This window comes from Clavelina lepadiformis, chromosome 5, assembly GCF_947623445.1.
Source record: "Clavelina lepadiformis chromosome 5, kaClaLepa1.1, whole genome shotgun sequence".
NCBI lineage: Eukaryota > Metazoa > Chordata > Ascidiacea > Aplousobranchia > Clavelinidae > Clavelina > Clavelina lepadiformis.
Genome location: NC_135244.1, coordinates 15689621 through 15829155, shown reverse-complemented (window position 1 = coordinate 15829155; position 139535 = coordinate 15689621). Strand labels below are relative to the sequence as shown.

General features: G+C 35.6%; 18 protein-coding genes and 1 pseudogene across 28 annotated transcripts; 11 read left to right on the top strand and 8 right to left on the bottom strand.

Moving 5' to 3' along the window:
- Nucleotides 1–1458: 1458 nt before the first annotated feature.
- On the top strand, nt 1459–5440 carry LOC143459253 (cartilage-associated protein-like). Its single transcript, XM_076956317.1, has one exon. It carries the CDS (start codon nt 3095–3097, stop codon nt 4343–4345), a length of 1251 nt encoding a protein of 416 aa, XP_076812432.1. The 5' UTR covers nt 1459–3094; the 3' UTR covers nt 4346–5440.
- Nucleotides 5441–5447: 7 nt separating this feature from the next.
- Nucleotides 5448–6610, top strand: LOC143459258 (autophagy-related protein 101-like). The gene has a single exon (XM_076956325.1). The coding sequence runs from the start codon at nt 5448–5450 to the stop codon at nt 6213–6215; it is 768 nt and encodes a 255-aa protein (XP_076812440.1). The 3' UTR covers nt 6216–6610.
- A 185-nt stretch (nt 6611–6795) lies between these two features.
- LOC143459252 (transmembrane protein 180-like) lies at nt 6796–12175 on the top strand. Its single transcript, XM_076956316.1, has 9 exons — nt 6796–6958; nt 7122–7441; nt 7536–7638; nt 7879–8011; nt 8160–8278; nt 8491–8587; nt 8834–9005; nt 9293–9486; nt 10088–12175. Exons 1-9 carry the CDS (start codon nt 6800–6802, stop codon nt 10339–10341), a joined length of 1551 nt encoding a protein of 516 aa, XP_076812431.1. The 5' UTR covers nt 6796–6799; the 3' UTR covers nt 10342–12175.
- Nucleotides 12176–12542: 367 nt separating this feature from the next.
- LOC143459257 (uncharacterized) lies at nt 12543–14314 on the top strand. 2 transcript variants are annotated; one of them, XM_076956324.1, is made up of 6 exons: nt 12543–12757; nt 12857–12888; nt 12996–13070; nt 13150–13203; nt 13339–13447; nt 13506–13703. In XM_076956324.1, the coding sequence occupies exons 1-6, from the start codon at nt 12735–12737 to the stop codon at nt 13558–13560; spliced, it is 348 nt and encodes a 115-aa protein (XP_076812439.1). In that variant the 5' UTR covers nt 12543–12734; the 3' UTR covers nt 13561–13703. The 2 variants fall into 2 exon arrangements, with proteins under 2 accessions (XP_076812439.1, XP_076812438.1); XM_076956323.1 differs by having other exon boundaries at nt 13339–14314.
- Nucleotides 14315–14467: 153 nt separating this feature from the next.
- On the top strand, nt 14468–16426 carry LOC143459255 (uncharacterized). Of its 2 annotated transcripts, XM_076956319.1 has the most exons (5): nt 14665–14804; nt 14879–14910; nt 15099–15167; nt 15247–15300; nt 15438–16426. In XM_076956319.1, the coding sequence occupies exons 1-5, from the start codon at nt 14779–14781 to the stop codon at nt 16277–16279; spliced, it is 1023 nt and encodes a 340-aa protein (XP_076812434.1). In that variant the 5' UTR covers nt 14665–14778; the 3' UTR covers nt 16280–16426. The 2 variants fall into 2 exon arrangements, with proteins under 2 accessions (XP_076812433.1, XP_076812434.1); XM_076956318.1 differs by lacking the exon at nt 14879–14910 and having other exon boundaries at nt 14468–14804.
- On the bottom strand, nt 16416–20655 carry LOC143459259 (uncharacterized). Of its 3 annotated transcripts, none has more exons than XM_076956328.1 (5): nt 20088–20655; nt 19945–19979; nt 19755–19826; nt 19529–19570; nt 16416–16705 (listed from the first exon to the last, which is right to left on the bottom strand). In XM_076956328.1, exons 1-5 carry the CDS (start codon nt 20099–20101, stop codon nt 16602–16604), a joined length of 267 nt encoding a protein of 88 aa, XP_076812443.1. In that variant the 5' UTR covers nt 20102–20655; the 3' UTR covers nt 16416–16601. The 3 variants fall into 3 exon arrangements, with proteins under 3 accessions (XP_076812443.1, XP_076812442.1, XP_076812441.1); XM_076956327.1 differs by lacking the exon at nt 16416–16705 and adding an exon at nt 17539–19047 and having other exon boundaries at nt 20092–20654; XM_076956326.1 differs by lacking the exon at nt 16416–16705 and adding an exon at nt 17548–19047 and having other exon boundaries at nt 20088–20650.
- Nucleotides 20656–23658: 3003 nt separating this feature from the next.
- Nucleotides 23659–28927, top strand: LOC143459570 (uncharacterized). The gene is made up of 7 exons (XM_076956784.1): nt 23659–23914; nt 24236–25056; nt 26321–26433; nt 26565–26590; nt 26739–26792; nt 26882–26935; nt 27739–28927. The coding sequence occupies exons 1-7, from the start codon at nt 23659–23661 to the stop codon at nt 28557–28559; spliced, it is 2145 nt and encodes a 714-aa protein (XP_076812899.1). The 3' UTR covers nt 28560–28927.
- A 2070-nt stretch (nt 28928–30997) lies between these two features.
- Nucleotides 30998–33690, top strand: LOC143459256 (uncharacterized). 2 transcript variants are annotated; one of them, XM_076956320.1, is made up of 6 exons: nt 30998–31146; nt 31249–31320; nt 31407–31438; nt 31636–31704; nt 31954–32016; nt 32513–33690. In XM_076956320.1, exons 2-6 carry the CDS (start codon nt 31298–31300, stop codon nt 33331–33333), a joined length of 1008 nt encoding a protein of 335 aa, XP_076812435.1. In that variant the 5' UTR covers nt 30998–31146; nt 31249–31297; the 3' UTR covers nt 33334–33690. The 2 variants fall into 2 exon arrangements, with proteins under 2 accessions (XP_076812435.1, XP_076812436.1); XM_076956321.1 differs by lacking the exons at nt 30998–31146; nt 31249–31320; nt 31407–31438 and having other exon boundaries at nt 31634–31704; nt 31937–32016.
- A 1157-nt stretch (nt 33691–34847) lies between these two features.
- LOC143460850 (uncharacterized) lies at nt 34848–37705 on the top strand. Its single transcript, XM_076958506.1, has 5 exons — nt 34848–35019; nt 35208–35242; nt 35379–35435; nt 36322–36381; nt 36517–37705. Exons 1-5 carry the CDS (start codon nt 34994–34996, stop codon nt 37335–37337), a joined length of 999 nt encoding a protein of 332 aa, XP_076814621.1. The 5' UTR covers nt 34848–34993; the 3' UTR covers nt 37338–37705.
- Nucleotides 37706–43262: 5557 nt separating this feature from the next.
- LOC143460216 (nucleolar protein 14-like) lies at nt 43263–49002 on the top strand. Its single transcript, XM_076957646.1, has 17 exons — nt 43263–43514; nt 43749–43912; nt 44357–44466; nt 44696–44826; nt 44903–45011; nt 45109–45202; nt 45289–45432; nt 45599–45674; nt 45786–46068; nt 46194–46404; nt 46502–46628; nt 46704–46825; nt 46895–47034; nt 47135–47288; nt 47607–47873; nt 48137–48298; nt 48434–49002. The coding sequence occupies exons 1-17, from the start codon at nt 43314–43316 to the stop codon at nt 48537–48539; spliced, it is 2601 nt and encodes an 866-aa protein (XP_076813761.1). The 5' UTR covers nt 43263–43313; the 3' UTR covers nt 48540–49002.
- A 1900-nt stretch (nt 49003–50902) lies between these two features.
- Nucleotides 50903–56308, bottom strand: LOC143461183 (uncharacterized). 2 transcript variants are annotated; one of them, XM_076959004.1, is made up of 3 exons: nt 54818–56308; nt 54301–54469; nt 50903–52802 (listed from the first exon to the last, which is right to left on the bottom strand). In XM_076959004.1, exons 1-3 carry the CDS (start codon nt 55369–55371, stop codon nt 51816–51818), a joined length of 1710 nt encoding a protein of 569 aa, XP_076815119.1. In that variant the 5' UTR covers nt 55372–56308; the 3' UTR covers nt 50903–51815. The 2 variants fall into 2 exon arrangements, with proteins under 2 accessions (XP_076815119.1, XP_076815120.1); XM_076959005.1 differs by lacking the exon at nt 54818–56308 and adding an exon at nt 54620–54786.
- Nucleotides 56309–64137: 7829 nt separating this feature from the next.
- Nucleotides 64138–72781, bottom strand: LOC143459946 (uncharacterized; annotated as a pseudogene). Its single transcript, XR_013117812.1, has 4 exons — nt 70751–72781; nt 67698–68223; nt 65345–65510; nt 64138–65197 (listed from the first exon to the last, which is right to left on the bottom strand). The product of XR_013117812.1 is annotated as an uncharacterized LOC143459946 (transcript).
- Nucleotides 72782–73603: 822 nt separating this feature from the next.
- On the bottom strand, nt 73604–78234 carry LOC143459948 (uncharacterized). Its single transcript, XM_076957269.1, has 3 exons — nt 77086–78234; nt 76740–76905; nt 73604–75350 (listed from the first exon to the last, which is right to left on the bottom strand). The coding sequence occupies exons 1-3, from the start codon at nt 77430–77432 to the stop codon at nt 74352–74354; spliced, it is 1512 nt and encodes a 503-aa protein (XP_076813384.1). The 5' UTR covers nt 77433–78234; the 3' UTR covers nt 73604–74351.
- A 6394-nt stretch (nt 78235–84628) lies between these two features.
- Nucleotides 84629–88501, bottom strand: LOC143459949 (uncharacterized). Its single transcript, XM_076957270.1, has 3 exons — nt 88198–88501; nt 85840–86005; nt 84629–85692 (listed from the first exon to the last, which is right to left on the bottom strand). The coding sequence occupies exons 1-3, from the start codon at nt 88455–88457 to the stop codon at nt 84703–84705; spliced, it is 1416 nt and encodes a 471-aa protein (XP_076813385.1). The 5' UTR covers nt 88458–88501; the 3' UTR covers nt 84629–84702.
- A 1835-nt stretch (nt 88502–90336) lies between these two features.
- Nucleotides 90337–100681, bottom strand: LOC143459947 (uncharacterized). 3 transcript variants are annotated; one of them, XM_076957268.1, is made up of 5 exons: nt 99398–100681; nt 98428–98529; nt 94750–95012; nt 94413–94578; nt 90337–92007 (listed from the first exon to the last, which is right to left on the bottom strand). In XM_076957268.1, exons 3-5 carry the CDS (start codon nt 94935–94937, stop codon nt 91072–91074), a joined length of 1290 nt encoding a protein of 429 aa, XP_076813383.1. In that variant the 5' UTR covers nt 94938–95012; nt 98428–98529; nt 99398–100681; the 3' UTR covers nt 90337–91071. The 3 variants fall into 3 exon arrangements, with proteins under 3 accessions (XP_076813383.1, XP_076813382.1, XP_076813381.1); XM_076957267.1 differs by lacking the exons at nt 98428–98529; nt 99398–100681 and having other exon boundaries at nt 90337–91187; nt 91279–92007; nt 94750–95582; XM_076957266.1 differs by lacking the exons at nt 98428–98529; nt 99398–100681 and having other exon boundaries at nt 94750–95582.
- A 6943-nt stretch (nt 100682–107624) lies between these two features.
- On the bottom strand, nt 107625–111882 carry LOC143461158 (uncharacterized). The gene is made up of 2 exons (XM_076958968.1): nt 111721–111882; nt 107625–110007 (listed from the first exon to the last, which is right to left on the bottom strand). Exons 1-2 carry the CDS (start codon nt 111736–111738, stop codon nt 109540–109542), a joined length of 486 nt encoding a protein of 161 aa, XP_076815083.1. The 5' UTR covers nt 111739–111882; the 3' UTR covers nt 107625–109539.
- Nucleotides 111883–114404: 2522 nt separating this feature from the next.
- On the bottom strand, nt 114405–118474 carry LOC143461157 (uncharacterized). Of its 2 annotated transcripts, XM_076958966.1 has the most exons (4): nt 117912–118474; nt 117641–117806; nt 115170–115907; nt 114929–115078 (listed from the first exon to the last, which is right to left on the bottom strand). In XM_076958966.1, the coding sequence occupies exons 1-4, from the start codon at nt 118421–118423 to the stop codon at nt 115061–115063; spliced, it is 1434 nt and encodes a 477-aa protein (XP_076815081.1). In that variant the 5' UTR covers nt 118424–118474; the 3' UTR covers nt 114929–115060. The 2 variants fall into 2 exon arrangements, with proteins under 2 accessions (XP_076815080.1, XP_076815081.1); XM_076958965.1 differs by having other exon boundaries at nt 114405–115907.
- A 3388-nt stretch (nt 118475–121862) lies between these two features.
- On the top strand, nt 121863–126196 carry LOC143459896 (uncharacterized). Its single transcript, XM_076957211.1, has 7 exons — nt 121863–122025; nt 122152–122240; nt 122446–122616; nt 122916–123108; nt 123224–123362; nt 123455–123607; nt 123771–126196. Exons 1-7 carry the CDS (start codon nt 122009–122011, stop codon nt 124062–124064), a joined length of 1056 nt encoding a protein of 351 aa, XP_076813326.1. The 5' UTR covers nt 121863–122008; the 3' UTR covers nt 124065–126196.
- A 9668-nt stretch (nt 126197–135864) lies between these two features.
- Nucleotides 135865–138104, top strand: LOC143460571 (uncharacterized). The gene is made up of 7 exons (XM_076958145.1): nt 135865–135967; nt 136094–136182; nt 136383–136553; nt 136848–137040; nt 137156–137294; nt 137387–137539; nt 137703–138104. The coding sequence occupies exons 1-7, from the start codon at nt 135951–135953 to the stop codon at nt 137994–137996; spliced, it is 1056 nt and encodes a 351-aa protein (XP_076814260.1). The 5' UTR covers nt 135865–135950; the 3' UTR covers nt 137997–138104.
- Nucleotides 138105–139535: the final 1431 nt, after the last annotated feature.

The following is a 139535-nucleotide window of genomic DNA, read 5'->3' as shown; positions in this document are numbered from 1 at the left end:
GGTAGGCTAATTGTCGCAAAAATAGAAGTAGGCTACTGGCGCCTACTGGTAAATTTTTGGTTTATTTATTAAAAATTTAATTTCATTTGAATTTCATACTGTTGAACAACTTCAGCTGGCTGAACACCTTGATGCTAAGATATATTTCCTTCTACATAACATGTGAGAGTGAGAGGTTTCAAGGCACGAAATAATGATTTTGTGTGTTTTGGTTTTAATTTTAAGCTAAAATGTTACTTTTCGCAAACAAAAAATGTGTTATTTGATTCAAAAATCTTCTCTTCGAATTAGAGAATGCTATGAAAGTTGGCACAACAATAAAAGAACAACATAATTTCTCTCATAATCACCACTGTTGCTCTAAGATGGTTGTAAACCCATTTTTAACACGTTTCTTGATGACGACAAACATTTAAACTGCAAGAAAACATTTGTATTGTGTAGTAAAGTTTCCCAAGTATTATTGCAAAAAGTACAGTTTTTGAAATTAACTAAGGCAATATAGCCGCTTTAGTTTTGACAATGTCTTGCAAATTTAGTTGAAATTTCAAAATTTCAAAGTTTGGAAAGCTGAAAGACAAATATATGTTTCGATGGTACAATTGTAGCCTAATCGTATTCATATAGATTTTCGAATCAATCGCATGAACAGCACAAGCATTTTTTTATTCGCATTTTATCAGGTAGTATTTGTGGAAGACGTTTAATTTTTTGCAAGACAGTAAATAATAAATATACACCGATTTGCTAGTCTCAGCGTTATCCAGCAATTATTCGGCTTCAGCTCGTTGTTATAACGCAGCTTCCAACACGCCACCATGACATCTAGGACTAGGTAATATGGGCAAATGTTACGCATATTGCAATTTGTGAAGTTAAACATGGCAAGAAGAGCACCGAGAACGAAGTAGAAACTTTTAACATAAACTCGAACAATTAATAAGCTATTGCAAAACAATTACAGGTTAAGGTAATAGTTGCCAATGCTTCACATCAATTTTTTACATAATTTTTGTCAAAAACTAAAAATTATGTATAAATCATTTACGAACTGAAAAAGCCACTGTGACTTTGTTCTCCACAACTTTTGACATAAGCTAGAATTATCACGAGGTTTGCTTTTTTTACTTTGAGAGACTGTTTTAAATCCCAGCCAGACCATTGTAGAGAGGAAATGGTCAGATTGACTGATTGATTGATGCTATTGACTCGACTTGACTTGGGAATGTAATAAAATGACTCGATTTGACTTAGCTTGTGTCACAACCATTAAGACTTGTTTCCGTCAATGAATAATAATAAAACCACAAGGGGTCAAAATTTGCATGATGTCTTTTGCTATAAAGATATAAGTTGGCTGTTAACAAAGCCACCAGTCCCAGGACGCAACTTTTCAATACTCGGCCACTGCTATTTTTCGAGTAAGAAATGTTCTCTGTTTAGCTCATCGGCGGTTCCAATTTTGCGTTGTTAGTACTGTATTCAGCCTTTCCGCGTACAAGGTGAACGCATAAAGAATAATCAAGATGCATGGAAGTACAATCTGATGTCGATAGCGTAGTAGGTTTGTAATCTGGGATTTTTTCTTTTCTAATGACGTAGCTGTTCAGTATTGTTGTTAATTTCTATTAGCCTTCTAACCGAGGTAGCCACGGGTGTACGATTTTTTGGGTATATTTAAAGTGCTCAACCACAGGATGCCTTTGTATACTACTCAAATTGTGACATCCTCTGGTTGTACGCTTGTATACTAGACCCATTTTTTTGCTGAGGGCCAAACACTAATTACGCTAACAAGTCTGCAAGCGCCAAGCGGCAGGGCCACTTAGGCCCATACTAGGAGAAAGGATCCCTGCTTTGCTTACAACGTAATGAATGATTGCAATATCTACTCAATAACGTAACATAATTTCGGAAACCTTAGTACTACATTAGTAAATGCAAGTTAATAATAATTAACACTAAAAGCTTGAAAAAGCAATTTGTACCTGATTAAAGCGGTATTTTTTTGTCAGCCATATTGACGTAAAATTTGTTACTCTTAAACTCTCAACGTTAGTTTCACATTGTTTTGCCTTTGGTTCGAAGTTACGCGCGAGCCCGATGATGGCCATGGGCCAATAAAGAACAGTTGGCAGGCTGCAGTTAGCCCACAGGCTGTATTTTGACACCCTGGCCTAGCTAACTCAAAAGTAAAGATTATTTTTCCAGTAGGCTAACATCCTGTGTGCTGGAAAATTTTTCATCAAAAGGTGGCCAACCATAGGGCTAAATGGATGAAGCCACCCGTGGTCATTTGTCACATTTTGATGATTCTAAGCATATTTTAAAGTTTTACTTATGACTTTTTACCTGCTATGATTACATTTTTACTTTGTGACATTGTAGCGTCTTGCTTTAAAAGATAGGCTATCACAAATGCAAAGTTGTGGCATAAAATTATTTAGCACGCAAACGAAACCCTTATTATATCATAACTTTGAACTATTAAGCGGCTATTTATTTGACTTCCAAATTAAAGTTTATAGAAAGTCGAACTTTTCACCAATTTCTATCTTGCCTCCAAACAAAATCAAAATTAAAAACTTTTTTTAAAGGCCTTGTTAAAAAAAGTTCAAAACCGATGGGTTAAAATATATTTTGGGCCAATGATGAACCATAATTTGCACAGCTTACAATGCATTTATCTGTTTTATGTAAAATGCACTCAGTGACTACCTTCAAGAACAATATGCATTAGGAACTACGAATGTATTATGGAAATGGCAACACTTAATTGGCAGTTAGAAATATTGAAAACTTTTGATAATTTTGGAATGTTTTCTACTGGTAATATTTTTAAACTTTAAAAGACTTGAAACTTTACCAAATACTTCATCTCATTTGTCATTAGGATTTCCTATTTGTCTGTGTTGATAATCCAGGATCTAGTTGTGTTTAGATTCATGTCATTATCTCCCTTAATGGACTTACAGCAGTGTTGGTACATGTAACGTGTTTATCATAGACAAAGACTATCTGTTTTTATTTACTTATTGTTTACATTTATCAATTTGAATTTTTTATGAAGTTGGAATGCTAGAAACACGGGTTAATGTTCAAGATGTTAACTAGCCAAGTGTTTATCATTGTAATTGGTATTTTTGCAAGGCCAGTATTTTCTGCATTTCAAGTTCCAAATGACATTGCTCTCCCTTTGGAAACTCTCGCTGATGAGGGTGTCAATAGCTATAACTCTGGTAACTGGCGTGGAGCCATAAACTATCTTGAAAAGGCATTAATTAATTATAGAATGAGCCAGCATATTCAGTCAGCTTGTGGAGCACAGTGTAAAGTAGCTGATATATCTAAGGATGTTGGAATGAATTTTGATGGAAATCCAGATTTAAAGTATGTGGGAGACCTTCTTGCGGAAGCTTATTGTATAAAACTATGCAAGGAAGAGCATCCTTTTGGCATGACTAATCTTGACCCTCCCAAACAAGAGGTCATAGATGAATTTGAAACAAGAAAGATCTACGACTATTTACAATTTGCATACTTTCAGGAAAACCAAATTAAGAAGGCATCACAAGCTGCCCAGACTTTTTATAATTTCAATTTGAACGATGAACATGCGATGGACAACCTTAATTATTACAAATCTTTACCAGAACTCAATAGTACTTCTGCCTTTAAAGATTTGGAAGCTCCTCAGTTTCATGAACTATTTCTGGAAGGTGTGAAAAGTTACGAGAAAGGTAACCACGAAGTAGCTGTGAATACAATAGAACGTACATTGGAGAACTATTTTCGTGAATTTAATGACTGTGAATCATTGTGCTTTCAACCAGTTGAACAAACTAATTTTTACAGATTTTATAAAGCAATGGCCCAACAGCTAATTGCAAAACTTGAGTGCTCCTTAAAGTGTGAGCAAAAAATAAGTCCCGTTATTGAGGGGGAAAAGCTCCAGAATTTTATAGCCAGGTGTTTTTCATATCTTCAGTTTTCATACCACAAACTGGGCGATTGGGGCATGGCTATACCTGCTGCCGCCTCTGCTTTATTGCTTGATCCTGAAAGTGAGATTGCGGATTCAAACATGAAATATTTTCGAGAACAAGGTGAGAAATTGGGTTACGATAGTCCACTGACATACAACCCAAGATCAGATGCATTAAAGTATCATGAGCACGTAAGTATGCTGAGTGAATTGGTTGCAAAGGGACAATGGATAATAAATCATGAAGATGAAGATTACGTACAGGAGGACTTGAATGTTGATGGTGACATATTTTCAACCATTACAGATAAAATTGTAAAAAAAATTGAAGAAAGACTTACCAAAGAAATTACTATTTGAAATTTGTCTCAAAAACATATTTCAGTAGAAGCCACTTAATATGACCACTTTTAAGATCACATTTTGATCATAATTACGCAACAGACACAATATGCAAAGCTGGTATAGCCAGACCTGGATTAACTTGGTGAACCAGTAACGATAAAACAACCCAAAAGCCCGTTTTGGGTATTTGCTGATAACCTAAATTTTTTATGCCAACAACCCCAATTTATACTAACATCACAACTCACAAGATAGAAAGCAATATTTGCTGTGTTGCGGATTGATGTCAATTGTACCCAGGCACACAGCATGCATCAAAAGTCCTGCAGGTATAGAAAACATGGATGCAGAAAAAGTGAAGTAAGGGTTTAATGATGACACCCTAAAAAGTAAAATGTACCGAACAAATACAATGATTCAGTGCATGGTTGAAAAAGTACATGAGTGATGAAAGAAATGATTATAATATCTGGAATTTGATCATATTCAACAGACATTTTTGTATGGAAAAATTTAGGACTATTCCAAACTGGCCATAAAAGCGACTGGTCATATCATTTGTGGTTATATGTTAAGTGGCTTTTACTGCATATTAATGTTTTAAGCAATGTTGCAGTCAAGTATTATTGTTATCAAGCATCAATTTTCTATTAGCATTGTATATCTGTAGGCTTTACTAACACATAAATGTCCCATAAGAGAGTGTTTTTCCAAAGATAGTTGTATGTTAGGTGCTGCTGAGTTTTATTTCACTCCTGCTTTAATATTCTGCCATCTATGCCGTTTAGCCTGTACAGAAATATGATATCAGATTTAGATCACTGTTGTCATTTTGATATTTGCCTTCTAAAGTTTTTCATGCATATAGTGATCATGACATCAATGTTTTACCTTTTAAACTTTTGCCACTAAATTTGTTGCGTGTGTGCAAAATCTCTTTAATATGCAGTAATCATTGATTTACTTTAAAACTAAGTGTATGTTAACGTCTACCATTATTGTTTTTATATATCTTTTTTATAAAAGTTTGCAGCTATTTTGTCGTGTAATTGTATTAACTATATCTATATAAATTATATATGCCTCCCGGGATCTTTTTTTGTGCAGGAATCATTGAATGTTTAAGAAAAAATATTTACTTTTAAAGTTTTTTCAAAAAGCAGATCAGCACAAGACACTACAACAAACGAGAATGAATGCCAATTCATATAATGTAGAAATCCTTGTTGAACGAAGCCAGGTTGAAGAAGCAGTGTTGGGCATTTTTCACACTATTTTGCTTCATCGAACAACTGGTAAATTTCATTATCATACAGAAAAAGAAAGATTCTATTCTGTGGGTACAGTTGGCACCGACGATGTTGACTGTGAATTCCTCAACTTCACATATGTTCGGGTGGCTTCAAAAGTTTTGGACTCCATGATTCGAAAACAAATTGTTGACTTTTGTGAACAACTGCAACAAAAAACTAACAACAATCTATCTATGGGAACAATTACCCTGGAATTTTACCAAAAACGTAGAAGCCGGTGGCCATTTAATGACGAGTGTGTTCCATGGGAAATTTGGAACATTCAAGTCACTGAAAGAGTGTTGGCAACGGAAAGTGAGCGTAACATTGTGAAAGAAACTACCGGATCAAAACTAGGTGACAAAGTAATTTCAGTTGTTGAAGCTGTAGGGCGACATGATTTTGTGCCTAAAATGCCAGCCCAAGCAGACCTGCCTCTTGTTTTTGAAACGTCTTTATTGGATGTGCAGCCATACTTGTTCAAAATTTATTTTAACTTTGGAAACATCGGATTTTCTCACACTGGTTCAAATAAAGCTTCTTCAGTTGGTTCTACTGTGAGAAAAATATTTCGTAACACTTTGACGTTGTAGGTTGTATTCAAGAGCTTTGCGCGGTCATATTGGCCAACATTTGTTGGTTTCACATTGTAGCAATTTCAGAAACATCAATTTATATAATGTATAATTTATATTGTAACTTGTGAAGGATGTTTTTTGTGCTTGTTATGTTCTTTCTTTTGTTTTGAATCTTTTCTGTAGGTTGTCTTGAATGGTCAAAATATTTAGTTATATATAAATATATATATATACTAGTTTTTCTCAAATCTTGTTGTCAGTTTGTGAAATATCTGCAAGTCTACACCATTAATCTGCATACTTGAGATTACCATATACAGTACCTAATAGTGTAGTATATTGCCTATATACTGCATGTGTAATTTTATGTCACAGCTCTAGCATATTTTCTTGATGTTTTACATGTTTATTTTTCTCTGATTGTATGATGTATCTTTTATATGTGTATTGTAGGAAGTAGGTAACTTGAAGCAGTTATCCCAAAATGTAAAAGAAACTTGCCAGGTATTGCATAGTAATTGCTAATGGGCAATATTAATAACTGAAAGCAATATCATTTCAATAAGTTTTACATTGTAATTGCTGCAAAGAAAGTCACCATGAATGAGCACTTGCGCAGTGCATTTCCCCTTATCTCCACTCTGTATGGGAGCATGTCATTATTCCTTACCATTACCCACAATGTCTTTCTTCTATATTACGTTGACATGTTTGTGTCAGTGTATAAAATCGACAAGGCATCATTTTGGATTGGAGAGGTTTGTAATGGAACTGGTGTTAATAGTTATTATTTACATATTTGTATTATTTGTCTGTCTTTTAGTCAATAATATTGATCTCATAAACTGTTTTACTTGTCAAAGTGTATAGAAACAGGTAACTAGTGGTTGGATAAAATTTTTACTCTTTTTATTAATTTAGATTTTGTTTTTAATCTGGAACTCGGTGAACGATCCTTTGTTTGGTTGGCTCAGTGATCACAAATTACTCACCAAAGGACCTGCCCCAAGTAGACAACAAAATTTTCCGTATCATTCTATGACCATTGTCATAGGTCGACTGAGAATACTGTCCAAGTATGGACCACTTTTTGCTATTTCGTTTGCTTTATTTTGGGTTCATTGGCTCCCAACTGCTATTCAATTTGCAATATGCCTATGTCTGTATGATGGTTTTCTCACAGCTGTGGACTTGCAACATACAGCATTGCTTGCTGATTTGGCTGTTGTTGCAAAAGACAGGTTAGCATGTTGTAATTTTTGGATCTTAAAAACTTTGTTTGAATAGTATCATAATTTATTTTACTTTAAAACTGGTGTTTATTAATTTTTTTAGAGCTAAACTGAACAAGCACTGCTCCGTTTTTAGTGCTTTTGGATCCATCAGTGTGTTTGTTTCATACATGTTTTGGAACAAGCAAAATGTCTTTTCATTTCAAGTATGTAACGTAACCTCCAGAAAAATTTCACACAAAATGTCATTAAGCTGTTAATCATTATTCATCAGAAATTGAATCAAAATTATTAATAACTTAATCATATGTTCTGCTAATATTCTGTGTTTTGTAAACATTGCCAATGATTATATAGAGGAAGAGCTGTATATGCATTTCCACTGATATTTTCCAATCTGCCATTTGGTGACACTTATAGCTTCACATGTTTGCTTTCTTTTGCAGGTTTTTTGTGTTGTCATTGCACTGCTTTCTATGGTAGGTTTCTTTTGTGTGACTCAAGCACTTATTAGGGTATGTAATGACATTGAAAAGCATGAGAAACAACATGAACCTGCAACAACTGCACAGTATCCAGGTCAGCAAAACTGAAGTTGTTAACTTAATTGCACAACCAAACATTATGCTATATTTGAATGCACTCTTTTTGCCCTTAACTGTTTGTTATTTATTGCATTTATTTTTGGCCAACGTTTATGTCGTATGGTTTTGCAAATTCTTTACAGAATATCATTCTGATATTGTTACTGCATCATCATTCGCTAAGATGGATTTAACAACATATGCAAAGCAACTGACATCGAATCATAACTTTAGATGGTTTATATCTATGAATCTCCTGCAGGTCAGTTATAATAACCGGGATAATTTGATAAATAGTCACACCTATGGTTTAGAATTAGATCTTCCAGAAGTTTGAACTCGTGTGGGCCATGTCTATGCTGCCCGAGCATGACCTGACAGGCTAGGAGATCAAACACCAGTGTTATTTACTATTTTAAACAATACTATTAGATACTACAGTATGCATGAATCATTAATCTTTGCTATTTTCAGGTATTTCACTGTCATTTCAATAGCAATTTTTTTCCGCTGTTTCTGGATGCTTTAGTGGGTCATGCAGTTTCTCCTGGTGTCGGACCATTGCTGATCGGTATGTAGTCAGGAAACTACCTATTTTGCAACAAACTATTGCAGAAGAAATTTCTCCTAAATTTTTGCTCCAGTCTTTGCTCTAAATATTTATTTGTATAAAAACAGCATAGCGTGCAGTACGTATTTTTCAAAGTATGTGTACCATGTACTGTTGCAGATAATCTTTATCGACATTTTTATCACATATCGTAATATCACAGCATGCTTTGAAAAGCAGCAATTAACTTTTTGTAATTATGTACAGGATTGTCATTCATTCTTCCACACGTCAATAACATTTACTTTCTTGGTCTGTGTGAAAAGCATGGTGTTTACAAAGTCATTAACTGGCTCTTTTACACAAAGTTGTTGTTGGCTTTGATAATGTTAACTATAGGAAATGGAAACGTTTGGCTCTTGTGCATCTTCATTGCCAGGTAGGCAGTTAATCACAACATTTTCCAATGCAAAATTTGCATGCTTGTGGCTGGGTTGCTTTCGATAAGTTGTTGATGTTTTAAATATTGCACAAACTATACCAAACATTTATTAGTTATTTGCTACTATTGCAATATTTTAAAATTTCTACCTATCTTAACATTCTTTAGCAGAGAGCGCAATGTCTATTAAACCAGACATAATTTAAGCTCACTCAGGCTTTTATGGTTTGAGAACTATTATAATGTACAAGTTGCATCAAAATAACAAAAACTTGTTCTTTCAGCAATCGGATATTTACGGAGGGAACGTGCAAGTTGCTGAACCTGGTTGTATCTGATTTGGTTGATGAGGATTTTGTTCGGCATAATCGTGAACATGCGGCATCTGCCGTTTTGTTTGGCATGTCATCATTGCTTTCCAAGCCAGGACAAACACTTGCACCGTTAATAGGAACATGGCTACTCACTGTTTACACAGGTATCTTTTTCACATTGTTGAGTGAGTGAGTGAGTGAGTGACCCAGTCTCTCTCTCTCCTGTGCAGACATACATTGCTTTTAAAGCAGGATATGCGAATCAGATAAATGATATAACAATATTAATTTTGAAAGTATTTATTAATTTACAGCATTTGGCCATACAAAAGATAGTTTTCTTGAAACTGAAAAGAACCACTAAGATACTTTAAGATAGTTTGAAACATACTAAGATATTCAAAGGCTAAGTCAGAGTAACTCAAAGTTTGTTGAATTGAAAACCTGAAATTTGACATGAAAATAAGACTCAGTGTCACCTAAGCGTTTGCTAACACCAATTATTCTATGAAACAAAAAACCCTATATGTATGAGTAGCACAATGTCTGTTAACAACATGTCTGGGTGCAACATGATGGATGATTTTTAGATAAGAAACACTATTTGCACCCTGGGGCAGACAGAAACATTTTAGGTTAAAACCGAAATTTTAAATCGACTTGAGAGACTTGAGTTAACCAGCTTTCATTGCATGTTATCTACTTTATGTTATCTACTCATTTTATTTATTATGGTTTTCATAAATCTAATCAATTTCTTTTCAGGTGAGGACATTTTTCAAAGTGGGCTCAATCAAGATGCGTCTGATCGTGCATTTCATGACTTAGTGCAGTGGCCGAACCATAACTTACCTCCCGGCTGGATGTCTCGTCGTGATGCTTGTTTCATTCTCTTGGTTACCATTCCAATAGTTTGTTCTATTTTGCAGTTAATAGCATGGAGCAGGTTCACATTACATGGCACTCGTCTCAATCAAGTCAAATCGTTAAGGCTTCACAGAACTAATGATTTGGTGTAGTTGACATTTATGATTTGTGGCTTGGTTGGGTACCTCTAATTACTACTAATACTAATTGTTAGCAGCCGATCTTTCTGATTTTAAATTTTCTCTGAAGCATTTTATTTAACAACAATGCACTTGTACAATTGTATCAGCACTAGCAATAATTTTAATGTTTGTTGGTGGATGTTTGTAAGAACTGCTTCAGAAATTTGAAGTTCTTTGTCTTTATTTATATTTAGGGACATATTTTAGCATTTTAAGGGTATTTTGATAACACAATGTTTTATTGTTGTTGGCACTGTGCAATATCATAGAATCATAGATTTTCTTTGAATAGTAAGCTCATGTAACTTTTGAAGGTGCAATATAAACCAAAAGAATGTATTAAATTACATAATTGTTTTGGCCTTACATTTCATTGCATTAATTAATGAGTATTGATTTTTAACTTGCTTTGTTGCAGCGATTTGCTAATGTTGTCGTATAATTTTAACTTTTATAATGAAATGCATTTGTCAACTCATACTTCTACTTCTAAAAACTATTTTATGGAAGAAGTTTTTTACCAATATTTTTATACTGCAACATGCCATGTATATTCCTGCTTGTATGTTAAATTAATTATCAGCATCTTTTCAAAAGTTCTAATCGTTTTTTTGTGGTTATATGTATTATTATGATGTCTTTAATTTAGAGAAGGCATAGTGAAAAAACACTGAAAGTAAATGGGTTAAATGTAGTCCAACATAGCTTGATTTTAAACCTCTGTAAAGTGTTTCTACTTGTTTAATCTCATTGGGTTGTCGTAATAATCCAAATATGTTCTTTTTTCACCGTAATGTTGCTGTTTTTTAAAAGCAATTGTTTTTAAATCTGATAGTTTTGTTAAGTATAATTGAATGTTTGTTTACCGTTTTTCTTCCAATATGAGCCACAAAGAAATAACAAAAAAATTAAATTTAAATCACACTCGAATGTAACCCGAACCATAAAAAACTGTATTTCGCCAAAATTAGGCCATGCACATTGCACACCGTTGCAATAAGGCTATACACAGGAGAGTTGGTGAAAAGAATTGCGGTTGAAGTTGATTAAAAGATATGTTTGCATGGGCGATCAAAGCATTTTGTTACGTTTTCGCTATACATATTGTAAGACGTTTGAAATAATATAAGCCACACACAGCAGATTGAATAAATACATTTAAGGTCTTGGCCTGTATAGGCTGTATTCAAATAAATATGGTGATGTGTTAACATTTGGGTGTATTTTAAAACCATTTGTAAAAATGCGATGAAGATTTAACGTGAGTTTGATCATTTTAGCTGCTCATATTGAACGGAAGCAACTATGTTTTTGATCTTATAAAATTCAGTTTTTGATGTGTTGACCCTCGTTTACGTTCAATTTCGCCTATTCAAGCATTTTCTGAAAATCATGGTATGATAAATTTGAAAACTCTGTAACTACAGTAGGCCTATATCGGTTTTGCATCTTCTGGATAAACATTGGTGTTCGGTTTTTGATATTGTGAACATAAACTACGTTCAGGTTTAAAAGATTTTATCCACTTAAAGTAAGTCTGATTGCCTTATCATAAATTATAGTTTTTGCTCACACTCTTTGCATACTTGCCATTGTTATGACATCTTGAAGGTGTATTTGCTCTTATACACTGGAAATGAATTTCTTATTTATTTTCTTGTATCAATGAGTTTTCAATTTTAAAATTCAAAGATATTTGTTGCACATACAAGGGCGCCTGCAGAGTTCTTCAAATTAGGGCAACCAACACATTTCGATCATATCAAATCAATGTTGTCAAAATGTATAAATCTGGCATAGTAATTCCGTATCATAGCAGTAGTTACCCGAAATTGTGCGTTTGAATTAGTATTTCTAGGTCAGTGGTAAAATAGTACACATGTGCATACTGTGCGCACCCTTGACATATTTATCTACGCAGGTTATATGCCTTTTTGTAAAGCCCTTTCGAAATATTGAGTGACTGTTGCTTGTTGCATAACATGATTGGGAGATACATTAAATAAATCTGAGTAACTTTCTGGTATATCTAAGAGAGAGATGTTGAGACAGAGTTACTTGTAGAATATGGTAGTTATCCCACCCACAATCTGACAGACAAAATAAACAAAGTAAACATGCGTGGGCAAAGGACTTTTAAAGTTGAGGATGGTTGACTTATTGGCGTGTGCTTACTCTGTATCAACTTGGTTTTATGTGTTCAAGTTATACTACTTGTAACAGTAAAACTCGGTTGTCTAAGTTTGCATTTTCTGTAGCAGGACAGAACCAGTTTGTTTAAATTGTTTCCATTTTTGTTCAAGTGATCCACAACCCGTTGGTAGCTAAAGTAAAGGAATATATACTTTATTCCAAATTATAAAATGACTTTAAGAGAAGAAAGCAGGTAAGGATTCTTTATTTTCTAACTTTAGAAAGATATGTAATTCTTTCTTTAAATTAATAACATTAAGCTCAAAGTTAATTCGTTGTCTTTGTTTAACAGTTTGCAAGCTCTGCTAGCTCTACAAACAATCGGTAAGTTGAGTGCACATATGTATTGTGCTGTTACAAGTAAAATAACAATACCCAGGTTAAGTTCGGTAATTAAAACATTTGGGTAACATTGCTTTGTATGAAATTAGCAAAAATGACCATTCCTCAAGATTCTAACAGTCAAAAGAAACAGGATAAACAAAAAGGAGGTACAACCATTGATAGTAAGTTTTATTGTGGAAGTTACGTTAAAATTGTTTATATATTTTGAAAGCATTACTTGTAAAATACTTCCGATTGCAGATGGTTTAAATGCGAATACATCATCAGGCATTGAACTGCTCTTGCTATTAGAAGGTATTTGATAAAGCAACGTGTAATTCTTTGAAAACCATTTTAGCTTCATTTAGTAATTTATTACCATCTGCCTAATCCTTATCGTCGGCAAACTGATCCCGGCAAACGACTGATACTTTCCTTTTCACAATGCAGGAAAAAGCGGTGAGTACATGGAATCAGGGAGGTATGAAGATTGTTATGAGGTAACAAGGAGACTATATGATGCTGGACCCGATGCAAATTTTCTGACAGTTCTGCTTAGGTATGGTGCAAATCTTTTAAACACAAATGCATTGGCTAAGTGCGAGTTGGTTCGAAAGGAGCTGCAACAAATGCTTCAGAAGAAGCTCAAGTTACCTCTATATGATGTCGTGAAATGTGCAGACAAGTTGAAAGGAAAGCATCAATTTCAAGCACTGCTACTTTACCAAGTCATGTCAAATGTTTGTAAAATAAATTCCCCTGATGCTGTGCAAATCATACACCGAATGGCATTTGCCTTAAAGGTACTCGCTTCACAGCTTTTGAAATCTAAACAAGTGTCTGAGGAATTTATAGAGAAAAACATTATTTCATATTTACACAAACTTAATGATTGCTTGAGCAAGATCGATCTTGTACCGATGGAAAAGTTGGCATGTGTGCAAGCCGTATGTTTGCATTACACTGAACAATGTCAAGGGTTGATTGACGATTTTGAAAGTCAGGAAAAAACACTCAAGAATGGAATTAAGATTCTGAATGATGGATTCGCTGGTACAGCAGTGGACCAAGAAATTTATGGGACATTGCTAAACAATTTGGGCAACAACTACTTGAAAACTAATAGATTTGATGATGCTATCTCTGTGCTCACACAAGCGATTAATGTAATGAAGAAAACTGCTTATGATAGCGAGAGGGAAAGATATGATGACATCGAAAGAGCAAAAGAAATGTTGCGACATGCAAAGATATTCATTTTACAGCAGTAGCCTACCTCATATCAAGTTATCTAAAGTTGATTCTTTATTTCAAAAAAATGAAGCAGCGCTTGACACCAGTCAATAATGTTGATGAAGTTTGTGGTGTATTTGAAACTTGGCGTAGGCTACATTTAAAACTTTTGTTATAAAAATACGTAATGCAATATTGTGGTTGTTTTAATATTGTCTATCCATTGCGCCACAATGAAATTGACAGGGTAAAGAATATTCGTCAAATCATTCAAACAAAAAGTACACTCTTCATCATATGGTGAAAATGGATCCAAACTAATTACTAATTAATTAACGAAAATAAAACATATGCTATGGTGTGTTTATCAAAAAGGCTCTTTGTTTGGTCTAGCTGGTTTAATCAATAACTAGTTGAGTGTTTCTCTGTCAAGGCCCGCTATAAGTGTGTAGTTCAAACACAGCAGGTCAACAAGCAAGTGTACATTCGACCGGAAAGACAAGGTCACACCAAAACTCAGACATAGACCCTTTAGCAGTGCGTCAGACGATCATTTCAATTTTAAGCTCAAATTTCTGCATTTTTTCCAATGATTGACGGTTTTCAGGCAAGGTGTGGTTACAATCGCAACAGTAGCCTATACTGTACAATAAAGCAATGGATACTAAAGAGGATTACTCAGGGTAAAAAATAATTTGTGGCTGGCGTTGTTATTTTACTGATATGAAAGAAATAATTAGCGATGTTTGTGTTGTAGGATACTTACTCTGATGGCCATTCATCAATTAGGTATGAACGTAACATTAGTTCATCAGTCAAAAAAATTATGCTTTTAGCAACAGGCGCTAAAGTAACATACAAGCAACTGGAATTTGCCTATTTGCAAGTGTGTGTACAAACTTAACTAAATGTGCTATCGAACTTAGAAAATAAAGGTCTTCTAACTTATCAGTTTTTTACTTACACCTTTGTTTCAGCGCCACTGGTAAGCGATGTGCAGGATATTTCTTTAAATGGAGAAGAAAGTAATGAAGATATGAATATTGGTGAGATTTCACTTTGCCATTTTTGTTTTAATGTACTTGATAGTTTTAGTAACGTTTTGATACCTGTTATATGTTATAGATAACAATGTGGAGATAGAGGCCACATCCACAGAACGATCACTTGGTTTGCAATGTATGTAGCTGGGTAACTGTTTCAAATTTTTCAGAAATGTCGTTTAAAATTATCCTACGGCAAAATTAATAAGTTAGGTTTGTGATTTGCATACAGATGTAAACCTAACAATAATAGGCTTATTTGATCTGTTTCAGCTGATCTACGCACTGCGTCAAACTTAACTTTCAACCCTTCAGAATGCTCATTAGAGACGCAATATTGTTTAGGCGTAACCGCAAATTTTGCCAATATTCTTGTCAGTCATTTTGTTTCCGTAATCGCCACCAGTCGCTCCGAAGAAGCGAAAAAGATATGCAATGAGTTGCTTTCCATCGTTCAAAAGACCACAGACATAACGGCCGACGACCTTCTTATACTAGCCAGAAAGATGCAAGACGAAAAGAAGTTAATCGAATCACTGCTATTCTATCAACTCAGCTGGAAGTGTTTAGATCATAACGATTCAACAAAAGTCATCAACAGGGCCTTGAAAATTCTTTCCGCCTTTAAGGGAATCATCGAGGAGACAGTTGACACCGGATTAGTCAGCAAATCACTCACGAAATTGTATCTGATTCCGCAGATGGCTTCTATAAGATGTGCAATAACTGACCTGGACGGACTAGATAAGACAAAAAAGTGCGTGGCCGAAGCGTTATGCTTAGACCGTTTGGGATCATGCCAGCGTCTCGCAGGTGACACAAACGCATCAAAAGCTTCTTTTCTAGAGGCGATTGGTCTTATGGATCGTGAGTTGAGTGAAAAAGCAGAAAAGCACGAAGTATATAGCAAGCATTTGCATAGCCTGGGCGAAACTTACTTGACGCAAGGTGAAACTAACGAAGCCATAAAGGTTTTCTTACGAGCAATTGCTGCCATGAAAAAAGCCGACTACGACACCGAGCGGGAAAGAAAAAAGAATATTAACGTCACTGAACGCTGTATCATCCGTGCACAGAATCAACCCATTGCCTTGCTGAGCAGACTTTTTTATTGATCGTTGCTTGTAGAACTCACTAGCTTATAAACCTCCGATAATATCAGCTACTGTGCTTAAGTGTTTCATTTGTGCACTTTAGTTGCAATACAATACCTAAGACATTCTAAGCCGCAAAAGAATACAATAAAGGGTAAGTAACATGCACGCAAGCTTGCTTTAAAAGTGTGAACCTTATATGCTAAAGAGGGAGGCGGAGTGGAGGGAGCAAAACTTAAATTTCAAAGTCGCAGTAAACATATATAAGCTATTCAAAAAGCTATAATAATAACCTGGTTAAATATAGACTTTTTATTGTTCTCTGAAGATGGAGCAAGAACTGTCATGTTAAATCCACAATCGAACACATGATCAAACACATACCTGCCCAATTATGCTGGAGCACGGAGCACAACCATAGGTGCGATGTGACCTCCTCAAAGAAAGCTGAACAAAAAGATTTAATTTGAAGGTCATTTTAGAGAAAGCAAATGGAGGGATTGTTGCAATAAAAGAAAGAGGCTTGAACCACATTCCAATAGTCGTAAACATCAGCTTTAGGCTATTGTTGTATAGGGCAAAAAGTTGAATGTAAATGAGGCTAAAAGCCCGCTCTTTAAACTCCCCAACCAATCAGATCTCTGTAGCTGTTTTATATGCCATTCAAAAGTCTTATTATTGACATAACTTGAAACGACTTTTTACTCAAAACCATAGCGAGGCCAACGGTGTTTAGTTAGAAAAGTAATTCATATTGCATTGTATTAGTCCATAATTTAAGCTTATGGCCGGATATTATGTTATTTATAGGCCATAAGCACGAGCTCGCATTCGTCATGACAAACAAAAAAAGAAGGTGTATCGTAGGCGGCTACATAAGAGGAGGAAGCTGTTTTCAAAATATTATATTACCTTTTATATGGTATTTATTGCTTCATTCCTTGTCTTAAAGTTTAAAACCTTCTTCGCTTTTCTTTAACTGGCATACTGAATTACGAATTCATGAAGTATACTCTTTTGTTTTTGTTTATTTCGCTCACTTTAAAAGCAGAACTTGCTCCAAACCAAAAAACTTTGCAAACATATACGTAAATGCTAACCTCATAAAGCCTAGGTAATGATTGCAACATGGGTACTTGTCATGTTGTCAGCAGCCACTTAGCCAAGTCCGACAACTTCTGGCTCAAACAAAAGACTGTTGGTTCGAATAAAACTGGCATTTAGCCTTTATTCATCCAATACTCACAGTTCTTGTTTTCTAAATTCGATTCTTAATTTGAAAAAACTTTCCTTGCACTGCCATGAAGCTATAGCACCTCTTTGATGTGAAATGCTATGGCGTATTAAATGCAGTAAATCCAATTAGGGTGGGATGCACCAAACCCGATCAAGTACAGATTACTTTTGATCCGCGATTAACTACTGTTGATCTTTACTAACGGTATGCACCAGCGACGATCAGAGATAATCCAGGATTAAAATAAGGCATTTAATCCTTGAATTTAATCCTACTGACGAGGAGGTTTAAGTCTAGATCAATGTGAATAATTGATGAAAAGCAAGTTTATGGAAGTATTGGAGAGTGCTATAGGTTGTGTATTGGAAGTGCTACTAGCCTTTGAGCCAATATTATATGCAATGGCAGTAATACAGTACTACAGAAGGGTAGGCCTATCAACCGTTGAACTTATATGGCAGGTAGCAGAGGCTTGCGTTGCTTTATTTCATTATATTATTAATTGCAACCTACATAGCAGAGAGATTAAGCGTTAGCTAGATTTTTTATGGAATACAAATAAAACTATGAGACCAAGCATCGGTTAACCTTTGTTAACATAGATTAGTTACCTTACCTTATGTTACCTTGTTTATTGTGTCATTTTCTGTCAGATTTAGCAATAAAACGTTGCAAATATTATAATGGATTGTATTGAATTTATTGAGCATTTTATTGAGACACCACCGAGAAGAAACATCAAAGACAGACTAAACCCATTTGAAAATTTTACAGAAGAGCAATTTCGCGAACGTTTTCGCTTTAGAAAGGATTCAGTTCTTCAACTTTTGGGGATGATTTCCTTTGATTTAGAGCATGGCACAAATCGTAATCACTGCATACCACCAATTCTTCAACTTGTCACTACTTTACGGTTTTATGCCGCAGGACATTTTCAGCGGACAGATGGTGACTTAATCGGCATTGACCAATCCAGTGCTTGCCGGGTTATTCATAGAGTAACACGGGCAATTGCCACCAGACACGAGCAGTTCATAAGATTTCCAAGCAATCAGGATTTGAACAACGTGAAGTTTCATTTTAAAAATATTGCTCAGTTTCCAGGTGTGCTAGGAGCAATTGACTGCAGTCATATTCCCATTAAAAGGCCAAGTGGAGACAATGGAGAACTTTATCGCAACCGCAAAGGTTATTTCTCGATCAATGTTCAAGCAGTCACAGATGCAAATATGTGCTTTACTAATATAGTCTGTAGATGGCCTGGATCTACACACGATTGCAGAATTTTTGACAACAGCTCACTTTCCTACAAATTTGAAAACAATCTTCTTGATGGCTTTTTGTTCGGAGATGGAGGCTGATGAGATTTTGCTGGAGATGAATTCTGCACAGAGTTCCTTCCAAGCAGTGGACTTGGATTCCAAAGATTTACTATCAGTTTTTTTGCATTCAATTACACTAATGTAATTAGGCTTATTCATTAAGTCAATAAAAATGTTTTTTTCCGTAACTGTAAAATTTGCTCTCCTTCCCATGATGAAAATTACACCACCTGAACCGCACAAAACTTTTCAAAATTAAGTCTAGGTTTATACACAAACATAACAGTATTATAAATTCAGCAACACAATGTATAGAACTGTAGAACCATTCAGAACTTTCTTCCGTTCAAATTTACCTGTACGTGTACAATTTAAACAGTCTATCGGCAGCCTAGCCTAGTTACAATTTTAAAATATTACGAACTTTATGGTAGCCTATCTATAATACCAAAGCCTGAGCTTGCCTGATATATCCCTGATAGCCTAGGCCCTAGGGCAACATCTGGGTTAGGATCTCATAAACAAATAGACACCCAGGCTAATGATGCCTAATGCCAATCAACAAACTAATGATGTCCATTGCTTATAAATCTGTCAGTAAGTTCTTGGTCTATCTATCTCTGTATTAACTTATGCTGTGATTGCTATAAAGGCTTTTAGCAATAAGACAAACTATTTCAGTTGGCAACTCATATGTACATAATTAATTACCTTCCAATTCCAGCGCCTGCTCCAGCGTGGTTTGAGCTCGGCCTACAAAGTTTAATGATCTGACTTTAACAACTTTATATTTCAATCACGTGCAAAAAAAAAATTATTCCTAAAGAAATTTAACTGCACATATATGCAAAGACACAGACAAGATACTTTCGTGCCCACCACGCGAAGATACTTACTCTTACTAATTCTTTGCACTGTTTTTACAAAAGAAACTCACTTTCATCTTCTAGTTCGCTTATCCGAGCTCCATTGCTGTCATCGTCATTATCACCTTCCGCTACCATTTGCGCTGTCAAATTCAAATTGCAAAACGACAATTGAAAACATAAAACCAAACTTAAAGAAATGTGATGTTAGCATTTGCAAAGGTTTATTACTTTTGTACTCATGGTTTGCGTTATTCTTACCTATGCGGTGGAGAGCCAACAGAGCAAGCAAGTTCCTGCACAAGTAAAAGATCGTTATAGAAAACTAGATACAAAGCTATGATATAGTTTAAAATTGAATTTAAAAGATAAAGTTGGTTTAATTTTTTTAAATCTCTGCTCACCCGCCTTCACTCATAACGCCAAAATTCTATCTTCTGCAAATTCAGTATTGCTTAACGTGAGAATATTATATAGTATGGATATTGCTGTATGGTTATATTATATCCAAAAATTAACCCACGTTCTTTTCTTTTTACATATAGATTTTAGTTTATAGAAAAGATTGTATCCGTTATATCTGAAGGTACCATGACTAGATTTAAGATCAAAAGTTTTATTTAAGGTTTAGGCCTAGTTAAAATGCGCATTGACATCTGTTAACTGAAGCAATGTAACAATTGCAATCTCCTGCATGCTGTCTCTTCTGCATGAATGCGTTTTAAACATACTTAAGCCTATTTAAAATCGATACTTTACGGAAATTATTAAAACCATTTATACTCGACTGCTCTACATAAAGTCTCATTTCATTTTTTCTTCAGCTTGCACAAAACTCTTTTTCCCATCCTTTTCTATTGTTTATTTAGTTTTACCATTCTGTACTAATAACATTTCAAAGTGTCTCTTGAGGTTATTTGAAGGATTTATTGGCATATAGGCTGTAGAATTTCTGCTGGTACCTTACTCGGATTGCTTTCCATTGTCGACCTATACAGTTCTAAAAGCTGATCAATCTAAAACAACATAATCACGTGATAATACGAAACCGTGTACGCGTAATAAAACAAAATGTGCTAATCGACTAAGCTTAGTTCCGCTTTTTTCGGCCAGCGGTGCAGAGAATTTTTCAGAAGCTGTCAGGTGCTAAGTCTGTAGCTGTGTTACAGCTTTACAGTTCCTCTAAAGTGGACAAAAAGTTTTTTTTCAGAATAAACATTAATTATTATCAACTATCAGCAAGATAGAAGACTATACATTAAGCAAAGGCATGAATTTCGATGCAGGCACCAACGGGTCAGATAAGTTGCAGTTAATAAAAACTTAAATCAGAAAACTTTATAAACCAATTGATGTTGAAATCGAATTTGTTTTCTTTTTCAGCGCTTTGGCACTTCGCCGATTAATGGGTAAGTAATTATAGCTTTATTGAAGTAAATTGCCTGGATCGGGTGTTTAACAAACATATCGAGCAAGCTATAGGCTACAGGAGTATCAAAATCATAGGCTTATACGTTTTGCGTTTTGATAGTGTCTATGACAAATTAAAAGAGAAAATTTAAGGCTTTCAGTAACATACATGTAGGCCTATTCAATGTGACCTATTTTTTAGAACAATTGGGGATGTTTGAATCAAATCAAACAAACTCAGCGCAGCAAAATCAAGCTCGAACAAATGGTCTGTAAGCTATGTGATTCAATTTAGATAACTACCTAGCAGCTCTAGAATTTGCCATTTAATTAATTTTAATGTTGCACAGATAACACTGGTCAACACACATTTTGGTGCCAAGAAAGTTTCAACGGTTTTAGGGTATTTTTATGTCGCTGAATCCAAAAATGGCATTAGTTTTTCCGAATTGGCTCTAGTTTTTGAGATATTCCATGTTTTTGTTTCAAAAAGTGCTAAAAATACGCAAATTTTGACATAGGTAAAATTCTCTTTATACTACAACTTCGATGAGTCTACATCTGTCTTTTCTATCATGTGCATACAGTATTCATCTATTTCTGATGCGATATTGTTAAAGACGCAATCGTTAACACAGAGAGCCTTCTTTACGCGAATCATGTTTCATGTGAAAATCAAGCAAAAATTATAAAACTTAGGCGATGTTAGCAGCAAACAACAGATTTTTGTAACGCAAAAACAGGCGACGTCAAAGCACAAACACTACTTTTAGTAACGCTCAAAGTACATTTAGTAAGCTGTCAAAGCACGCTAATCAATCATATATCGGTACTGTAATACAAAAAAATTAGTTGATGCTTGTAGATTTTCTTTTGTACGACTTTCTGGAATGTGATGCAGCCAAGCAGTCACGTTGGAGACTCCAACAGTAGTCGGCCATCATATGGGCATCCCACCTGCCCTGATACCTCTCTTCTATGACCTTAATGTCCTGGTGGAACCTTTCTCCCTGCTCTTCACTTAGATCACCAAGGTTTGCAGGAAAACGATCTAAGTGGCTGAAGAGATAGTGAACCTTGATACTGATCTTCACACCTAAATCTTTCAACTTGGAAAGCATATCTTCCACCAATTCTTGGGAATTTTCAGCTTTTCGGTTACCAAGAAAGTTCTGTGTGACTAAAACAAACGATTGCCAAGCAGCAGACTCTGTGTCTGTCATGGACTGCACAAAACACACATCCTTTATGAGTTTGCGGATCTGAGGGCCATCAAAAATGCCTGCTTTAAGCTTTTCGATGGTCAAAGCAGGAAATGTTCTGCAAATATAGTTGAAGCAATCCCCAGTTGCAGGCAAGGCTTTCACAAATTGCTTCATCAAACCAAGTTTTATGTGCAGCGGTGGAATGATGATCTTCTCTCTAGCAACTAAAGGTTCATTTATGATGTTACCTTCACCTACTCTCATGGAATCTCTAAGTGGCCACCCTTTCTTCACCCAGTGATCAGTGCGCGCTCGGCTATCCCACAAGCAGATAAAACATGGGTATTTTGTATATCCGCTTTGCTGGCCAAGCAAAAAATTTACCATCTTCAAGTCTACACAGATTAACCATTGGTGAGAGTCATAATCCAGTTTCTGTAATACCGTTTTAATGTTGTTGTACTCTTCTTTTAGTTTTGTTGAGTGGCCAATTGGGAGAGATGCATATCTGTTACCATTATGTAGCAATACACATTTCAAACTCCTTTTCGAACTGTCTATGAATAAGCGCCACTCTTGAGGTCTATATTGTGGCACTCCCATTTTCAGCAGAAGCCCTTCGATGTCTTTGCACTTTGCAGTAAACAAGGTCATCTTGTTGGCTAAAATACGGAAGTAATTCTTTCTCTCTTGTACGGTAGAATGTTATTGAAGCTCCGGTTCCAAGGCAGTTTTTGTCTTTGAGTCAGGATGCCAAAATTTCTGCTGCTTCTTTGGATAAGTTGAGATCCCTGATAAGATCGCTCAGCTCCTCCTGCTTGAATGGCTCTGGAATGAATGGACTGCTTTCGAACACACTTCCACTGCTCTCACTTGCAGAGCATATATATACTGAACGAAAATGTGACAGGTTGTCAATTCAGTCACAGGAAAATGCATCCTCCCAGTGACAAGGCCTAAGCATATTGTCAAACTTCCACTAATGAACTCAATTCTCACTTGAATTACAAAAAACCTCCACGTTTTCCAAACTTACTTATGTGAGCAATAGCTTGAACTTGACTCGTGGTATTCCTTTCTCTGGCTACAGAACTATTAAATTCTGATTACAGCATCTTTAGTCTACAACAATATAGCTATAAAATGAGATATTGATATGATGTGATAACTGAAGGGAGTACTCTACACTGTACATGTGGTGAACAATACAAAGAAACTGTAGCTTATCAGAATGATGCCGAAAATGGAGTGTTTTCAATGCCTTGTTTCTGAAGTAATGGGATGCTACAATAACAAATAGACATAGTGGAGTATCTGGTCCAAAATAAGTAATGCATACTGCCTAAGAGACATTTCCAATATGCATTTTACTGATGCTTGTGTTCACAATTGGCAGATACTAAAGTTAACGATTTTTCTCTCGTCAAAAATAAAAAACATTGATATCTCAAAAACTAGAGCCAATTCAAAGAAACGAATGTTATTTTCGGACTCAGCAGCCCAAAATTACCCAGAAACCATCAAAATATCTTTGGCACTCAAAAAAAAATGTTTTTTTGTTGGCCAGTGTAATAATCAGTCCTCAATATCAATCGAGCAGTTGTTTCACTTGGATGGTAAGTAAAACGCGAATTAATGTACTATAAACAATAAGAGTGTTTGCTAAGTACGTTCATTTAACAAAGTTCAGTGCATACTAGTTCGCAAGTAATCTTGCAAAGCAAGCGATATAATTTAACAAAATTTGCGCTCCTTGAAAGGAAACAAAAGTACTTTAAAACTTTAAACCGTACTATATGATTGAACTTCACATCAATCAGCTTTTCACAATAGATCGTTGGGTTGATAAGCTGTCTATAATTCAGGCCACTGTGGTAACCATAATATTCTAATTAGTGAATGTCCAATGTAGTTTGCTTTCAAGCTTTACGTTTTAGCAACGAGTGCAACATATATAAAGGAAGGCAAATATGAGGAAGCCTATGGGCTGGTTAAGAAGCAATACAAGATAGGGGACCAACTCAACTTCTTACCTGTTCTTGTAAAGTATTACGTTTCATTGATGCAAACCGGACGCCCTGACAAAGCCGCCAAAATCCGTGATGAAATCATCTCATTGATGAAAAAACTTCTTGATACTTCTGCCGCGGACACAGAACATTTTGCGGCAGAGTTGATGAAGAAGAAGAAAAATTTTGACGCTATCCTCTTCTTTCAAATCGCTGCTGTTTACTGCAAAAATGAAAGCAACCCTGGCGACAGTGTGAACATTCTTCACAGGTGCAGTCAGAGCATTAAAACTGCAGTGACCGACCTGATAGAAAATCAGCAGACTTCAAAGCAATTGATCAGAGACCATATGATACCCGTGTTGCGGAAGATAAATGATCAAATCGCTGGCTTGAAGGGCATCGACAAAAAAAGTCTAAGTTTTATTCGAACTGTTTGCTTTCACCACATTGAGCAATGCCAGTTCCTTGCCGGTGACCTTAGCGGGCGTGAAGCCTCGTTGAAGGAATCCATTTCGATCATGCAAGACGGGCATGGAAAAGATGCGGAGAAGAAGCAGATTTACGGCGGTGCTCTAAACAATCTCGGCCATACTTATTTGCTGAAGGATAGACCAAATGAGGCAGCAAAATATTTCTCCCAAGCCATTGTGGCGAAGAAGCGAGCAGAAGACTACGACAGTGAGGCGGAAAAAAGAGAGGATGTGCAAAGAAGTGAGATGGCTTTGCAAATTGCTCGCAGACAATTATAACTAAAAATCCACATGGACCCCACGGCATTAATTGTTGTACATACCAAATGACTCACATAGAGTAGTATAGTTCTTTCTACTTTTGTAATTGATTGTGTTGATTTAAGTGATATTAGGTATTCGCATATAACTCCAACTTTGTTACTGTTTTTAAGGTAAAATAAAATTAAAGTAGTCCGATTAACAGATATGCAAAGACGTAGTGAATTATTGTAGGCATAGTATGCATCTGAAGTGTTACCCCCAGCACAAGCAAGACAATTTGACCAGCAGCAATTCACCAAAATTGTGTTGTGAAGAAAATAGTTTTACCTTGGGTGTATTCCCCTGAAGAAGAACACAACTCTCTCTGTCTGCTAAACAGCCACGACTACAGTTAATAGTTGGGTTGAACTGAACATGGTGTGCAAAATTCACAACCTTAGAAAATCTGCTTTGGCAATACTCAAGCAATAGTTTTCTTCAAAAGAATGCCGTTACGTTTAAGCAAAGGTTTAGCTTTAACGATGCAGGCTCGCGTAACCCTTTAATTTAGTTGTGTCATACAGGTTGTTTGCGAGCTTGAAATACTTTTTGTGTCATTTGTATGCGAAGAAGAACCTTTCGCTTACTTTATGACTTAGTCGGGTGGTTTATGACATAACTAGTGCGAAGAATCAAAATCGTGTTACGGTACTGCAAAACCTATTTGCGTTGGGTATAAGTAGGGTTGCCATCGATCTGGACTAAAAAATAAGGACAACCAGGAAACAAGATAAGATTAAAAAGGAACAGAAGTTATTGGACGGAATGTATTCATGCGACACGTCAATTCAATGTAAAAGGCCGCAGGAAAAAGCGATGTGCCTAAAAAAGCAGACAGTTTTCACGGCAGGTCTTGTACAAGTGTACTTTTACTTGCAAAATGGACTTGACTGGACTTTCACTAAGGCTGTTTCTATCTTCGGTTCTAAATGGCGCACTAAGGTATATCGAAATGCCCAACATGGAAAGCTCTGCCCTAAAAATGAGACAAAAATAAGGAAGCAAGTAAAAATAAGAAAATTTCTTAGAAATAATAACCAAAATATTTTCTAAGACACAAACCTTCAAAATAAGGACAAATCGTAGAAATAAGAACAGCATGGCAACCCTGGGTATAAGGCAACCGCTGCTTGTCAAGCAACTGTCAGAATTGCGCCACTCGAAGCAAAAACAGGAATGAAACTTTATCACGTATTTCGAATGGCTGTAGATCATTTTACCTAGCCACAAAAAGTAGCTACTTCAAATTTATGTGAGGAGGTGCATACAGAAAAATTCCGAAAGCTTATTCAATACCTTCAAACTTTACCATTTTCAAGCTCCTGAAATGGACTTTGAAGCTCAAAACAGGTAAATTCAGCAAAGAAGTTATTATATACGCGAGAAAAGCACTATATATGATATAGTAGCCTATGTGAGTAGTTTTGTTGAAACTTTATGTGTCCGAAGAGCAATAACACTTATGATAAATACTTTTTCAGCTTTATGACTGCACTTCGACATACGGGTAAGTGCTGCCGGATCCTTAACCGTGTTTTGGCCTACGGAAGTTTGTAGCCTGACGTATAGGTTAATTGCTAATAATACATTGAAAAAGGACACTGCTCCATAAAAAACATTGCCAGTTTTGTAAATGTGCACTGTTTGTTTATTAGGGCAAGTAAGGGCCGCAAATGAAGAAATGGCGAAATTGGGTTTACAGAAAACCAGTAAGTGGAACTGATTTTTCGCTGCGACACATACAGATTACATGGATTTAGGAACGAATTTAGCCTTTGTCATTCATAATTTTGTACAGATGATGAAGTTAGCAACGAAACAACTGCCATAGAACGCATGTTGCAGTTATCAGGTAACAAATTTAAAGCAACATGTGTCCTATCTAACTTTTAGTTAACGGTAATTAATCAAGGCACAAAACAGTATAGGCAGTGGTGGGATTCAAATATTTTATCATCCGGTTCTCTCACTAGCAGCATGCCATATTGGCCCGGGGCCGATATACACATAGGCCAATACATATGTAACGATTATTTTCTCGCTCAGTTAGCCAGGTTTTAATTTCACGCTTACGGTGAACCGCGACACCAATAACTGTGAGTCACTTTCCACTGTGAAACTGAGTAGCGTTATCACGCTAATAAACCAAACCGACGATCCTCGAAAAGCCACATTTTATTGGTCTCAGCCAGACGCCGACTCAGACTCACCCCTCCTAAAATCGCACAATCTTTATATACAACCAGGGTGCCAAAACACGTGATTAAAATAGCTCAACAAACGCGTACACGGTGCTGATTGGTAAAAACGCTCGCTTCAAACGAAAATACGATGATAAGTAACAACATGTGGGAACAAAGTCCGTAACACATACGCTTTTAACAACCGGTTAACAACGCTTGTTAAGAACTGGAGGTCATTAAAGTTACAAAAACCGGTTCGCACGAACCGGTGCGAACCGGCTGAATTCCACCACTGAGTATAGGAATATATACGCTGCCAATTATATTTCCCATTGCAGTAATCATAACATCAACATTATAAAATCGATAGTTGCATGGAAATTGGTTGTTTGATACTTGATAGAGCCGATGTATATGTTTCTTCAAGTTTTGAAACATAAAAAAATCTACAGAAAGTTTAAAACCTTTGCAGAAAAAAGTGCGCAATACATTGATGAAGGTAAATATGATGAAGCCTATGGGACAGCACAAAGGTTATACGAACTTGGTTCTGCTGTAAATTGTTTTTCCTTGTTGGTGAAGTATTTTGTTGTGCTGGTTCGGACCGATCGCATCGACAAGGCGTATGAGATTCGTAATGAGTTTTTCTCTTTGAGTCAAAATGCCGAGCTTTCGGCCGAAGATGTGATGACTTATGCCGACCAACTGCGAGTCCGGTCAAAATGTTTTGAATCGCTTTTATTTTACGATCTGGCTGCGACGTTGATTGTCAATGAAACACAGCCTGAAGAGGCCATCAACAGCTTTCTAAAATGCGTTGTTGGCTGGTCAGGACTAGTGAGAGATTTGCTGGAGAAACACTTGGTGCGAAAATCATTTGTGAAAACTCGTGTTGTTTCACAAATGAGTGATTCGTATAAACGCGTCAAAGGTCTAGCAGGCTTGGATAAAAAGCAATCTTGCTTGGTGCTTGCTATTATTTTGCATTGCATTGATCAAGCCTATTGGCTGCTAGGAGAGATAAAGGCGCGTGAGGAAACTGGTGAAACCGCTGTTCAAATGATGCGAGATGTGTTTGGTGAAGAAGCCAGCAAGTTCCAAATATATTCCACAATTTTGAATAATCTCGGCCATGCCTACATGATACAGGGTCGCACTGATGAAGCGATAAGGCTTTTTACGGAGGCTATCGCAGCACTTAAAAAAGCCATCGATTATTCCTCTGAAGCTGAACGTAAACGTGACATGGAAAAAGCTGAAATCGCTCTCCGTATCTTAAAATCCGAAATCTAACGCCAGCTTTTATTATAAACCCCTGTTTCTTTGTCGACAAAAGCGACATGTTGTATAGCTTTTTACGTTTAACAAGTAACGGGATTTGAAAATGTGCATGTATGTAAGCCTACAGTAACCAAATTAGTGATTGTCTTGCATAGCATTCCAATTTTGTCTGTAAAGATTTATTTGCTCATCATTATTGTTTGCTATCATTACTGTGTACTGTTATAGTTTTTTTTCGAATCACTTCGTGTTTCATTTACATTTCGATAATCCGTGGTGGAAATTTTACATGTCATGTATGTAGCCTGCTTATGGGTTGATTGTTAACTTGTATAAAAGAACACGCTACTTGAATTAAATAAAAAAAGGCTGTGCTCAGAGCTAGAGGTATTGTATAATTTAACAATTATGTACAGTTTGAAGTGCCTGACAAGTCCAAACTAGGTGTTGACCTTAAATGAAAGATTATAGTTGTCTGTAAACAAACCGGTGAATGATTTTTTCAATAATGTTTAGTAATTTAGGTTAAGCAGTAATATTGCCGATGTTGTCAATGTATGGCAACTTTGCTACTATAATTATATATAAACTGGCAATGATGATGTCACAATTTGAAATGAACAAGGTTAATAGGCGACCTTTGAATGCAGTACACTGTACACTACTTATGAAAATATTAAGAATGTATAGTGCCGAGGAGGACAAACTGCGGCTAGCAAAGTAGCTAACAAAGTTTGTGCAAAAACAAGGTATTGAGATCAAAGTTCTTACTTGCGTCAATTTCTGCTGCATGACTGCAATTACTTCTGCACTGTCTCTTGTGTATCAGGCAAGGTAACAAGGTGTGTTTTTTACTTTAAATTTTATTTTTCTTATACCTTTCAAATAAAACAGACGTTCTAACAAAATTTGTGGAAACATTGATGCAAGGCGGCGTTGTTTTCGGATGTCTTTGCATTTTTGCTTTTCAACTGTTTACCACATTTCCTATATTATTTTTGTATCAAAATTATAATTATTATTTCAAAGTTATTTTTGTGCAAGTTCCAAGAAATACTATTCCATGCGGTTTGTTAAAGTTAGATAGTTTTACTGGTATGCTGATAAAAATTGCAAATTGCTATCCTTTGTTTACAGAATATTTTTTCACTTTTTCTAAGGTTAGCCAATTTAAAAAAAAACAACTATACGTGACGGAACGAAATTATTATGCGTCATAGAAAATATACTGACAAAACTTTTTTTTTTTTTACAAGCTGGTTAAGCTATAAGAATGCAACTAGTTTAATCTACGCCGGAGCAAAAACGGTAAATATGGTGCAGTCGTCATTGTCTATAAAACCTTGTTTGCTATGTCGGTGCTGTAAAATGTAATCGAGATAGGTCATGATACATGAGATGTTTTTCAGGCTTAACATAAAATTCGGCAAATAAGACTTTGCCTTTGCTGAAGTAGCAATCGAGCGTCATTTGCATATTTGCTTGACTGTGGCCCCTAATTATTTGCTGACGTTGCTTATTTTGCAGAAATGCGGTGCTTCCTCTCTCTATATATGGCTTTAAGGAAGGACGCTTATAAGGGAGCAATGACACCTTAGTTTCGTTTTGCGCGTTTTCTTTGTTTGACGTGAGAGGTGTGCGTGGGGCGTGTGATGTCAACATGAGTTTTGTGTAATCACGTGACAACAGAAACCTGAACTCAGCACCAAAGTTACAGAAATTGCTTCCATTATTTCATCGGAAAAAATCGTGCTTTCTAAGCTATTTTTCTCAGTTTTTTGTAAACCTAACTTAATTGTTTTAGCATAGCAACCTAAACCTAACCGAAATTTACCTTCTAATCTAAATCTAAATCCAAAAAACTTAAATAGCTAAAATCAACTTTTCGCGTGGTCTTTCTTCTAACCTAACCGCTTATCCTTAACTACAGGTTGCGTGACCTCTACTGAGGGTAAAATAATCACCGTCTGTACAAACATTTGTAATGCAGTAAGTAGGCTATTACAAAAGTTGATTGTTAATACACAACCAAAAATGAATGGTACAACTTTTGTTAATTTTGTGTACATACATACAAGAATGTAACTTTAGAGCGGTAAGAAGTTGTATGAACAAAACTACCAACAAGACATTACAAAACATGTTTTATGCTTTTATATGTATAAACCTCCTAGAAATTTGGAAGTGAACGAAAATATGCAGCAGCACCATTACTCTATAGTCTATATCAACCAATTATTATTGAATAATTATTTATTTATTAATTCTGAGGAACAAAACACGGTGCAGATAGCGGTCTGCTGATACACAAAGATGCTAAAATAAGGAAACTGTATGTGAGACATACCAATTCTGTTTGGACCGAATTAGAAACGGTGCCAAAGTCTTATTATGCTGTAGTTTTCCCCACACTGATACCCTAAAGGGCATTTCCCTTTTTCCAAATAACCGCTGTTTGTTGACTGCTGTGTGCGTTTTATACGCCCATACGCTTTGTTAGAAACCTGTTTTAAAATTTGCGCAACAAATTGGCCTCCAGAACATAAACAAGAGTCGAAACTTCAGTTTCGTTCAGTGCTTGCGATTGCGTCATATAGAGGTAACAAGTAGTTTTACAAAGTGTGTGAAATAAACGAGGTTCAGACTGATATACGCTACAACTCAAAGCAAAAGTTGATTAAAGCAGTTACTTCATCTGTAGGCTATAACTTGCACTCTTGCACAGAAGGCCAGTGGAACAAAATATCACCATGAACTTCGAACTGGACGATAAGTAAGACTCTTTGTGTTTAAACGCTTTAGCCGTTTTATGTCTCTTTATAAAACCTAGCATTAAATGCTTTTGTTTTGAAATTGCAGCTTGCTTGCTATGTTGGCCCTGCATCATATTGGTCAGTATAATAAATAAGCCTGTATCGCACTGAGTAACTACTGATGTAAAATTTGTGCACGTAACTGATACATAATTAATTAGACAAATTAATAATTTCGTTCACTGTGACAAGCGGTATAGGTATATCATGGCTGTGTGAAGTAGCGTCAGCGTCCCTGCATTGAGTCCTGTAAATATTGTTAATTTTAAAAACAGCACAAGCTGGACGACAGGCTGCTGATGGCAGAGAAGGGTCATCCAGGATAACGGAATTAACTGATGACGGTAGTTGCCTACAACTTATAGTATGAGTGATGTAAACGACAGCAGGCAATAATCTACACTTCTACTGCTCAACAAGATTATTATTTATATTTTGTATTATAACCAGACAATGCAAATAACAACTTGCACGCCCATATCAAGATCGAGTATTGAGAGATTATTACATTAAATTTTCTTCCCATTCATCAGCCTTCATATGCAATTACGTGTTAACTTGTTTCCATATTTATAGGAAGTTTTATTGTGCAGAAAATAAAGCAAATTCTACATCAGAAGCGACCAGTGAATTGGAAAAAATGTTTGACCTTGACGGTAAGCCACTGAAAAAAAATGCAAAGCCACTACTGATCATTAGACGCAGTTTCATAAATTTTCTGTCTTCAATTTAGAAGGTTATAAAAGTTTTCTCGTTTGTTATTTGCACAATCATAACCGCAGTTATTTGTTGTCCTGGTTTTAAATAAGACATGAATAAAACTGTATGATAATATCATAAACTCCCGTTTCGTTGTTTTCTTGACTAGAAACAGTTAGTTCGCCTTTTCCTCAACGAACTTGGTTTAAAACGAGCTTATATTTTGAGCAAAGTTTACAATAAAGTTTTTTCCAAATTTAAGAAACATAAGGCTAAGTTAATTACTGGACGCTCGAACACAGATTGTCTTATAGAGAAGATGCATGTGCACGTTTGTAATTTAGTTAAGCCTTTCCTAGCGGAGTGCTTGCGTATGTGTGGAAATTGCAAATATGATTAATAAAAATTTCACATGGTTTTGTTTTTACCAGTTTTCGTTGCTTGTTTTCTTAGAAAAGAGTTCGTGTTACATGGCAAAAGGAAGATACGAGGAAGCATACGGAATAGTGAAGAAACAGTATAAACTGGGCCCCAGCATTAATTTTGCCCCAGTTTTGACCAGATACTTTGTGTCGCTTGTACATACAGACCGTTTTGAGAAGGCAGATAAAATACGTAGCGAATTAATTTCTGCTTTGACAAGCAACAACGATCTTTCATCCCAAGACTTTGTGAAGCACGCCGATAATCTCCGGATGAAAGGAAGCTCCATGGAGTCGATCCTATTTTATCAAATTGCGTCAGATTTGTTAGAGACTGAGACACTTTCAGGTGATATTACAGAAACCGCTCAACGTTGCTCGTTGGGCACAAAACTTGCTGTGACAAATCTCTTGGGAACTCAAGGCATATCAAAAAACGCCATAAAACGTTTTGTGATTTCGCATATGCAAAAAGTGAATGACCATCTCAGTCGGATAAAAAGCATTCCTAAGGCTTTGCTGTGCTTGGTGAGGGCGATATGTTATCACCACACAGAGCAGTGCCTGTTACAGGCTGGTGATTTCAAAGCACAGGAATCTGTTTTACTTAAGGGTGTGGAAGTTCTGCGTGACGGCTTGGGAAGCAAGGCAGAGAAGCACGAGCTTTACGGTGCGTTTCTCAACAACTTAGGCAACACCTACATGAAAATAAACCGACCTAGAGACGCTGCAAGGGTTCTCAACGAAGCTGTCGCTTCCATAAAGAAAGCCAATTATGACACTGAGCTGGAAAGAGCCGACTGCTTAGCAAAAGCTGAACGGGCTCTGCTGTCAGCTCAAGCTATGATATGAGGCTTGTTCGGTCTTTTCTTACCATTTATAACCATTAATGTGTTTTCAATACGTCTTCTTAAAGCTGTAAAAATTTATACTTCCACTTCAATATAATTTCAATTTTGTTAAATGATTTGACGAAGACTTATAAATATAGAGATTAGTAAAAACTTATTTGAATATATATGCATTTATTCACATACAACGTATTACAACAACTTACTTTTGTACTTTAATTTCTTTATATTGTAGTAAGGATTTCCTTTTACCAACAAACTGTAAATGCATGAATTCATGGCTGTAAATAAAGAAGCAAGATGTATGCAGTTACTGTAGTGTTTTGTCTGAATAAATGCTTTTGCTTGAGTGCGTGTACTTTTCAAGTGTGCAAATTCCCTTATGAACCAGTTTAGGCAGAATAAAGTGCATAAGATATTCAAGCTTAGAAACTCTTGCAAACTTTACTAAAATGTTTTTATAACAGGGCACCGTATCTGCTTGTAAAAAGGCCTAATTTCTTAGTTTATTTTATTATAAAGTGAAATTACTAAAAATGCAATTAATCGAAAAATTCCAAATGGGGCTCCCTGAAATTTTGCATGTCACTTTGGTATGTCTTAGTCTATTATTTATTTAATGAAATCTTAATAAAATCACATATCTCTAGCTTTTGCAATAGAATGCCTTTACACCCTGCAATAGGACCTTTTTATTCTTTTAAATCAGGACGACTTAGTTATATCTGAAGGATTTAATTTAAATCAGGGCGATTTGTTTAAATCAGAAAGAAATGATTCCGATATAACTAAATCATTTCGATTTAATGTAAATCATCCTGATTTGACAAATGTTGACTAAGGAAAGCGTGTATTCTCAAAAATTTATTTTTACAAACGGCACCCCATATGATTCTCTGTTTAGTAATCGAGTCGATTACTAAAAAGCAAACATGCTTCACACGTAACAGGTATAGGATCACATACTTCACATACTTCCCAATCGCTGTTCCATGTTTTGTTATGTACCAACATTACCTGGTATTTTACTTCAACTGTCTTGAAGACTGCATGCATGGGTTAGCATTCGAAAGATGTCGCATCGTTTAATTCAATACGAGAAACTAAATGTGTATAACTATAGTGATATAGTTTGTAGCATCGGTTTTATACATTGCTCGACTATAAACAGCAGATTAAACAAGAAATAATTAATTCAAACACCTTAGGTTTGCTGATTGTAATGTTTAAGGTAATACACTGGCTATATTAGTAAATTGTGATTGCAAATATTCTTGCAATTACGCGTGATTGTAGGCTGTTGCGCATTCTTCAGGAATTCTATGTATAATCGTGTATAAAGCACAAGATGAAAGAACGTGTAAGGTGAGACGTGTTTTCTTAAAAGGTCAATTGCTCTCTGGTCTCGTATTGCACCATCACACTATGTTGATTTGGCCAAACAGCAGAGTCGACGGAGGAACCGAAACTCGTTTATAAAGAGAAGAGAATACAGTAAAGCAAACAAACACGTCCCCAGCATAAGAACAATGAACACTCATAGAAACCAGTCGCTTGAAGCAGTTGCACCTCTTTCAAATTGTAAAGACATTTCTGTCTTTTTGATTTTATGCTTGTAGTGTTTGCTGAACTTACTTTATAGCTTACCACAGCTTTCGACAATGAGCTTCGGTGCAGACAACGACGGGTAAGTGAATTAGGCTAAATGATTTTTTAAGCAATCGCTATGGTTGTTGGAAAATTATAGTTAGCAGTGAAACAGTGTGATTACACACTACTTAAGTAATTATTGAAATATAGGCTAATAAACAACATATTTAATGGGAATTTCAAACAATATTTTTATATTTTGCTCTAACACCGTGTTGTTTGCAGCTTACTGCAGCTTCTTGCTGGCCTTCAACGCTTGGGTAAGATTTAGATAAATGATTGACATATCTCACATCAAGATACGAGAAGTTTACTGCTGCATCAATACAGATTTGCTTGTTATACTACTGTAGGCAGCTGCTTAAGGCAACATTAACATTTATTCATAAATTACAGCTCAGACTGATGATGATGACGACAATAAAAGCGACCAAGAATCAGGAGCAACATCAGGTTTGTTTAAGCTCTTTGATGCACTATAACAATAATAACATCATCATCGTTATATAACATCACGAAGCATTAATAATAAAAAAGCCCATCACTGCTTAACAAATAGGCTTTTGAGAACGGAGCAGTGTTGCTTTTTTAAGTAGATTTATTAGAGCTATTGATTTAAAGTATATTTATTTATCATGGAGTTTTGTATGCGACAGACTGAATTTTGCCCGTACTGACCTCGACATTTCAATGAACCAACTTCCAGTCGTGCTTTATTTGTTGCTTTTTATCTTTTGTTTTTAGTTCTTTATACTTTACAATTTTATTTTCATTTACATTGACGTGTGCTTTAGTGACGGATAATTTTGTAATTATTTGAAACTATATAGTTAATAGCCTATCACAAGTTTGCAGCCAGGCATAAAGTTAACAGAAAAGGCTGTTTTTTAAGTGTAAATTTTTTAATTTAACAAAATTATAGCTAAATTAAATTAGAACTAATTTATGATAAAAATAACCACAAGATAATAATATTCAAATATAATACAGTATAAAAATTATAATACCAAACAAATCAACGCTATATGTTTAATACTAAGCATAATCTCAAATCTACAAGCTGCACTTCTGATGAACGACTTCTCTGATAATATAGTTATAACGTTTCGTTTCGAAAGAGCAAGTTGCTGTTACAAATGAAAATTTAAATAAAAAACGTCGTACACCGGAAAAGCAGCTTTTATTATAGGCTATATACAAGCTTTGCCAGCAAATTAGCAATGTTAACACAATATGTTTTCAACTGCAACTGATGTAAACATGGCTACTGCGTGGTGTTTTAAAGCATGCTCACCTTTCCCCGCTTTATAATGTATAAAAACTGTAACTCTTGGCATAGATCAACGCGAGACATCCTCGGAGCAATCCACATCAGTCGAGCGCTTACTTGGCCTTGAAGGTGAATAAGTTTGCGTTGGTTATTGTTCATTCGAAGTATATTGGCGTGACAGCCTGCATTTATTAATTACTTTCTTTAGTTACTCTTATTCTTTTGATATAGCCGCTTTAACCACTGTTGAACGTTTTATTTTAGCAAAAGCTACCGAATATATGGAGGAGGGAAAACATGAGGAAGCTTATGGCTTGCTGAAAAAGCAATACAAGCTAGGTGCCAGCGTTTATTTCGTTCGGGTATTGATAAAATATTTCACTACGCTCATTACCACCGATCGTGACAACAAATGCCAACAGATAATCAGCGAGTTGAAAAGCAAAATTCGCGACGAATTAGAAATTCCACCTGACGATTTAATTAGATATGCGAAACAACTCCAGGTAAAAAAAGAGTACTTTTCCGCTTTCTTGTTTTTTCAACTTGGTGCTTCTCTTCTCAAAAACGAAATTGATATTGCTAATGTAGTCAACGGCATGCAAACATGCGCTTTAGGTTGCAAGTTAATAGTCATGGCCCTGGTAAATCAAAATTTGGCTTCTAGAGCTTTGATAAAGCGCCAGTTCATTCCACAAATGTTGGAAATGAGAAGGCACCTCAAGGTTGTCCATGGTGTGGATAAAAAACAGTTGTGTTTGGTTGAGGCTAACTGCTTGCATCACATTGAGATTTTCCAGGGGTTGGTTGGCGATCATAATGCTTCTGAAGCTTCAATAAATGAAGCCGTAAATCTGATGCGAGAAACACTTGGTAGTGACGCAGAAAAATTCGAGATTTTCAGTACACACCTGAACAACTTAGGGGGCGCTTACCTGAGGAAAAATAGACCCCAAGACGCAGCTAGAATTCTGTCGCAAGCCATCGCTGCAATGCGAAAAGCTGATTTTAGCACAGAAGCAGAGAGAATCAGTGACATTGCAAAAGCTGAGAACATGCTGCAAAGAGCTCGAAGCGAATTTTAAATTTACTGCTGGCACTACACTTGTATATATCTGCATTTGTACATAATGATTGTACTTTTGTTATTTATGCGACAGAAAAAATTATTTATTTTATAAATTTCTATTAATGAAATGAAGTTGCTTCATTTATCATTTTCTTTTCTTCGTTTTAACCGTGACTTCCATTTTCAGACAAGCATGTAAAATATCTTACCCAAATTGCAATGCGTTTAAAAAAATTTTACAACAAAGTTTGCAAAAAACTGTATCATTATAATCCTATTGCAAAACAGGTAAACGATTTTTGTCAGGTTTGTTTATGTTTTTGTGCACGTTTTTGTTGTAATCTTCACGTTTTCAGTAAATCTAATAAAAATAACTGCTTTGGATACTCTTGGGCGTTTGGGGAGACCTGGGACAAATGTAACACGGGTCAAGTGTAACAGTTTAAATGTTCCTTGTTTAACTACGTGGCTGTCGAAAATTTAGACAATACGTCGGCTTTACAACCAGTATAAGCTAAGATAATTATGTCAACTGTAATGTATGCTAAAAAGAAAAGATCAACAAAAATTTGTTTTTAAACCAAGTGAGTAATTTCTAAAAAAACGGAATAATTTTGCCTGCATCAAACAAATAATAAAATCAGATTCTTGGCGGTATAACAAGGAGGAAATAGGAAATAAGAGTTATTATAAATTAGTCTTTATTTGTGCAATTGGTTTGTAGAAGATTAGAAATTTTGGTCACAAGTTGGATGCGTATGCTTGGGTTTATGGCGGTCGGCATCATGTCAAAGTCACAACATTGGACAATATTTTTAATTTCTTTGCTTTACCGATTCTTGACATTCCTGAGTTAATTTAACGTTGATTGCGTTGCTTTATATTTTCATGTTCAGCGTTTATCAAGTTAATCAGTTGTTCCGTAAGTTACCGGCTCAATATACAGTCTTATTTTCTTAAGTATGTTGGTCGATCGATCCCTGTGAAAGTGCTGCTGAGAAAGACATGCAATCTCGTTGGTAGTGAAGGTGAGTTCCGCTCTCACTCTAGGTTCTGATGATGGTCAATAAAGTTTTATCAGCCGTCGTCCAAGTGGGCTTTAATGATAGAAGACTGTTCGTTGGAATAGCTTCCGAAGGGACTCATAGCCAATTGGCAGGGACGGCCACAGATTGATTGTAACAGCTTGCCGAACACTTTATTAAAATATCACTTAATGATCTTTATCTTCACCCACGGTTCAACCATCAACTTTATTTGTTCCAGTCAACTTGATCACACATGCTTTTAGAATTTGATGAATTTGTCGACGAATCATGCTGCAAGCATTTCAATAGCAATCGGCAAGGTGAATGATGGATTCAGTGCATGGTATGCAAGCACTGGATCTATAAACGTCGTGTTAGTGAAGTTTAAACGTTTTTTTTTCAAACCTGTTACGCTGACACTGATTTATAGATTCACATATGATCGATTTTAATGATTTGTAATAAAATAGCAGCTTTAAATATGGTGTTACAAGTTACAACTGACCCAGCGTCACCAGTATGCTACAATTGACCGAATAAACGGGAAAAATGTAGGCCTAACAAGAAAAAGTGTATATTAAGATGAAATTTACAGCAATATTGAAGATGGAATGAGTTTTGTAAACACTTGCGTTAAAATAATCAATGTCCGCTGTTCGATAATAAGAAAGCAATGCACTTGAATATTTACGAAATCGCGAGAAAGTCCGTAAAATTATATCAAAGTCGTTTTTTTTTGTTTTACAAAGTCCGTTAAAGTTGGTTACATGTATAGCCTACTTTTCCCATTTTATACCTCTTAAAAGTTTCGAAAAAAATTTTTTTGAGATAGGCTACTTTCGATTTTCGGAAGTATCTGAGTCAGATTTGAGGTTAGTGAGAAAACCATTTATAATAAGTCGGTAGAGTATCTTATAACTCAGAACTAAAAAATAACTCTACTTGCTAAGATATGTTTGGTAGTGTACTGGTCCGTGAGTTCTGGGTAAAAGTTTCTCACCAAATTGTTGCTAAAGAATGTATCAAAAGCTATTGCTATTTAGTTGTATGCTACCTACCCTACTTAGAAGGATAAAACCGTTAGCTCGATAACTGGAAATCGAGCGATGAGAAATTATCGCGGAGTTAATAAGCCGTGCAAAGACTTTTTCTCAGTCCGAAGAAAGAGGTTAATTATTATGATACAACACCGTATCATGCCAGTTAAGAAAATAGTTGATTACTTTCTGCAACAAATTTCTCATTGTGTGTTTGCTTCATAACTAGCACAAGGGAATGTAAAGGTTAGACAATACTGAAAAGAAAGCGAACCATGATTTACTTTTTGAAACGCTACATTTTCTACCCTTAGATATTATATAAAAACGTGTTTAGTTGGTGCCACCTGCAGCCACCATAGTCCCACGTCAGGATAAAGAAATAGAATGGGAAACACTGGGTTTGCATTGGCGCATTGCTGTTAGATTTCTATGATCAGAGTTGAAAGCGTGGCTTTTCCTACTCTGATATAATTTAGGACTGTGCTTGCTGCACAGCAATTTGAAGTGAACACGTTGTGTACAACTTATGAGATGTATAACTTATCGTTTTAGGTTTGAATCAGCAGCATGGCATGTCTTTTCGTACACTGGCTACCCGACCCTATTTTATGAGCTTGTTGAGCGGGCTATTTCGCCCAAAAAAAACGGCAAACTTTTAAATCTGGTACCGATAGACCTTATAGGCCGAGTGCAAAGTGTGGCAGGAGATTTTCCAGCGTGCATGCCAAATTTTTTATCTTAACAAAGATTTATAAGAATCAAACAAAAAAAATCTGGTTGTTTGAAGAACACCAATGCTTAATAAATAAATAAAGAAAGAATTAAGGCTTTGGTGCATGTCATCATGCCAAAATTTGTGTTGTCACGCACAATTTCTCGTCGAAAACTGCCCTACTTTCCAGTCAGGTCTTTCACGTGTCGAAACTCAAAACCAATCCCCGATTTTCTAACGGAAAAGCAATTGTGTTTATAAGTGTTTTATTTGATAACCTTGACCAGAATTATAGATTGCACTGTGCATTTTTAGCAATAAATAGCCTAATACTGCTCATTTCGCAAAATTTTTCGTCTGGTATATGGCTACATTATGAGGCATAGGTCAGATAAAAGCTACCACAAACGCAAAGTCTATGCAGCATAGCGCTATGTATACCAAATAACTATAAGAACTACTGCAATGTAATATTGTATTCTACAATATTGTAGTATAATATTCTATTCATTCCAAAATGGACGGGTAAAGGATGGCAGTGCTTCAGCGTTCTTCTAAATAAAACAGTTTTATGTAAGTTGTGTTGATATAAATTTTGTTACTTTTATACTTCCAATGTTTCTTTCAAATTTCTTTACCTTTGGTATGAAGTTACCATGATGGCCTCGGGCCAGTAAAAAACAGGTGCTGAGAAATAATTTGGACACCCCTGGCATAGCAATGCACACACAAGACTCACATTGTACACAAATTTCTTTTACATGTAATAGAGATAGAAGGCAAATTTTGTTGTTTTAATGCCAAATGAATGAAATAAACAACTTATGACAACAAATAAACAATAATAACACTGGTCAACACGATTTTTGCGGCAGACTGTGTTGGGGTCTTTTTTACCTAATTTTGGGGCGCTGAATCCGAATCTGGCATTATTTTTTTTCTATCACATCACGTTTTTGAAATAATATATATGATCAATATAAATAATACCGCAAATCAGAAACCGCTTTGAAATGTAGAGGTTGTTTTAATCAAAACTGCTGGAACGCTTAATCATGCAAAACACGAACACAAAGCCTCGAAATCATTTAAAAAACATCACTAGAAACTAGCCGTTGAACAATCAATGTAATGATACAAAACTGCCACAATCTTTAAGACCTCGAAAATTTTCGTTTTAATGGCTTTCGTTTATGGGTAGTGGTGTAATTTTCTCTCTTCAATTTCCAGCAGTAATCTGCCATCATCTGGCAGTCCCATCGGCCTTGGTAGCGCTCTTCCATATAACTCTAATGTCTTGGTTAAAGCGCTCACCTTGTTCTTCACTGACGTCCCAAAGGTTTTCGGGAAAGTAATCTAAATGATTTTTCAGAAAATGTAGCTTTATGCTCATATTGCATTTCATCTCTTGCATGCTGAATAACATTTCTTTTAAGAGGTCTCGATAGTTATCTGCCTTTCTGTTGCCAAAGGAGTTATTAACAACTAAAGAAAAAGAATTCCAAGCCCTTGCTTCAACTCTGTTTATTGATGCTGCAAAGTTTGGATCTCTGAGCAGCTTCCTTATTTGTGGGCCACTAAAAACTACAGCCTTTTTCTTTCTTTTCTTCACTGAGACTTGGGAAGGCTTAGCAGATGTACTTAAAGCAATCTCCATTGTGATCAAGAACCTAAACTCTAAAGCATTGTGATCAAGAACCTTAGCATACCATTTCATTGCCCCAAGATTGGTGGGAAGTTGCAGCAGGATGATCTTCTTGGTATCTACTAACGGGTTATGAATGATATTTTTCTCTCCAGGTGTTAAACTGCTCCTTTCTGGCTACTTATCTTTTATCCAATGCTCATCTATGGCTCTGCTATCCCAGTAGCAGAGAAAACAAGGGTTTTTGGTGTAACCACCTTGCTGTCCTAACAGAAGGTTCATTATTGTTATGTCTACACATAATGCCCAGCCATGATCACTGTACTTCAGTGTTTCCAGCACATCCTTAATGTTTTCATACGTCTCTTTGAGTGTCACAGAATGTCCTACTGGAATCGATGCATATTTATTTCCATTGTGAAGTAACACGCACTTCAGGCTTCGTTTTGAACTCTTTTCTTTTACATTATACAAACAATGTTATGTTTATTGTTGACAATGTTTACGTTTTACTAAAGAGCAGGGTGCTGTCACAAAAAGCATTGGCCTTTTAAGTCTCCAGGGCAGATGTATACAGATAAAGACGGTAACTCAGTAATGAGCTACCAAACGTGATGTATAAACCAAGCGCGATGTATAAAGATGGTAACTAAGTAATGAGATACGAAAAAAAAATGAATGCGTCCACATATATTTTCGAAATTCGAAAAGAGGTCCGTGATTGAAAAAAGATTGAGAACCACTAGATTAAAGTTTACTGAAAACTCTGTCATTCTGTGCTACAACAAAACTTCCAGCCGAGGTTTCATCATAGGTGATTTCAATAACAATATTTGATTTGTTGCTGTTATACGCTCACCGTACCGTCACTAACGAAAGTCAAAATTTGATCAATTTATGAAATTGGGGAAAATGCGCAGCGAAAAAACCTGACGTGATAGAGCAATTCTGAGCTCAGAATTGGATTCAGCAACCAAAACTTAGCCTAAATCAATCATCAAAGTTCATGCAACAAAATTTTTTTTTGTTTTTGTAGACCAGTGTAATGAATAAACAACTTATTGAGACTTCAATGCTTGTCTCCACACCAAAGTTTTTCATCTATTTTTTTTTCGTTAAAAATACGATTGCAAATCATTTTGTGAAAGCTTTGTTCAATTATTTATTTATCGTAGTTGTGAAGGAAGTTCACTTTGAAATATGGTGACCTCATCGAAGCAAAAGTTACCACCAGGCAACTATTTTCTGGATATATATTTACACAACTTATATCTTTGGTGTATAAAGTGCACCAGACTAAATCTAATTGTAAATAACTTCTAAAGTACAATATCAGATGTTTCCAATCCGAAATCACAGCGTTATCATGCATATAACAGCATATGGCAAAAATTTAGACAATTTTATACAATAGTAGCAATGAAATTAAAACTTCACAATCTTGAGTAAGAGTTTGTGAATACGACACTGCATGTTAGTCTTGCATTATATTGTTATGTATTAAAATTCTTGGCTGTTTTTATTATCTTCTGGTGTCTACAGTAGATAAGCTTTGTTTGTTAGCAATATGGCAAAAAATAAAAAGAAAGGATTATCTGATAAAGTACGCAAGTCTAAATCAAATGCAAATTCTGCCTTTGGATTGGACAAAGTAAAAAATAATCCTTTTGAAATCAAAGTAAACAAACAAAAGCATAACATAATTGGAAGGAAGGTAAAGCATGATCTTGGATTACCTGGTGTGTCACGTTCAAAAGCAAATAAAAAGGTACTTAAATTCATAAAATACAAACATGATATTGTTATCTGTTTTTTTCTTTAAATGTTTTATTTTTTCTACCTAGTAAACTTGAATTTTTGATGTTAATTTGTCATTTTGTGTTTAGTTTCCAGCCATTCTTCCTTTTTAATAGTTCCAATAACCAATTCAATGAGTTTGGAACTTTCAAACTATTTGGTGGCACGTGGTTACTTGTTTAACAGTCAGCTTTTGTAATTTTAGAGGAAAGAGACTCTATTGCAAGAGTACAAGTACCGCAACAAAGCAAACAACATCAAAGATGAAAGGTTTGGTGCAAGTGATGCCCAAATTTCTTTGGAAGAAAAAATGCTGCAAAGGTTTTCACTTGAGAGGAAAAAGAAACACGAAAAAATGTCACAATTTAAGTAAGTTGACTTACCAAATGCTGATGGAGTTCTATCTTGTCGTTGCATTAATTTCTTGAGAATGTAATTAGCATTGAATACCATACTTTGAGTCATAAAAGAGTGTTATCATAAACTTTAAATGATACTGAAATGTTGAGCAATTTCAAAATTATATACATAACAAATTTACTTGATTAGATAGTGACAAGTGTACGAAATGATTTAAGCAAAAAATAAAAGGTGCGTCTTTCGTTTGAGTGGATACGGTATTTAGTTTGAAAGATTTCATATGATGAGATCAGATTCAAATTTACACACTAATATACTCCGCACCAGCAATATGTAATTGAGAATTGATAGATGCAAAGTCATGAATTGGCTACGGCATTTTATTATAGCTTCTTAGTTAATAGGGTGCAAGATATGGCATTAGTACAATATGATGCCTTTTGTGTACGGTAGCCTTAATGATGATGAAGAGTTAACGCATCTTGGACAATCTTTATCAAAGATCAACCGGTTTGATGATTTCATGGACAGTGATGGAGATGAGGCTGGTGGAACAATGTCAGGTTTGGCATTTTTATAAAGCGTTTTATTTTTACTTGGTGGCTTGGGTAACATCGCTCAACTGAGAGACATAGATAAGTATTTTCTATTGAGAGGAAGGAATGCTTCAAACTATGTGAATTTTTACTAGTACTGGGTTTTGTTTTGTGATAAAATGCTTTTTTCTTGATTGTCTAAAAATTCATTATTATATACTCTAAACATTTACAAACTTTATACTTTTACTCAAAGGGGAGTATGTTGAACATGCCCACTTTGGTGGCGGTATATTTAAAAAGAAAGTAGATGACCCTGTAGAAGATGGAATTAAATCAAGAAAAGACGTTATTGAAGAAATTATCGCAAAATCAAAGAAAGCAAAGGTAAATGAATCAACCTTACTCTAAAATATGACTTTTCAAGATCAGTGATGTTTAGATATGTGGTCAATTTTTGCAGTTTGAGAAACAAGCCACAAAAGAAAAATCAGAAGAATTAAGGGACAAGCTGGATGATGCGTGGGAGGATTTCCAAAAACTCATCAAGCCAGCTGTGCGAACTTCATATGGTACCACTGGTTTTATTAGAGCAAGAAGTGTAAAGCATCTTTTTGATTTTGTTTTATAAACAGTAATTCATCTTAAACACTTAGTTTAACATTACAGACAAGGAAGAAGCTAGAGAAAAGTCAAAGCCGGATGATTATGACATCTTTGTGAAGCAAATGTTGTTTGAAAGAAAAGCTGCTCCTACAGAAAGGTTGTGATTGAATGCTGACATAATCGGAAAATGTTACAAATAATTTTTAGTTGATTAATTAATGATATATCTTTCGGCTTACACAGAAGTAAAACAGACGAAGAGTTAACTGCTGAAAGGGAAGCCAAAATGAGAAAACTGGAAGAGGAACGACGATTAAGAATGCTCATGGATCAAGAAGAGGGCGAAAGAAAGCCAAAACATCAATCTGCTGATGCTCTTGATGATGAGTATGGATGTGGTTTCTGTTTGTTAAAACTTAAAAAATGAATTCGTCTTGTTTTTGTGTTCTACTTAATTTCCAAACCAATGTGTTGGTGAAGTAAGATAACTGCAAGAAGGTAATAGTATTCAGGCGTTAACCAGATTATAAAGCAATCTCTAAATGTGTTGAAGTTTTTCATTTGATAAAGAAGAAGTTGAAGTTGAACCGCTTTCATTTCTGCCTCAGGATGAAGAAGATACGGACGATGTGAGTTGAAATGTTTACACTTTTGTCCTGAAATTTGTAGAACCCGGTCATTATACTGTTAATAAGTCGCTTATGTACGAACAGTAACGTTGAACATAATTGTGTTCCCAGGAAGATAAAGCTGATGAAGATGAAAGTAAAACTCACAGTGACGAAGATGTTGATGATCTTGTCCTTCCTGAAGAGGGGTCAGATCTCGGTGATCAAGGCATTGGTGAAGATGGAATTTCAGTGGATGCAGATGAACCTGAAGATGGAAGTGACAGTTACTCTGACATTGATTCTGGCAACGAAGATGATGTTGATGTCGAAAGTTTAGAAGAGGAATTTGTTGAGAAAATAGAAGTAACCGTTGAAAATCCAGTAAAGACCACCACTCCTTCCAAATCAAAATGTAAGAAAAATTGAATCAAAATTTAATGCATGTATCAGAAACATAAAGTATTACTATATCCTGTCTAGTAAACAATGTTGTAATTTAAATCTCATGAAGACTGATTTGTGTCATTTTCTGCGAAGTTCCATCTTCATATTCTGAATTTGTGTCACTGTTGTCGCCGGGAGTTTGTCCATCTAAGGTTGTTGCAAAACTGCGTAAAGAATTTTCTCCTGGCCTAGGGAAAGGAAATAAAGCAAAAATGATTGAACTTTTCACCTACATTTGGGAACACTGCTGCATAGCAGCACAGAAGCATGTCCCCGAACTGAACACAATTTCTATACTGACAAGGTATTGGAGTTAGACTTTCATAGCACGCTGACTAAATGCTGTCCATTGTGCTGAGTCTTTGCTAATCCTAAGTTAACACATGACATATTTTCTGCAGCCACCTTTATGAACTCTGCGAAATGAACACAGAGAGTTGTGCGCAATGTGTTAGCGAACGCCTTAAAAGCCTGCATTACAAACTTTTTAAAGCAGAAAAATCTACCCAGTGGCCATCTCTGGAAACAGTAAGTTTGAATATAAGGTTTTTTGTTGGTCATTTTCTAGGAGCTTGTGTTTTTACTGTGTTCGTTCTTTTGCAGATGATTCAGTTCAAGTTGATTAAACTGCTTTTTTCAACAAGCGATTTTCGCCACAACGTTGTCACGCCTACACTTGGATTTATGTGCAATATATTAAACAACTGTCGTGTGCTCAGTTTAAAGTAAATATAGGCTTTTTCTCAGTTTTCTATAAATGATTATTGTTTAAATTCCAAAACATTTCGTCACAGGGACGTCGCCCGTGGCTTGTTTGTTTGTACTCTGGTATACGAATATGTTTGTTTTTCAAAGCGATTGGTTCCTGAATGTTTGAATTTTCTTGCCACCGTGATCAGTATGGCAATTAGAACTGGTGAAACAACCCAACCAGGTGAGCACATAAACTCCATAAAGAGTAGCTGATTTCACAAGTTTTGAATCTATTCGTAAAATATCAGAAATGTTGTCCACTAAATGAGCCTTTTTTCTAGAAATCCCCGAAGTTGCCATGATTCGTCGTAACAGAAAGAACTGTAGTCTTTTGGTGTGTAAAGATCCTACGCAAAGCGATGTTACTGACAAACCTAACCTTACCAAACTTCTTAGCCAGGATTATACTGACGAAGAAGCGACCGACGAAGAAAGGTGGTAGCACCAATGTTCCCTCTAATTTTTCACCAGTCTGAGCAAGCACACTTACTCCCTGAGCGGTCCCTTGGACCACTGTGAGCAACATCAGACGTACGCTCTGTGGCCATTATTATGCGTTTATTTTATTTTTAATTCAGGTTAGATTGTTTTTCTTGTGCGCAGCACAGATTTTCTGTGTGCAGAGACCGTGGCAGCAGTGCGCATTTGCGCACGCGCGCAGCTTAGAGGGAACATTGTGGTAGCACCCTAACAGTTTAAACCCCCCCTCCCCATTGAAAAAACACCATTTCATCCCATCCTAAACTTATGTAGGTGTCAACTGATTCGAACTGCCTTTCGACTTTCGGATAAATTCGCAAATCTTTACTCGGAAGTCCCTGCCTATGATGAAATCTTTTTCTCTTTGAGCCGCGTCTGCTCACTGTTTATCAAGAGCAACGACTGCTGTTTACAGCAACACGCGTCGTCCTTACTGGAGACGATCAACTTGTGCTGCGGACGACCAAGAGAACCTCTTACTTTCGGCAAAGCAAAACCGAAAGCGCTGAGATTATACGACCCCAAAGTTGAAGATACAGTGTAAGGACATTTTGATTTTCATGCTTAGCTCTAAACATAAGCTACAATTAGAACTCCCATGATTACCTTCGATAAGTTAATACGATATTCGTCCCGTAGATTCATATTCTCATTAACTTATAATATAACAATAACTAGTCTTTTTCGTCGCTGCATTTCTCACGTTTGTGGTATACAGATAATACAAGCTTTGCAGTGTGTGATTTCTACAGTATATGTTTTAATATTGTAATAATGTGTAAGGCCAATACTTCTCATTTCAGAGGTGAACCGTTTCAGAAACGTTCCAGGAAACTGAACGCTTCAAAACGAGAGCGGGAACGTTTGCTTCACAAACGTCGTCGAGAGATGAAGGGCGCAATGAGAGAAATAAGAAAAGACTCGAAGTTTATATCTCGACAACAACAGAAAGAGCAAACAGAAATGTATGTTTGTTGCTTTTCATTCCTTGTCATTTATCCTCCTTCAAACTTTTCTGTCACTCTGATGCTGCCGAAAATATTTCTACCAACCTTTTTACGGACTGTCAAGTCAGTGGTTTTACTTCTTTTTATTTGTAGGGACGAAGAGAGAGCTGCCAAGGTAAAGAGACTCTATGGGCTGCTTTCAAACCAAGAAGGAGAAGTTAAAGAGATTCAGAGGAAGAAATACAAACTGGACTTGTAGTGTTTCGGGAACTGTCATTGCATTATGAACACTCCAGTCCGATACCTAACTTGGCGAAGTTTAGATAATTATCAATTCAGATTTCGCCTTCGGCCGTGGGTCTTCGTAATAAAGCACCAGCTGGCTGGGTAGTCTTCCAAGCACATATATATGTCCAATACTATTTTGATTTAGCTTAAGCGCACTTCAACTACCTTAGACAAGTGCACAGTCTTCAGTTGATGGTCATCTTTTGGTCAGCCGTCGGTATTCACTATTTTGGTGTAGTCACGATATTTTGTATTGATGTGGTTTGGAGCGTTTATATAATTGTTTGAATTATATTTAAACTTCAGAGCTTGAGGTGTAAAAACGTCAGAGCTTGTTAACGTAACAGTCTATTCATTTTCGTAGTCTATTTATTTTTTGTTTATTCCTTGAAATTTGGTTGGGTCACAAGAGCGAAACACGTTACTCGCAGTAACTGCTCTCTTCAGCTGAAATGTTTGGGTGTCACGTTAGCTATACCGGCAATTAGAAAGGTTCTTGTAAAATGTCAGAAAACTTGGCTGGATGGCGTCAGTAAATTTGGATGTTAAGGAGCTAACAATGCACGTTGTTTCTATTGCACACTGCTCTACACGGTTTGTTAGTGGCTATTAGTTATAGGTTAAATGCAAATCCAAAATCAATGAAATAAAAAACCGTTTACTGCGAGTGTTATGCTGCGCCAGGGTGTATGATGTCACTTGTTGGCCATTGTTTACATACAATGAATGGCCATTCGCCAGGCATACAGCTTTGGCAAATAACCCATCTTGGCGGGAAACAATTAAGTTAAAAATCTGTTATGTGCGGATGACTTGACGCACCGGGCTTCTAAATCTGAGCTCATAGAATGCACTTAAACGGTTTAGAGCATTTCACTATGAATCTTGGCAAAAAATAAGCGCAATGAAAGCAATAAGGCAAAAGGCAGGTAATACACCTCCCAGACAATTCGACTCAGTGATCACCGCAAGTGGGCGGAGAAACCCATAAGCCTGAGAAGACGTCAAGCATACCTGGCAGTGAAATTAACGAATGATAAAAGGTGAAACGTAGAACTAGGGATCGTGGTGTTCACAAAGCGCAAGCAAAACTTACGGAGGTTGCCAGGCTCTTAATTTATAAATCAGTTTTTGCTCCAATTCTCATCAAAATGTCGAAGGATCCTAGATAATTAATTAACAAACGAGTGATTTGAAAATGTGATTTTTAACACTATAAAGTTTTTGGTGCAATGTTTTTAAATCAAGCGTGTTAACACTGACATCCGCCAATAAGTACTATAACTTATATATAAACGTCGAACTACTATGCGTTTCCCGGTCCAGCTAGGTGAGTTTCTATCGAGCTGACATGGCACAAGCGCGCTTCGTTTTTATGGAAAAGCGAAAGAACGAGCGATGCTGTTTTTTTTTTATTGACGATCGGCACTCATTTTGTAAGAGCGTTTCCCCAGTTCTGGGAACAGGGCCAAATTACCAGAATGCTTCTGGAAAAAATTGCAAAATAAGCCATGCTTGCCATATCTGACCAGTAAAACACCAACGAATTGTTCACATATCAAGTGGCACAACCGCACCACCGACATGCCCTGATAGCAATTGGTTATTTCTCCAACTGAACTGGAAAATATGGCGAAAAACGTCGTCGCATTTCAGATTTGCCCACTTGCCTCCGCGATCCTTCAAATAGAAGAGAGAGGGTGAACCGGAAAAGCGCATTTGCATCTTAGAAAGGCCATAGGACTAATTTAAGTCGATGTTATTTGGTTTTACTTTATTTTAACTAAGATCAACCGCCACAAGCTGCAATGGCTTTCTCCAGCAAAAATACTTGTCGTTGGTTGGAAATTTGGAATTGTCTGTTGTCATCAACCTATGTAATGCCATCAGCCATCGTAAGGTACATGTGCCTAATAAGGCCCTAATAAGGGGGGTTGTCAGGTATTCTGGTTTTAATATGTTGTAGTCATATACCCTCACTAATAGAATACGATTTTTCAGTCTATTCTCATTTGTGGTTCTTGAGTTATTTTCAAAAAAGTGTTAGGTGGGCCTTATTTGGTACAGGTACCTTATAATAAGTTACCGTAGAATGATTTTACATCGACAGGAATTTGATAATTTCTTTGCATTAATAATATAGCTCAAACTCATTGATTGGAACTTTCTCCTAAAACCATTACCTATACGCATCGTAATTTATTTACGAGATACTTGGCAGTGCGGTGTCAACCAGAGACTTTCACGTCTTAAATGCATATGTACCAGACTAAATGCTTAATATTATTTTCAGCTTAGAAGCTCATCATTTTATGCAATTACAGTAAATAGATTGATGTAGACTTGTAATTGTAAATCGATAAGCAGTTAAATGAACACGATCAAAAATAACCTACACCTTAAAGTAAAACAACATATGACAAAACAAACTTATTTCATTGTGATGTAGCGATTTTGAAGTTCGAATTCTTATGTTCCAAAAATATAAAGTAATTTACATCAGAAGAAACTATCATGTACTATGTTTACAAACACACTTTTTAGAGAGAGATTTTCATAAGAGTACGCTTAAACTAAAAGCAATTCCAATTTTATTGCTTTTCCGAAAGCAAATCAGCTGAGGCCACCAGTTGTAAAAATCGATCACATATTGACGCGTCAAAGAATATTTCCTTTGTAATCACTAACAACCTGACAACACTTTACATTACAGAGATATTGTCAACAAGAACACGTTTATTCTCGTAACACTCTAATTGTACTACAGCACATGAAAAGAAGGTTACTCTACCACACAGATAGTCCACGTGTCATAGTTTATAGCAGGCGTCACCAAACTTTTTTCACAAAGGGCCAGATAATCATGAAAACTGACGATCGCTTGCGAAATTCCCACTTTGTTCAATAGGCTACCATACAATAAGCTTATTTGTGATTCAGTGAGACCGACCCGACAAATTAATCTTCCGGGCCGGATCTGGCCCACAAGCCGTAGTTTGATGACCCCTGGTTTATGGCAACGTAACACAAAACGTGCATATTTTAAATGGCACATTTTTCCTAGTCAGAGAACACACAATTTGCTTACTAAAACGCCAATTATCTAAATTATTACAATTTACTATTACAATCGCCATAGTGAGTTCAAGACAGTAAATTAGCTCATGCATATACAGTAGATACCCAGCTATACAAACGATGCATTTACAATATTTGCCCTGTGCTATACTAATTGATCGGTCACTTATCAAATGCCATTGATTCTCTTCGTCATTATAGTTTTAGCTAAGCCCAAAATTGAAGCTTCAAACTTTCTTTCTATTTTCCCATCTGTCCACTTCCATCGTAACGGTCGAATGTTACTCGACCAAGTCGAGCCAACCGAATGGAAAAAGTAGTTACTGTTCCTCATGATTTCCATTTCAGCAAGCGAAAGTATTTCGCTTGAACTTACCCAATGTGTATCTTTCCAACATTTTTCAACTCCACTCTCATTTAAATAAGAGTTGAGATCTGTTGGCACTCTCCTTACAATCTGCCGGGTAATGTTTTCCAAATGATTTAGAATTTCCAACTTAAATCCATTCAAAGTCGGAGGCGTGGCGATATAAACGAATATGGTCTTAGAACGATTCGAGTTTTTCATCAAAGGCAGATTGTTAACAATTGCATTAGCGATGTCTTCTGCGGTAATGTTTTTTAGGATTTCACAGGTGTTACGTTTCTTTTCCAAATGACATGTGCGGAGCCAATCCTCCTTATTATACCTCCAATGTACCGTGACAAACTCATCAGTACCTATATTAGCATCAATGTATGCTTCTGCTGCTTCAGTGATACATTTAGGACGTCGGACAGAATCAACGATAGCTGAAAAAATGGCATTATCCTTGATTTCTTCAATTCTGGAACCAATGATATTCAATGGAAAAGCAATTTTGTCCTTTAATTTCAACGATATTGTGTAAAATGGATTTGCATATAGAGCACAAGGTGCTGTGGTGTTATAAGCCGCTCTGATGGCATCTTGACTTGGTAATAACCAAGGTTCATATGTTAGTTTGTAATTTTCACTTGGAAAGGCCGGTACATTGGCTATCGCGTTTTCTTTTCCTGATAACCTCAGCTTGGTTGCACCGAAAAATCCCGACACACTTTTTCCTTTGATTTTGAAGATATTCATCTGTGTGTGCTTTTCAAATCTCCGGATATCAGCTGTTGTTGACGTCATGGCCTATACATTATATAAGTACATTATCAGGCTTCTTTGCTACCACAAGTACACACATAAAACCGCATTTACGCAATCAATTAAGCTGCATCTATGAGCTATAAGCGAAGGGGTCAACCTTTGCTATTAACAGGTTGTACCAAATAATTATTTATCACACGTATAGGCCCACGTTAAATCGTCACCCACGTTTATGCAATTTCATATAACTTATCGCCTACACGGAGGCAATAAAACGTAATTAAGCTATATGTTGAAGCCAGGCAGGACTAAACAAAAGAAGATCTTGCTATATGAAATCTTCACGAGCTTCACATGCATGCACTTTTACGTGTTCGGCCACTAATATAATATGTGCTTCAGTGTCTGGCTTGGTGGGCAAAAGAGGTCTACAAATATCGGGAACTGAATACGCACCTCTTGAATTGTTTTCACTAAAGTTATTTCAAATTAATTTTATCGTATATATACATTAGGGTTGTTCATATTTAATTGGTTATGTTTAAAAAGTTCAAGTTAAATAATCTCATTCCATATCAACCAAAACTAAAATGGCAAAAAAACTGTTTGAAAATTGTGATTATCTGACCCCGCTCATGAGCCCCAAAGTTTTCACTAAAAAAAAACTTTTAAAATCATCTGTCATACTTGGTTATACCGTACTTCAAAAAAATAAAATAAAATAGAATTATACACTTTACAGTCAGTATATATTGGATTTTGTTGATTACAAATGTACAGTTCTGAAGCCCAATTTACTGCTTTCATAATAATATACTGACAATTTTTTTATACACTATAGGATGAACGCAAAAACGCAAGGTGATAAGAAAATGTTGTAAAAAAAGAAAATGTGATAAGAAAATGTTCGGAAGATTCAGAATGCGATTAGTTAATTTAACTTGAACTTTTCAAACACGATCTAAATATGAACAACCATGCAGTGGTGGGATTCAATTATTTTAACATCCGGTTCTCTTACTAGCAGCATGCCATATTAGTCCGGGGCCGACGTACACATAGGCCTATACATACGCTTGTTAACAACAGGTTCGCGGAGGTCATTAAAATTCCAAGAACCGGCTGAATCCCACTAATGTGAACAATCCTAATACTAATGTGAATGTTGTTATGGATCAGGCTTAAAAAGTTACCTAAACGTTGTACTGCATGGTATAGTAGTACCATACTCACAAGAAGGAGACGTTTAATCATTATCTCGATTATTTTTAACTCCTTTTATATATTGATTGACGAATTACTATAGTTTAACTATATATGCAGGCAGCGCATCATGACAACTGTGGCCAACACATTTGCAGTGAAGTATTAATATGATCGTAAAGTATTTTTAACTATGCAAAGTTTCCGGCAAGTCGACTTTATATGTCTGGTATTATTTGAGAAGAGCATAATAAGCTATACGATTATACCTTGGACTCTTTACACTAAAAATTGCAAAAAAAATAGGCAAAAGAAACATACCTATCACTAAACTAACCTGTAAAACGACATTCATGGATCCATTACACGCTTTATGGAATTTCTCAATTGTAATGCAAGATATGAATGAACACAGGCGATTTACGTCAATTCTCTGATATGCTGGTATTGCACTTTCCTTTTTGTCCGTCGTGTAGTGTGTAAAAAATCTTGGTACAACTAAAGTCCTTGAAAACAAGAACAGTAAATCTTACGTCAGAATGTTTAATCACACTTTATAGGGTTAGAATTTTACTTGAATTTCACTTCAGTTTTTCGTTTACAAATGCCTTTCATTAATCATAGATTTGCTGTACTTTGTGCATACAAAAACATACTTTTAGTCTTTTAAACGTCACTGTTTTTTATGGTTTTGCTTTAAAAAACTGAAAATATTCGCATCTCCACCTTCAGCTAATCACATTATTTGAAGATACCAGCTGTTCTTTTACATGTTTCCATCTAACTTTAAAATAACATGCTGACCACGTGTTGTTTATTCTATACTTGCAGAAAGTATAGAAAAATATATTTACCTGTTCAGACGAATGGCGACATAAATAGATTGCCAGAAACCTACAATCTGATTATTTGGTCCCCAAATTAATCCGGGATAAAGAAATTTTTCAGCATTTAACTTAATCTGCGTAGGTAAGTTTGATACTTGATACAACGGTTGCTCCCATAACAAACATTTCCTCCTTATTTTTCTGTTGGAAGTAACTTTAGTTGACCTTAATCCAGCAAAGATATTGCTTCTTGCGTTATCGGAAACTTTTAGGGAGATGGTTTTCGTATAATTTATGAGAAAATGTGTTGTTTCATCCGTTCTTCCTGGAAATACTTCTTCATCTACTTCTTTGAGTTTTGGTGAGGCGATCGTTTTGTTTTGGATTGTATCTTTCGGATTTAGAAAAGGTTGAATTGCAAAATAGTTTCCAGAATAAAGGAAAACGTAATTTGTTTCCGTAATTGCATTTAAAATGCACAAAAAAATAAACATGAAAAAGAATATTCCCAAAAATAAAGCAATATTTATTGTGCGTAATTTCGTCCAGTATCCTTTGACGGGTAAACCCCAAGCTTTCATGCTTTGATTGCACAAAACGGTCCAACAAATAAATAAACAAGCTGACAAACAACTAAACTCGCATTCGTACAACTATCATTATACAATGTATAGAAACTGATTTCTGTAAAAAAAAAAGATTTAGTGTTAACGAGAACATTGCGGAGCCGGAGCAAGCCTTCGACTCCCACATCGGGGCACATCCAGAGCTGGACGACACCTTTTCCTAAAAGGCAAATTGCAAACAGTGTTACATAAAATCCTCGACCCTTAGTTTGAGAATCTCCGATATGACTATTTGAGCTCGCTGTCAATATTTTATGTTGAATACGTATAACCTATATTGCAATACATCTATCAAGTAGCTAAAATTATTCATTGCCATTTCATCCGTTTATAATAAGACAATTAACCTATTCTTTTGTATGACGCAGTTTAACGACATTAACCTCTTTTGCTGAAAGCGAATAATATAATCTAATCTATATTTTGCAGATCGCTTGATGCACTTTTACTTTTAAACATATCCCGCAACTTACCCCAAACATAAAGCACCTATATAAATTACCTTTTCTGAAACCTATCGGCTTTCTTATACATGATAAGCACCCGTATTAAACTCAATGTACTCCGATATAACTTACAAATCCGATAAAATCTCACCATCACCATCACCACGATCACTGATCATTTCACTTTCAAGGGCGGTTAAAATGAAAGGTAGAACGTAAATGAACAAATTAAAAACCAACTTTTTTTGAATAGTTAAAATAGTTATACATATTTCTCAGCTTCATTAATACCTTTTTAGCTGGTATTCTTATTTTTAATTGAAATTTGTTCTTGCTATTTTGAGTATTTTTCACTATGAGGCTTGAGTGTTAATCTCACAAAGGAAACAAAAGACAGAAAACCGGAATTTGCTTACTCCCCGATCTCTAATCCGTAACAAAGTCATAGAGCAGGGGTCGGCAACCTTTTGCTAGTCACGGGCCAAATGTCGAGTGTACAACTCTTTGGCGGGCCGCAATTTTCATTAATACTATAATTCACACTCACTTCAGTATATTACGCTACATTGTTGCAATCTCAATCATACCAATCACAAAAAGAGAAAAATATATGTATTCACACTTCAACAACACAGTATTAATGTGACACTTGATGCTGCTTGCTTTGTGAAAGTTTTTCAACATCTGGTGATAAGTCAGATGACGCAAAAACCAGAACATTTTCTAAATGGGCGTCGGAAATGCGTGATCTTAGCTTGCTCTTCGTGAATTACATTGTTGAAAACATTTGTTCACATGTGTACGTGCTACCAAACATCGATGCCATTTCTTTTGCATTGTTGGTCAAGCTGGGATAAAGACCACTTTCAAGAACGTACTTTTTGTAAAAGTCAAGCAGCGATATGCCCTTTGTATGAAATTTTGCCGTGAAATTTTGGTATTGGCGTCCACTTCAAAAGGAGTACTGATTACTGAATAGCCTGAATTTATTTTGTAGAGAACGAATGTCAGAAAAGCGTGAGGAAAATTCAGTAATTAAAATTCTCTTTGTATCTATAACGACTAGTCTAGTCTACTCTACAGACAATCTCGTACTTAGTACGAGATACTAATCTACCGCCTTCGCACCAGTTTTATGGCGTAACAATAGACTAGTACGACGTACTTATGGCGTAACAATACCACAATTTTTTCAAACAGTGCTAACACTGCAGTTTGAAACTCAATAAGAAACGGCGGGCCGTATTCTTGTGATAACTAATTAATATATCTCGGGCCGGACGATTTTGCATGGCGGGCCGGATCCGGCCGGCGGGATAGAGCATGCATAACAGGTTACCGCATGGTCAATATTTGCCTATATTCAGCAGTGTACAAGCAGTATATATTGAAGTTGGAATAACTAGGGTACAATTATTGTACTTTTTATTACTTTTTGGGCTTATATGAAGTTTTGGTATTAAGTGAGGTCAAACCAAATGAATCGACTACATTAACAGTATAACACTGACACATTGCTTCAATTTTGATTTTTTGTCTAAAGTTTTTTGGCAAAATCATTGCCAAGCGACTTAAAAATGTCTCAAACCTGCACTTTTTGTAAATGTGTAAAGTTTCGAAGTAGTATAACAATAATTGCTCTTCTCTGCTATTTAACGTAGTACAATTAATAAGCAAACTTAAAGATTTATATTTCCTTTCTTCTTTAAAATTTTTAATTCTTGAATATCTTCCTGTTTGTCAAAATACACTCGACTGATTACTGAAACGTTTATACGCGGCCACCAGCAAAGGTCGCTTTCGTCAAACCAAACCGGCAAACATCAGCAGAAGCAAATATTGACCGCTCGCGTTAGTCAATTTTTTGTATCTCATGGCTGTATTATATCCACAGCACGTGGTATGCTGACTCTTACGCATTTTACTTTTTGGCCCAGATGTAATAAATAGTCATTACAATTTGCATTCATCCATTTATTTAATCATTCGTTCTGACGAAGGACATAAACGTGTCCGAAGCTGATAAACTTTATTAAAATTATTATCTACCTGCAGTTTGTTTGCTTTTGGCAACTTCGTACTAATTTTTTTCCTGTAATGATGCAATTGTATTACGCTTAATATGTCAACCTTGTGTTCAGTGGCGTATTTTTAGGATTAGGTTGATGAGGGTTGAAATTTTTTAAAAAGCTTTTCCAAAATTTGAGCGTTTGCCCATGCCAGCCCTGACCAAAAATCCGTATGAAGCGCAAAATATCTTGCCACTTTACGCTTCAAAAAAGCTTAGGGAAACGTATGACAAAAGTTTCCTAGAACACAAGTACAAATTGTAAGTGGAAATATAATTGAAATGGTAATTCAATGATAAGTACTTATCTTTTAGTTAGGTAGTACAAAATAATTTCCGAGCCAGTTAAGCTATTTTCTTAAAGTATGTTTGTGCTGATGTTGTACTGTTCATATAAATGACTAAAGTGCAAAACATAACAAAACCAAAACATTTTGCTTAATGTCATCCAAGCTGTCAATGCCTCACCACTTAAACAAAGGGAACTGCCATAAAAATTTGCAAAGACATTAGCGACGCTTGCTCCTGTTCAGTGGCCCTGATGAACAATTACAAATTCGGATATTACAAGAAAAATAAAACAATTGCTTGTATCATGAAATCGGAACTTGCACTACGACTAGCAATGTAACTGGGGCTCGAGCGATGAGGAATGAATGTCGAGTTTAAGCCGTGCAAAGACTTTTCTCAGTCTGAGAATAAATATTATGATACCTTACCACATATACCATGCTCTCTCTAAACCGAAAAAAGTGATAGAGCAAACAGTATACACCGAGTAGTTATCGGTCAAAATGTGTCTAAATATACAGTATGCTATGGCACAACTGCTATGGCACAACTAATAAACAGACTTAAAATTTACATTTCCTTTCTTCTTCATTTCTTGAATATCTTCCCCTTTGTCAAAATACACTGCACTGATTACTGAAACGTTTATACACGTCAACAAGATCATTTTCGTCAAACAAAACTAGCCCATTTCTCAAACATCAGCAGGAGACAATATTGACCCTTCCCATTTTTTTCATATTCTGTAACAACTCATAACTATGTATTATATGCCAGTGATCCACAGCATATACGCGACAACCGCGGCTTGCTTATTCTCACGCATTAATACTCTTTGTCCATGTGGTAATAAATATTGCGTTGTCGAGTAAACAACTGTTTTTATGACTTATTACTATTCAGCTACCAAGTCAAAGGTTTATTAAAACGATGCAAACAAACAATTAATCCTAACAAAGTTCCAGTAATAAATAGACCGCGGTGAGCACAACTTACTGTAGGCCAAAAAAGTTTTGTCGAAAAAACATTAAGCATCCATATAAAAGAACCAAGCTACCGCATGTGCAGCCATTTTCGTTGGCACACTTAGTTAAATCGCCGATCCTTGTTGACCAGTAAAGCATCCACTGGCGGTTTATTAATACAATGTACAAGGAGTGAATCAGAACCGTTGTTTGATATCACGTACTTATTTTAACCGACAGACAAACGGAATAATAACTTCAGAAACACTGGCAGAGATTCTGACGTAGCGCTCACGTCAGACTACACCGTAACAAATTATCATAATTCGAAAATTTGGTGACAAGCCAAAATCTTTGCCATGCTTAAGCTAAATCAACTTATAAAGTTATTCCCAAGTTATAGCCAATTATATAATACCCCACTTTTCATTACATGCAAGATCTTGGATAAGTTCATTCTGAATCTTATCGAACCATATGTTTATAACATCCACTCTGAAGAATAAACTGGAGTTCGGCAAGGCAGGAACACCTGACACCAGGTGGCCTTACCGACAGAAAAAAATTGAGGAAGTCTTTAACAGTAAACAAAACGTATTTCAATGTTTGATTCACTTATAAATTTAAAGCAAGTGCAGTATAGTGTTTTTTGACGTGTCAAGAACTCTTTTTGGCCAATGATGCCCCAGAACGGCCACAGGATCTTCACCAACACTACATTTAATATTTGCGCAGCAGAAATTCCACAGGCAACTTGCCGCAAACAGCCCTGGGTTTACAAGGTGGAGTACCCTGGGGCCCAGCTTTGGCGAGGGCACTTTTAGTTGGGTTAAATTTCAGTTTAATTTAAACCCATATTTGCCAAGTTCAGTTTTATAAACTTTATCAAAATATTTTGTTACGAGGCTAACCAGCTTTTGTTACAGTATATGGTTAAGATTTGACAACAACATAAAATAATAGCGTCAGACAAAAAATAATGAAATACCGGTAACCACCGTCAAATTATGTTATAATGTAAAACTATGTAGTTAGCATATAAGCATAAAATTTACTTAAGAGTGTAAATGACAAAGCCGCTAAAACTGCTTTAAGATTTTAGCTTTTTTAAGGGGAAGGCTTAATTACGCCTGAAAAACTGTTTGAAAGTGCTTCAAAAATAAAATATATCCTCATATTTACCCGTACCATAGTTGACAATTCATGATGCACAATTTATTTAGCCTATACAACGATTTTCCAACGCAGGGTAACTTTTTTCTCCAACGCAGTTTTTTCTTGCTTCAGTCATGTTTTTTAATAAATGAAGCGTTCTAAGCTTAAATTAAATTTTAGTACCGTCCCTCTCGATTTACAAGCAAGACCGACTTGATGCTATCAAGAAAATGGTGCCTATAAAATTTCATCGCCTTTAGTAAAAATAGAAAAATTCAAGTGACACCTTTATTTCTAGTGCTAGCCAATATATTGAAGTTTTTGACTTCGTAATGCAACGTCCACAAACGACAAGAGGTTTCCGATTATTGTTTTAAGATGTAAAAGTCAATTTCTTTTGATTCTCTTTTTCATTACAGTTTTGGATAAGTCAAGTATTGAAACCTCAAATAGCTTTTTCATTTTCCCTTCCAATCTGTCCTTCTTAACGGTCGAATGTTGTCTGACCAAGTAGAAAGATGAGAATACAAAAAACATTTACTCTTTCTCATTATTTCCATCTCGGTAAGAGATAGTACATCGAGTGGGCTTACTCAGCCAGTACTGTTCCAACATTTATTAAACACACTTTTTCTTAGATAGACGTGGAGGTAAAAAAGAACTATTTTTAATGCGACGATCAATTTTTTCTAAATGATCAAAGATTTCCAATTTGAATTCTTTTAAACTTGGTGGGGTGGCAATATAGACCGACACAGCAGTGCTTATATTCTGTGAGTGCATTTCGTTCTTGTCATGTAGCACTGGTAGATTATTATTGATAATAATTGCTCGCGCTACGTCTTGCGACGTGTCTGCTTTCTTTTCCTCTTTGAGCCGCGTCTGCTCATTGTTTATCAACAGCAACGACAGCTGTTTACAACAATTCGCGTTGTCCTTACTGGAAACGATACGTGTTTTGCGAACGACCAAGAGAACCTCCTACTTTCGGCAAAGCAAAACCGAAAACGCTGAGATTATACGACCCCAAAGTTGAAGATACAGTGTAAGGACATTTTGTTTCTATTGCTTAGCTCTAAACATAAGCTACAATTAGAACTCCCATGATTACCTTCGATAAATTAATACGATATTCATCCTGTGGAATCATATTTGCGTTAACTTGTACAGTATTAGAATATGACTGCAATAATGAGGAATTTGCTAATGTCGAAACAGAACCTACAATTTTGTCATAATGTCGTCTACTTGATTTATTTTCGCTTTATAGTTGCACGTCGCAGGGCGACGGAATATCTTACCTGGCTCGTTCAAAGAGAGATACAGAGTGAGAGGGGTGTTAATTTCACTTCGGTTCCTGAAATGGAAATAATAAATGGGTTTAAAGAGAGCCACGCTTCTGTGCAGACAGGTAAGATTAGAAGGGACTTTGCTTCCTAAATTTGTCGGTCGTCTTTTAAGTGATAAACTACATGGAGGAGGGTATACTTTTTTATAATTCATTTAGTACTTGTGTATTCTATCCCAGTCTTTTAACTTCACACTTTATACGTTGTTAGAGTGGTTTGGAATATTAAATTAAGTTGTCTATGTTTTCAGGCCGCACTTCAACGAACGGTGTCGAAGATTATAACCTACCGGATGGCAGGGTCATTAAACTGGACAAGGAACTTACACTTTGAACAGAACCCTTGTTTAAGGTCTTGTGTGGAAATCCAGTCTAGGGCTCACGCACCTAGTTAAACAATCCTTGGAAAGGTGGGTTATGCCACGTTGTACAGACTCAAAAATATCTCTATATCATCATAAATATGCTGATCTTTCATCATATTTTGAAGTTAGATAAAAACTGTCTCGTTATCTCATTAACTGTTGATTAATTATTATCGATGTTGTTTGATGATCGTTGAATAATATTTATTATTAAAAGCAATCGACTAAGCGTTGATTAATGTTGTTTAATCGTTAACTGGTTAAAGTTGTTTTAATTGCTGAGTGTTGTTTAATATTGTTGTTGTCTGTCATAGTCATTTCGCGTCGGTAAAAAACTGCGACATCTTGCGATGTCTGCCATGCTATAGAGACGAGTTAATGAGATGTCAATGATGTGTTCTTCTTCCTCAGAGTTGAAGCTGATCTGCTGAAGGAATCCAACCATAACATTCTTCTATCTGGAGGCACCGGGAGGTTAACAGGATTGAGATCCCGACTCCAGGATGAGGTAAACAGCAAGATGGAAGGAACGCCAGACAACTCTTAACAAGGAACAAGCGAACGCGGCTTGGATTGGTGGATCGGTCCTTGCCGAACAATCGAACTTTTCTGATTATTGCGTCACACAGGAATTTTGAATATGGCGCCAACGTGGTGCATAGATTGTGTATGTAATGAGACGAGCGCAGATATACATTTAGGTGTTTTGTATAGTTTCGGATTAACTCCTTAAACCTATCCCGCTTCTGAATATTTGCTTGAAACTTTCGCTTCTTTTACAATGTTTTGTGCCATCGCTTTAAATTCATAGATTTTCGATTATTATCAAACATCTGCGGGTATCAGAATTATGAATTTTCTTGTTCCTGCGAAGTGTATGAATTATTTACCAAAGCCTTTTATCTTTATTATCCCTGTGGGCTTGATCCCAGCCCATAGACATTTTAAGTCCATTTAAGTTTTTCAAGTGAAAAACTTTAGTAAGCGTAAGTCCAGAAAATACACAGCTGAAAAATAATACGCACGTGTATACTGTACGTTTACGCTGCAGGCGCCTATATGTATGAATCCAACCAAAGCTGCGTATAAGACAAATATATAACCATTGGTAACGAACAATGTAAGCGTATATCATAAATAACACAAGCAAAATAATCTTTGACAGAGATGCAGTAACAGGATTCGACCTTAACAATGGTTTGCTTTAGTTTTAAGTGTAAGGTTAAACAAATCACTTTTAACGTTTTCATTTCAACTAACAGAAAAATCAATTTGTATAGTGGAATGTACAGTTGTACGTAGGTTTTAAGAAAAATCTGCTCACTTATTAGTGATTACAGCATGAAGTTACCAAAAACTTTTTTAAACACAAAAGCATAGAACTTAACGGAGTTGAAAGGTAGTTTTCTATCCATCTGACAATGAAATTTTGTTGACTTCCGATTTGCGACTTCCTTTAGTTACAGCACCAAAGCGTAATGATACGATGTCGTGCAAACATTTTGAAAGTTATTTTCTATTTGAAAGCTTATACCGGGTATTAACTTTTCAAACCTTCCGCTAAAACATTACTTTTACAAGTAAATACATAACAAATGGCCAAAACATTTTGTAAAATTCTTTAAAATTTCTATTCGGTTTATCTTATTGTCATAAGCATTGTTACGTGAACTTTCTGACTTTTAAGAAATATTTTCCTCTTTTCGCTTTTTAAGGGATTTTGTTGTGCAATACTTTACAGGACCCAAAATGCTTACAAAACATTTGGCCGCTTTGAAAAATATTAAACTGCGAAGGCTGTATTCTCACAGGTTTGTCATCATTTTACAACATTTGTTTGCTCGTATTGTGATTACTTTTTTATACAGATCCGTTTTATGTTTGCATTTTGTTTTAGTTTTGTCCCTTATTATGCTTTTTTGTTTAGGTTTGTCCGTTTTGGACAAGTTACTTCTGCTCTGTTTAGGTTTACTGTTTTGCAGCATATTAGACCTATTAATAAAAACAAAAGGTTGCTTTGTGTGGCTAGGCTTTATGCTAATGTAACCATTGTTCTGGATCGTATATATTGTTTGGAAAAAAGATGGCAATAGGCATTTGGTAAACAATCCAAATGTTAAAGTTTTTATTATTAACATTCCACCACTTAAACTGTGTTAATTACTATTCATTCTCTTTGTCATTTCAGATTTAGCCAAGTCAAGTATTGAAGCTTCAAACATTTTTTTTATTTTTCCATCTGACCGTTTCCATCTTAAAGGTCGAATGTTCCCTGACCAAGTCGACAAAATAGAATAAAAGAAGTAGTTACTTCTTCTGATAATTTCCATTTCAACGAGAGAAAGTATTTCACTGGGACTGACCCAATTGCTATTTTTCCAGCAATTCTCAAATCCTTTTTCCGTTAGATAGACTTTAAGATCGAGAGGTACTCTTTCCATGCGAAAATCAAGTGTTTTTAAATGACTCAAGATTTTCAACTTGAATTCTTTTAAACTTGGCGGTGTAGCAATATAGACTGAAACAGTGTTTACAGGCTGTGTGTCATTGTTGCCACGTAACAAAGGCAAATTGTTAATAACTGCTTGTGCAACATCTTCTGCACTGATATTTTTCAGAAATTTGCACGCTTGACACGTTGCGAATCTGCTAAAAACTCTTAACCAGTCATTGTTATCGTATCTCCAATGTATTGTAACAAACTCATCAGTACCTATGTTGGCGTCGATGTATGCTTCCGCCGCTTCAGTGACGCATTTAGGACGTCGAACAGAATGAACGATGGCTGAATAAAGGACGTTGTTCTTGATTTCTTTGATTTCATATTCTTTGGTATGCAATGGAACAGCGATATTATCTTTCACTTCCAAGGAAAGCGGATGGAATGCTTTTGCCAACAAAGCACAAGGTACTGTTGAGTTATAAGCCTCTCGAATCGACTTTTCACTTGACGAGAGCCAGGGACCATGTGTCATTTTGTAACTTGTACTGGGAAAAGCTGGTATGTTTGATTTTTTCCCGTTTTGAGATAACTGCAAATTAATTGCACCAGGATGAAGCAAATCATTTTCTTCCACTCTGGAGACATTCATTCCTGCATCATTTTCGAAGCGTGTTATATCTGATAAGCGCGTTTCCATAGCCTAAAAGTGTGCCAAAGAAAAGTGATTTGTGTCTTATCCTAACTACATATAAAACAACCTCATTAGGTAAATACAGAAAGTTACACTCATTACTTAATTTCTTGATGTAGGTCTATCGATCAGCGGCCATTGTAAGTGTTGGAATACCTGAAACAAAACATCCACTGATCCATGGCATGCCTTGCGAAATTCCTCAATCGAGATGCAGGACACAAACGAACACAAAATGTCCACATCAATAATTTGATTCGCCGGTACACTTAGCACTTTGCCGGTTGCGTAGTGTGTCGCAAAGCGTGGTATGACCAACGTTCTGGAAAACAAAATAAAAGTATTATTTGCGTTTTTGAATGATAAAGTAAATCAACGTGGGATGAATTTTCCTTTTCATGAAAAAGTTTGCAGAATTTGAATGCGGTTAGCATCAATTTTTTCAATATTTATTGTTACCTACGCCAAGGAGATTTTGTTTAATGACCGTTTTTCTGGTTATCTATTAACAATATTAAACAAAAACCTGTGATCCAATTTCATTAAATTTCAAGAACATCTCGTCTATATTACGTAAAAATGGAAAGTTTGGGCTGATTAACTCACCGGAAGACACATTACAGGCAAGAAACTAGTTTTAAGCGATAATTGCCTAACTCCAATGCAAAAACAACAATGTTAAAACTCTATCTTACAATAGAAAAATCACAGTCAGACGTGTGAGAGCAACACAAATTGTCACAAAATGTTTCTTTACCGTCGTTTCTTGACAGTTACCGGTTTCCTGCATGGTTACCTATTCGCAGTTGAAGCTGGTTACCATTTCCTTGGTATCTTTATTAATTACCTATGCGAAGTTCAAGTGGATTACCCATAAAACCACTTGCTACTTGTTGTTAAAACCACGATTTAAATAACAGTAAATTATAAAAATTATATTTATGTCAATTTAATTGCATTCATGTAAATCCATGTTAGTTGAAAAAAAGTATAAAAAACAAATGAATATATAAAAAAGAATTAAAATGAGATGAAACTGAGATGCACGTGAAAAACAAAGTAAAAAGTTATGGGCTGCCGTTATATAAGTGCAATACATCAACAAATTACGGTGAAACAGTTCTATAACCGTTCTAAACTATCACATGGGAGCATTCAGCTGCCTTGACCGAGGTATGCAGTGTGCGCTCTGTGAGTGTTGCTCTAGTTTCAACTGTTTCTGTTATTTATCGGTTTTCAATTTGATAAACTGAGAAACCGAAATAAACTGAGATTGGGAATATATTTGCCATTTTTTATTCATGCCGGTCTACACATTATGAGTGCAAATAAAGTTTATCAAGGGAGTCGTTGTTTAAGGATTCTGGTTGATTTAATTATTTTGGAAATTTAAAGTATATTTGAGTTATTGACTAAAAAGATAGAATTCGGAAATCCTATAATGCATACAATACAGCACATTATTTATAAATGCAAATGTTATAAACCTTCAAGACTTAGCAATAGAAGAAATTCACGGATTTCCCAACTGGTGCATTTTCTGTAATCTTTATAGATGCATGTAGGACATTTTGCCTAAAGGTCTTAACAAATATTTCAAGACCTATATTTTTGTGTTTGTTTGTCTGTGTTGATGAGCTGTTGGTCTGCAAACTGTCTGTTGTAAAGGCAAATATGCTTTCAAAAAAGTTGACGAGTTATCGAGTTGATCATCAAACATTCTAGTTATATTAGTGGCAAAAGCTATATGTGACTGCAGATGGCCTGAGCCAAAATTACTATAAAAAGTTTTGGACTAGAACCTACTGGGCCAAGTGTGAACTTTTTGGTCGAGGCAGGTTGTAGCCAGTTTGACTCTTTTTTACCACACAAAAGTGCCTTACAAAAAGACAGAAAAAAATAAGAAATGATGCATAAAGCATATTACTTTTTGTCGTTTCAAAAATACATTTTTAATAATTTTATATTAATCAATTTTTTTATTAAGAGGTCGCTGCGCTAACTTTTAAACCGTTCTTAACTAACTTACCAAAGTGTAAAATGCAAATTTTTATTTTGAAATGCTGTATTATCTTATGTCAACAATATATATTTATCGTTACCACCCCATTTATTTGTAAGACTCATGTGTGCTAATACCCTTGGATAAACGGTATAGTTGTAACTTGTGTGACATTGTTGTTTGTCCGTCAGTGGTTTGGCTTCTTATTTTTCCAGGTATAATTTGCTGTGCTTACTGACCGACTGCCATTAAGCCAGTTTACGTTTACACCGAATAAAACTTGAAGCTCTTGTTTAATTTATAAAATGTGGATGTGATTTGCGATAAACTTTATTTTACGATATTGTCAAATTTACAAGCCGTACTTTCAGGCAGTAAGGTTTTACTGAGTTAACAAAATTCATTTCTAATGCTGCTGCTATTGTCACGAGAATAATTACTTGTACTAGCGCACTCTTTGCCAACTTTTGAACATGCAACTATAATTTAATATATTTACAACGTTACCTGTTCAGACGAATTGCCACATACACCGATTGCTATAAACCGTAAATTTGGTTGTTTGGTCCGTTAATTAATCCGGGATAGAGGAATTTATCAGGATCTAGTAAAATCTGAGATGATAAATTTGATACTTTATAGGTCGGCTCTTCCCAAAGTGAGCAGCGTATTTTCATTTTGCTGGAGGAAGGAGATTTCACAGATACTTTTCTGGAAATGACTGAAGCTATTGTTGACTTTTTCGGGCTATCGGGGTAAATCTTCATTACATGCTGAGTTGGAATAACATCCTGTTCTTTTGGTACATCTGATTTTTTTCTTGTAGATGCGATTGTTGATGATGATTGAAAAATATTGCGAATCGGTAAGATGGAAATCTTATCAGTTTCTATAGCTTCAATCATTAAATAAACGTACACCAAACCTAAACAGAAAATTATCAACCATGCTGCAATTTTAATCTCACGATGTTTCATGGAAGCAGCTTTACAAACAATGTTGGCAAAATATCGGTTATGCCAACCTATCCACCCTGTAATAAAAAAAATAAACAGATTGAATCTAAAACGATTTGGTTGAGTTTGAACAAATATATGATGACCGCATCATAAAAAGCTATACGTCCAATTCTAACTACGATCTACACTGCACCACTAGATTGAGGTGTTTGAGGGTTTCAAAAAGGTCACACAAAAGAAATTTTGAAAGATATCTTTTTAGGGCTATGGCGGCTTCAAAAGTTTTTCGATGGGGACTAAAATGACTTTTCTGCAGATTCAATTTTTTAATGTCACAAGCAGGAGGTCTGGCTTGGAGCTATGCCTGGCTTTGTTTGTTTGAAGGCAACGGCAAACGTTTCTGTGAAAATATCATGGTAGATGTGTTGCCGTCAGATATTTCTATATATCGTCCACAGCTCAGACGCTTTCTTTGCCATTACTTTATGGATCTTCCTCTCGTGGATTCCCTTTTTACTGCATGAGTTTCGGTGAGGCTCAGAGAGATGGAGCACGGACAAGAAGAATGAGTTGATCAGCTAGTCAGGTTGCTTATATCATGCTGCATGCTTTGGGCTCGAGGGTCACTGTGTGAGACGTCGACGTTGTTGACCGATTCCGTCCATCGCTCAAGCAGATCGATCAAGCTTAAGCTGGTGGAGCCCTCTTCTTAAAAGGCAAATTGCGAACTGTGTTACATAAAATCCTCGACGGTTAGTTTAAGAATCTCCGATATGTGTATTTCAGCCCGCTGTCAATATTTTATGTTGAATACGTTTAGCCTATATTGCAACACGTCTATTAAGTAGCTAAAACTATTCATTGCCATTTCATCCATTTATAAGAAGACAATTAACCTATTCTTTTGTATGACGCAGTTTAACGACATCAACCTCTTTTGCAGAAAGCGAATAATATAATCTAATCTATATTTTGCAGATCGATTGATGCACTTTTACTTTTAAACATATTCCATAACTTACTTCAAACATAAAGCACCTGTATAAATTACCTTTTCTGAAACCAATCCGATTTCTTATACGTAATAAGCACCCGTATTAAAATCAATGCACTCCGATATAATCTACAAATCTGATAAAGTCTCACCATCACCACCATCACCACGATCACTGCTCATTTCACTTTCAAGGGCGGATAAAATGAATGGCAGAACGAAAATGAAGAAATTAAAAACCAATTTTTTTGAATAGTTAAAATAGTTATACATATTTCTCAGCCTCATTAATTCCCTTTTCTGCCGGTATTTTTATTTTTAATTAAAATGAGTTCTTGCTATTTTGAGTATTTTTCACTATGATTATGAGGCTTGTTTGTTAATCTCACAAAGGAAATAAAAGTTAGAAAACCGGAATTTGCTTACTCCCGATCTCTAATCCGTAACAAAGTCATAGAGCATACAGTACTTGCTATACTGCATGGTCAATATTTGCCTATATGCAGCAGTGTACAAGCAGTATAAATTCAAGTTGGAATTACTAGGGTATTACTTTTTAAACTGAAATAAAAGTGATAGAGCAAACAGTACACAGAGTAAACGAAAAATAAAAAGTTTAGAATTTACAAAATCTTCATTTAATCCATTTGAATATTTTAAGCAAAAAAAAAAGAAAAACAATAAAATGAAAAGCTGGTTGGGGTGTAAAATTCCGGTAAAATCCATTTAACAAAATGAAATCTTCGAAACAAGAAAATTAAAAATTGAAACACAAAAATTGAACAAGGATTTAGCAAATTGGAAAAACTCAAACAAAATACTTATGGATGTTAATTTCACCTTCCGGTTTAGTTTCGATTTTTATTCTCTTTTTCGTTTACATCTTGATTTTTGTTTTAGTTTCATTTTAATTTTTGTAGGTATGACTTGTATTTTAATTCTGATTTTTTTGTTTCCTATTTTCATTTTGATTTCTATTTTCACTTCAATTTTGATTTTAATTGAAAAAAGTGTATTCAGTGTCACAATGTAAATTTACAAGTATTTGGTCAAATGGATAAGTATAGAAAATTTGCAGGAGCTACAAACAGACTGACGACACATTTTCTGAGTAGAAGAAGATTTTAACAAAATCGAAATCGTCGAGGCTTTTTGTAACTTTATTGCTTTAAATTGTTTTACAAATTTAGCTTTCTCTACAAAACAAAATATGTACATCGCAAACCTCAAAGACAACTGATGAAAATACATGCTTTGTGAAATGTAATAGAAGTTCTTATTAGTTTAAGCGGTCCTATTTTTCCAACTTAGATCACATAAAGCAAAATAAACTGATCTTTTGACAGTTTGCCCTGTAATAATTTATACGCGCGGCAATTTATAATACAATATATAATATTATTTATAACTATAATATAATATATAAATAATTAAACAATTAACAAGTAGTCCAATAAAGATTTTATTAAATTAACTTAACTGAGTTGACAATTATTTTGTATTACAAAGCTAAAAGATACTGTAAGTATACATATCATTGAATTACCATTTTTAAATTGTTGCTATACTTGAAACTTGCACTTCCATACCTGAACGACCAAACTTACCTCGAGTAGTTGTAAAAGGGTTAACAACCTGTGGGCTATTTTGGTACTGTTGTTGCCTGCACTTGCGTTTTCCAGCCTTTGATGAAGTACTTTCGTGTTGGTGACTCCTTATCGGCTATAACCTTTGCAGTGTTATAGGTGCTATGAAAGCTGCAGATGTTATAAAACATCTTGTTATAAAACAAAGACCGTAGTCAGGAACATTATGAGCTTAAGCACGGCCGGTTGCTTGTCGTTCTGGCTATGAAGCATTGGGGAAAACTTTTCGACGCCCTATACTTCCAAGTTCAAATCAAGCAGATCGGACATTGCCGTTGTTGATACGGAGTTTTTCATTTTAGTCGAGTTGTATAGATAGATCTTGAGTAGAAAAACGTCACAATGCTCATTATAAAGTGAATATGGATACAAGCTCAGTTTATCAAAAATTTGGCTGATTCTTGCAAAACCACAATAAATGGGTAATGAGGCGTTGTAAAATCGTTTTATACGGCGTCTCAAAAGTGAACGTCATAAATAGCCAACTACTGTAGGTATCCGAATGTGAGAAAACATTTTATGTCATTCGAGGTGGCTTGAAGCATTTTTCGAAGCGGCGTAAAATCTTGCGCTTGGCAAACTTTGGTCGAAGGGACAGAAGCAAAAAATTTGGATCAAACTTTAAAAAGTTTTGGCCCCTTTCCACGCAATCCTATATATGCAAGTGGGCCCACCCACTTTGAAAATGATTCCGCGATCGTTTGCCCTGCTTTATGGTATACTGTGCTTTCACGTTCAAAGCTATGGTTAGCCTACTTATTGGAATTAAATTATCCTTATTTTTACGCGCAGTCAAAAGCTAGGCTACATCGTCGTCCTACGTCGGCTACATGCTGGCGACATTCTTCTGTAAATTACGGTACCGTATTGATATATAATTAGTTACTTAGTTTTTATTAAAAAGTGATTTTCGAAGGTTTTTGTAATGAAACCATAACTGCAGAGCAGCCAAGATGATTTGAAAACTGACATTAAGACTCAAGACTTGCAGTTGTAAAGCTACTATCAGAAGTCAACTTCGTCTCTGCCTACTAAACTACGATTGACCTCACGTTTACATTCTAAGCTTTCCAGTGTCAGTGCCTAGCCCGATATATCAAGTCAAATTGACTTGTATGGCGTCAGTATGTCTTACGTTTCAATTGAATGGTGATTGGTGTAACAATGCCAGCTACCTAGTCATATGCTTTCATGGCAGGTGTTAGGTTTCTGAATGTTCAACTTCTTCGCTTATCGCTGTAGTTTACCGAAAGGGCGATTACACGCTAAGATACTGTGTATGGCATATTTCTTCTGTTATAACTGTCCTTGTTTTCTGTCATAACAGCAGCATAAATAAATTCATATGTTGTTATTCACTTTCATTGGCCCGGTCTTTTATACATATTCCACATATGTTGTCTATAAACGCGTTGGACTGCCAAGTGTCTTTGTTAGGTCACATTGATAAAAGATTAAACTAATATCTCTATAACGTAGTCATGTGATGTCAATGTGCTGTCCCCGTTAAAAACGCCCTAGATTTCTTCACTTAAAGCTGTAGTTAAAAAATTGATTACTTAGTTCAAAAGAGGAATGCTTGCTTGCTTTTAGTTGTTGGAACTGACGAATCCTAATAACCTATATTCCTGGATTACTCGGTAAACAAAAAATCGAAGTATTTCTGGTTAATTTTAGTGCTGCCGCCACACCTTATTCGTTCATGGCATAATTAGATTCAGATGCCGTTTCGATCATTTACTACACTGCGACGTATGTTATAAGTTGTAACTCCATGTTTCAGCAATCAATTTGTTGAGTAGCTTATACACAATAAAAAATCTCACGCTTATCCTCTTAATTTCAAACACGAGCTTTGCCTTGTTATTTTCAAAGCTTATCTTATCCAGCTTGTTTTTTCATATTTTCATAACTGTATAATAAGTCTAACCTACTATTAAATATTAATAGGTTAGCTCTTCCATGCTTTCAACCAGCCTCTGTAGCCCTTTGAAGAATATATTCTGGCGCCTCCGCCGCTACTGTCAGTAGGCTAAGTGGAACAACATATGTCATATTGTACATTGGTAACACTATACTTATGCTACGCAGTGTATACTGTCTTGTTCCCGCTAGCCCATAACTGAAGCGTTTTTACAGTGTTTTTTTACTGTCACAGTGTCACAATCTCAACGGAAAAATTCGTACGATCGAAGCTATTGTTCATAGTTTCTTGTCACAGTGACGTTCACTTAAATGTTACAACAAAATAACCTAAAACTACATTATGATCATATTCGAAATGTATGATGGTAACTTCAATGAAACCTTACATACAACTAAATCAACTTTTTGCCTTTACCCCCTATCTTTAATTATACGGGCTGTGTGACATATATACTTACAGTGAAACACGCTTTCAAATTCTTCCTCCGTAATTTGGAAAAATATTTTAATATTAAATACATTGTAAGCGATGTCACTATATGGCACATGAAATTTACATTTAGACGATCGAAAACGTGCCCAAAACCCTAACAAAAACCAAATTTTTTTCCTATAAACGTGCATGATGTTTATTTATAGCCTTGGAGAATGGAATCACTGCTTGAATAAGTACCTTTAATTGGTTAACAACGGTTTTGAATAATATCATTCGGACGAAAAATCCGACGCCGTCGTAAGTGTTTTGGATGCGGTTTGGTAAGATATGTTGTTATTGTTAAAGAGTGTCCAAACGTACTATTCACAACCTTGATAATTCTATTTACAGCAACTCCCATCTAAGCCTCCCCGAGGGGTATGTAACCGGCAAATTTACAAATGCTGATCACCTAAGGGGTGTCCTTCGGGCCAGCAAGGCCTGAATTCCACCCTACCCTGGATATTAGAAATGCACACGGATTTCTTGAAAGTCTTATATTGAACGGCTAGAAAGAAATGATCACCCGAACAGACGAACAGACCAGCTACAAATCTGTGGGCGGGTATGGGTGTGGGGTGTGTGTGTGTGGTTTCTATAAGTACAGAACCCAGGGTAATATTACTTATCATCTGAAATTACAAACAAGGCCAAAGTAAGGAAATGATCACTACCCTGTGAGCCTGCACACAATAGCAATAATCGGCAATACTAGTAAATTAGATGTCAATCACGTAGCTAACAAATATAGGGATTATAACAGGTTTAGTGGCAACTAACTTATCATACTGCATGAAAACAATCACTTAAACAAGTCAGACTAACTACTGCAATACATATACTAAATTGACTGGGATTAAACTGATGAACTACCAGATATAACACAAAAAAACTGGGCGTTAACAAACACATGGTAACAAAGCAGGTCAAGGCTCATCAGATCTAAAGAAAGGAATTCAACATAAGAAAAGGGAATTACCACGAGGCTAGAGATGCATTGACAAAACTATTTGGAGTTTTGGGCGACACAAAATCATATAAATCATTATCACTTAAATCATATAATTTGAATAAATAACAATGCTAATTTGGACATTACATCCGTAATGTAACGTCCAAAAACAACAAGAACTTTTCGATTAGTTTTTTAAGATGTAAGAGTCAATTTCTCTTGATTCTATTTTTCATTACAGTTTTGGATAAGTCAAGTATTGAAGCCTCAAATAATCTTTGTATTTTCCCTTCTGATCTTTTCCATCTTAACGGTCGAATGTTGTCTGACCAAGTAGAAAGATGAGAATAGAAGAAATATTTACTCTTTCTCATTATTTCCATCTCGGTAAGAGATAGTATATCAAGTAGGCTTACCCATCCAGTGCTGTTCCAGCATTTATTAAACACACTTTTACTTAGATAGACGTCAAGGTCAAGAGGAACTTTTTTAATTCGACGATCAAGTTTTTCTAAATGATCAAAGATTTCCAATTTGAATTCTTTTAAACTTGGTGGGGTGGCAATATAGACCGACACAGCAGCGCTTATATTGTGTGAGTGTATTTCCTTCTTGTCATGTAGCAATGGTAGATTATTGATAATTGCTCGCGCTACGTCTTCCGACGTGATGTTGGTGATGACCTCACAAAGCTCGTATCTTTTTAGACCACGGAACACTCGAAGCCAATCATTTTTGTCGTATCTCCAATGTACTGCGACAAACTCATCAGTTCCTATGTTAGCATCAATATATGCGTCTGCAAGTTGTGTGATACATTTCGGTCGCCGTACAGAATCGACGATGGCCATGTAAAGTGTATCATCTCTGATTTGTCGAACTTTTGTATAGTTTTTATCCAATGGTATGGCAATCTGGCCCTTTGACTTTAACATCAAAGGCTGATAAGCACTTGCAAACAAAGCACATGATGCCGTGGTATTGAAAGTACTTCTAATTACTTGTTGATTTGAAGATAACCAATTGACAGAGGCCTTGTTATTGCAACAGGGATAGAACGGTATATTTGCTTTGTTTGTAGGTTTCTCTGATGATTGCAGACTGTTTCCAACAAAATAATCGGACAATTTGTATTCTTCGTTCATAATAATATGCATTTGTGTGTCTCTCTGGAACTTTTCTACGTCACGCATTTTGGATAACATTGCCTGAAACATATACGAAATATAGAAATATAAATATATAAATAACTCCATTATAGTCAAGTTTTGCCATACAAATCAAGTTAGCAAAATTAACTTCCTCCATCAAATAAAACTTTACCAAGCAATTTGAAAAGAAATTAAAGTTTTCGAACTAAAGGAAGTATCATCCATAAAGGGCTAATTTTAAACTTTTGTCCAAAATAAACATTTTCGGATTCAAATTTGAGAAAATTAAGCAAAAATTACATTTTCGATACGATTATATTATTGATAACGGATAGAACCGTTTTAGCCTGTTTTATATCTATTGTTACTTTACACCACCATAATTAACATGTGTCCGAACAAATTAAGATTGTTTGTGCATACAACGCGTTCATTAATAGTTAATGACTTTGTGGTTTTTCAATAACTTGTCCGTAAGTTTAAAGAACACTTCATTTTTACGCAATAAGACACATGATGAAGTAAATGATGATAGACGAAGCCATGCTGTCTTTAGTATCAAAATTAGTACAAATTGCAGCCAATTTTAAGTTTAAGAAAGTCCAATCTTTTTGGTCCCATTGGTGATTATCTTTTTTTGAAAATCTTTGTACAGAAGCAAGTCTGTTTATAGACCAGCAATCCTCGAAAGTTGCGCATTTAAAGTTTTGACTCATTTGCTTGATCGTTCTTTACATGTATGCACTTGCACAGCATGGTCTACTCTTCAAAACATTTTCATGCTCGTTACATATGTCGCGAATTATATAACTGTATTGTATAACTGGTTTTATAAAGACTGCATTTCCTCACTTTACAACATGGCAAAATAGTGAAAAAACTGCAATTTTCTCATACATGCGCCTAAATAAAAAATGCATTTTTCGGAAAACCTATATGAGCAATTTAAAATGCTTTTGTTGTTTTATTGGATAACTGCAACTAAATTGAACTTTAAATTATTGCGTTGCAGTAGTTTTGATTTGCAAAGATACTCTTGACACAAGGGGCTGGTACAACAAATCCACTTATTTGGTAAAAGCGTATGTGGACTTTGTATTAAGCAATGTGTTGACGGCCCCCAAAATGAAATGAAATTTGGTCCGCAACTGTTGAAATATTGTTAAATGTAAATTTTGATAAATATATGAAGATAGACGTCACGTACCGCAGTTTATGTCCATAAGGGCCACATGCGGTTGGAGAACAGCAATAAAGTTTGATACGTTTGCTTTAATTGGCCGAATTGCGCCTCGGGTGCAAATTTTGCAAAATAAGTATCAGCAATAAGCGAAATAGAGTTTCAAGTTTTCCACGTTTGAAGTTTCGTCAGTTTATTAACTTGTTGCAATTTCCACGCTACGTTCATGCACACAAGCCGCCTCAAATAAATATGTAATCATTTACCTGAAACACAACATCCATTGATCCGTGACACTTTTTATGGAAATCTTCAATTGATATGCAAGATACAAATGAACACAAATGATCTACGTCAATTCGTTGATAATCTGGCACGCTTTGTATTTCGCCCTCTGTGTGTTGTGTACCGAAACGTGGTACAACCAAAGTTCTACAGAAAGAAAACAATTTAGCTTTCCTGCTTTATGTCACAAACAGGTTCCTTATTTCACAATCTCAATATCGTCTACGTCTCTACGAGCACGTGTGGTTTACGTACTGGAACGCTCTATTTGAATTATGTTCAAGTTTTTACGGCACTTAACTATCTTATAACAGCAGTATTACTTACCTGTTGAGGCGAATAGCGACATATATGGATTGAAATAAACCAACAATCTGATTGTTTGGTCCCCAGATTAACCCAGGATACAGGAATCTGTCAGGAGCTAGTATAATCTGTGATGATAAAGCCGATACGTTTCGTAATGGCTTTCTCCATGTAGAGCAGTTTACTTTTATTTTGTTAGAAGGATACATGTTAGAGCTGGATGCAGCTGAGGGAAAAACAACTCGAATTGTTCCAGAAGTCTTTTCCATTATGAAAAAATACTCCAAAGCCAAACAGAGAATCATGATGAATAGAGTGATTTTAATTACATTACGTTTTATATAAGATAAACTGTAATTTTTATCCATGGCAAATATAGCAACCAATATGCTATAACTAAAACAGTGGGTTTGGCGAGACTTGCAAACTTATTCCAACCTTAAAACATATTCACTTTCAAGGTCAGCTAAAATGAAGGCAAAATGGCGGAACGAAAATGTTCAAATTAAAAACCAACTTTTTTTGAATAGTTAAAATAGTTATACATATTTCTCAGCCTCATTAATTCCCTTTTCTCCCAGTATTTTTATTTTTAATTAAATTGTGTTCTTGCTATTTTTAGTATTTTTCACTATATGACTATGAGGCTTGAGTGTTAATCTCACAAAGGAAATAAAAGTAAGAAAACTGGAATTTGCTTACTCCCCGATCTCTAATCCGTAACAAAGTCATAGAGCATGCAAAACAAGGGTCATTATTTGTCTATATGCAGCATTGTACAAGCAGTATATGATGAAGTTGGAATAACTATAGGGTATAATTAATGTACTTTTCATTACTTTCTGGGCTTACATGAAGTTTTGGTTCAAAGTGAGGTCAAACCAAATGAATTGACTGCATTAACAGTATAACACTGACACATTGCTTCAATTTTGATTTATTGTCTAAAGTTTTTTGGCAAAATCATTGCCAAGCGACTTAAAAATGCCTCATACCTACAGTTTTTGAAAATATTTAAAGTTTCGAAATAGTATAACAATAATTGCTCTGCTGTATCACGTAGTATACAATTAATAAGCAAACTGAAAGATTTATATTTCCTTTGAGCTTTAATTCTTTAATCCTCGAATACCTTCCTCTTTTTCAAAATACACTCGACTGATTACTGAAATGTTTATACACGACTACCAGCCATGGTCGCTTTCGTCGAACCAAATCAGCAAACATCAGCAAAAGCAAATATTGACCGCTCCCCGTTCGTCAATTTGTATCTCATGGCTGTATTATGTCCACAGCACGTGGTGTGCTGACTATTACGTATTTTACACTTTGGCCAAGATGTAATAAATAGTCATTACAATTTGCATTCATCCATTTATTTAAACATTCGTTCTGACGAAGGACATAAACGTGTCCGAAGCTAGTAAACTTCATTAAAATTATGTATCTACCTGCAGTTTGTTTGCTTTTGGCAGCCTCGTACTAAATTTTGCCTGTAATGATGCAATCGTATTGCGCTTTATACTGTATGTCAACCTTGTGTCTAGATGAGTATTTTTAGGATTAGGTTGGGGAGGGTTGAAATTTTTTGAAAACCTGTTCCAAAATGTGAGTGTTTGCCCATACCAGCCCTGACCAAAAATGCGTATGAAGCGCAAAATAATTTGCCACTTTACGCTTCAAAAAAGCTTAGGGAAACGTATGACAAAAGTTTCTTACAACAGAAGTACAAATTGTAAGTGGAAATATAATTGAAATGGTAATTCAATGATACGTACTTATCTTTTAGTTAGGTTGTACAAAATAATTGCCCAACCTGTTAAAGCTATTTTCTTAAAGTTGTTTGTGCTGATGCTGTACTGTTCATATAAATGACTACAGTGCAAAACATAACAAAACCAAAACATTTTGCTTAATGTCATCCAAGCTGTCAATGCTTCACCACTTAAACAAAGAGAACTGCCATAAAAATTTGCAAAGACATTAGCGGTGCTTTGCTCCTGTTCAGTGGTCCTGATGAACAATTACAAATTCGGATATTACAAGAAAAATAAAACAATTGCTTGTATCATGAAATCGGAACTTCCACTACGACTTGCAAGATAACTGGGGCTCGAGCGATGAGGAATGAATGCCGAGTTTAAGTCGTGCAAAGACTTTTCTCAGTCTGAGAATAAATAGTATGATACCTTACCACATATTTCATGCTCTCTCTAAACCAGTGGTTCCCAACCTTTTTTGGTGTCGGGGCCGAATTTCAAACTTCAGAGTACGTATGGAGCCGCATGAAAACACTCAAGTAATTATAACGAAAATTTTAAAGCATGAAAGCATGCATGTACAACGAATAGCAACACTAACAAGAAAAATAACACAAATCATACAAATTTTGACCAATTTTTGACTTTGTTTGACGAGTCAAAAAATAATCGCCCTAATTATTATAAATAGATTTTTCATATTTTTTTGTGGGATTTTCAGGGGTCAATGAGAGCCGCAAGAAGGCTAGCTTGGAGCCGCATACGGCTCTAAGAGCCGCGGTTGGGAATCACTGCTCTAAACCGAAAAAAGTGATAGAGCAAACAGTATACACCGAGTAATTATCGGTGGAAATGTGTCTAAATATACAGTATTCAGCAAGTCCTATGAATTGGAGGCGAAATTACTAGAATGGCTAATGTTCTTGTCATTACTTTCCGAGCTAATTCTAATATGAAGTTTGGGTATAAACTGAGGTCAAAGCAAATGAATTGACTGCATCATCACATTTTACAACGCCGTTTTTCAATTTTGATTTCTTTCTAAAGTATGTGGCAAAATCATTGCCTAACTATTTAACATGCGTCAAACTTGCTGTTTTTGTAAATTTCTAAACTTTTAAATGGTTTAAAAATAATTGCCCTCTTGTCTGCTATGGTACAACTATAAAACAGACTTAAAATTTACATTTCCTTTCTTCTTCATTTCTTGAATATCTTCCTCTTTGTCGAAATACACTCCATTGATCACTGAAACGTTTATACACGAACAACAAGATCATTTTCGTCAAACATCAGCAGGAGACAATATTGACCCTTCCCATTTTCTCCATATTCTGTAACAACTCATAACTATGCATTATATGCCAGTGATCCACAGCATATACGCGACAATCGCGGCGTGCTTATTCTCACGCATTAATACTCTTTGGCCTGGTGGTAATAAATATTGCGTTGTCGAGTAAACAACTGTTTTTATGACTTATTACTATTCAGCTACCAGGTCAAAGGTTTATTAAAACGATGCAAACAAACAATTAATCCTAACAAAGTTCCAGTAATAAACAAACCGCGGTGAGCACAACTTACTGTAGGCCAAACAAAGTTTTGTCGAAAAAACATTAAGCATCCATATAAAAGAACCAACCTACCGCATGTGCAGCCATTTTCGTTGGCACACTTAGATAAATCGCCGATCCTTGTTGATCAGTACAATATAGCACCCACTGGCGGTTTATTAATACAATGTACAAGGAGTGAATCAGAACCGTTGTTTCATATCACGCACTTATTTCAACCGACAAACAAACGGAGAAATAACTTCAGAAACAGTGGCAGAGATTCAGTTTATTTTCAGTGTACACAAAAAACTGCTGACGTAGATCTCACGTCAGACTTCACTGTAAATAATTATAATAATTCGAATATTTGGTGACAAGCCAAAGTCTTTGCCATGCTAAAGCTAAATAAGCTTATAAAGTTATTACCAAGTTAGAGCCAATTATATAATAATCCACTTTGCATTGCATGCAACATCTTGGATAAGTTCATTCTGAATCGTATCGAACCATATATTTAAAACATCTACTCTGAAGAACAAACTGGATTTCGGCAAGGCAGGAGCACCTGACATCAGGTGGCCCTACTGAAATAAAAAATTGAGGAAGTCTTTTACAGCAAACAAAACGTATTTCAATGTTTGATTCACTTATAAATCTAAAGCAAGTACAGTATAGTGTTTGTTGACGTGTCAAGAACTCTTTTTGGCCAATGATGCTCCAGCACAGCCACAAGATCATCACCGACACTACATTTAATATTTACGCAGCAGAGATTCCACAGTCAACTTGCCTCAAACAGCCCTGGGTTTACAAGGTGGAGTGCCCTGGGGCCCAGCTTTGGCGGGGGCACTTTTAGTTGGGTTAAATTTCAGTTTAATTTAAACCCATATTGGCCAAGTTCAGCTTTATAAACTTAATCAAAATATTTTATTACGAGACTAACCAGCTGTTGCAACAGTATAAGGTTAAGATTTGACAACAACATAAAACAATAGCGTCGAACCAAAAATAATGAAATACCGGTAAACACTGTCAAATTACGTTATAATGTAAAACTATGTAGTTAGCATATAAGCATATAATTTACTTAAGAGTGTAAATGACAGAGCCTCTAAATTTGTTTTAAGATTTTAACTTTTTAAGGGGAAGGCTTAATTATGCCTGAGAAAACTCTTTAAAAGCGCCTCAAAATAAAATATATCCTCATAATTACCCGTACCGTAGCAAATCATGAAGCACAATTAATTTAGCCTATGCAACAATTTTCCAACGCCGGGTCCTCTCTTAAGTTTTTTCTTGCTTCAGTCATGTTTTTTAAATAAATGAAGCGTTCTAATCTAAAATTTAGTTTTAGTACCGTCCCTCTCCATTTACAAGCATGACCGACTTGATTCTATAAAGAAAATGGTGCCGATAAAATTTCATCGCCTTTAGTAAAAATAAAAAATTTCAAGTGACACCTTTATTTCTAGTGCTAGCCAATATATTGAAGTTTTTGACTCCGTAATGCAACGTCCAAAAGCAACAAGAACTTTTCGATTATTTTTTAAGTTGTAAAAGTCAATTTTTCTTGATTCTCTTTTTCATTGCAGCTTTGGATAAGGCAAGTATTGAAGCCTCAAATACTTTTTCCCTTCTGATCTCGTCCTTCTTAACGGTCGAATGTTGTCTGACCAAGTAGAAAGATGAGAATAGAAGAAATATTTACTCTTTCTCATTATTTCCATCTCGATAAGAGGTAGTATATCAGGTAGGCTTACCCAGCCAGTGCTGTTCCAACATTTATTAAACACACTTTTGCTTAAATAGACGTGGAGGTCAAAAAGAACTCTTTTTAATGCGACGATCAAGGTTTTCTAAATGATCAAAGATTTCCAATTTGAATTCTTTTGAACTTGGTGGGGTGGAAATATAGACCGACACAGCAGCGCTTATAATCTGTGAGTGTATTTCATTCTTGTCATGTAGCAATGGTAGATTATTATTTATAGTTGCTCGCGCTACGTCTTGCGACGTGTCTGTTTTCTTTTCTTCCATGAGCCGCGTCTGCTCATTGTTTATCAAGAGCAACGACTAGCCAAAGTCTGCCATGCTATAGAGATGCGTTAATGATATGACAATGATGTGCTCTTCTTCCTCAGCGTTAAAGCTGATCTGCTGAAGGAATCCAACCACAACATTCTTCTATCTGGGGGCAAAGGGAGGTTAACAGGATTGAGATCCCGACTCCAGGATGAGGTAAACAGCAAGATGGAAGGAACGCCAGACAACTCTTAACAAGGAACAAGCGAACGCGGCTTGGATTGGTGGATCGGTCCTTGCCGAACAATCGAACTTTTCCAATTATTGCGTCACAGAGGAATTTTGAATATGGCGCCAACGTGGTGCATAGATTGTGTATGTAATGAGACGAGCGCAGATATACATTTAGGTGTTTTGTATAGTTTCGGATTAACTCCTTAAACCTATCCCGCTTCTGAATATTTGCTTGAAACTTTCGCTTTTTTACAATGTTTTGTGCCATCGCTTTAAATTCATAGATTTTCGATTATTATAATTATCAAACATCTGCGGGTATCAGAATTATGAATTTTCTTGTTCCTGCGAAGTGTATTATTTATTTCCCAAAGCATTTTATCTTTCTTATTCCTGTGGGCTTGATCCCAGCCCATAGACATTTTAAGCCCATTTAAGTTTTTCAAGTGAAAAACTTTAGTAAGCGTAAGTTCATAAAATACACAGCTGAAAAATAATACGCACGTGTATACTGTACGTATACGCTGCAGGCGCCTATATGTATGAATCCAACCAAAGCTGCGTATAAGACAAATATATAACCATTGGTAACGAACAATGTAAGTGTATATCATAAATAACACAAGCAAAATAATCTTTGACAGAGATGCAGTAACAGGATTCGACCTTAACAATGGTTTGCTTTAGTTTTAAGTGTAAGGTTAAACAAATCACTTTTAACGTTTTCATTTCAACTAACAGAAAAATCAATTTGTATAGTGGAATGTACAGTTGTACGTAGGTTTTAAGAAAAATCTGCTCCCTTATTAGTGATTACAGCATGAAGTTACCAAAAACTTTTTTAAACACAAAAGCATAGAACTTAACGGATTTGAAAGGTAGTTTTCTATCCATCTGACAATGAAATTTTGTTGACTTCCGATTTGCGACTTCCTTTAGTTACAGCAGGGCTTCCCAAACTGGGTTCCCAAACGAAATTCAGGGGTCGCACAGCGTAGGCTATACCAATTTTACACGAAATACAAAATACAATCAAAACAAAATATCGTTCCAGCCTAATCAACATTGAAACCGCCTTGAGACCAGCATTAACATATATTGAGCCACGGCTGGACTTGCTTTGTAGCAGAAAGCAGTCGCACCAATCACACTGAATAAATGTGTGTGCTTTTTTGTTTCCAGTAGCCTACATATGTGTAAAGTAGGCTTTGAGTTCTGGTTGCTTGAATTCAGTCTTTGCATCTCAATAAATGTCACTAATGACTAATGTATATTTCGCACTGCTAATCAATTTAAACGTGAAGGATCCCGGAAAACTTCAGAAATTTGAAAGGGGTCGCGAGCAAAAAAGTTTGGGAAGCCCTGAGTTACAGCACCAAAGCGTAATGATACGATGTCGTGCAAACCTTTTGAAAGTTATTTTCTATTTGAAAGCTTATACCGGGTATTAACTTTTCAAACCTTCCGCTAAAACATTATTTTTACAAGTAAATACATAACAAATGGCCAAAACATTTTGTAAAATTCTTTAAAATTTCTATTCGGTTTATCTTATTGTCATAAGCATTGTTACGTAAACTTTCTGACTTTTAAGAAATATTTTCCTCTTTTCGCTTTTTAAGGGATTTTGTGGTGCAATACTTTACAGGACCCAAAATGCTTACAAAACATTTGGCCGCTTTGAAAAATATTAAACTGCGAAGGCTGTATTCTCACAGGTTTGTTATCATTTTACAACATTTGTTTGCTCGTATTGTGATTACTTTTTTATACAGATCCGTTTTATGTTTGCATTTTGTTTTAGTTTTGTCCCTTATTGTGCTTTTTTGTTTAGGTTTGTCCGTTTTGGACAAGTTACTTCTGCTCTGTTTAGGTTTACTGTTTTGCAGCATATTGGACCTATTAATAAAAACAAAAGGTTGCTTTGTGTGGCTAGGCTTTATGCTAATGTAACCATTGTTCTGGATCGTATATATTGTTTGGAAAAAAGATGGCAATAGGCATTTGGTAAACAATCCAAATGTTAAAGTTTTTATTATTAACATTCCACCACTTAAACTGTGTTAATTACTATTCATTCTCTTTGTCATTTCAGATTTAGCCAAGTCAAGTATTGAAGCTTCAAACATTTTTTTTATTTTTCCATCTGACCGTTTCCATCTTAAAGGTCGAATGTTCCCTGACCAAGTCGACAAAATAGAATAAAAGAAGTAGTTACTTCTTCTGATAATTTCCATTTCAACGAGAGAAAGTATTTCACTGGGACTGACCCAATTGCTATTTTTCCAGCAATTCTCAAATCCTTTTTCGGTTAGATAGACTTTAAGATCGAGAGGTACTCTTTCCATGTGAAAATCAAGTGTTTTTAAATGACTCAAGATTTTCAACTTGAATTCTTTTAAACTTGGCGGTGTAGCAATATAGACTGAAACAGTGTTTACAGACTGTGTGTCATTGTTGCCACGTAACAAAGGCAAATTGTTAATAACTGCTTGTGCAACATCTTCTGCACTGATATTTTTCAGAAATTTGCACGCTTGACACGTTGCGAATCTGCTAAAAACTCTTAACCAGTCATTGTTATCGTATCTCCAATGTATTGTAACAAACTCATCAGTACCTATGTTGGCGTCGATGTATGCTTCCGCCGCTTCAGTGACGCATTTAGGACGTCGAACAGAATGAACGATGGCTGAATAAAGGACGTTGTTCTTGATTTCTTTGATTTCATATTCTTTGGTATGCAATGGAACAGCGATATTATCTTTCACTTCCAAGGAAAGCGGATGGAATGCTTTTGCCAACAAAGCACAAGGTACTTTTGAGTTATAAGCCTCTCGAATCGACTTTTCACTTGACGAGAGCCAGCTGGGACCATGTGTCATTTTGTAACTTGAACTGGGAAAAGCTGGTATGTTTGATTTTTTCCCGTTTTGAGATAACTGCAAATTAATTGCACCAGGATGAAGCAAATCATTTTCTTCCACTCTGGAGACATTCATTCCTGCATCATTTTCGAAGCGTGTTATATCTGATAAGCGCGTTTCCATAGCCTAAAAGTGTGCCAAAGAAAAGTGATTTGTGTCTTATCCTAACTACATATAAAACAACCTCATTAGGTAAATACAGAAAGTTACACTCATTACTTAATTTCTTGATGTAGGTCTATCGATCAGCGGCCATTGTAAGTGTTGGAATACCTGAAACAAAACATCCACTGATCCATGGCATGCCTTGCGAAATTCCTCAATCGAGATGCAGGACACAAACGAACACAAACTGTCCACATCAATAATTTGATTCGCCGGTACACTTAGCACTTTGCCGGTTGCGTAGTGTGTCGCAAAGCGTGGCATGACCAACGTTCTGGAAAATAAAATAAAAGTATTATTTGCGTTTTTGAATGATAAAGTAAATCAACGTGGGATTAATTTTCCTTTTCATGAAAAAGTTTGCAGAATTTGAATGCGGTTAGCATCAATTTTTTCAATATTTATTGTTACCTACGCCAAGGAGATTTTGTTTAATGACCGTTTTTCGGGTTATCTATTAACAATATTAAACAAAAACCTGTGATCCAATTTCATTAAATTTCAAGAACATCTCGTCTATATTACGTAAAAATGGAAAGTTTGGGCTGATTAACTCACCGGAAGACACATTACAGGCAAAAAACTAGTTTTAACCGATAATTGCCTAACTCCAATGCAAAAACAACAAAGTCAAAACTCTATCTTACAATAGAAAAATCACAGTCAGACGTGTGAGAGCAACACAAATTGTCACAAAATGTTTCTTTACCGTCGTTTCTTGACAGTTACCGGTTTCCTGCATGGTTACCTATTCGCAGTTGAAGCTGGTTACCATTTCCTTGATATCTTTATTAATTACCTATGCGAAGTTCAAGTGGATTACCCATAAAACCACTTGCTACTTGTTGTTAAAACCACGATTTAAAATACAGTAAATTATAAAAATTATATTTATGTCAATTTAATTGCATTCATGTAAATCCATGTTAGTTGAAAAAAGTATATAAAAAATAAATGAATATATAAAAAAGAATTAAAATGAGATGAAATTGAGATGCACGTGAAAAACAAAGTAAAAAGTTATGGGCTGCCGTTATATAAGTGCAATACATCAACAAATTACGGTGAAACAGTTCTATAACCGTTCTAAACTATCACATGGGAGCATTCAGCTGCCTTGACCGAGGTATGCAGTGTGCGCTCTGTGAGTATTGCTCTAGTTTCAACTGTTTATGTTATTTATCGGGTTTCAATTTGATAAAAATAAACTGAGATTGGGAATATATTTGCCATTTTTTATTCATGCCGGTCTACACATTATGAGTGCAAATAAAGTTTATCAAGGGAGTCGTTGTTTAAGGATTCTGGTTGATTTAATTATTTTGGAAATTTAAAGTATATTTGAGTTATTGACTAAAAAGATAGAATTCGGAAATCCTATAATGCATACAATACAGCACATTATTTATAAATGCAAATGTTATAAACGTTCAAGACTTAGCAATAGAAGAAATTCACGGATTTCCCAACTTGTGCATTTTCTGTAATCTTTATAGATGCATGTAGAACATTTTGCCTAAAGGTCTTAACAAATATTTCAAGACCTATTTTTGTGTTTGTTTGTCTGTGTTGATGAGCTGTTTGTCTGCAAACTGTTTGCTGTAAAGGCAAATATGCTTTCAAAAAAGTTGACGAGTTATCGAGTTGATCATCAAACATTCTAGTTATATTAGTGGCAAAAGCTATATGTGACTGCAGATGGCCTGAGCCAAAATTACTATACAAAAGCTCTGGTCTATAACCTGCTGGGCCAAGTGTGAGCATTTTGGTCGAGGCAGGTTGTAGCCAGTTTAACTTTTTTTTACCACACAAAAGTGCCTTACAAAAAGACAGAAAAAAATAAGAAATAATGCATAAAGCATATTACTTTTTGTCGTTTCAAAAATACATTTTTAATAATTTTTTATTAATCAATTTTTTTATTAAGAGGTCGCTGCGCTAACTTTCAAACCGCTCTTAACTAACTTACCAAAGTGTAAAAAGCATTGGCAAAATGTAAATTTTTATTTTTAAATGCTGTATTATCTTATGTCAACAATATATACTAATCGTTACCACCCCATTTATTTGTAAGACTCATGTGTGCTAATACCCTTGGATAAACGTTATAGTTGTAACTTGTGTGCCATTGTTGTTTGTCCGTCAGTGGTTTGGCTTCTTATTTTTCCAGGTATAATTTGCTGTGCTTACTGACCGACTGCCATTAAGTCATTTTACGTTTACACCGAATAAGACTTGAAGCTCTTGTTTAATTTATAAAATGTGGATGTGATTTGCGATAAACTTTTATTTTACGATATTGTCAAACAATTTACAAGCTGTACTTTCAGGCAGTAAGGTTTTACTGAGTTAACAAAATTCATTTCTAATGCCGCTGCTATTGTCACGAGAATAATTACTTCTACTAGCGCACTCTTTGCCAACTTTTGAACATGCAACTATAATTTAATCTATTTACAACGTTACCTGTTCAGACGAATTGCCAAATACACCGATTGCCATAAACCGTAAATGTGGTTGTTTGGTCCGTTAATTAATCCGGGATAGAGGAATTTATCAGGATCTAGTAAAATCTGAGATGATAAATTTGATACTTTATAGGTCGGCTCTTCCCAAAGTGAGCAGCGTATTTTCATTTTGCTGGAGGAAGGAGATTTCACAGATACTTTTCTGGAAATGACTGAAGCTATTGTTGACTTTTTCGGGCTATCGGGGTAAATCTTCATTACATGCTGAGTTGGAATAACATCCTGTTCTTTTGGTACATCTGATTTTTTTTTTGTAGATGCGTTTGTTGATGATGATGATTGAAAAATATTGCGAATTGGTAAGATGGAAATCTTATCAGTTTCTATTGCTTCAATCATTAAATAAACGTACACCAAACCCAAACAGAAAATTATCAACCATGCTGCAATTTTAATCTCACGATGTTTCATGGAAGTAGCTTTACAAACAATGTTGGCAAAATATCCGTTATGCCAGACCTATAGCCTATCTACCCCGAAATAAAAAAAATAAACAGATTGAATCTAAAACGATTTGATTGAGTTTGAACAAATATATGATGACCGCATCATAAAAAGCTATACGTCCAATTCTAACTACGATCTATACTGCACCACTAGATTGAGGTGTTTGAGGGTTTCAAAAAGGTCACACAAAAGAAATTTTGAAAGATATCTTTTTAGGGCTATGGCGGCTTCAAAAGTTTTTCGATGGGGACTAAAATGACTTTTCTGCACATTCAATTTTTTAATGTCACAAGCAGGAGGTCTGGCTTGGAGCTATGCCTGGCTTTGTTTGTTTGAAGGCAACGGCAAACGTTTCTGTGAAAATATCATGGTAGATGTGTTGCCGTCAGATATTTCTATATATCGTCCACAGGTCAGACGCTTTCTTTGCCACTACTTTATGGATGACTTCCTATCGTGGATTCCCTTTTTACTGCATGAGTTTTGGTGAGGCTCAGAGAGATGGAGCACGGACAAGAAGAATGAGTTGATCAGCTAGTCAGGTTGCTTATATCATGCTGCATGCTTTGGGCTCGAGTGTCACTGTGTGAGACGTCGACGTTGTTGACGGATTCCGTCCATCGCTCAAGCAGATCGATCGAGCTTAAGCTGGTGGATCCCTCTTCTTAAAAGGCAAATTGCGAACTGTGTTACATAAAATCCTCGACGGTTAGTTTAAGAATCTCCGATATGTGTATTTCAGCCCGCTGTCAATATTTTATGTTGAATACGTTTAGCCTATATTGCAACACGTCTATTAAGTAGCTAAAATTGTTCATTGTCATTTTATCCGTTTATAAGAAGGCAATTAACCTATTCTTTTGTATGACGCAGTTTAACGACATCAACCTCTTTTGCTGAAAGCGAATAATATAATCTAATCTATATCTTGCAGATCGCTTGATACACTTTTACTTCTAAACATATCTCGTAACTTACCCCAAACATAAACCACCTATATAAAATAGCTTTCCTAAAACCTATCCGCTTTCTTATACATAATAAGCACCCGTATTAAATTCAATGCACTCCGATATGACCTATAAATCCGATGAAATCTCACAATCAACATCACCATCACCATCACCACGATCACTGATCATTTCACTTTCAAGGGCAGCTAAAATGAAGGCAGAACGTAAATAAACAAATTAAAAACCAACTTTTTTTGAATAGCTAAAATAGTTATACATATTTCTCAGCCACATTAATATCTTTTTAACTGGTATTATTATTTTTGATTAAATTGTGTTCTTGCTATTTTAAGTATTTTTCACTATGACTATGAGGCTTGAGTGTTAATCTCACAAAGGAAATAAAAGTTAGAAAACTGGAAGTTGCTTACTCCCCGATCTCTAATCCGTAACAAAGTCATAGAGCATGCAATACAGGCTACTGCATGGTCAATATTTGCTTATATGCAGCAGTGTATAAGCAGTATAAATTCTAGACTAGAGTATAGGCCTAATTAAGGTACTTTTCATTACTTCCTGGGCTTACATGAAGTTTTGGTTTAAAGTGAGGTCAAACCAAACGAATCGACTACATTAACAGTATGTTACAACACATTATCTCAATTTTGATTTTTTTGTCCAAAGGATTTTTTAAAGAAAATGCCTTACAAATGCCTCAAAGCTACAGTTTTTGAACATATTTAAAGTTTCGAAATAGTATAACAATAATTGCTCTGCTATATGAAGTAGTATACAATTAATAAGCAAAGTTAAAGATATATATTGCTTTCTTCTTTAATACTTGAATATCTTCCTGTATGTCAAAATACACTCGACTGATTACTGAAACGTTTATACACGGCCACCAGCTAAGGTCGCTTTCGTCAAACCAAACCAGCAAACATCAGCAGAAGCAACTATTGACCGCTCCCTTTCCCCAATTTTTCTAATGCTGAGTTTAAGTCGTGCAAAGACGTTCCTCAGTCCGAGAATAAATATTATGTTACCATACCATATATGCCCTCTTTAAACCGAAACAAAAGTGATAGAGCAAACAGTACAGAGAGTAAACAAAAAATAAAAAGTTTAGAATGTAGAAAAACATAATTTAATCCATTTGAATATTTTAAGCAAAAAAAAGGAAAAATAATATAATGAAAATAAAAGGCTGGTTGCGGTGTAAAATTCCGGTAAAATCCACTTAAGAAAATAAAATTTTCGAAAAAAGAAAATTTAATTTAAGTTAATTTCAATACCATTTTTGAAACCTTCATTTCTGGTGCTAGCCAATACACATCCACTACTGTTTTATCGTAATGCAACGACCAAAAAACAACAAGAACTTCTTGATTATTTTTTTGAAGATGTAAGAGTCAGTTTCTCTTGGTTCTCTTTTTCATTACAGTTTCGGATAAGTCAAGTATTGAAGCCTCAAATAATCTTTGTATTTTCCCTTCTGATCTATTCCATCTTAACGGTCGAATGTTATCTGACCAAGTAGAAAAATGAGAATAGAAGAAATATTTACTCTTTCTCATTATTTCCATCTCGGTAAGAGAAAGTATATCAAGTAGGCTTACCCAGCCAGTGCTGTTCCAACATTCATTAAACACACTTTTGCTTAGATAGACGTCGAGGTCAAGAGGAACTTTTTTAATGCGAGGATCAAGTTTTTGTAAATGATCAAAGATTTCCAATTTAAATTCTTTCATACTTGGTGGGGTGGCAATATAGACCGACACAGCAGCGCTTATATTCCGTGAGTGCATTTCATTCTTGTCATGTAGCAATGGTAGATTATTGATAATTGCTCGCGCTACGTCTTCCGACGTGATGTTGGTGACGACCCCACAAAGCTCGTATCTTTTTAGACCACGGCACACTGGAAGCCAATCATTTTTGTCGTATCTCCAATGTACTGCGACAAACTCATTAGTTCTTATGTTAGCACCAATATATGCGTCTGCAAGTTGTGTGATACATTTCGGTCGCCGTACAGAATCGACGATAGCCATGTAAAGTCTATCATCTTTGATTTGTCGAACTGTTGTATAGTTTTTATCCAATGGTATGGCAATTTGGCCAATTGACTTTAACGTCAAAGGCCTAAAAACATTAGCAAACAAAGCACATGGTGCCGTGGTATTGAAAGTTCTTCTAATTACTTGTTGATTTAAAGATAACCAATTTTCAGAGGCCGAGTTATTGCAACAGGGATAGAACGACAATTTGTATTCTTCGCTCATATTAATATGCATTTGTGTGTCTCTCCGGAACTTTTCTACGTCACGTGTTTTGGATGGCATTGCCTGAAACATATACGAAATAAAAAAAATTTCATTATAGTCAAGTTTTGCCATACAAATCAGGTTAGCAAAATAAGCGACCTCCATCAAGTAAAACTTTACCAAGCAACTTGAAAAGGGAGTCCAAAAAGGACTAATTTTAAACTTTTGTCCGAAATAAACATTTTCGGATTCAAATTTGAGAATATTAGGCAAAAATTACATTATTGATAACGGATAGAACAGTTTTAGCCTGTTCTATGTCTATTGTTACTTTACACCACCACTATTAACATGTGTCTGAACAAATTAAGATTGTTTGTGCATACAACGCGTTCATTAATAGTTAATGACTGTGTGGTTTTTCATTAACTTGCCTGTAAGTTTAAAGAGCACATCATTTTTACGCAATAAGACACATGATGAAGCAAATGATGATAGACGAAGCCATGCTGTTTTTAGATCCAAAATTAGTACAAATTGCAGCCAATTTTAAGTTTAAGAATGTCCAAGCTTTTTGGTCCAATTAGTGGTTATCTTTTTTTTAAATCATTATACAAAAGCAAGTCTGTTTATAGACCAGCTGTCCTCGAAAGATGCGCATTTAATGTTTTGACTCATTTGCTTGATCGTTCTTTACATGTATACACTAGCTTGCACAGCATGGTCTACTCTTCAAAACAATTTCTTGCTCGTTACATACGTCGCGAATTATATAACTGTATAAATATACATAAGGGTACAACGTATGTGCATGACATATAACGAACAAGATCAGTTTTCATAAATATTGCAATTTTTTGGAAAACCTATATGAGATATTTAAAATTCTTTTGTTGTTTTATTGGATAACTGCAACTAAATTGAACTTTAAATTATTGCGTTGCAGTAGTTGTGATTTACAAAGATACCCTTGACACGGTACTATGACACCTTATCGAAAGACACTTTATCGAAAGACACTTTATCGAACGACACCTGATCGAAACGACACCTGATCGAAACGACACTTTATCGAACGACAGTTAATCGAGCCGACAGTTGATCGAACGACACTTTATCGAACCGACAGCTGATCGAAACGACAGTTGATCGAACGACATTTTATCGAACCGACAGTTCAAGCAAGATTTTTGCGTGTTTCTCAAACATTGAAACAATGAGCCATTGTGATGTGCGGTCTTTGTAATGGTGTGCATTAATGAATTGTGATGTATATATCATAAAGTTGACGATTTATATTTTATATCTATATTTTATATTTGTATCATAAAGTGTACGATTTCGCATGGCGGCCGGCCCGCCCACATATTAATAAGATATCACAAGAATACGCACGAGAATTACTAAGTACGAGAGTAACCTAGAAACCTATGCGTCGTAGACTGATGAGATTATTACAGGTTAGTAGAAACATCATCTGGCTTCCTGTATACATCATAATTGTAAAACTAAAGAAAGTGAATTTAGTGTAAATTAGGTATTTCTAAAAGTGACACATTTCTAGAAATTCTTCTTGTTACGCCGCGCCCCCGCTGTGAAAAGAGAACGAAAAAGAATAGTTAGTCAAGTTATTGGTGCGTAAATGAGTAATACGCTTCAATGCGGAGAAAGAGCAAAATTATATAAATATCACAATATCTCAAAAATTACAAAATCCAACTTTATCAAACAAACATGGACAGATAGCTGAACATTTTTTATGAAAAGTCACCAAATTTTAATTTTCTACAGCAAACAATGCAACGGTACGCCACGTTTTGCTATGACTGTGTGCGGGAGAAGCAACAGTCGATTCGATCAACTGTCGCTTTGATCAGCTGTCGATTCGATCAACTGTCGTTTGATCAACTGTCGGTTCGATAAAGTGTCGTTCGATCAACTGTCGTTTCGATCAGGTGTCGTTTCGATCAGCTGTCGTTCGATTAAGTGTCTTTCGATAAACTGTGGTTCGATTAAGTGTCGTTCGATAAAGTGTCTTTCGATCAGGTGTCGCGTCACGCCTTGACACAAAGGCCTGGTGCAACAAAACGACTTATTTGGTAAAAGCGTATGTGGACTTTGTATAAAGCAATGTGTTGACGGCCTCCAAAATATTGACGCTAAACTTACACGTACTTTAGAAATGAAATTTGGTCCGCAACTGTTGATATGTTATTAAATGTAAATTTTGATAAATATATAAAGACAGGAGATGTCACGTGCCGTAGTTTATGTCCATAAGGGCCGCATGCAGTTGGAGAACAGCAATAAAGTTTGCTACGTATGCTTTACTTGGCCTAATTTCGCCTCGGGTGCAAATTTGACAAAATAAGTATCAGCAATAAGCCAAGTAGAGTTTCAAGTTTTCCACGTTTGAAGTTTCATCCGTTTATTAACGTCGCTTGTTGCGCCAACAAGCCGCCTCGAATAAATATGTAGTCATTTACCTGAAACACAACATCCATTGATCCGTGACACTTTTTATGGAAATCTTCAATTGATATGCAAGATACAAACGAACACAAATGATCCACGTCAATTCGTTGATAATCTGGCACGCTTTTTATTTTGCCCTCTGTGTATTGTGTTTGGAAAAGTGGTACAACCAAAGTTCTACAGTAAGAAAACAATTTGGTTTTCTGCTTTATGTCACAAACTGGTTCCTTATTTCACAATCTCAATATCGTCTACGAGCACGTATGGTTTATGTACTGGCACGCTCTATTTGAATTACGTTCAAGTTTTTGCGGCACTTAACTATCTTATAACAGCAGTATTACTTACCTGTTGAGGCGAATAGCGACATATATAGATTGAAATAAACCAACAATCTGATTGTTTGGTCCCCAGATTAACCCAGGATACAGGAATCTGTCAGGAGCTAGTGTAATCTGTGATGATAAAGCCGATACGTTATGTAATGGCTTTCTCCATGTAGAGCAGATTATTTTTATTTTGCTAGAAGGATACATGTTAGAGCTGGATGCAGCTGGAGGATTAACAGTTGTTGTTGGCTTCTTCAGAATAGAATGAGTCTCTGTAAGCTCCTGCGTCGGGAAAAAATGAATTGGTGATTCATCTGACTTTAGTAGCGAAGTGTTTTCGTGTGTTGATACGGTTAGCGATGATGATAGCAGAGATTTCGAAAAATCTTTTGATACTTTGCCAACTCGAAATGTTCCAGAAGTCTTTTCCATTATGGAAAAATACTCCAAAATCAAACAGAGAATCACGATGAATAGAGTGATTTTAATTAAATGACGTTTTATATAAGATAAACTGTAATTTTTGGCCATGGCATATATAACAACCACTATACTAACTAAAACAGTGCGTTTGGCGAGACTTGCAAACTTATTCCAACCTTAAAACATATAAAAACTGAAAGCTTAATAATAATAGATATAAGGTTACGCTTCTCATTAATATTTTTATATTGATCCTTAAATACTTTAGTAAATTGTGTTTTTGCTATTTCTCTATTTCAGGATTGGGTGTTATTTTCACAACACACTGCATTGATGTTTTGACATTTTGCAATGAAATAATTTTTTGTGTGGCAATGTTTCCGTAATTAAACAATTTATAAGTATAGATCTATAAATATTCCGTCGAAAAAATCGCCATTTTTGAAATTTTTTTATACTTAAGTTTGTACTTTCTTTCCTCAAAATGTTTCTCATACGTTATTACTATTTCTCTATAGTTTATTATTGCTCTCATATGGTGCCTATACTGCCCAATGATATTGTCGATTTCTTAAAATTGCCTTCTTTTTCTTAATTCTTGTTTCTTTTTCTGCTAAAGGTAAAAGATCCTGCTTATCAATCAACACAAATCTTTTCCATGGTATGGGCATGAGCAACTTCAAAATCCTATTTGTACTTTTGTTTTTACTTCTACTTATTCAGTACTTTTTGCTCTATTCATTTGAAGATTTTTTTCTTGCATGGTTTAATCTTTCATACTATGCTTTAAATCTGTTACTAAAAGTCCACCTTTTGCTAATAAAGCAAAAGTCAAAAGCATCATCAGTAATCAAGATTATTCTTTCTGCTTCTTCATAATCTTCTTTTCATTGTGAAGGATTAAAAAGTGTCCAGAAATTAGACAGAAAAGTAACTTGCAAGCTGAAATTTTTTGTATCGGCTGCTGCCATGCTAATGAATTAGAAAAGTTAATATTAAAGCTGAAATTTAGCAAAAATATTTCATAAAAACAAAGAACAGGAAATGTAATCGTAAACCTTTTAGATTGTTTAAATTTCTTTAGTCGTTAAACTTAATTCTAAATTTGAATTACAATAGCGATTGACTCAAGTATATAGCAAAAGTTGACTTATTGAAGGATCGCTCATGCAGATGGCATGCCCCTACAATAAACTGAAGCCTGATTTGCTAGCTGCAATTTGGGTCACCACCTGCAACGTTGCAACACTCGTGCTGTGATTTTAGCAGTGGCGAAAACTTTCAGCTTTGTGATCAAATATTCTGTTGACATTTCAATTTTTCAACAGAAACATGTACACTTTCCTATGTTTACATTATACATGCTAATTAACTGATGTTAGTTTTTTCGACCTTCATCAATTTTTTTAAGCAACATGGGTGCACTGTTGCAAAGATTCTCGCACACATCCTTGCATCAGCAGCTAAATGATTCCATGCAAAACTGGCAAGCATCGTGATATACTCCATGCACTGATATATCGATCGATGCACTCACCGATGCACTCACATTATGACATGGGGCTTCTGCACTTTGTTGTGTACTTGTAGTCAATTTTCTTTTTATCTAAAATATGTCATTCGATTATTATTGTATTAAAATATTCATTTCGCAGCTTTAAGTCCGTCAGAGTTCACACTGAAAACGAAACTTTAAAGACAAACGCTTTGGAAACTCAATGTAAACAATGAGCAATAGGAGAAACGCATGACAAATGTTTCTTAGAACAGAAGTACAAATTGTAAGTGGAAATATAATTAAAATGGTAATTCAATGATAAGTACTTATCTTTTAGTTATGTATAGTACAAAATAATTTCCGAGCCAGTTAAGCTATTTTCTTAAAGTATTTTTGTGCTGATGCTTTACTGTTCAAATAAATGACTACAGTGCAAAGCACAACAAAACCAAAGCATTTTGTTTAATGTCATCCATGATGACAATGCCACATCACTTAAACAAAAAGAACTGCCATAAAAATTTGCAAACTATGTTTTCCCTCATTTATAACAGTCCTGAGGGGTGGCCCGTAAAAAATTAAATCTTGATTTTTTAACATATACATTGGCTTGGCGCTCCCTTGTTAATGCCTTTTGGCAAGACATTAGCGACGTTTGCTCCTGTTCAGTGGCCCTGATGAACAATTACAAATTCGGACATTACAAGATAAAAATACAACAAATGCTTGTATCATGCAACATGAACTTCCACTACTACTAGCAAGGTAACTGGGGCTCGAGCGATGAGGAATGAATACCGAGTTCAAGTCGTGCAAAGACTTTCCTCACTCCGAGAATAAATGATTCACAGTATGTCACGATTTGTTGGTTTTCACTAAACGCATGGTAATAGCCTACTAAATGGTATGGTATCATAAACTTTATCCTCGGGATGAGGAAAATCGTGCAAGGTTTAATTGATACGGAACACGTTTTTCTTTGTTTTTTTTTATTTTTTGTATTGTCTTGATCGAGTTTAAAACTGTTCACCAGGCCCACCAAACAGAGGCAAGCGTCGTTAACGTTTTGTTCAAGGGCATAAAGCCGCATAACAATGGTAGTGTCACTGGGCATCGCTATTATGGCAAGCCTCACGCTCCAACTACTCGGCTACCGAGCTGTTACCACGGAGATTGGTTACATAGCATGACCCACCATATCTCTCAGTTCATGAGGTAACTTTTGCCTTCATTTTTGTTAAATTTGTTTCAAAAACTTAAGCAATTTGATTTATTAAATCTTTGTGGGATGCCAAAATAACTAAAGCGCCCCACATTTCTGAGTTCTGACCCATTTGTCTTCAATAAGATATAAGAGTGTGAGAGAGCAAAGAAAAGTTGACCTCGCGCACTGCTGTACAATAGAAGTGGCAAATATTTCTGAATCCGCAAACACAACAATAACGAAGGAAAAGCAACATTGTTTACTGGATAAGTATATCTCTTGTGTTTTGTAAACAAGTCGCTGTAGTAAACATTATAATTGTTTGATCAACATTAACTTTTGTGCAACAGCCATTTTGTTGACCAAATCTTTGGTAAAAAACCGAACTTGCAACAAATTTAAAGTGGGTTCAACTTTCTACAGTATAACACAGCTTTTTATGATTTTTTAATGCTTTACCAGTTTATGTAATTTACAGCCATCTGTGACATTCTTATGCTGAAAATAATCGTTTCGAAAATAATATGATGAAAATGAAATGACTGAAATTTATAAGAACCAAGCTACCGCACCTGTATGCTGGCATACGTTATCACGAGACAAATGGCATGGCGTCATTAACTTCCGTATTTTGGATGATTGTTTTTCAGGATGACCACAAATAACTTGGGGCGCTATTAAAATTCAGTATAGATATAAACAAACTGGACTTTCTCAAACAAAGAAATAAAAAAAAACAAAAACAATTACACAGGAAAATAGCAAACTCGAAATATCCACACAAGAAATAAGCAAACTGCATTAAATTATAGAGGATTATGTCAAACCGGATAATTCCAAACAAAAAATAAAAAGTTTAGAATGTACTAAAACATAATTTAATCTATGTGAATATTTTAAGCAAAAAAAGGAAAAATAATAAAATGAAGATAAAAAGCTGGTTGCACTGTATAATTTCATTAAAATATATTTAACACAATGAAATTTTCGAAACAAGAAACTTAAAAATTGAAATAGAATAATTGAACAAGGAATTAGCAAACTGCAAAACTCAAATAAAATACTTATGAGTGTAAATTTCAACTTCCGGTTTTGTTTCCATTTCTATTCTCATTTTCGTTTTCATTTTTGTTTTAGTCTCATTTTAATTTTTGTAGGTATGACTTATATTTTGATTACGATTTTTTTGAATCCTTTTTTGATTTTATCTTCTATTTTCACTTCAAATTTGATTTTAATTGAAAAAAGTGTATTTAGTGTCACAATGTAAGTTTACAAGTATTTGGTCAAATGGATAAGTATAGAAAATTTGCAGGAGCTACAAACAGACTGACGACACATTTTCTGCTTAGGAAAAGATTTAAAAAAAAATCAAAAACGTCGAGGCTTTTTGTAACTATATTACTTTACAAAGCTTTCTCTACAAAATAAAATATACAGTATACAATACATCGCAAACCTCAAATATATATATAATAAATTGTTAATAAATTGTTGCTATACTTGAAACTTGCACTTCCATACTTGAACGACTAAACTTACCTCGCGTGTGCTGTCAATAACAATACGGTCAATATGTTTGTCAATTTGGTTATAATAATATAATATATAATATTTTATAATTAGTAGTCAATTTGGGATATTACTATTCAGCTAGAAGAGCAACAAAAAACATGTCGGCAAACCGCAGTTTGCCCACTTTTGGTCTAAGCCATTTGTGTCATAGATGGCGAAACAAGGAGCCGGTTGGGCCTAGACCCTTACACTTTTAAACATAAGTGTGGGAATAACGATGAGCTCCGTTATGATAGACTCTTCGAACATATAGCCTACCAGGCCCTTCCACTAGCGCATTTAGTCGGGGTCCAGGGCATTGGGCCATGCTTTTTCACAAACTCAACTTTTTGGGCCTTAGGGGATTTTACTTTTATACTTTTCTTCACTTTTGTTCAACGTACTTTCGTGTTTGCGACTTCTTATCGGCTATAACTTTTACAGTGTTATAGGTGCTATGAAAGCTGCAGATGTTATAAAACATCTTGTTATAAAACGAAGGTTTTTATAATGTAACCATAACTGCAGAGCAGCCAAGATGATTTGATAACTGACATTCAAAATCAAGACTTACAGTTGTAAAGCTACTTCCAGAAGTCATCTTCGTCCCTGCCTACTAAACTACGATCGACTAAAACTAAACTACGTTAACATTCTAAGCTTTCAGTGTCAGTGCCTAGCCCTATATAACAATTCAAATTGACTTCTATGACGTCAGTATGGCTTTTGTTTCAATTGAATGGTGATTGGTGTAACAATGCCAGCTGCCTCGTTTTGCTTTCATGGCAGGTGTTAGGTTTCTGAATGTTCAATTTCTTCGCTTATCGCTGTAGTTTACGTAAAGGCCGATTACGCGCTAACATACTCTGTATGGCATATTTCTTCTGTTATATTGGTTCTTGTTTTCTGCCAGAAACAGCAGCATTATTAAATTCAAATATTGTTATTCACTTTCATTGGTCCGGTCTTTACGACATATTCAACATATGTTATCCATAAACACGTTGGGCTGCCAAGTGTCTTTGCTATGTCGCATTGATAAAAGATTAAACTAATATCTCTATAACGTAGTCATGTGATGTTATTGTTTTGTCCCTGTTAAAAACGACCTAGATTAGTTCATTTATAGCTGTAGTTAAATAATTGATTACGTACTTAGTTCAAAAGAGGAATGCTTGCTTGCTTTTAGTTGTTGGAATTGACGAATCCTAATAACCTATACCGGTACTGGGTAGCTTATACACAATAAAAAATCTCACGCTTATCCTCTTAATTTCAAACATGAGCTTTGCCTTGTTATTATCAAAGCTTATCTTTATCCAGCTTGTTTTTTCATTTTTTCTTGTGACCGTATACTTAGTCTAGTCTACTATTAAATATCAATAGGTTAGCTCGTCCATGTTTTCAACCAGCCGTTCTGAAGCTCTTTAAAGAAAATATTCTGGCGCCGCCGCTGCTGTCAGTAGACCAAAGCGTAACAACATATGCGTATTGTACATTGGTAAAACTTTACTTATGCTACGCAGTGTATACTGTTTTCTTCCCGCTAACCTATAACTGTAACGTTTTTACAGTGTTTTTTTACTGTCACAGTGTCACAATCTCAGCAGAAAATTCGTACGATCAAAGCTATTGCTCACAACTTCCTGTCACAGTGACGTTCACTTAAATGTTACAACAATAAAACCTAAATCTACCTTATGATCATATTCGAAATGTATGATGGTAACTTCAATGAAACCTTAAATACAACTAAATCAACTTTTTGCCTTTACTCCCCTATCTTTAATTATACGGGCTGTGTGACACTTATACTTACGGTGAAATACGCTTTCAAATTCTTCCTCCGTAATTTGGAAAAATATTTTAATATTGAATACATTGTGAGCGATTTCACAACATGGGACATGAAATTTACTTTTACACGATCGAAAACGTGCCCAAAACCCCAACAAAAACCTAATGTTTTTAGTATAAACGTTCATGATGTTTATTTATAGCCTTGGAAAATGGAATCATTGCTTGAATAAGTACCTTTAATTGGTTAACAACGCTTTTGAATAATACCATTCGGACGAAAAATCAAAAACGCAAAATCTTTCTGTTTTTTTTTGAATCTCATCTAATTTTTTCCTATGGTCAATTGTCCTATATAATTTTTTGAAAACCCGTTCTAAATTTGGAGCGTTTGTCCATGCCAACCCTGATCAAAAATGATTTTGAAGATCAAAATATTTTGCCACTTTACGCTTTAAAAAAGCTTAGAGAAACGCATGACAAAAGTTTCCTGGAACAGAAGTACAAACTTTAAGCGGAAATATAACTGAAGTGGTAATTCAATGATACGTACTTTTTTTTAGTGATATTACAAAACAATTAACCATGATCGATAGTCATGCGCTTCAAAGTGATTTTCATCAGAGAATATAACTTTTTCCCACTGCTCTGTACCTCAACTTTAATATTTGTTTGCCAACTGAAGTCGTTTTTTTCTTCATAGCAGAAGTCAATAACTGCATTTCATGGGTTTTCTTGCAATTCTTCTCGCAGCAAGGAGCCCTTTTCGGACAGTAGATGCATCAATAATAATCACTCCTGATGTTGCTAGATCACTTTGCAATTTCTTACACGTTTTCCATGGGCTTTTAACACTATTCCTGAGAATCATCTTATCATCATGTGAAGTTGTCTTAGTTTTTCTTCCACATCTTCCACGACGGTGGATGTTGATGTCATCACCACTTTTAGCCACCTTTTCTATCCTCCCTACTCTTGATTTTGCAATGCCCAATCTTTCCCCAATAGCTCTGACGGATAGACTGATATGCTTCCTTAATGCAACAATTTGAGATCGCTTTCTTGGAGTAATATCCTTGCAGAAATAATGAAAAAATTTTCAGGAACATCAAAAACTTGCTGCAAAAAATGAACTCTACTAGGCTCAAATGCTTTCACAAACAAAGTTCGGCACAAGTGATTACATAAAGGCGGTGATTCACCATATGTCACATAATAGACAATTATAACAGGACAAGCGAAACATTTTGGAGAAAATTAACCGCTTACTACCGGTGATCTGACGAATCTTCCGAAAGATAAACTTAAAAATATTCTTGTCCCAATTTGCACAGTACTGTAAGTAATTTGAGTTATTAAATCTTTGGGATGCCAAAATAGCTAAAGCGCTTCTCAGTTCTGACCCATTTGGAAGCGGCAAATATTTCTGAACCTGCAAACACAACAACAATCAAGGAAAAACAGCTTTGCTTACTGAATAAGTATAGCTCTTGTGTTTTGTGAACAAGTCGCTGTAGTAAAAATTATAATTGTTTGATTAATATTAACTTTTGTGCAACAACCATTTTATTGGCCAAATTTATTGGTGAAAAACGGAACTTGCAACAAATTTAAAGTGGGTTCAATTTTCTTGTTACAGAGTTGCCGACTGTTTACAGTAGAGTTGAAAACACAGATTATCCATATTTTCCAGTACAGATGTTGAAAGAAAGTATAATACAAAATTAATTAAGACATGAGAATACGGCCACGGTACCTCCTTAATAGAACGTTTATTAGAAAACGTGTCTGAATCAAGAAAGAATCTTAGGTGGACACGGCGTTACAAAATCGTTGAATGGGCTAAATAAATTGTTCTCCATGAATTGCCAAATACGGTACGGGTAAATATGAGGATATATTTCATTTTAAGGCGCTTTTAAAGAGTTTTTTCAGGCATAAAAAGCCTTCTCCCTAAAAAAATGTTAAAATCTTAAAACAGTTTAAAGGGTCTGTTATTTACATTCTACAGTATAATTTTATGCTAATTTACAAACTACACAGTTTTACATAGTAACGTAGTTTGACAATGTTTACCTGTATTTCATTATTTTTGGTCCGACGCTATCATTTTATGTTGTTGTCAAATCTTAACCATATACTGTAACAACAGCTGGTTAGTCTTGTAATAAAATATTTTGATAAAGTTTATAAAGCTGAACTTGGCGATTATGGGTTTAAATTAAACTGAAATTTAACCCAACTAAAAGTGCCCCCGTCAAAGCTTGGCCCCAGGGCACTCCACCTTGTAAACCCAGGGCTGTTTGAGGCAAGTTGACTGTGGAATCTCTGCTGCGTAAATATTAAATGTAGTGTCGGTGAAGATCTTTGTGGCTGTGCTGGGGTAACATTAGCCAAAAAGAGTTCTTGACACGTCAACAAACACTATACTGTACTTGCTTTAGATCTATAAGTGAAACAAACATTGAAATACGTTTTGTTTACTGTTAAAGACTTCCTCAATTTATTCTCTCGGTAAGGCCACCTGGTGTCAGGTGCTCCTGCCTTGTCAAAATCCCGTTTGTTCTTCAGAGTGGATGTTTTAAACATACGTGGCGAAATAATATTTCGCATGGTTGTTTATTTATTTATTTCAAATGTGTTTTCCCACGCTTTGTTTATTTCGTTAGTGTTACTTATAATGTTGTATCACCCTGGTTTGTATCATACTGGTTTCGAGTGGGCCGTGAAAGTGGTAGAAAACGTGCCTGGCAAAAGAAAATCTGTAACAAATTGGCGAGCGAACCAGGATCTACCGCCACTGCAAAGATTTCAAGCTTCATTAACCGTATGTGGCTTTCAATCCGATGATGACACCACCTCGCTTCAATTCAGGTGATGATCCCGTCGAGGTTTTAAAGATTTTAATTCTTAAGGCTATTTTCCACATTAACTCATCTGTTGGCGTGGAATTGATTCAACCCTATTTCCAGCCATACCTTCTTCTGCAGATGTGCCTGTCATTCTAAGAAAACTGCAAGATATGGAACGTGAATCAAAAGCGTATCAAGAGCGCACTGGTAACACAATCTCAGAATTAAATGGTGACTTAAGGAGGGTCAACGAACGAATGGATGCAGTTTTGCGCAATTTTCCCTACCAAGAAGATGATCAATACTTGTTAACCAACAACGTCTGACGCCGTCGTAAGTGTTTTGGATGCGTTTTGGTAAGATATGTTGTTAACAGGGCTTTGGAGCCGGAGCCGGAACAAGGAGTCAGAGCCCCGAAGCCGTGCATTTTCAACTGAGCTGGAGCTGGAGCCGGAGTTCTACGAGAATTTCAAATGGAGCTGGAGCCACTTGTTTGAAAAATAGCTCCGGCTCTGATCTATTTCATAAGATTTAAGATGCTCGATGAAAAAAGACTTGATAATATTACTTGGACTTCGGAATATTATTCCTTCGTATGAATGGTTTTTGAACACGTTTGTGCAGAATCAAATATTTTGTGTTCATTGATTGTGTTACTTTGTGATTATTTTGAAACGCTAGATTTTCCAAATTGAGCGTTTATCCTTAAACCTCAATGCAGCCGGAGCAGTGGTATTAAGGAGCTCCGGAGCTGGAGCTGGAGCTAATTTATGATAAAAAAGAGCTCCGGACCGGAACTGGAGCAATTTAACATTTATGCCTGCACCAAAGCCCTGGTTGTTAAGGAGTGCCCAAACGTACTATTCACAACAACTTGATAATTCTATTTACAGCAATTCCCATCTAAGCCTCCCCGAGGGGTATGTAACGGGCAAATTTATAAATGCTGATCACCTAAGGCAGGGGTCGGCAACCTAAGGCCCGCGGGCCGGATCCGGCCCGCCATGCGAAATCGTCCGGCCCGAGATATATTAATTAGTTATCACAAGAATACGGCCCGCCGTGTCTTATTGAGTTTCAAACTGCAGTGTTAGCAGTGTTTGAAAAAATTGTGGTATTGTTACGCCATAAGTACGTCGTACTAGTCTATTGTTACGCCATAAATCTGGTGAGAAGGCGGTAGACTAGTATCTCGTAATAAGTACGAGATTGTCTGTAGAGTAGACTAGACTAGTCGTTATAGATACAAAGAGAGACGTACACGAGCTTTAACCTAAAGTTTGTTATAATTTAGGATGTTAGCGAAACGTCGAAAGGTTGATGATGAGTGCCGAGGTTTTAATGAAGAATGGACGGAAAAGTACTTTTCCATACTACACTTTGGTAAACCCACGTGCTTAATTTGCAATCAGTCTGTTTCTGTAAACAAGGAATTTAATATTAAGCGTCATTATGACACAAAGCATTCGAAGTATTCGGAGTACAGAGGCCAAACGAGAAAAGACAAAATTAACCGTCTTAAACTCTGCTTAGAAAATCAGTAAAGTATATTTCAAAAGCAAAACACTGAATCAGAAAAAACACTCAGGCAAGCTATGAGGTCGCCAAAGTAATTGCAAAAAACATGAAACCTTTCACTGATGGTGATTACGTGAAAGACTGTTTGATGGCCGTTGTCAAAGTCATATGCCCGGAGAAAAAAAAATTATTCTCCGATGTTAGCCTTTCTGCAACAACTGTCACCCGACGAATCGAAGAAATGTCACAGGATGTAAAAACTCGCCAACAAGATTGTCTAAAAAATTTGCAATACTTTTCAATTGCTATTGACGAGAGCACTGATACAACGGACACAGCTCAGCTTGCGGTATTCGTTCGTGGAGTCAGCTCAAATTTTGATATTTTTGAAGATTTTGTTGAGTTAGTTCCTATATGAAGGGCACTACAACAGGAGCAGATATTCTGAAGGCACTGTTGCAGTGCACTAACAGTTTGAACCTCGATCTGTCAAAATTGGTGTCGGTAACAACCGACGGAGCTCCTGCAATGATCGGTAAAAATAAAGGTGCCGTTGCTCTGCTTCAAAAACACTTGGAAGATCTCGGACGCAATGACAAAATCTCAAAGGTACACTGTTTAATTCACCAGGAGGCGTTGTGCGCCAAGACAACAAACTTGAAGAGTGTTATGGACACAGTGGTGAAAGCTGTGAATATGATTTTGTCTCACAAACGGAATCACCGACAGTTTCGCCAGATGTTACCAGAAGCAGAGAATCAATATGGTGATGCCCTGTATTTCTGCGAAGTTCGCTGGCTAAGTCGAGGAGCTATGCTTGCACGAGTGTATGAGCTGAGAAATGAAATAGCAACGTTCCTTGAAAATAAAAGCATTAATGCCACAGAATTTCGTAATCCAGAATGGGTATCTAATCTTGCTTTCTTAGTAGATTTAACGTCACATCTGAACAAATTGAATTTGCAACTTCAGGGGAAAAAACAACTGATACATGAGATGTGGAGGCACATTCTCGCATTTGAAACAAAACTGCGACTCTGGGAATGTCAACTGGACAAAGAAAATTATGTTCACTTTCCTATACTGGAGGAAAGCAAACCTAGTAGCAACACTACATTTGTCACTGTGATACGAAATTTAATTACTGAGTTTTCCTCACGCTTTGCCGACATTCGTTCTCTACAAAATAAATTCAGTACTCCGTTTGATGTGGACGCCAATACCATTCCCGAAAAATTTCAAATGGACCTTATTGAAATGCAATGCAGTGACGAATTTAAGGCAAAATTTCATACAAAGGGCATATCGCTGCTTGACTTTTACAAAAAGTACCTTCTTGAAAGTGGTCTTTATCCTAGCTTGACCAACAATGCAAAAGAAATGGCATCGATGTTTGGTAGCACGTACACATGTGAACAAATGATTTCAACAATGAAATTCACGAAGAGCAAGCTAAGATCCCGAATTTCCGACGCCCATTTAGAAAATGTTCTGGTTCTTGCTTCATCTGACTTGTCACCAGATGTTGAAAAACTTCCACAAAGCAAGCAGCATCAAGTGTCACATTAATACTGTGTTGTTGAAGTGTGAATACATAAATTTTGTTCTTTTTGTGATTGGCATGATTGAGATTGCAGCAATGTAATGTAATATACTCAAGTGAGTGTGAATTATAGTATTAATGAAAATTCCGGCCCGCCAAAGAGTTGTACACTCGACATTTGGCCCGTGACTAGCAAAAGGTTGCCGACCCCTGACCTAAGGGGTGTCCTTCGGGTTAGCAAGGCTTGAATTTCACCCTACCCTGGATATCAGAAATGCACAAATATTTCTTGAAAGTCTTACACTGAACGGCTAGAAAGAAATGATCACTTGAACAGACGAACAGAACAGTTACAAATCTGTGGTCGTGTATGGATGTGGGGTGTGTGTGCGGTTTCTAAGTACAAAACCTGGGGTAATATTACTTATCTGAAAGTACAAACAAGGCCAAAGTAAGGAAATGATCACTACCCTGTGAGCCTGCACACAATAGCAATAAGGGTACGTGTACCAATTAAGGCCCACCTAACACTTTTTTGAAAATAACTCAAGAACCACAAATGAGAATAGACTGAAAAATCGTATTGTATTAGTGAGGGTATATGACTACAACATATTAAAACCACAATACCTGACAACCCCCCAAAAAAAATTTTATAAAGAAATTAAAAATTCCAAAAAATGGGCCTTATTAGGAGCATAGGCTCCTAATAAGGCCCACCAATTTTGTGAATATTTTGATTCAAAACATTGCTGAAAAATCGTATTAAGCAAATAAAACAAGACAGCAACCACCGATTTGCGTAAGACAACGACCAACAAACGTGGGTTGAAAACTTAAAGGAATGTGACCCATCAGCATAGGTGCAGAAGGGGGGGGGGTCACCGGCACCCCTAACCGTCATTAAATAGGCAATTTTTGGGCAGTTCAAAATTATTTGAGCAATTTTTGGTACTTTTTCTGGCATATTTTGTAGCAAAGACCTTTTTTCTTTTTTGGGGGGGATTAACCATCTTCAACCATCAAGCATATTGCATGAGCCTTATTAGGCGCATGTGGCATCCACGAAAAAAATGTCACATTTTTATTATCAGAAAAATTTTTGCAAAAAAAAGTGCATTATCCTTTTCAATACTAAGTTGGTTGTTACATGAAAACTTTAGCCGGCTGACAACAGTTCATTTAACCGGCCAAATTCTCACTTACTTTTTTTCAAAATTAACAAAACCACCTTAACTGCAAATATCAAATTTTTGTTGTACTCTAGCGAATCGGTTGATCACGTGACAAGGATGAAATCTGGTAAACCATCATGAATTTATATTAGTTTTTATATAGGGATAAAATTTTTCTTTTATTTGCACGGGTTTGCGAAATATGAGCAATGGGCCTTATTAGGGACCGGGCCTTATTACGCACAGGTACCTTAATCGGCAATACTAGTAAATTAGATGTCAATCACGTAGCTAACAAATATAGGCATCACAACAGGTTTACTGGCAACTAACTAATCATACTGCATGAAAACAATCACTTAAGCAAGTCAGGCTAACAACTGCAATACATATACTAAATTGGCTGGGATTAAACTGATGTGCTACCAGATATAACACAAAGAAACTGGGCGTCAACAAGCACATGGTAGCAAAGCCAGTTAAGGCTCACCAGATCTAAAGAAAGGAATTCAACATAAGAAAAGGGAATTACCACGAGGCTAGACATGCATTGACAAAGCTATCTGGAGTTTTGGACGACACAAAATCATATAAATCATTATCACTTAAATCATATAATTTGAATAAACAACAATGCTAATTTGGGCGTTACATCCGTAATGCAACGTCCAAAAACAACAAGAACTTTTCGATTATTTTTTTAAGATGTAAGAGTCAGTTTCTCTTGTTTCTCTTTTTCATAACAGTTTTGGATAAGTCAAGTATTGAAGCCTCAAATAATCTTTGTATTTTCCCTTCTGATCTCTTCCATCTTAACGGTCGAATGTTGTCTGACCAAGTAGAAAGATGAGAATAGAAGAAATATTTACTCTTTCTCATTATTTTCATCTCGGTAAGAGATAGTATATCGAGTAGGCTTACCCAGCCAGTGCTGTTCCAACATTTATTAAACACACTTTTGCTTGGATAGACGACGAGGTCAAGAGGAACTTTTTTAATGCGAGGATCAAGGTTTTCTAAATGATCAAAGATTTCCAATTTGAATTCTTTCAAACTTGGTGGGGTGGCAATATAGACCGACACAGCAGCGCTTATATTCTGTGAGCGCATTTCGTTCTTGTCATGTAGCAATGGTAGATTATTGATAATTGCTCGCGCTACGTCTTCCGACGTGATGTTGGTGATGACCTCACAAAGCTCGTATTTTTTTTGATTACGGAACTCTCGAAACCAATCATCTGTGTCTTATTTCCAATGTACTGCGACAAACTCATCAGTTCCTATGTTAGCATCAATATATGCGTCTGCAAGTTGTGTGATACATTTCGGTCGCTGTACAGAATCGACGATAGCCATGTAAAGTCTATCATCTTTGATTTGTTGAACTGTTGTATAGTTTTTATCCAATGGTATGGCAATTTGGCCAATTGACGTTAACGTCAAAGGCTTAAAGGCATTAGCAAACAAAGCACATGGTGCCGTGGTATTGAAAATACTTCTAATTACTTGTTGATTTGAAGATAACCAATTTTCAGAGGCCGTGTTATTGCAACAGGGATAGAACGGTATATTTGCTTTGTTTGTACGTTTCTCTGATGATTGCAGACTGTTTCCAACAAAATAGTCGGACAATTTGTATTTTTCGTTCATAATAATATGCATTTGTGTGTCTCTCTGGAACTTTTCTACATCACGCATTTTGGATAACATTGCCTGAAACATATACGAAATAAAAAATTTCCATTATAGTCAAGTTTTGCCATACAAATTAAATTAGCAAAATAAACTTCCTCCATCAAATAAAACTTTACCAAGCAATTTGAAAAGGGAGTAAAATTTTCGAACTAAAGGAAGTAACACCCATAAAGGGCTAATTTTAAACTTTTGTCCGAAATAAACAATTTCGGCTTCAAATTTGAGAAAATTAAGCAAAAATTACATTTTTGATACAATTATTCTATTGATAACGGATAGACCAGTTTTAGTCTGTTTCATGTATATTGTTACCTTAAACCACCACTATTAACATGTGACTGAACAAATTAAGATTGTTTGTGCATACAACGCGTTCATTAATAGTTAATTACTGTGTGGTTTTTCATTAACTTGTCCATAACTTTATAGAACACATCATTTTTACGCAATAAGACACATGATGAAGCAAATGATGACAGACGATGCCATGCTGTTTTTAGATCCAAAATTAGTACAAATTGCAGCCAATTTTAAGTTCAAGAATGTCCAAGCTTTTTGGTCCCATTGGTGATTATCTTTTTTTGAAAATCATTATACAGAAGCAAGTATGTTTATAGACCAGCTGTCCTCGAAAGGTACGCATTTAATTTTTTGACTCATTTGCTTGATCGTTCTTTACATGTATACACTAGCTTGCACAGCATGATCTATTCTTCAAAACAATTTCATGCTCGTTACATACGTCGCGAATTATATAAATGTATAAACACACATAAGGGTGCAACGTATGTGCATGACATATAACGAACAAGATGAGTTTTCCTGTCAATTAAAGAATTACAAAGAATTATGAAGTTGTAATTTCCCACACGCGAACCCTATGTATACGTGTGATTGCAGTCTAATACCATTGAAAAATAAAACGTTACAAGTGACAGAACACAATGAAAAAAGAAAACACGTCGGATCAACACAATACAGAAAGTAAACCTGTTATATCAGAACACTAAAAAAAACATCTAAACAGTCAAACACGTTTCTTTCCTTCTGGTATGTCAAACTGCTCAAAACATTAATGTGCCGGTATTGCAATACGTGGTTTTAAAAAGACCACTTTTATTCACTTTACATCGTGGCAAGATAGTAAAGAATCTGCAATTTTCTCATACATGCGCCTAAATAAAAAATGCGTTTTTTAGAAAACCTATATGACATATTTAAAATGCTTTTGTTGTATTATTGGATAATTGCAACTAAATTGAATTTTAAATTATTGCGTTGCAGTAGTTTTGATTTAAAAAGATACCCTTGACACAAGGGGCTGGTACAACAAAAACACTTACTTGGACTTTGCGTATGTGGACTTTGTATTAAGCAATGTGTTGACAGCCTCCAAAATATTGACGTTACTTACACATACTTTATAAATGAAATTTGGTCCACAACTGTTGAAATGCTGTTAAATGTAAATTTTGATAAATATATAAAGACAGGAGATGTCACGTGCCGCAGTTTAAGTCCATAAGGGCCGCATGCGGTTGGAGAACAGCCATAAAGTTTGATATGTTTGCTTCACTCCGCCGATCTTCGCCACGGGTGCAAATTTTACAAAATAAGTATCAGCAATAAGCGAAATATAGTTTCAATTTTTCCACGTTTGAAGTTTCGTCAGTATATTAACGTCGCTTATTGCGCCCACAAGCCGCCTCGAATAAATATGTAGTCATTTACCTGAAACACAACATCCATTGATCCGTGACACTTTTTATGGAAATCTTCAACTGATATGCAAGATACAAACGAACACAAATGATCCACGTCAATTCGTTGATAATCTGGTACGCTTTGTATTTCGCCCTCTGTGTAATGTGTACCGAAACGTGGTACAACCAAAATTCTACAGAAAGAAAACAATTTAGTTTTCCGCTTTATGTCACAACCAGGTTCCTTATTTCACAATCTCAATATCGTCTACGAGCACGTGTGGTTTACGTACTGACATGCTCTATTTGAATTACGTTCAAGTTTTTGCGGCACTTAACCTATCTTATTACAGCAGTATTACTTTCCTGTTGAGGCGAATAGCGACATATATGGATTGAAATAAACCAATAATCTGATTGTTTGGTCCAAAAATTAACCCAGGATACAGGAATCTGTCAGGAGCTAGTGTAATCTGTGATGATAAAGCCGATACGTTTCGTAATGGCTTTCTCCATGTAGAGCAGATTATTTTTATTTTGCTAGAAGGATACATGTTAGAGCTGGATGCAGCTGGAGGAAAAACAACTCGAATTGTTCCAGAAGTCTTTTTCATTATGGAAAAATACCCCAAAACCGAACAGAGAATCACGATGAGTAGAGTGATTTTAATTACATTACGTTTTATGTAAGATAAAGTGTAATTTTTATCCATGGCAGATGTAGCAACCACTATACTAACTAAAACATTGGGTTTGGCGAGACTTGCAAACTTATTCCAACCTTAAAACATATAAAAACTGAAAGCTTAATAATAATAGATATATGGTTACGCTTCTCATTAATATTTTTATACTGATCCTTTAATACTTTAGTAAATTGTGTTTTTGCTATTTCTCTATTTATTGATTGAGTGTTATTTTCACAGTTAAAATGAGAAATTTCCTCTTCGACCAAATCAAACATTTTATGTCGGTTTGAAAGTCGAATAATTAGGCCGCTGAGTTTGCAAAACTGTATGTGGCCCTATGAATTGTGTTTTAAAAAATTGAAGTTTAGATTTTTAACGAGCCATCCTTCAAAATTGGACCAACTGATGAAAGTACTTGCTTTGTATGATTTTATAGCAATTCTCATTTGTTTTAAGCTGTGCTGCATTGCCAGCTTAGACCATAGAAAACACAGTGCATTGATTTTTTGACATTTTGCAATGAAATAATTTTTTATGTGGCAATTTGTCCGTAATTAAACAATTTAAAAGTTTAGATCTATAAATATTCTGTTGAATTATCTTAACAAAAGGCGAAAATTCTTTTGTGAGCTTACTACAAGTATTTCTAAAGACAAGTATTTCTAATTGAATTACCATTTTTGAAATATTTTATACTTAAATTTTGTACTTTCTTTCCTCAAAATCTTTGTCATACGTTCTTACTACTTCGCTATGTTTATTTTTGCTCTCATATGGTGCCTATACTGCCCAATGATATCATCGATTTCTTAAAATTGCCTTCGTGTTCTTATTTCTTGTTTCTTGTTTCTTTTTCCGCTAAAGGTAAAAGATCCCGCTCATCAGTCAATACAAATCTTTTCCTTGGAATGTGCATGAGCAACCTCAAAATCCTATTTATACTTTTGTTTTTACTTCTACTTATTCAGTAATTTTTGCTCTATTCGTCTCAAGATACTTTCTTGCATAGTGTAATCTTTCATACTATGCTTTAAATCTGTCACTAAAACTCCATCATTTTGCTAATAAATCAAAAGTCAAAAGCATCATCAGTAATCAGAATTATTCTTTCTGCTTCTTCATAATCTTCTTTTGATTGCGATGGATTAAAAAGTGTCCAGAAATTAGACTAAAAAGTAACTTACAAGCTGAAATGTTTTGTATCGGCTGCTGCCATGCTAATGAACTAGAAAAAGTTAGTAATAAAGCTGAAATTTTGCAAAAATATTTCATGAAAACAAAAAAAACAGCAAATGTAATCATAAACCTTTTCGATTGCTTAAAATTCTTTAGTCGCTAAACTGAAATCTTTATTTGCATTACAGTAGCGATTGACTAAAGTATATAGTGAAAGTTGGCTTATTGAAGTTGAACTCATGCAGATGGTATGCCCACACAGTGAACTGGAGCCTGGTTTGCTAGCTGCAATTTGCGTCACCTCCTGCAACCTTGTAACACTCATGTTGTGATTTTAGCAGTGGCGAAAACTTTCAGCTTTATGATCAAATATTCAGTTGACATTTGAACAGAAACATGTCCACTGTCCTATGTTTACACTATACAGGCTAATTAACTAATGTTAGTTTTTTCGACCTTTATCAATTTTAAAGCAACATGGCTGTACTGTTGCAAAGATTCTCGCACACATCCTTGCATCAGCAGTTAAATGATTCTATGCAAAACTGACAAGCATTGTGATATATCGATGCACTCACCACCGATGCACTCACATTATGACATGGGGCGTCTGCACTTTGTTGTATACTTATAGTCAATTTTCTTTTTACCTAAAATATTTCGTTCAATTATTTTTGTATTAAAATATTTATTTCGCAGCTTTAAGTCCGCTACAGTTCACACTGAAAATGAAACATTAAAGACAAACGAATTGAAAACTCAATGTAAGTGCGTAGGGCTTTTAAGGGCTTTTATAGGGCTTTTATAGGGCTTTTATAGGGCTTTTAAGCTGTTAGATCCAACACTAAATTGTGAGATTTCTTTGTCAATTTTGTAATCTATATAAAACATGGATAAAATGGGAACTCAATGCTGTGCTTACGGTTGTGGAAAAAGGAAAAAGAGAGTTAATAGCGCTGTATGGAACGCCAACGCCGCAAAAATAGCAAAGTGTTTAATTGTATCGCAACTTTGCAAATTTTTTTTTGTTTTCATAATTTGATTGGAGGGTTTTTTCAAACGTAATTTGATAGATTCCAATCACGAAACAGCAAGCCAAACGTCAAAACCGGCATTCAAACGGGCTTTTCTGTGATTGCCGTTGCACGATCCATATGCCAATTTTCAAAATGGTTTTGCAATATTTACAATTACATGACAGGTTTATAAACTTGATTTTTTTAAAACGAGTCTAGACATGCATTGACAAAGCTATTTGGAGTTTTAGGCGACACAAAATCATATAAATCATTATCACTGAAATAATATACTTTGAATAAACAACAATGCTAATTTGGACATTACATCGGTAATGCAACGTCCAAAAACAACAAGAAATTTTTGATTATTTTTTAAGATGTAAGAGTCAATTTCTCTTCTTTCTCTTTTTCATTACAGTTTTGGATAAGTCAAGTATTGAAGCCTCAAATAATCTTTGTATTTTCCCTTCTGATCTCTTCCATCTTAACGGTCGAATGTTTTCTGACCAAGTAGATTCATAAGAATAGAAGAAATATTTACTCTTTCTCATTATTTCCATCTCGATAAGAGATAGTATATCAGGTAGGCTTACCCAGCCAGTGCTGTTCCAACATTTATTAAACACACTTTTGCTTAGATAGACGTCAAGGTCAAGAGAAACTCTTTTAATGCGAGGATCAAGGTTTTCTAAATGATTAAAGATTTCCAATTTGAATTCTTTTAAACTTGGTGGTGTGGCAATATAGACCGACACAGCAGCGCTTATATTCTGTGAATGCATTTCATTCTTGTCATGTAGCAATGGTAGATTATTGATAATTGCTCGCGCTACGTCTTCCGGTGTGATGTTGGTGACGACCTCACAAAGCTCGTATTTTTTTAGACCACGAAACACTCGAAGCCAATCATTTTTGTCGTATCTCCAATGTACTGCGACAAACTCATCAGTTCCTATGTTAGCATCAATATATGCGTCTGCAAGTTGTGTGATACATTCCGGTCGCCGTACAGAATCGACGATGGCCATGTAAAGTCTATCATCTTTGATTTGTCGAACTTTTGTATAATTTTTATCCAATGGTATGGCAATTTGGCCCATTGACGTTAACGTCAAAGGCTTAAAAGCATTAGCAAACAAAGCACATGGTGCCGTGGTATTGAAAGTACTTCTAATTACTTGTTGATTTGAAGGTAACCAATTTTCAGAGGCCGAGATTTGCAGACTGTTTCCAACAAAATTATCGGACAATTTGTGTTCTTCCTTCATAATAATATGCATTTGTGTGTCTCTCTGGAACTTTTTTACGTCACGCATTTTGGATGGCATTGCCTGAAACATATACGAAATAAAAAATTTCCATTATACTCAAGTTTTGCCATACAAATGAAGTTAGAAAAATAAACTTCCTCCATCAAATAAAACTTTACCAGGTAACTTGAAAAGGGAGTAAAATGTTCTAACTAAAGGCAGTAACGTCCATAAAGAGCTAATGTTAAACTTTTGTTCAAAATAAACATTTTCGGATTCAAATTTGAGAAAATTAAGCACAAATTACATTATTGATACAATTATATTATTGATAACGGATAGAGCAGTTTTAGCCTGTTCTATGTCTATTGTTACTTTACACCACCACTATTAACATGTGTCTGAACAAATTAAGATTGTTTGTGCATACATCACGTTCATTAATAGTTAATGACTGTGTGATTTTTCATCAACTTGTCCGTAAGTTTATAGAACACATCATTTTTACGCAAAAAGACACATGATGAATCAAATGATGAAAGACGATGCCATGCTGTTTTTAGATCCAAAATTAGTACAAATTGCAGTCAACTGTAAGTTTAAGAAAGTCCAAGCTTTTTGGTCCAATTAGTGATTATCTTTTCTTAAAAATCATTGTAAAGAAGCAAGTCTGTTTATAGACCAGCAATCCTCGAAAGATGCGCATTTAATTTTTTGACTCCTTTGCTTGATCGTTCTTTACATGTACAGTATACACTTGCACAGCATGGTCTACTCTTTAAAACAATTTCATTCTCGTTACATACGTCGCGAATTATATAAATGTATAAATACACATAAGGGTGCAACGTATGTGCATGACATATAACGAGCAAGATGATTTTTCCTGTCAATAAAAGAATTACGGAGAGTTATGAAGTTGTAATTTCCCACACCCGAACCCTATGTATACGTGTGGTTGCAGTCTGATGCCATTGAAAAATAAAACGTTACAAGTGACAGAACACGTTGAAAAAGGAAAACACGTCTGATCAAAACAATACAAAAACTAAACCTGTTATATCAGAACACTAAGAAAAACATCTAAATAGTCAAACACGTTTCTTTCCTTCTGGTATGTCAAACTGCTCAATACATTTATGTGCCGCTATTGCAATACGTGGTTTTATAAAGACTGCATTTTTCACTTTACATCGTGGCAAAATAGTAAAGAATCTGCAATTTTCTCATACATGCAGCTAAATAAAAAATGCAATATTTTGGAAAACCTATATGAGATATTTAAAATACTTTTGTTGTTTTATTGGATAACTGCAACTAAATTGAACTTTAAATTATTGCGTTACAGTAGTTTTGATTTAAAAAGATACCCTTGACACAAAGGGCTGGTACAACAAATACACTTATTTGGTAAAAGCGTATGTGGACTTTGTATTAAGCAATGTGTTGACGGCCTCCAAAATATTGACGTTACTTACACGTACTTTAGAAATGAAATTTGGTCCACAACTGTTGAAATGCTGTTAAATGTAAATTTTGATAAATATATGAAGACAGGAGATGTCACGTGCCGCAGTTTAAGTCCATAAGGGCCGCATGCGGTTGGAGAACAGCCATAAAGTTTGATATGTTTGCTTTACTCGGTCGAATTTTGCCTCGGGTGCAAATTTTACAAAATAAGTATCAGCAATAAGCGAAATAAAGTTTTCCACGTTTGAAGTTTCGTCAGTTTATTAACAGTGTATTAACTTGTTGCCATTTCCACACTACGTTGATGTGCACAAGCCGCTTCGAATAAATATGTAGTCATTTACCTGAAACACAACATCCATTGATCCGCTACACTTCTTACGGAAATCTTCAATTGATATGCAAGATACAAACGAACACAAATGATCCACGTCAATTCGCTGATAATCTGGCACGTTTTGTATTTTGCCCTGTGTGTTATGTGTTTGGAAAAGTGGTACAACCAAAGTTCTACAGAAAGAAAACAACGTGTGGTTTACGTACTGGCACGCTCTATTTGAATTACGTTCAAGTTTTTGCGGCAGTTAACTATCTTATAACAGCAATATTACTTACCTGTTGAGGCGAATAGCGACATATATGGATTGGAATAAACCAATAACCTGATTGTTTGGTCCCCAGATTAACCCAGGATACAGGAATCTGTCAGGAGCTAGTGTAATCTGTGATGATAAAGCCGATACGTTATGTAAAGGCTTTCTCCATGTAGAGCAGTTTAAATATATTTTGCTAGAATGATGCATGTTAGAGCTGGATGCAGCTGGAGGAAAAACAGTCGCTGTTGGCTTCTTCAGAATAGAATGAGTGTTTGTAAACCCCTGCGTCGGGAAAAAATGAATTGGTGATTCCTCCGACTTTAGTAGCGAAGTGTTTTCGTGTGTTGATACGGTTAGCGATGATGATAGCAGAGATTCCGATATATCTTTTGATACTTTGCCAACTCGAAATGTTCCAGAAAACTTTTCCATTATGTACAAATACTCCAAAACCAAGCAGAGAATCACGATGAATAGAGTGAGTTTAATTACATGACGTTTTATATAAGATAAACTGCAAATTTTGGCCATGGTATATATAGCAACCACTAAAACAGTGGGTTTTGCTAGACTTGCAAACTTATTTCAACCTTAAAACATAAAAAATCTGAGAGTTTAATAATAATAATAGATATAAGGTTACGCTTCTCATTAATATTTTTACACTGATCCTTTAATACTTTAGTAAATTATGTTTTTGCTATTTCTCTATTTATGGATTGAGTATTATTTTCACAGTTAAAATGAGAAATTTCCTCTTCGACCAAATCAAACATTTTATGTCGGTTTGAAAGTCGAATAATTAGGCCGCTGAGTTTGCAAAACTGTATGTGGCCCTATAAATTGTGTTTTAAAAAATTGAAGTTTAGATTTTTAACGAACCATCCTTCAAAAGTGGACCAACTGATGAAAGTACTTGCTTTGCATGATTTTATGGCAATTCTCATTTGTTTTAAGCTGTGCTGCATTGCCAGCTTAGACCATAGAAAATACATTGCATTGATTTTTTGACATTTTGCAATGAAATAATTTTTTATGTGGTAATTTGTCCGTAATTAAACAATTTAGAAGTATTGATTTATAAATATTCTGTTGAATTATCTTAACGAAAGGCGAAAATTCTTTTGTGAGCTTACTACATAATCAAAAGACAACAATTTCTAATTGAATTACCATTTTTGAAATATTTTTATAACTTTGTAACTTGTAACTTTGTACTTTCTTTCCTCAAAATCTTTGTCATACGTTCTTACTATTTCGCTATGTTTATTTTTGCTCTCATATGGTGCCTATACTGCCCAATGATATCATCGATTTCTTAAAATTGCATTCTTTTTCTTATTTCTTGTTTCTTTTTCTGCTAAAGCCAAAAGATCCTGCTTATTAATCAATACAAATATATTTCTTGGAATGTGCATGAGCAACCTCAAAATCCTATTTATACTTTTGTTTTTACTTCTACTTATTCAGTAATTTTTGCTCTATTCATCTCAAGATATTTTCTTGCATAGAGTAATCTTTCATACTATGCTTTAAACCGGTCACTAAAACTCCTTCTTTTGCTAATAAATCAAAAATCAAAAGCATCATCAGTAATCAGAATTATTCTTTCTGCTTCTTCATAATCTTCTTTTGATTGCGATAGATTAAAAAGTGTCCAGAAATTAGACTAAAAAGTAACTTACAAGCTGAAATTTTTTGTATCGGCTGCTGCCATGCTAATGAACTAGAAAAAGTTAGTAATAAAGCTGAAATTTTGCAAAAATATTTCATGAAAACAAAAAAAACAGCAAATGTAATCATAAACCTTTTCGATTGCTTAAAATTCTTTAGTCGCTAAACTGAAATCTTTATTTGCATTACAGTAGCGATTGACTAAAGTATATAGTGAAAGTTGGCTTATTGAAGTTGAACTCATGCAGATGGTATGCCCACACAGTGAACTGGAGCCTGGTTTGCTGGCTGCAATTTGCGTCACCTCCTGCAACGTTGTAACACTCATGTTGTGATTTTAGCAGTGGCGAAAACTTTCAGCTTTATGATCAAATATTCAGTTGGCATTTGAACAGAAACATGTCCACTGTCCTATGTTTACACTATACAGGCTAATTAACTAATGTTAGTTTTTTCGACCTTTATCAATTTTAAAGCAACATGGCTGTACTGTTGCAAAGATTCTCGCACACATCCTTGCATCAGCAGTTAAATGATTCCATGCAAAACTGACAAGCATCGTTATATATCGATGCACTCACCACCGATGCACTCACATTATGACATGGGGCGTCTGCACTTTGTTGTATACTTATAGTCAATTTTCTTTTTACCTAAAATATTTCGTTCAATTATTTTTGTATTAAAATATTTATTTCGCAGCTTTAAGTCCGCTACAGTTCACACTGAAAACGAAACATTAAAGACAAACGAATTGAAAACTCAATGTAAGTGGGTAGGGCTTTTAAGGGCTTTTATAGGGCTTTTATAGGGCTTTTAAGCTGTTAGATCCAACACTAAATTGTGAGATTTCTTCGTCAATTTTGTAATCTATATAAAACATGGATAAAATGGGAACTCAATGCTGTGCTTACGGTTGTGGATAAAGGAAAAAGAGAGTTAATAGCGCTGTATGGAACGCCAACGCCGCAAAAATAGCAAAGTGTCAAATTGTATCGCAACTTTGCAAATTTATTTTGTTTTCATAATTTGATTGGAGGGTTTTTTCAAACGTAATTTGATAGATTCCAATCACGAAACAGCAAGCCAAACGTCAAAACCGGCATTCAAACGGGCTTTTCTGTGATTGCCGTTGCACGATCCATATGCCAATTTTCAAAATGGTTTTGCAATATTTACAATTACATGACAGTTTTATAAACTTGATTTTTTTAAATCAAACTACGACATTTTAAGTCAGGTATAACAACTGTAAAGCAAACTGTTTGTTGGCAAATGGTGTTTTCTTTAATCGGGTTGCAATTTTGTTAATCAAATGTCCGTTGTTTTAATCATGTAACTTATACCATGAATTATAAAAAGGCCAAATGATTGGAAAATAGTGTTCGTAAATTAAAAATGGGCAAACCAATTTGCAAAATACATGCGTGATTATACAAAAATACACAAATTGCTGAACCAACATCATTCTAAAAAAAAAAAATAAATGATTCTACAAAAGTACGCATGAATCGCATAACGTCTTCATGAATTGCAAAATATACATGGATCGTCAAATGTATAGATGATTTGCCAAAAGTGCATGATTCGGTAAATGCATGCATGAATGGCCAAATGTATGTGATTCGGTAAATGCATGCATGACTCGCCAAATGTATGTGATTCGGTAAATGCATGCGTGATTTGCCAAATGTAGCCTACATGATTCGGTGAATGTAAGCATGATCTGAAAAATGTACATGATTTGCCAAATGTACATGATTCGATAAATGTACACATGATTTGCCAAATGTACATGATTCGATAAATGTACACATGATTTGCCTAAAGTGCATGATTGATCAAATGTACATGGTTCGTTGTTAGAGTGCGCCAAGTGTGCAAAAAGGTTTGTGATGTTATAAATCGTTTTTCTCTTGGCGGGAACCAAGAAGCAAAGGGATTTGACAGAAGACAAAGTTTTGTGACTTGCCTATCTTTGGACGCAGGCGGAAAGTTATCCCGTACCGTCAGTGCAAAATACTTTGCGATCAGGAATAAGCGTAGGCTTACGAAGAATAAAATGTTTCTTTAGAAGTTATTTCAACACTAAACGCGTTAGATTATGTTCTGTTTGAAATGTGACTATTAAGCCGAGCCAGAGAGGGTACCGGTATGGATGTTAAAGATTTGATACCGGTACTGCAGTGCTGTGGTTGGCTGGTACATCCTGCACGCTAGCCTTTTAGCGTTTTATTAAGCAGCACATGAGGTTGGTGGGGTTAATTCTACTTTTGCACCCCAAATTGCTGGACTGAATGGAAAGGAATTAACAACTGAAGAAGTGCAGGGCGGTGCTATAGGCTGGTTGAAGTATAACACGTTATCAGTAACTTATTTTTCTGTAGACGAGTTGATTAAAGTTAAAGTCTGTTCAACGTTTTAAACAAACAGTTTTAAGAAATGGAACCAATTGAGAGGTAAGCCTACATAAATTATCGTGGTTTATAAGCTACAGTATAGGCCAATATGTTGGTAATTTTTTTAGTCTTCGCGGTTACGTTTTCTATTTGTAATATCAGTAACCGGTTATTTGGTGTTTCCAGTGGCAGTGTGCAAGAGGTAGATGCTGCAAGAACCACACTTGGACGCAAAAGGTTACCTGTTACCAAAGAACAAATTGAATTTCTATTAGGTATTTGAACTCTGTGATTAGAATTGGTATGGCATCCCTATTGGAAAGTATGTTTTCAATGTGCTTTATAAATACGCCATTAAATTAAATGCCAGACAGGTCAACGTTATACATTTGGTCCAAATCAACCACCCTCAGCGACTGATGGGGTTAAGTAGCTTCTTGAATTATAAGTTATTTAAATTTGCTTGTTTGTGTTTGCTAGCTCAAGACTTTAATATCCGGGAAATTGCATCAAGATTAAATGTCAGCAAACGCACTATCGAATATAGGATGAATGAATTTGGCTTAGCAGTCTCACACAAATATACCACATTGGATGATGAAGAGTTGGATGAAAAAGTTTTTAACCTAACTAAACATTTTCCAAATTCTGGTAAGAACTGATTAAATTGCTTCGAGTTATGAAGTTTTCAGTTGCCAGTTCAAGCTTCGTAAAATTTGTTGCATTTCTCCAAAATTTTGTGGCTGGAGGGTAATATCGTTCGGCTTTCTCTAAATGCTATCAGCATTTAAGCGTATTTGAATTTGTTATTATCATTTAAGTTATTTGAAAACTTGAATTGACAAGTTTTCACTGTAGCTATGTACTTTAAATTGTGCTATGTTTATTACTTGTGTGTACTTAATTTCTATTCTCATCGGAGCACTATACCTAAAGTTCTAAACGTGAAGGTTATAAGGCCGTACAAGCGGCCTTAAAGAGTCAAGGTATTTGTGTGCAACGTGGTCGTTTAAGAAAATCTGTGAAAAAGGTTGATCCCACTGGAGTGGAACGGCGAAAAGTAATATGTATACAACGACGTGTGTATAGTGTAAGATCACCGCTCGCATTATGGCATATTGACTCACACCACAAGTTGATAAGGTACAGACACATAAAACATTTGGAACGAAATGTTTCTGTAAAAAAATTGTGTAATATAGTTAATCTGGTTACTGCTTGTGAAGCTGCATTTGTAACTAATTTTTTGTTTTTGTAGATGGCGTTTTGTTATACATGGCTGCATTGACGGCTTTTCAAGGTTGGTGGTTTATCTCAGCTGCCAGGACAACAATAGGGCAGCAAGAGTTGTCACGCTTTTCAAAAATGGTGTACAAACGTATGGCCTTCAATCACGAGTAAGATTGAACGTTATTATATTTTTGGAAAATCATAATAATCATTTCAAACTACACGGGCTTGCTTTATGTTTGGTTTTTTCTTTGTATAGGTCAGATCCGATAAAGGAATGGAAAATTATGAAGTGGCACGATATATGCTGCAACATCCATTGCGTGGTCTGTCAAGGGGTAGCTTTATAACTGGAAAAAGTGTGTATAATTCACGCATTGAGCACTTATGGAAAGACGTCTTTGAATCTGTGGTACAGTTTTTTTAGCAGTACCTTTACATGTTTAATATTATTGCAGTGTTATATATTCCAGAAAGCCGCTATCTTCACAATTATGAATATTGATAGGTAGTAATTCTCATTATAATGTAAGTTTATATTTCAACTCTGATATTGATGCAACTTGTCTTTTCAGGCTATTAACTTCCACCGGCTGTTCTACAAATTGGAAACTAATGGGACGTTAGATGTGGAAAATGAAGTTGATATGTTTTGTTTACATTACTGCTTCAAAGACGTCATAAATGAAGCCCTTGCCAAATTTACTTCCTTGTGGAATCATCATCCCCTGCGAACGGAAAACAATCGAAGTCCTAGAAAACTATATGTTGCAGGGTTGCTGCAGTTATTGAAAGAGGAAGACTTGAGTGACTATATGACTGATTATCAGGTGAATTTTCTACACTTCAGACAATACGTCTTGCTGTAAATAGGTATACCAATTTAGCATCAAACTTTGTCTTCTGTCAAATCCCTTTGCTTCTTGGTTCCCACCAAGAGAAAAACAATTTATGACGTCACAAACATTTTTGCACACTTGGCGTACTCTAACAACGAACCATGTACATTTGATCAATCATGTACTTTAGGCAAATCATGTGTACATTTATCGAATCATGTACATTCGGTAAGTCACGTACATTCACCGAATCATGTACATTTGGCAAATCACGCATGCATTTACCGAATCACATACATTTGGCGATTCATGCATGCGTTTACCGAATCATGTACATTTGGCGAGTCATGCATGCATTTACCGAATCACGTAGCCTACATTTAGCGAATCATGCACTTTTGGCAAATCATCTATACATTTGACGATCCATGTATATTTGGCAATTCATGAAGACGTTATGCGATTCATGCGTACTTTTGTAGAATCATTTATTGTTTTTAGTTTATTATCATTAATCATTTATTATTTATTGTATTTTTGTATAATCACGCATGTATTTTGCAAATTGGTTTGCCCATTTTTAATTTACGAAGACTATTTTCCAATCATTTGACCAACCGACAGTTTGTCGAACGACAATTAATCGAACGACAGTTAATCGAAAGACAGTTTATCGAAACGACAGATGATCGAACCGGCTGTTAAAAGAACGACAACTGACGAAGTGAACATTTCAATCGCATTCATTTATTTACAAGTTGTGTGCAATTGCTCGAAGATAACTGTTTATGTCAATATTCGTTGAGTCATAATTTTCGACTATGCTCTTCAGCCGTTGGTTGACAGCGTCGTAGCGCTTCTTCCGAGGTGGGCCAGCAATTCCAGCATTCAATTGCTCAATGAATATTTCGTTGGAACCTTGTTCCTGAATAATTTTTTTGACGAGTCTGCGAAGCGTCGGATGGGATATTGAGACACGCTTGCTGAACGCATTGTGTCATCCTTCAATACTATTATTCGTTCGTGGAAGGTCATCTTGAACCCGGTGGAAGACATTCTAACACCGGATAGGAAATAGAGATTGACGACGATTCCTGCGACGCAATCGTCCAATCCAAGTAGTTTCGAAATAGTCAATGTATTCAGACAAGTGCTGCTCATCGTCATCATTGAACGTGGCCAGGAAGTCCTCGAACCGTTGTACAACGTCTTCAGGCGGAACGAATGCCAGTGCCTGGAAGCATTTTATGCGGAGGGCGTGCTCGGCATCTTCAGTGAACCACCGCTGCAGAGAGAGGGCCTGAATTTTCCGGAAGCTACATTGGCCAAAATGAAAAAGGCAGCCGAGAATTTCTGCCCGAGGGAAGCTGGAAGAAAGAGCATTTTATTTTTATGCTGCCATTTCAAAGCCTATTGTTACCGTTTCTGGGGCTATTCCTGGTCGTTGTTGTTCCAATAAAGAAAAGATGCGATTGTACACAGCTTCCGATTTGTTCTCTGTTACGGTGTAAACGAGTGGCACCGTGCGATTTTCATTGATCAGCGCGTGTATCGTGTACAGCTGGTATCCAAGTGGGGCAACATCAAATGTACCGTCACAAAACCAATTAGCGCAGTTGTTCAGTATATCCAGTTTCTTCTGAGACGCACATCATAATGGCTTATTGTCTCAATGTTTGAGAAACACGCAATTAAGATCCGAGACTTAAAATGACACCGAGGCTTAAAATGTTACACCTATAATTCATCAGTGCGATATCATAATTCTTAATTGAAGCTATTGTCAAAGTTTGTCGTTCGATAAATAGTCGTTCGATCAACTGTCGGTTCGATTAATTGTCGTTCGATAAACTGTCGGTTCGATTAATTGTCGTTCGATAAACTGTCGTTCGATTAACTGTCGGTTCGATTAATTGTCGTTCGATAAACTGTCGGTTCGATTAACTGTCGGTTCGATTAATTGTCGTTCGATAAACTGTCGTTTCGATTAATTAACGTTCGATAAACTGTCGTAGTACCTTTTATTGTCAATAGAGTGGAAAAATGGACAAAAGAATTGTTAAGCATTTGCTCTGAAAATAAATTCAATTTACATTTGAAAGCTTTTACATTTGTATACATTTCGTGAGCGAAAAGGTTTTTCCCTTGAAGTTTCCCATTTAATTCATTCATGTGCGTTAGTATGTCAACAGCAAACGCAAAATCACAAAGCCAATTTTCGTCTTCCAGCTCAGGAAAATCATCAGCTTTATCGATTGCCTCCAAAAATAAGCTAATGGCCTCTCTTTAAGTTCCCATACGCGTTTACATGCTTTCCCTAAACTTAACCAGCGCACGTGAGAATGGTAAAGTAAGTCCTGGTGATCAGTATCAATTTCCTCAAGAAACTTTAGAAACTGTCGGTGGTAAAGTCCTCTCCCTTTTATGAAGTTGATCAGTTTTACCACTGTCTTCACTACATGATTAAGCTGTAATACAGACTTACAGAGTACCTCCTGATGGATGATGCAGTGCAAAAAAGTTATATCCATCTCAGGGTTTTCCTCTTTCACCTTATCTTGAAGCCTTTTTAGAAGCCCAACGTTTTTTTCCGTCAGGTTTGGCGATCCATCCGTGGTGACATTCACAAGTTTGTTCCAAGGTAGTTTCAGCCGGTCAATCAAACCAGTCTTTTTGATAAAAAGGTCCTCTCCTCGTGTTTTCCCCTTTAGCGATTCCATCGCCAACAGTTCTTCTGTTATCTCAAAACTGTCATTAATCCCTCTGATAAAAATCAAAAGCTGGGCGGTGTCGTTTACGTCGTTACTTTCGTCCAACGCCAGCGAATAAAATACAAATGAATCTGCTTTTCCTTTCAGCTCACTGGCTAAGTGCTCATCAATTCGTTCTACTCGGCTAGTTACTGTTTTGCGTGATAAAGTAATTTGCTCATACAGTATTTACTTTTTGTATCTGGACACAAGAGACCTGCTGTCTCTACCATGCACTGCTTGATAAACTCTCCATCGGGAAATGGCTTGCTTGCTTTTGCTATTTTAAAAGCCAGTAAAAAGCTTGCCTGGGTGATTGACTGATGAACGGCACTTTGCTGAAAAAGAGTAGGCCTATTTTGTTGAATCCGAAAATTGGTTGTTAATCTCTGCGCAGCAGCTTCTCGTTGTTGAGTTGACTGGCTGCTAAAGTAGTTAGGGTGGTTGGTGTTAAAATGGCGGCGAATGTTGTATTCTTTTGATACAGCAACACTTTTTTGGCATATAAGGCATATCACGGTTGATCCGACCTCAGTACAAAATATTTGGTTGTCCACTCTTTTTTGAATGCTCTGCGTTCGTTATCGATTTTTCGTTTCTTTGAAGCACTCATTTCGATAAAAACTATTTAGTAATAATTTAGCTAGCTAGTAACCACAAAACCTTATTGAGCATTCCACACTGAAACTGCTACCTACACGTAAGAATCGCTTGTTAAAGTTTGACATTCACAAAGCCTCAAAAACATTACTAAAACAGCTGTTCTATACAAATCTGTAAGTATTTGAAACCTTGCTAGCTTAGCCTGCAGCTTGTTCTACGTATTACAGATCAACAACAATCGTGTGATTGAAAAGTCGCAAACAAATTTTCAACAATTGTTTTCAATTTATTTGACGGAACAATGAACCAAATTAACAATGCTTAGTAGTGACAAAATTTGTATTTGGAAAATACAAAATTTGTATTTTATAAGATATCTATGGGTCAGACAGGCAGAGAAGTTCTTTTGAGCTGCTGTTTGTGGATTTAATTCACTAAATCCTAAAATTTCCATCAAGGATCATTTCAGTCAAAATCTGTGTGAATCAATTTATAAAAAAGTTAAAAACTATGATTTATTTCCATCCCTAAGAAACCATGATGATGATTTTGAGATTGGTTGTAAAGATCTTCATTCTTTACAATTAATAAAGAAAAATATTAAAGAATTTTTCACCATCAGGTTTTTGACCTATGGCCAGCATTATACAAAAACTGTGATACAAAAACACAAAATTGGTTACCGGCAGCGACCAAACAAACTTGTTTTATTTAGCAATATCTAATTCATTACTGATAATTAATGATTACTTTCGTAGAACATCCGAATATGTTTGAAAGGTATGGTATATATTAGATATGGTTTATATTAGGTTTCATAACATTTCATTTCGTGTAAAAAATATGTATCAATCACTTGCTTTGGATCATGCAACTGTTACTCGAATGAAGGGCTACCCCATTGCCATATGCTAGTCTAGGCCTATACGGTACCGGTAGCGAATTAGCCTACGCAAGCTTATTTATTGATACAGCAAAAATACAAATATTTACAAAAACAGTCAATCATAGTGCAGTGCAAACACCTCGGCTTTTCGAAAAACTTTAATAGAATTAGGCCTATACAGAACTACTCCAATTTACAATTGGCTTTTAGCCTTTGTCTCACTCTCTCCCAACGCTTTTGGGCGCATGTGTTATCGCAGGCTTTCTTCACTTTTCAGCGTGAGTTGGATATCTAGTTACTATATAAAAGATATCTATGGTTGGGATTGACTGACTGGGTCCCTTAATGGCGGAATCGCAAAGTTTCAATTTGGCTTCAATTCAAGAGGCGAGTTGAGCGATCTAGTGTTTTATAGGATATCTATGGGTATAACACAAAGAAACTGGGCGTCAACAAGCACATGGTAGCAAAGCACAGTCACGGTTCATCAGATCTAAAGAAAGGAATTCAAGACAAGGAAAAAGAATTACTACGAGTCTAGACATGCATTGACAAAGTTATTTGGAGTTTTGGGTGACACAAAATCATATAAATCATTATCACTGAAATAATATACTTTGAATAAACAACAATGCTAATTTAGACATTACATCCGTAATGCAACGTCCAAAAACAACAAGAAATTTTTGATTATTTTTTAAGATGTAAGAGTCGATTTCTCTTGATTCTATTTTTCATTACAGTTTTGGATAAGTCAAGTATTGAAGCCTCAAATAATCTTTGTATTTTCCCTTCTGATCTCGTCCATCTTAACGGTCGAATGTTTTCTGACCAAGTAGATTCATAAGAATAGAAGAAATATTTACTCTTTCTCATTATTTCCATCTCGATAAGAGAAAGTATATCAGGTAGGCTTACCCAGCCAGTGCTGTTCCAACATTTATTAAACACACTTTTACTTAGATAGACGTCGAGGTCAAGAGGAACTTTTTTAATGCGAGGATCAAGGTTTTCTAAATGATCAAAGATTTCCAATTTGAATTCTTTTAAACTTGGTGGGGTGGCAATATAGACCGACACAGCAGCGCTTATATTCCGTGAGTGCATTGCATTCTTGTCATGTAGCAATGGTAGATTATTGATAATTGCTCGCGCTACGTCTTCCGACGTGATGTTGGTGATGACCTCACAAAGCTCGTATTTTTTTTGATTACGGAACACTCGAAGCCAATCATCTGTGTCGTATCTCCAATGTACTGCGACAAACTCATCAGTTCGTATGTTAGCATCGATATATGCGTCTGCAAGTTGTGTGATACATTTCGGTCGCCGTACAGAATTGATGATAGCCATGTAAAGTGTATCATCTTTGATTTGTCGAACTTTTGTATAGTTTTTATCCAATGGTATGGCAATCTGGCCCTTTGACTTTAACGTCAAAGGCTGATAAGCACTTGCAAACAAAGCATATGGTGCCGTGGTATTGAAAGTACTTCTAATTACTTGTTGATTTGAAGATAACCAATTGAAAGAGGTCTTGTTATTGCAACAGGGATAGAACGGTATATTTGCTTTGTTTGTACGTTTCTCTGATGATTGCAGACTGTTTCCAACAAAATAGTCGGACAATTTGTATTCTTCGTTCATAATAATATGCATTTTTGTGTCTCTCTGGAACTTTTTTACATCACGCATTTTGGATAACATTGCCTGAAACATATATGAAACAAAAAATTTCCATTATACTCAAGTTTTGCCATACAAATGAAGTTAGCAAAATAAACTTCCTCCATCAAATAAAACTTTACCAGGCAACATGAATAGGGAGTAAAATTTTCTAACTAAAGGGAGTAACGTCCATAAAGGGCTAATGTTAAACTTTTGTCCGAAATAAACATTTTCGGATTCAAATTTGAGAAAATTAGGCAAAAATTACATTTTTGATACAATGATTCTATTGATAACGGATAGAGCAGATTTAGTCTATTTCATGTCTATTGTTACCTTAAACTACCACTATTAACATGTGTTTGAACAAATTAAGATTGTTTGTACATACAACGCGTTCATTAATAGTTAATGACTGTGTGGTTTTTCATTAACTTGTCCGTAAGTTTATAGAACACATCATTTTTATGCAAAAAGACACATGATGAAGCAAATGATGACAGACGAAGCCATGCTGTTTTTAGATCCAAAATTAGTACAAATTGCAGCCAATTTTAAGTTTAAGAATGTCCAAGCTTTTTGGTCCAATTAGTGGTTATCTTTTTTTTTAAATCATTATACAAAAGCAAGTCTGTTTATAAACCAGCTGTCCTCGAAAGATGCGCATTTAATGTTTTGACTCATTTGCTTGATCGTTCTTTACATGTATACACTTGCACAGCATGGTCTACTCTTCAAAACAATTTCTTGCTCGTTACATACGTCGCGAATTATATAACTGTATAAATATACATATAAGGGTGCAACGTATGTGCATGACATATAACGAACAAGATGAGTTTTCCTGTCAATTAAAGAATTACAAAGAGTTATGAAGTTGTAATTTTCCACACCCGAACCCTATGTATACGTGTGGTTGCAGTCTAATGCCATTGAAAAATAAAACGTTACAAGTGACAGAACACATTGAAAAAAGAAAACACGTCTGATCAAAACAATACAAAAATTAAACCTGTTATATTAGAACACTAAAAAAAACATCTAAACAGTCAAACACGATTCTTTCCTTTTGGTATGTCAAACTGCTCAATACATTTATGGGCTGCTATTGCAATACGTGGTTTTATAAAGACCGCATTTTTCACTTTACATCGTGGCAAAATAATAAAGAATCTGCAATTTTCTCATACATGCGCCTAAATAAAAAATGCGTTTTTTGGAAAACTTATATGACATATTTAAAATGCTTTTGTTGTATTATTGGATAATTGCAACTAAATTGAATTTTAAATTATTGCGTTGCAGTAGTTTTGATGTACAAAGATACCCTTGACACAAGGGGCTGGTACAACAAAAACACTTACTTGGACTTTGCGTATGTGGACTTTGTATTAAGCAATGTGTTGACAGCCTCCAAAATATTGACGCTAAACTTACACATACTTTATAAATGAAATTTGGTCCACAACTGTTGAAATGCTGTTAAATGTAAATTTTGATAAATATATAAAGACAGGAGATGTCACGTGCCGCAGTTTAAGTCCATAAGGGCCGCATGCGGTTGGAGAACAGCCATAAAGTTTGATATGTTTGCTTCACTCCGCCGATCTTCGCCACGGGTGCAAATTTTACAAAATAAGTATCAGCAATAAGCGAAATATAGTTTCAATTTTTCCACGTTTGAAGTTTCGTCAGTATATTAACGTCGCTTATTGCGCCCACAAGCCGCCTCGAATAAATATGTAGTCATTTACCTGAAACACAACATCCATTGATCCGTGACACTTTTTATGGAAATCTTCAACTGATATGCAAGATACAAACGAACACAAATGATCCACGTCAATTCTTTGATAATCTGGTACGCTTTGTATTTCGCCCTCTGTGTAATGTGTACCGAAACGTGGTACAACCAAAATTCTACAGAAAGAAAACAATTTAGTTTTCCGCTTTATGTCACAACCAGGTTCCTTATTTCACAATCTTAATATCGTCTACGAGCACGTGTGGTTTACGTACTGACATGCTCTATTTGAATTACGTTCAAGTTTTTGCGGCACTTAACCTATCTTATTACAGCAGTATTACTTTCCTGTTGAGGCGAATAGCGACATATATGGATTGAAATAAACCAATAATCTGATTGTTTGGTCCAAAAATTAACCCAGGATACAGGAATCTGTCAGGAGCTAGTGTAATCTGTGATGATAAAGCCGATACGTTTCGTAATGGCTTTCTCCATGTAGAGCAGATTATTTTTATTTTGCTAGAAGGATACATGTTAGAGCTGGATGCAGCTGGAGGAAAAACAACTCGAATTGTTCCAGAAGTCTTTTTCATTATGGAAAAATACCCCAAAACCGAACAGAGAATCACGATGAGTAGAGTGATTTTAATTACATTACGTTTTATGTAAGATAAAGTGTAATTTTTATCCATGGCAGATGTAGCAACCACTATACTAACTAAAACATTGGGTTTGGCGAGACTTGCAAACTTATTCCAACCTTAAAACATATAAAAACTGAAAGCTTAATAATAATAGATATATGGTTACGCTTCTCATTAATATTTTTATACTGATCCTTTAATACTTTAGTAAATTGTGTTTTTGCTATTTCTCTATTTATTGATTGAGTGTTATTTTCACAGTTAAAATGAGAAATTTCCTCTTCGACCAAATCAAACATTTTATGTCGGTTTGAAAGTCGAATAATTAGGCCGCTGAGTTTGCAAAACTGTATGTGGCCCTATGAATTGTGTTTTAAAAAATTGAAGTTTAGATTTTTAACGAGCCATCCTTCAAAATTGGACCAACTGATGAAAGTAGGCTACTTGCTTTGTATGATTTAATAGCAATTCTCATTTGTTTTAAGCTGTGCTGCATTGCCAGCTTAGACCATAGAAAACACAGTGCATTGATTTTTTGACATTTTGCAATGAAATAATTTTTTATGTGGCAATTTGTCCGTAATTAAACAATTTAAAAGTTTAGATCTATAAATATTCTGTTGAATTATCTTAACAAAAGGCGAAAATTCTTTTGTGAGCTTACTACAAGTATTTCTAAAGACAAGTATTTCTAATTGAATTACCATTTTTGAAATATTTTATACTTAAATTTTGTACTTTCTTTCCTCAAAATCTTTGTCATACGTTCTTACTACTTCGCTATGTTTATTTTTGCTCTCATATGGTGCCTATACTGCCCAATGATATCATCGATTTCTTAAAATTGCCTTCGTGTTCTTATTTCTTGTTTCTTGTTTCTTTTTCCGCTAAAGGTAAAAGATCCCGCTCATCAGTCAATACAAATCTTTTCCTTGGAATGTGCATGAGCAACCTCAAAATCCTGTTTATACTTTTTTTTTTACTTCTACTTATTCAGTAATTTTTGCTCTATTCGTCTCAAGATACTTTCTTGCATAGTGTAATCTTTCATACTATGCTTTAAATCTGTCACTAAAACTCCATCATTTTGCTAATAAATCAAAAGTCAAAAGCATCATTAGTAATCAGAATTATTCTTTCTGCTTCTTCATAATCTTCTTTTGATTGCGATGGATTAAAAAGTGTCCAGAAATTAGACTAAAAAGTAACTTACAAGCTGAAATTTTTTGTATCGGCTGCTGCCATGCTAATGAACTAGAAAAAGTTAATAATAACGCTGAAATTTATCAAAAATATTTCATGAAAACAAAAAAAACAGCAAATGTAATCATAAACCTTTTCGATTGCTTAAAATTCTTTAGTCGCTAAACTGAAATCTTTATTTGCAATACAGTAGCGATTGACTAAAGTTTATAGTGAAAGTTGGCTTATTGAAGGATCGCTCATGCAGATGGTATGCCCACACAGTGAACTGGAGCCTGGTTTGCTGGCTGCAATTTGCGTCACCTCCTGCAACGTTGCAACACCCATGCTGTGATTTTAGCAGTGGCGAAAACTTTCAGCTTTATGATCAAATATTCAGTTGGCATTTGAACAGAAACATGTCCACTGTCCTATGTTTACACTATACAGGCTAATTAACTAATGTTAGTTTTTTCGACCTTTATCAATTTTAAAGCAACATGGCTGTACTGTTGCAAAGATTCTCGCACACATCCTTGCATCAGCAGTTAAATGATTCCATGCAAAACTGACAAGCATCGTGATATATCGATGTACTCACCACCGATGCACTCACATTATGACATGGGGCGTCTGCACTTTGTTTGTATACTTATAGTCAATTTTCTTTTTACCTAAAATATTTCGTTCAATTATTTTTGTATTAAAATATTTATTTCGCAGCTTTAAGTCCGCTACAGTTCACACTGAAAACGAAACATTAAAGACAAACGAATTGAAAACTCAATGTAAGCGGGTAGGGCTTTTAAGGGCTTTTATAGGGCCTTTATAGGGCTTTTAAGCTTTTAGATCCAACACTAAATTGTGAGATTTCTTCGTCAATTTTGTAATCTATATAAAACATGGATAAAATGGGAACTCAATGCTGTGCTTACGGTTGTGGAAAAAGGAAAAAGAGAGTTAATAGCGCTGTATGGAACGCCAACGCCGCAAAAATAGCAAAGTGTTAAATTGTATCGCAACTTTGCAAATTTTTTTTTGTTTTCATAATTTGATTGGAGGGTTTTTTCAAACGTAATTTGATAGATTCCAATCACGAAACAGCAAGCCAAACGTCAAAACCGGCATTCAAACGGGCTTTTCTGTGATTGCCGTTGCACGATCCATATGCCAATTTTCAAAATGGTTTTGCAATATTTACAATTACATGACAGTTTTATAAACTTGATTTTTTTAAATCAAACTACGACATTTTAAGTCAGGTATAACAACTGTAAAGCAAACTGTTTGTTGGCAAATGGTGTTTTCTTTAATCGGGTTGCAGTTTTGTTAATCAAATGTCCGTTGTTTTAATCATGTAACTTATACCATGCATTATAAAAAGGCCAAAGGATTGAAAAATAGTCTTCGTAAATTAAAAATGGGCAAACCAATTTGCAAAATACGTGCGTGATTATACAAAAATACACAAATTGCTGAACCAACATCATTCCTAAAAACAATAAATGATTCTACAAAAGTACGCATGAATCGCATAACGTCTTCATGAATTGCAAAATATACATGGATCGTCAAATGTATGGATGATTTGCCAAAAGTGCATGATTCGGTAAATGCATGCATGAATCGCCAAATGTATTTTATTCGGTAAATGCATGCGTGATTTGCCAAATGTAGCCTACATGATTCGGTGAATGTAAGCATGATCTGAGAAATGTACATGATTTGCCAAATGTACTTGATTCGATAAATGTACACATGATATGCCAAATGTACATGATTCGATAAATGTACACATGATTTGCCAAAAGTGCATGATTGATCAAATGTACATGGTTCGTTGTTAGAGTGCGCCAAGTGTGCCAAAAGGTTTGTGACGTTATAAATCGTTTTTCTCTTGGCGGGAACCAAGAAGCAAAGGGATTTGACAGAAGACAAAGTTTTGTGACTTGCCTATCTTTGGACGCAGGCGGAAAGTTATTCCGTACCGTCAGTGCAAAATACTTTGCGATCAGGAATAAGCGTAGGCTTATGAAGAATAAAATGTTTCTTAAGAAGTTATTTCAACACTAAACGCGTTAGATTATGTTCTGTTTGAAATGTGACTATTAAGCCGAGCCAGAGAGGGAACCGGTATGGATGTTAATGATTTGATACCGGTACTGCAGTGCTGTGGTTGGCTGGTACATCCTGCAAGCTAGCCTTTCAAGAGCGCCTTTTAGCGTTTTATTAAGCAGCACATGAGGTTGGTGGGGTTAATTCTACTTTTGCACCCCGAATTGCTGGACTGAATGGAAAGGAATTAACAACTGAAGAAGTGCAGGGCGGTGCTATAGGCTAGTTGAATTATAACACGTTATCAGTAACTTATTTTTCTGTAGACGAGTTGATTAAAGTTAAAGTCTGTTCAACGTTTTAAACAAACAATTTTAAGAAATGGAACCAATTGGGAGGTAAGCCTACATAAATTATCGTGGTTTATAAGCTACAGTATAGGCCTAGATGTTGGTAATTTTTTTAGTCTTCGCGGTTACGTTTTCTATTTGTAATATCAGTAACCGGTTATTTGGTGTTTCCAGTGGCAGTGTGCAAGAGGTAGATGCTGCAAGAACCACACCTGGACGCAAAAGGTTACCTGTTACCAAAGAACAAATTGAATTTCTATTAGGTATTTGAACTCTGTGATTAGAATTGGTATGGCATCCCTATTGGAAAGTATGTTTTCAATGTGCTTTATAAATACGTCATTAAATTAAATGCCAGACAGGTCAACGTTATACATTTGGTCCAAATCAACCACCTTCAGCGACTGATGGGGTTAAGTAGCTTCTTGAATAATATTTAAATTTGCTTGTTTGTGTTTGCTAGCTCAAGACTTTAATATCCGGGAAATTGCATCAAGATTAAATGTCAGCAAACGCACTATCGAATATAGGATGAATGAATTTGGCTTAGCAGTCTCACACAAATATACCACATTGGATGATGAAGAGTTGGATGAAAAAGTTTTTAACCTAACTAAACATTTTCCAAATTCTGGTAAGAACTGATTAAATTGCTTCGAGTTATGAAGTTTTCAGTTGCCAGTTCAAGCTTCGTAAAATTTGTTGCATTTCTCCAAAATTTTGTGGCTGGAGGGTAATATCGTTCGGCTTTCTCTAAATGCTATCAGCATTTAAGCTTATTTGAATTTGTTATTATCATTTAAGTTATTTGAAAACTTGAATTGACAAGTTTTCACTGTAGCTATGTACTTTAAATTGTAATTGTTTATTACTTGTGTGTACTTAATTTCTATTCTCATCGGAGCACTATACCTTTCTAAACGTGAAGGTTATAAGGCCGTACAAGCGGCCTTAAAGAGTCAAGGTATTTGTGTGCAACGTGGTCGTTTAAGAAAATCTGTGAAAAAAGTTGATCCCACTGGAGTGGAACGGCGAAAAGTAATATGTATACAACGACGTGTGTATAGTGTAAGATCACCGCTCGCATTATGGCATATTGACTCACACCACAAGTTGATAAGGTACAGACACATAAAACATTTGGAACGAAATGTTTCTGTAAAAAAATTGTGTAATATAGTTAATCTGGTTACTGCTTGTGAAGCTGCATTTGTAACTAATTTTTTGTTTTTGTAGATGGCGTTTTGTTATACATGGCTGCATTGACGGCTTTTCAAGGTTGGTGGTTTATCTCAGCTGCCAGGACAACAATAGGGCAGCAAGAGTTGTCACGCTTTTCAAAAATGGTGTACAAACGTATGGCCTTCAATCACGAGTAAGATTGAACGTTATTATATTTTTGGAAAATCATAATAATCATTTCAAACTACATGGGCTTGCTTTATGTTTGGTTTTTATTTTGTATAGGTCAGATCCGATAAAGGAATGGAAAATTATGAAGTGGCACGATATATGCTGCAACATCCATTGCGTGGTCTGTCAAGGGGTAACTTTATAACTGGAAAAAGTGTGTATAATTCACGCATTGAGCACTTATGGAAAGACGTCTTTGAATCTGTGGTACAGTTTTTTTAGTAGTACCTTTACATGTTTAATATTATTGCAGTGTTATATATTCCAGAAAGCCGCTATCTTCACAATTATGAATATTGATAGGTAGTAATTCTCATTATAATGTAAGTTTATATTTCAACTCTGATATTGATGCAACTTGTCTTTTCAGGCTATTAACTTCCACCGGCTGTTCTACAAATTGGAAACTAATGGGACGTTAGATGTGGAAAATGAAGTTGATATGTTTTGTTTACATTACTGCTTCAAAGACGTCATAAATGAAGCCCTTGCCAAATTTACTTCCTTGTGGAATCATCATCCCCTGCGAACGGAAAACAATCGAAGTCCTAGAAAACTATATGTTGCAGGGTTGCTGCAGTTATTGAAAGAGGAAGACTTGAGTGACTATATGACTGATTATCAGGTGAATTTTCTACACTTCAGACAATACGTCTTGCTGTAAATAGGTATACCAATTTAGCATCAAACTTTGTCTTCTGTCAAATCCCTTTGCTTCTTGGTTCCCGCCAAGAGAAAAACAATTTATGACGTCACAAACATTTTTGCACACTTGGCGCACTCGAACAACGAACCATGTACATTTGATCAATCATGTACTTTAGGCAAATCATGTGTACATTTATCGAATCATGTACATTCGATAAGTCACGTACATTCACCGAATCATGTACATTTGGCAAATCACGCATGCATTTACCGAATCACATACATTTGGCGATTCATGCATGCGTTTACCGAATCATGTACATTTGGCGAGTCATGCATGCATTTACCGAATCACGTAGCCTACATTTAGCGAATCATGCACTTTTGGCAAATCATCTATACATTTGACGATCCATGTATATTTGGGCAATTCATGAAGACGTTATGCGATTCATGCGTACTTTTGTAGAATCATTTATTGTTTTTAGTTTATTATCATTAATCATTTATTATTTATTGTATTTTTGTATAATCACGCATGTATTTTGCAAATTGGTTTGCCCATTTTTAATTTACGAAGACTATTTTCCAATCATTTCACCAACCGACAGTTTATCGAACGACAATTAATCGAACGACAGTTAATCGAAAGACAGTTTATCGAAACGACAGATGATCGAACCGACTGTTAAAAGAACGACAACTGACGAAGTGAACATTTCAATCGCATTCATTTATTTACAAGTTGTGTGCAATTGCTCGAAGATAACTGTTTATGTCAATATTCGTTGAGTCATAATTTTCGACTATGCTCTTCAGCCGTTGGTTGACAGCGTCGTAGCGCTTCTTCCGAGGTGGGCCAGCAATTCCAGCATTCAATTGCTCAATGAATATTTCGTTGGAACCTTGTTCCTGAATAATTTTTTTGACGAGTCTGCGAAGCGTCGGATGGGATATTGAGACACGCTTGCTGAACGCATTGTGTCATCCTTCAATACTATTATTCGTTCGTGGAAGGTCATCTTGAACCCGGTGGAAGACATTCCAACACCGGATAGGAAATAGAGGTTGACGACGATTCCTGCGACGCAATCGTCCAATCCAAGTAGTTTCGAAATAGTCAATGTATTCAGACAAGTGCTGCTCATCGTCATCATTGAACGTGGCCAGGAAGTCCTCGAACCGTTGTACGAATGCCAGAGGAACGAATGCCAGTGCCTGGAAGCATTTTATGCGGAGGGCGTGCTCGGCATCTTCAGTGAACCACCGCTGCAGAGAGAGGGCCTGAATTTTCCGGAAGCTACATTGGCCAAAATGAAAAAGGCAGCCGAGAATTTCTGCCCGAGGGAAGCTGGAAGAAAGAGCATTTTATTTTTATGCTGCCATTTCAAAGTCTATTGTTACCGTTTCTGGGGCTATTCCTGGTCGTTGTTGTTCCAATAAAGAAAAGATGCGATTGTACACAGTTTCCGATTTGTTCTCTGTTACGGTGTAAACGAGTGGCACCGTGCGATTTTCATTGATCAGCGCGTGTATCGTGTACAGCTGGTATCCA

Coding starts and splice junctions, on each gene's coding strand:
- LOC143459253 (XM_076956317.1), top strand. CDS start 3,095: ATGTTCAAGATGTTAACTAGCCAAGTGTTTATCATTGTAATTGGTATT.
- LOC143459258 (XM_076956325.1), top strand. CDS start 5,448: ATGTTTAAGAAAAAATATTTACTTTTAAAGTTTTTTCAAAAAGCAGAT.
- LOC143459252 (XM_076956316.1), top strand. CDS start 6,800: ATGAATGAGCACTTGCGCAGTGCATTTCCCCTTATCTCCACTCTGTAT. Junction 6,959..7,121: donor CATCATTTTGGATTGGAGAG/GTTTGTAATGGA, acceptor TTATTAATTTAG/ATTTTGTTTTTAATCTGGAA. Junction 8,279..8,490: donor TATCTATGAATCTCCTGCAG/GTCAGTTATAAT, acceptor TGCTATTTTCAG/GTATTTCACTGTCATTTCAA.
- LOC143459257 (XM_076956323.1), top strand. CDS start 12,735: ATGACTTTAAGAGAAGAAAGCAG. Junction 12,758..12,856: donor ACTTTAAGAGAAGAAAGCAG/GTAAGGATTCTT, acceptor TTTGTTTAACAG/TTTGCAAGCTCTGCTAGCTC. Junction 13,204..13,338: donor ACTGCTCTTGCTATTAGAAG/GTATTTGATAAA, acceptor TTCACAATGCAG/GAAAAAGCGGTGAGTACATG.
- LOC143459255 (XM_076956318.1), top strand. CDS start 14,711: ATGATTGACGGTTTTCAGGCAAGGTGTGGTTACAATCGCAACAGTAGC. Junction 14,805..15,098: donor ACTAAAGAGGATTACTCAGG/GTAAAAAATAAT, acceptor CCTTTGTTTCAG/CGCCACTGGTAAGCGATGTG. Junction 15,168..15,246: donor TAATGAAGATATGAATATTG/GTGAGATTTCAC, acceptor TATATGTTATAG/ATAACAATGTGGAGATAGAG.
- LOC143459259 (XM_076956326.1), bottom strand. Junction 19,827..19,944: donor GTTGGCTCTCCACCGCATAG/GTAAGAATAACG, acceptor TGAATTTGACAG/CGCAAATGGTAGCGGAAGGT. Junction 19,048..19,528: donor GCAGGCGCTGGAATTGGAAG/GTAATTAATTAT, acceptor TGTGCGGTTCAG/GTGGTGTAATTTTCATCATG.
- LOC143459570 (XM_076956784.1), top strand. CDS start 23,659: ATGCATTTTACTGATGCTTGTGTTCACAATTGGCAGATACTAAAGTTA. Junction 25,057..26,320: donor AAATTGCTCGCAGACAATTA/TAACTAAAAATC, acceptor CACAAAAAGTAG/CTACTTCAAATTTATGTGAG. Junction 26,936..27,738: donor ACGCATGTTGCAGTTATCAG/GTAACAAATTTA, acceptor AAACCTTTGCAG/AAAAAAGTGCGCAATACATT.
- LOC143459256 (XM_076956320.1), top strand. CDS start 31,298: ATGAACTTCGAACTGGACGATAA. Junction 31,321..31,406: donor AACTTCGAACTGGACGATAA/GTAAGACTCTTT, acceptor TTGAAATTGCAG/CTTGCTTGCTATGTTGGCCC. Junction 31,705..31,953: donor AACGGAATTAACTGATGACG/GTAGTTGCCTAC, acceptor TTTATTGTGCAG/AAAATAAAGCAAATTCTACA.
- LOC143460850 (XM_076958506.1), top strand. CDS start 34,994: ATGAGCTTCGGTGCAGACAACGACGG. Junction 35,020..35,207: donor TTCGGTGCAGACAACGACGG/GTAAGTGAATTA, acceptor TGTTGTTTGCAG/CTTACTGCAGCTTCTTGCTG. Junction 35,243..35,378: donor TGCTGGCCTTCAACGCTTGG/GTAAGATTTAGA, acceptor CATAAATTACAG/CTCAGACTGATGATGATGAC.
- LOC143460216 (XM_076957646.1), top strand. CDS start 43,314: ATGGCAAAAAATAAAAAGAAAGGATTATCTGATAAAGTACGCAAGTCT. Junction 43,515..43,748: donor GTTCAAAAGCAAATAAAAAG/GTACTTAAATTC, acceptor TTGTAATTTTAG/AGGAAAGAGACTCTATTGCA. Junction 48,299..48,433: donor CAGAAAGAGCAAACAGAAAT/GTATGTTTGTTG, acceptor TTTTATTTGTAG/GGACGAAGAGAGAGCTGCCA.
- LOC143461183 (XM_076959004.1), bottom strand. CDS start 55,371: ATGAAAGCTTGGGGTTTACCCGTCAAAGGATACTGGACGAAATTACGC. Junction 54,470..54,817: donor GTCGCCATTCGTCTGAACAG/GTAAATATATTT, acceptor CTTGTTTTCAAG/GACTTTAGTTGTACCAAGAT. Junction 52,803..54,300: donor CCATGAATGTCGTTTTACAG/GTTAGTTTAGTG, acceptor TATAATGTATAG/GCCATGACGTCAACAACAGC.
- LOC143459948 (XM_076957269.1), bottom strand. CDS start 77,432: ATGGATAAAAATTACAGTTTATCTTATATAAAACGTAATGTAATTAAA. Junction 76,906..77,085: donor GTCGCTATTCGCCTCAACAG/GTAAGTAATACT, acceptor TTCTTTCTGTAG/AACTTTGGTTGTACCACGTT. Junction 75,351..76,739: donor CAATGGATGTTGTGTTTCAG/GTAAATGATTAC, acceptor TATATGTTTCAG/GCAATGTTATCCAAAATGCG.
- LOC143459949 (XM_076957270.1), bottom strand. CDS start 88,457: ATGAAGATTTACCCCGATAGCCCGAAAAAGTCAACAATAGCTTCAGTC. Junction 86,006..88,197: donor TTGGCAATTCGTCTGAACAG/GTAACGTTGTAA, acceptor TTTATTTTCCAG/AACGTTGGTCATGCCACGCT. Junction 85,693..85,839: donor CAGTGGATGTTTTGTTTCAG/GTATTCCAACAC, acceptor GCACACTTTTAG/GCTATGGAAACGCGCTTATC.
- LOC143459947 (XM_076957266.1), bottom strand. CDS start 95,261: ATGGCCAAAAATTACAGTTTATCTTATATAAAACGTCATTTAATTAAA. Junction 94,579..94,749: donor GTCGCTATTCGCCTCAACAG/GTAAGTAATACT, acceptor TTCTTACTGTAG/AACTTTGGTTGTACCACTTT. Junction 92,008..94,412: donor CAATGGATGTTGTGTTTCAG/GTAAATGACTAC, acceptor TATATGTTTCAG/GCAATGCCATCCAAAACACG.
- LOC143461157 (XM_076958965.1), bottom strand. CDS start 118,423: ATGGCCAAAATTTGCAGTTTATCTTATATAAAACGTCATGTAATTAAA. Junction 117,807..117,911: donor GTCGCTATTCGCCTCAACAG/GTAAGTAATATT, acceptor TTCTTTCTGTAG/AACTTTGGTTGTACCACTTT. Junction 115,908..117,640: donor CAATGGATGTTGTGTTTCAG/GTAAATGACTAC, acceptor TATATGTTTCAG/GCAATGCCATCCAAAATGCG.
- LOC143459896 (XM_076957211.1), top strand. Junction 123,109..123,223: donor TCACACCACAAGTTGATAAG/GTACAGACACAT, acceptor TTGTTTTTGTAG/ATGGCGTTTTGTTATACATG. Junction 123,608..123,770: donor AAGACGTCTTTGAATCTGTG/GTACAGTTTTTT, acceptor TTGTCTTTTCAG/GCTATTAACTTCCACCGGCT.
- LOC143460571 (XM_076958145.1), top strand. Junction 136,183..136,382: donor ACAAATTGAATTTCTATTAG/GTATTTGAACTC, acceptor TGTGTTTGCTAG/CTCAAGACTTTAATATCCGG. Junction 137,295..137,386: donor CGTATGGCCTTCAATCACGA/GTAAGATTGAAC, acceptor TATTTTGTATAG/GTCAGATCCGATAAAGGAAT.